Source organism: Camellia sinensis, chromosome 3 (assembly GCF_055761805.1).
Source record: "Camellia sinensis isolate YWXY chromosome 3, ASM5576180v1, whole genome shotgun sequence".
Taxonomy (NCBI): Eukaryota; Viridiplantae; Streptophyta; class Magnoliopsida; order Ericales; family Theaceae; genus Camellia; species Camellia sinensis.
The window spans coordinates 174,478,698-174,622,876 of record NC_138963.1 but is presented as its reverse complement, the minus strand read 5'-3'; the positions used below and the strand labels follow the sequence as shown (position 1 = coordinate 174,622,876).

Below are 144,179 nucleotides of genomic sequence, written 5' to 3'. Positions count from 1 at the left end.
CCCTCATGAGCCAAGGTTGAAAATTTTTGGCTAAGGCATATGCATACACCCCTCTCTATCTCTCTACATCTAAGCTCCAAAGCTCCATTGTTCTTGCACCATTGCACTACACCTCCTATCCTAACACCTCCACCATCACTCTAAGAACCTTGGAGCTGGTTTTCAGAGGTTGAAGGCTTACTATTTTGGTCCAGAAGCTGCTGGCTCTTTTGACTACAAGGGTAACTCTTATTTTCCCCTTTTTTAGCATTGTTTTGCTTCATATCTTAGCTATATTTGCAAGCATATTTGGGCTTTGTCATAAACTGGAAAAAGTCTTATTTTGAGCTCCTCTTGAAGTTTGTTTAAGGTCATTTTTCTGTTAGGGGTCATCTACCCCCTTGCATGCTTGTTTTCATCTTGTTTTGAGCCATGCATTAAGGCCTTTGTATTGTGCTTTGTTTGGCCTTTTAGCCACTGAAATCCAGTGGATTTTCAGTGGCTAGCATGCTGTTTTGAGCATTATTTGTGAGTTTTATGACCTGCATGAACTCTGTCCAGAGTTGTTTTTTCCATGTTAGGTGTCTATCTTGCATGTGTAGAGTAATCCTCTTCATGGCCTTTCAAAGGAGCCTTCATTTGCATGCTTCCTAGTCTCATTTCAGGCCCTTTTCAGTGAGTTTTAGGGCCCTCATAACCTCTATCCAGAGGTGGTTTTGCCATTTTGTATGTCCATTATACATGTGTAGAATAACCCTCTTATTGGCCTTTCAAAGGGACATATCATTCTTGCATGCATTGACTGAGTTTCAGTGGGTTTTTGGTCATATTTTGGCGTGGCATACTTCTATTTTTGGTTGGTTTGGTGACCTCTCATGTGCTTCATATAGTTGTAGTGAAAATCATGGTTCACTAACTTGTTTTGCATGATGTTTTGGCTGTCTTTCCTAGCATATTTGGGTCTTGCCTTGAACTGATTTTGTGCATATTTTGGACTACCTCTGTTTTTGGGTCTCATGGTCGAATGATGTTTGTTTTGCATGCCTGTAGTTCAATATCCATGCTTAACTTTGAGTTTTGAGGTCCATCGCATGCATATACTGAGGTGCTTTCATGTTTTGGGGCCATTGCACATCATATTTCAAAGCTTATATGCATGTCATATTCCCATGATTTCCACTCTTTAAGTGCATTAGAGAGTCGGGCTTGTATGCCTAATTTACCGACCATTGCATGGGCTTCATTTGAATGCATTCCGAGCCATCATTTTAGACCAATTTTCCACTGTCTTGGACCTACTTAGGGTCTGTTTGGGGTTGGTTTTTCCATTTGTGCATTACTTTGTGTACCTCTAGTGTAACGCACTTCACTAGTTTCGGTATTCGGGCCATTTAGCATGCATCGTGTGAAGTGTTTGCATGATTCGGGACCATTGTGTATCATATTTCAGAGCTGGATCATGTGCCATTCTATGCCATATTTCATCATTTGTCATGCTTTGTTAGAGTTGCATGTTGTGCCTTAGGATCGGTCCTTTGCATCCCTGCAGGTTTGCATGTATTTTGGTTGTCTCATTTTCATCATATTGGCCACTGATTTGGGTGTGGCTAAGGTCCACTCATGTTGGTTTAAGTCCATCTTGCATTGTGTATGCCATTTAGTTCACGTTGTTGCATGATTTGATCATTGCATTGTGTATGCCTTGTTCGTTTCGTTGTGTTTGTTAGTCTTCATATGCATTGCGTATGCCATATAGAATCATCTTGCATTGAGTATGCCATTGATTATTTCATAGCATTGTGTATGCTAGTAGCATGTTTGCATGTCATCCCATGCATGTTTGCGTCATTTAGTGGCATTTGCATCTAGGTTGCATGTTAGAGTTGCATTCATACATGTCATGCATATTGCATTGTGTTTGGAGTAGGGTTTAGTCCAAACACGGGAAATGAGGGATGTTTTGTACTCCAAGTAACGAATCGTGCCTCAATTCTCGGTCGCCGACACTCTTGACTATCCATGATAGAGTCGTTGGTTTTAGTTGCATATATGTGCATTCATGTCCCATTGAGTCGTGCAATTCGACTCCTCGGCCATTATGCATCGAGATGCGTGATTGATGGCACGAGGATCGAGGACTACACTCCCTAGAGCTTGTGCAATGATAGGGAGAGTGGTCATGCACACATTTGTTGAAATTACATTGCCTTTTCTCTCTCTTGCCTTTGTTGCAGAAAAACCAGAAACCAGAGGTGGAAACTGGTCGGCCGACCAGATTTTCTGGCAGGCCGACCACCCTCTTTGGTCTCCACCACAAAGGGTGGTCGGCAGGTGGTCTCCCATGCTAATAACTGGTCGGTGGCCTTCCCATGGTGGAGTTTCAGCCTTCTGGAGCTTTGTGCAAGTTTTTGAGATCAATTGCAAACAAGGGTGAGGCGAGGCATCGTGATGGAATTTACCGACGAGGCGGCTCGAGCTTGCATGCATCTTTCATCATTCAGAACAGAGCTAAGGCAGTCCATTTAGCTTGCATGCTAGTTTATTTGCTTTTCTAGTTAATTTGTTGATTAATTAGGGTTTTGTAATATTTAATTAGTTAGAGTAATTAATTATTTATTCGGACTGTATTATTTATTCGGACCCTCCGAGCGAGGGCACAATTATAATAAGTGTGCGTGTGTGTGATGTATGTCTTCCAACCCCACGTCTTTCTCCCTTTTATTTACCAGCTTATGATGGTTAGTTTTAGGGCATGTTTCAATTAGCATCTATATGTTCGCATGTTTGCATTCATTCATCTGTATTGCATGCACCCAGCTCGGCGCATCATGCTAACTGCATTGTATTTCAATTCCAAGTTGAATACATGTATCGATTGTTGCATCTCATATGCCATCTTAGAATAGCCGAGCCTATTGTAGTTGCATTTTTGCATGTGTTGCATTAAGCATTCTTAGCATAGTCAGGATTCATGCATGATTTCTAATTAGCTTCTTTCTTTGGCTCGGAGTACTCGGTAAGTGTTTATGCTTTAGCATCCTTGCATGTGTGTGAGTGACTGCCATGATAGCAGGCTTACCATGAGGCTATGTGCTTATGTGATATAACTGCCTGAATGCCTGTGGGTGAAGGTTGGATTATTTGAATTAGAACAATTCATCGATTGCGAGTTTTAAACCCACTTGTGAGTGGCAAATCACCATGTTTTCTAAGCCCACTTGAGGATGGCAAAATTCGCATTTTAGCCTACTTACGAGTAGTAAACCGCTTTAAAAAACAAACATGAGATGTTTTGTTCCAACTTAGGTGATCCAGTCTATACTTGTATGCTGTGCGCATCACTTAGTAATTCTAGGTTAATAACCAGAATAAGAGCACATGTGTTTTCAAAAACAAGATATCATGGTTAGTAGAGGCCGATCTTTGATCGGGCGAGCGGGAGTGCTCACGAAGTGACCTTCCCCAATCGTACCCAAGTTCCCGAGCCGAGGCAACTTTGGTGATGACGGACACGTGGCCTTAGGCAACGAGTCAGGGTTTCCTAAATTTCCCAAAATAAAACATTTAGGTGGCGACTCTGTATCTGGCAAAGCAGTCCATGTTTGGCGTTTCTTTCTTAAAAATCAGTTTTCAAAAACGATTTGTCGGATTTGGACTCTTTGGTGATTCATCGGTCTTGCATTGCATTCTGCGAGATTAGATACAAGACCGTGACATTGAGTCTGAACTGTAGTGAGCCCAACGAACAAAACAGGATTTCCCTCTCGGGGCGTTCGGGGCGTCTACAGATGGTACCCCATGTAAGCATCCAGGAAGCTCATCATTCCATGCCCTGAAGTGGCTTCCACCAATTGGTCAATCTTGGGTAGTGAAAAACTGTTTTTGGGACAAGCTTTGTTCAGACTGGTGAAGTCCATGTAGACCCTCCACTTCCCATTCTTTTTTTTTACAACAACCATGTTTGATAACCATGTCGGGTAGTTTACCTCTCGTATGGCTCTGGCCTCCAGAAGTTTATCCACTTCCTCTTCTACTGCCTCCACATGCATCAACGTTGGCCTCCTTGCTTGCTGGATGACAGGTTTGGCCGACCTGTCCATATTCAGTCTATGGCAAGTGACCTCGGGGTCAATACCAAGCATCTCGTATGGTGTCCAGGCAAACACCTCAATATTTGCTCTTAAGAGCGCCTCTAACTCCTTTTCCTCCTCCTCGGCCAAGCCTAAGTCAAGAAGGAAGAAACGCTGTTCATCCATTGCTGGACTAAGATTTTCTTCAGAGCTTTCTCACTTTTCTCGGCTAGTTCTTTGTCGACGTCCTCAAGGACCTCCATGTCCTCATCTTCAACCTCTGTTGTTTTTGCTTTTCGTACATTAAAGGTGGATTTCATTGCTGCCATGAAGCAATTCTTTGCCTGCACCTGATCTCCTCTGACCTCCTCTATTCCATGTTCTGTTAGGAATCCCAACAGCTGGTGCAATGTTGAGGGAACAGCTCCCATTGCCTGCAGCCATGCCCTTCCCAATATAGCATTGTAAGGGGAGGGGGTGTCAATTATGGTGAACTCTGTTTTTACCTTCTTGGTGCCAGCCTGCACCTCCAAACTTACTGTTCTCAGGGGCCACGTCGGCGTTCCATTGAACCCAACCATTGGTCTATTGGATTGTTCTAGATCATCTTGGTGAAGGCCAAGCTCCTTGTAACACCTGACATACATGATGTCACAAGAGCTGCCTTGGTCAATTAAGATGCGCTTCACTTGGCACTCTCCAATCTAGAAGGATATCACCAAGGCATCGTTGTGTGGATGTTGTACCATCTCTAGATCGTCTTCAGTAAAGGATACCACTGGTCCCTAACACCTGTCTGCCCTAGGTCTTTTCTGTCGGACCTGGTACACGTGTTGCAAGTGCTTTACCTTCTGAGTCTTCCCACATATTTTATTCTCATTGACCTTCGAGTGAATCACATTGATCACTCGAGGTCCGTCTGCCTGCGGTTGTGGTGCAGGGGGAGGAGGTGTTGCCGGTGCCTGAGGCAGTCTTGCTTGTTTTTCCCTTGTCCTGGCCTCGTCTACTAGGTCCCTTAAATGATCTTGTCTTACCAGGTCTTCCAGATGTGCCTTCAGGGCTCTGCACTCCTGAGTCAGATGCCCAACTTCATTATGGTAAACACAGTGCTTGCCAAGGCTTCTTCCCATAAATTCGCCCGGCACCCTTGCTGGTGCTCTGTAATAGGGCTGATTTCGGATTTTCTCCAAGGCTTTGTAAACTGGAATTCGGAATACGGTTGTGACTGCTTGTGCAGCCCTCAGTCTTGTCTCTTGCTTACTGTATCCGCCATTACCTCGGCCTCGCTTCAGCGAGCCGTTTCTCTTCTCTTGTTAGGACGCCTTTGTCCCGAGCGTGTCCTCCTCGGCCCTGGCATACTTTTCTATCCTGGCCATCAGTTCTTCCATACTTTTTGGTAGTGTCTTTGCCAGTGAATTTTGAAGTAGACAATCATCTTTCAGGCCGTTCTTAAAAGACACGACCGCCACTTCTTGGTTGCATGCTATAGACACCCCATTTTTCACCGTCCTCAAGACTTGGACGTTATCGTTTGAACACTCGATGATTATCCATGCTCGTGTTCGTTTTGAGTTCCTGAAGGTCTCGGCTGCGCGCCTTGCCTTAGAACCCCTCAACTTGTCTGTTTTGTGCTTAGTTGTGGACCAAGAACTTGTGGTTTTGTTTCTAAGGGAAGAGAGTGGCTTGTTGGCCAGCCCTACAACCCATCAGCCAGGCCTCATGCTTATCGGCCATTCCTTCTTTCCATCGGTCATCAGTTGTGGCCGGTCGGCACCTCTGATGGCCGGTCGGCACCTTTATTGGCTGGTCGGCCATACTTTTTGGCCGAGACCTTTTTATTTGCTTTTACAGATAGTTCTTTGCCAGCTGTGACAGTTGGTGAGCATAGAACTCATCCTCCATACACGTGTATGGAGGGATTGAACCAAGCTTCTAGCTTGTTCAACAAGCTTGAGACTTGGATTTCTATAAGAGAGGAGGCCCCTCTCCCTTTCCAAAGGTTCTGAAAAATTGCATTAGAGATATACATATCCCTCTCTCTCTCTCTCTATATATATATATATCTGTATATTGCTTGAAAGTGTGTTTTCTCTTCACTTTTGCACTACAACACCTAGTAGAGCACCATTGCTTGGTTGCTGAGGTACAAGAGGACCTTGTTTGGACTCTCAAAGTTTGTTTCTTTGGCTTAGAAGTTGCTGCTTGGCTGTGGTTCTTCAAGGGTGAGTTGTTACCCCCTTTAAGCTTTGTTTTGCTTAAGTACTTAGCCACCTTTGCATGCTTCTTTTGGCTTAACTTTCAACTGTAAAAAGCTTCATTTTCAAGTGCTTAAAGTGTTTGTTTGAGACCTCTTTGGTGCTGGGGGTGGTCTACCCCCTTTTGTGCCTTACTTGGTCTTCTTTTGAGCCATCTCTTTTAGGCCTTTGGATCACATTTGTTTGGCCTCTTCACCACTGAATTCCAGACGAATTTCAGTGGTGAAAAGGTGGTTTTGAGGCCCCAAATAGGAGGGGGTAGTCCCCCCTCCTCTTGTCTTGTTAGCATGTGTTGTTGGCCTCATACTTGAACATGTTTTTCTACAATCTCTTGACTTGATCTAAGCATGTTTTTGTGACTTTTTTTAACATGTTTTAGCTCTGTTTGTGACTGGCTTGGCCACTCCTTGCATGCTCCTTACACTTGTAGTGTAAACCTTGCTCACTAGCTTTGTATGCTTGCTATTTTAGCCCATAAATCAAACATGCTTTGGCTCTACTCCAGCACATTTTTGGCCATTATTTAACATGCTTTAGCTCTGTTTTGAGCCGGTTTGATCACTCGAGCTTTGCTTTGTATGCATGTAGTGCAATTGTGCTAAATTACCTAACATGTGCTATTGCATTAGCCTTTTATTCTAGCTATTCTTAGCTTATTTCAAGCATGTTTTAGAACTCCATTTGGGCTGTTTTAGGACTGTTTTGGGCTGCCTTAGTCATATGACTCATGTTTTGTATAGCTATAGTGCAAATGCCTTGACTAGTCTTGAGTTTTGAGACCACTAACATGCTATATTTGTGATGTGTGCATGATATGGCATCACTTGGCATGTAATTTCAGAGCATATGTCATTGCCACACTCTCACATTTTCCACTCCTTCAATGTGTTTGAGAGTTGTGTCTTCATGCCTTGTTTGCGAGCCATCAAATGTGCATATTTTCCTTGTGTTATATGCCTTGATCTTAGTATATTTCAGTCACTGTTTTGGCATATTTAACCTCTGTCCGGGGGTTAGGTTGGTCATTTAGGCTTAGTATTGTATGCCTATAGTGCTATGCTCTTGGCTAGTTTCAATGCTTTCAACTCCGAGTATGCCTTGCATGCATCATTTTCGTGTTTTGATGTCATTTAGCATACTATTTTAGTGCTGGAATATATGTCATTGCATCCCATTCTTCATTTGTTATATCACTTTGAAAGAGGTTTTAAGCCCTTTGTTGGTTTGAGCACGAAATCAAGGCATTCATGCCTAATGGTTTTAGCCTTCTCTTAAGGGTTTCTACTAACCAACGGCATGATGCTTCTTTCATGCTCAAGATGCTTGTGGCTTAGTCCGTCTTTTCATTTAAAGGACTTCTCACTTTTGGACTTAACCGGTTAAAGGATTAATTGGTAATCTAAAATGAGTAAACAAAATGAATCAAAGTAAAACATGCCAAGATAACATGTTTGTTTTGCATTGCATGTGTTTGGATCGGAGATTAATCCAAACACAAGAAATGAGAGACGTTTCATACTTGAAATGATGAAACGTGCCTCATTTCTTAGTTGTCGTCCCCCTTGATCGTGCATGATAGGATGGAGGCTCATCGAGTCTATTTGTGCATTCATGCATCGAGATGCGTGATTGGTGGCTTGAGAGTCGAGTACCGCACTCCCTTGAGCTTGAGAAATGATAGGGAGAGTGGTTGTGCACACATACCTTGCAAATACACTGCCATGCCTCTGTTTATGCTCTCTTGCAGCAAAAGGAGAAATTGCAGGAAGCAGTGGCCGACCGGCCATCAAGGCTGCCGATCGGTTATCAAAAGTGGCCGATGACCATTATCTTTGGCCGATGGCCAATCCTCTTGGCCAACCATCTCTCAGCATGTTCTTAAGGTGGATCAAAAGCATCTGGGAAGTTGGCACAATTTTCAGAAGTCCAAAAGAATGCAAACAGAGGCATTAGAGGCACGGTAGTGGATTTCCGAGGGAAACGATCGAGCATGCATGCACTTCTCACCCCGAGGCCATTTTAACTGCTTTGTTTAGATAGTTAATTTGCTGATTCTGTAATTAATTAGTTAATGTATTTATCTAATTTATTTCATCTTTGTAATCTTCTAATTAGCTTAGTAAAGCTAGTTTCAATTTGGTTCGTAATTAATTAGCTTAGCGTAGCTAGTTAGTTGATTTATTCGGACCCTCCGTCGAGAGGGCAAACTTTGTAATAAGTGTGCGTGTGTGTGATGCATGTTTTTCAACCCCATTTCTTTCTCCCTTTTACTTATCAGCTTTCGATGGTTAGTTTTAGGGCATATTTCAATTAGCATCCTTATGCTATGCATGCGTGCATCATTCATCTGTCTTGCATGCACCGGGCTCGGCGCATCATTCAAACTGCATTGTGTTTCAATACACTTTCTTGAATACGTGTTTCAAAGCATGTTATCAAGTGTTGCATTCATATGCCATTCTAGATAGCCGAGCCTACTTAGTTGCATTTTGCATGTGTTGCATTAGGCATTGTTGACATAGCTAGGATCATGCATTGATTACTAACTAGCTTCTGTTTTGGCTCAGAGTACACTGTGAGTGTTTACGCTTTAGCATCCTTGTATGTGTGTAAATGATTGCCATGACAGCATGCTTGCCATGAGGCTATGTGCTTAAGTGATAAACTGCATAAATGCCTGTGGATGAAGGCTTCATCGCTTGAATTGAAACAATTCATCAAAATGTGAGTTTTAAGCCCACTTGAAGTGGCAAATCATCATGTTTTCTAAGCCCACTTGAGGGTGCCAAATCCGCGTCTTAGCCTACTTGCGAGTAGCACCTTCAAACCATTTTCAAACAAACAAACATAAGATGTTCTGTTTCAAGTTGAGTGATTTATTCTATACTTATATGCTGTGTGCATCACATAGTAATTCTAGATTAATAATCGGATAAGAACACATATGTTTTCAAAAATAACATATCATGTTAGTAGAGGCCGATCCTTTGATCGGACGTGTAGGGGTGCTCATTTCAGGAGGCCGATCCTTTGATCGAACTTTGAAAGAGCACCCCTTCAAAAATAACATATCATGTTAGTAGAGGCCGATCCTTTAATAAAAGAACTCTACCTTGAGTGAACTTTGAAAGAGTAGTTTTCAAGTCTTCAATATTTTCTTTCAAAATAATTTGCTCATTTTTTAAAGACTCGTTTTCTTTTTGCAATACAACTAATTTTTTTTCAGAAATTGAAGACTCTTTTTGAGTTAAAATCTCATTTTCCTTTTTCATTTTCATGGCTTCATTTTCTAAAACATTTATCTTGGAAGTCAATGATTCATTTTCTTTTGATAAACTTGAAATTACTTTCTTTTGACAATTATTTTTCAAACTAAGTTTCTTAAATTCTGCATGTAATTCATCAAAAGCTAATTGTAATTCATCAAATGTAAAGGATTCGTCATTTACCTCATTTTCATTTCCAAGTGCCATTAAACATAGGTTAGCAACCTCGTTTTTGCAAACTTCGGTTTATGTGTCGCTTTCATCACTATCTTCTCCCCATGCTGTAATCATAGCTTTCTTTTTGTCCTTCTTGAATTTTTTCTTAAGTTCTGGACATTCTGATTTGTAGTGTCCAGGTTTGTTGCATTCATAGCAGGTTACTTCAGATTTTTTGTGATTTTCTCCTCTTTGAAAATCCCTGTTGTTGAAGTCTTTTCTGAAAAAATTTCGTACACCTTGTTTCTTTCTCACAAACCTTTGGAACTTTCTAGTGATGAATGTCATTTCCTCATCCTTATCTGAATCATCTTCCTTATCCTCTTGATGTTTCGAGGTGGATTTGAAAGCTATTCCTTTCTTCTTGTTGTTGTCCTCCTCTTCCTTTCCTTCTTGCATTATGAGCTCATGAGTTAAGAGAGATCCCATTAACTCATCTAGACTTAGCTTTGATAAATCCTTGGCTTCAGTAATGGCAATGAATTTTGTCTCCCAACTTTTTGGCAATGACCTAAGCACTTTTCTTACAATTTCAGCATTAGTATATATTTTTCCAAGAGAAGTTAAACCATTAATAATATCAGTAAAACGAGTAAACATTTGAGGAATAGTTTCATCAGGCTTCATTTTAAAAAGTTCATAATTATGGACTAGCAAACTGACTCTAGATTCTTTAACTTGTTCGGTTCCCTCATGAGTCACTATAAGCTTGTCCCAAATTTCTTTAGCGGTTTTACATGTGGAAATTCTATTGAACTCGTTGGCATCTAAAGCGCAGTACAACATGTTTGTAGCTTTGACATTAATTTGGGCCATTCTAGTATCTGATTCATCCCACTCATCTTCAGGTTTTGGTACCCTAAGTCCATCTATAGTTTTGGTAGGAATTTTTGGACCATTACAAATAATTTTCCAACATTCATAATCATTAGATTGAATATGTATGGTCATCCTAGTTTTCCAATATCTAAAATTTGTGCCGCTAAATAGAGGTGGCCTATTAGATGCTTGTCCCTCGGGTAAGGAATAACTAGGGGTTGCCATGATCTACTCTAAGACGGTTAAGTCACAAAAACTAGAGTCTAGGCTCTGATACCAATTGTTATCCCAGATAGGCAACCCAAGAGGGGGGTGAGTTGGGTTATTAAAAATTTCACAATATTAAAAATAATACAATATTCAGAATTTTAATAAATAAATAAAAACAGAATAATAATTATCAATATAAAAGTAGAAGAGATAGAGAGAGAAAATCAAACACTGCGATTTATAGTGGTTCGGCACGCCAGGCCTACGTCCACTCCCCAAGGAACCTCCTTGAGAATTTCTTTACTATCAATTGAATAAATACACCACCAAGCTTGTGGATTTGGCACAGGACTTACTCTTATCTATTGAGCCTCACTCAACAATAAATGCCTTACCCTTACAAAATCTCTCACAAAAATAAGGAATAAGAATAAGTGGTAATTGAACCCACTTTTACAATAATTCTCTCACAAAGAGTAGATATGAAAGTGTAAGAACAAAAGCTAGACTTAGATCTGAAAGTGAAAGAGCAGAATACTCAGAATTTTGGAACTCACAGAAATATTTTCTCTTCAAGTTCTTGATAATTTTCTCCACACACAACACTTCTATTTATACACAAAAATATACCCGTTGGACGCTCCTTGCTGACGTCATGGCTTACATAAGCACGCTCCTGACGTCATGGCTTACATAAGCACGCTCCTGATGTCATGGCTTACATAAGCACACTCTTGATGTCATCGCTTACATAAGCACACTCCTTGATTTTGAATAGTCAGCAAAAGATAAAAAATAAGACTGATTTTTTCTTTTTGTTTTTTTTAAACATGGAGCCACCATTTTTGTAGACAATTTAATACAAAGTTCACAACTTTCAAACAAACAAATAATTTTCTCCATCTAGTTTATAATATATATATATATATACATATATATATAACTCCATCTTTTTCTTCTTGTTTGATTATAATATGATATAATCAATGTAATGTAAAAAATTTAATAGCGCACGTGATGTATTCTATTCATATTATATGCAATATATATATAATGTTCTAATCAAATATTTGCATAAAAAAAATCTCTTTAATAATATTTAGATGGATTTGAAAATATATGCCTTCTTTAAAATATTGTATAAGTTGTAGAGATTTTAAACTAAATATATTCTACCACTCCATATTAATTTTGTCAACACAAGACAACCCATCAATATTAAATTTGTCAAAATAATATAATTAATCAAAATTTTTAATCAATTTTAATTTTGTCAAAAAGTGAATAGTGATCACCCTAAATTTTCAAAAAGTGAATAGTAAAGTTTTCAAAAATATTTTTATTTTAATTTTGTCAAAAAGTGAATAGTGATCAACCTAAATTTTCAAAAAGTGAATAGTAAAGTTTTCAAAAATATTTTTATTATAATATTTAACAAATATATATATTTTTAAAAAGATAATATTTTGTGTCAAATAATATGTATATTAAAAAAATCCAACTTGTTACAAATAATATTTTAGACATCATCAAAATTAAATAATATGATTAACATTCGCTAGTAACCTCGACCTAGCCGAGATCACCTCAGCGTCATGACCAGGACACGTGGCACCTCGGCTAGCACTTCGGTGCCACCTTGGCCACGTGTTGTCATTCAAAAAATATGTCCCCATACTTATTTTGTCTTTTTTTTTTTTTTATAAATTTTAACCCAAAAAATAAAAAAAATAACTTTTGCCAAAATATATATATATATATATATATAGAAAACTCACAAAGAATACAATATAGAGAGCCTACAAGATAACCATTATCCAGCAGCTCTCATTGCTTCCATATGCGCAGCTGTTACCATCTTCCTAGGAACCTTAACAATCGAAAAAAAATCAAAACACCTAGACATACTTGTAATATCTTGTATCAAATACATAATATCCCAACTAATTCTAAGAGAACCATTAAGCTGCCTAACTAAATCTTGACAATTGGTTAAGACCGTGAGATATTTAATTCCATTGCGAATATCCCATTTGAAACAAATATAATATTATATACATAGTGAAAAATTATATAGATTCAGGCATATTTTGTGAGTAAATTGATTATACAATGAATCCAATTTAGAAAGTGAATAATCTCCATAGTAATGGAGTAAAACTACTAGAGTTTTATCCACACCAATCACAGCACAAAGATGGAATGGTTGATTTATGGAAAGAGAGAACGTATATTTTTTACGTACACTAATCACAGTACAAAGGTAGAATGATTTATGAGAAGGGAGAACGTATATTTTTTGTTATTATAAATACATAACCCAAATTCTGTTTATATAGGAGAGTTAGAAGACCCATAGGATAAATGTATTATCTCAGATAATGTCTATCACATATCAACAATATCTAATTAATAATTATCATCTAATATATTGACAATTATCTGTATCAAGGTTATCTCATATCTTAAAATATAATCTATTATTTTATGTGGATCTCTCCTAATCGGATCATGCCACCATAGGCAACCCAATTGGGTTCAGTTCTAGACCCGACTCAATTTCCAACATCTCTCACTCGAACATGCGCTAGCATGACACCGCGCCTTTTGTATCTCAATCTACCCAACAAACATAATCATACTTAGCCAATGGACCGTGCGACCGCTGAAGATACCTGCATGTGGGAGCTCTACACTAGAAACTCGTCATGAGCTAGCATAAAGGCATCAACCCAAAGATAGTATCTCATATGCCCTAAATCCATCTAGTTACACCGAGTCAAGCATCTCAGATCCCTCAATGAGCAAGCTTTACTCCTCCAATCATGCTATGTATTCACACCCAATCTGAGTCCCATATAGAGCAATGTGAGTTGTCAACAGTGAATATAGAGCAGAGGTGTAATTCTAGACAATCTTCCTTTCGCCTTCATGTCACTTAGTTCGAAGTTAATTGCTTTCCTAGACATGTTTCTCAAATCTGAATCATACAAGACCACAAGCAACATACCAAAATAACTAAAATTGACTTTTTATTTTATGAAATAGTCTGAAAGTTGTTAAAGGTATAGTATAAATGTCAAAATTTAAAGCATATTTTTGACGTATTTAGACTCACACGGTGAGGAAAATTTGGGATCCTTTCTCTCACCTCACTAATTGGTTACCAAGCACATGTAGTATAAATACATGCTACGGTGGAGTCACTCTTCTAAAGAGTGATGTTATCCTCCAAACACCGTATAGATCTTAGTTCAGTCACTAATTAGCGCACATGTCGCTTTTCAAGTGCCTAACTCGAGTTCTTTATTTTGCCGCTATACAAGCGCTAAAATGACATCTCACATCTGGCCATCATCTATAGGCACATCATGGAAAGTACAAATTTCTATCTATGGTCAGTCAAGTAACATGGCCTCATCTTGGTCAACCCAGGCGACTTTAGCTGTGGATGATCTAAGTTAGAAACAACTCCCACTATGATCTAACATCTACATCTCTCATTTTTGCTCACTCCATCAAATGCCAAAAGCGATTGCTTGTGTGAGTGAGCCAATCTTGCTTTTTGACATCAATCAACAAATCTGTATGTGCTTTCTCACAAGTCATATCCAAACACAAAAAAATGAATAGAACAAGCATAAATAATGATTGCATAAACAATATCCCAAACATTGCAAAGTACATAAGTAATCATCCAAGTCTAAAAAAAAAAAGCACATAAATATCACTACCATCTACGTAAACCGAAAGTCCTAACATGAGTACAATAAGCGTCTCTCGAGATGGGTTTAGTCAATGGATACATAACCATGTGACGAGTAGAAATGTGTTTTAAGACAACTTGCCTCTACACCACTATTTCTTTGATGAAGTTAAACTTTATGTCTATATATTTGGTTCTTCCATGATATTTAGGATCTTTGGGCATAGGCGAGTGAAGCCATGCTATCATAATGAATAATGATGGGGTCTGGGCTTCTGAGACTACTCTCAAATGCTATAAGAACCTTCGTAACCAAATAGCCTCCTACACGGCAGTTGAGCATGCCACAAACTCTATCTCCATGGTAGATAGGGAAATACATTATTGCTTCTTACTGCTCCAAGTAGGCAAAATACCGTCATCCATTCTTACTAAGAAACTAAAAGAAATTGACACAAGTGGGTAAGTAAAGAATACCTAGGGGCATAATGGCTCCACCACCGAGCAGGAAAGCATATCCAGATATGGACTTTCACTCATCTATATCACCGCACCAATCAGCACCACTATAACCAACTAGGTGTAAATTCATACTCTGGTAGCAAAGCATATAATTCATACTCTGGTAGCAAAGCATATAATCTACAGTCCCTTTGAGGTAACTCGATATCCTCTTGACTACATTCCAATGAGCAAGCCTTGGATCAGACTAGAAACGACTTACCAATCCCATTGCATAACATATATTTGGCCAAGTACACATCATAAATTATAACGATTCTAGTTTAAACCCGACCCATTTATTGTTTTTGTATCCGAGAACCCGTGTATTTAACTATTGTTCAGCTCATTTCCATCTCATTGTTTGCTGGGGTTGGCTGTTGGGAGTTTTGGTTGTGTTTGAAACAGGTTGGGAAGTTAGTTTTCCAAAGTGTTGTTGCCCAGAATTTTGCTTGTTCGCTTGAGTGACCATTCCTGTACTTGAGGAGTCTTTTGCAGTCTATAAAACTACTAAGAGTTTGATATCTTCGTTCATGTAGTCTTTCTTGCGCTAAAGCGAACTTTTACAAGTCTGAACTACTGGGAGAGGGTTATTGTGCACTCGAGCAGTGGTTTTGGTCGCTCGAGCGGTGTCTTCTTTTGTGTCTGTCGCTCGAGCGACCATTTCTACGCTCGAGCGGTCTGTGCGTATATCAGTCCGAGAGGCAGTCATTTTCAGGCACTTTTTCATCTCTTTCTCCTAGTTCTACTCTCTCACTCTCACTCACTCTCTCTCTCTCTCTCTAGTTCTTGAACTCTTACACCAAATACTCTAAATCCGTGAGTTTCCTCACCCTAGTCCTTTGGAGAAAAACATTGAGCACATTGAGGACTTCGTTTTAATCGAAGCATATAGTGTTTTCCACACCGTCAAGTTCTACCCATCTTTTCTTCGTGTCTTCTACTTCGAGGTAGGGATTTCTCTGACTCTTTTATATGATTTAGCTTAGTTATTTGCTCTTTAAAAAGGATTAGTTATTTGAAATTTTTTGGTAAAACTTAGGATTTGGTTTGAAATCAAAAGAGGGGTTTTCCAAATTGATTCTTGAAAAGGGTTGTGAAAATATGGTTATGGATTCATTGTGTTAAGATGATGGAAATCTTTTCTTAAAATTGGTTTTGAAAGAAAATGGGATTTTAGCCCTAATTTTGGATATTTGGAATTGTGAAAGGGAAATGGAAAATAATGTTAGATAAAGTGAAATGAGATTAATGGTTATGTTAACAATGATGGTAGAGTTAGATACGTAATATCACTCCCATTGTAATTAATGGAAATATATCTTTTTGTAATGACCCAGAAATTTTTTTTTTTAAAAAAAAATAGACAATGCATAATTTAATTGAGCAACTTTTCGAATTTGACAACTGTGTAAATTCTGTGCGAAAACAATTCGGTTTTGTATTTGTTTAAAATAGTTTCCGATCTCAGAAAATTATAAAATTTTTATATGTTGTTCACATACAAGTCTAGCATGTTGGGTAAAAATTTCAGAATTTATTGATGAGTATTTATTTTATGAAAATTTACGGACTGATCGGTGTTCGGTCTAGTGTATAGCAGAATTTGAAAGTGAGTTTTGGGTGTTTGGATCATGATTTGAGATAAATTAGTTGGGTTTATTTTAATATATAATTGGACCATGTTTGAATTATGGGTGAGACCCATGGTTTAGATTCAATTTAATTTGAATTTGTTTGTGACTCATGTTTAACTGTTTGGTCCTTTTTAATTATATGATTGGTTGTAACCATCTTGGTAGTTGTTATTATTTATTATATAGGATTATAATAAATATTTGATAGTTAATTTTATGGTGTGTACCATATGGTGAAAAATTATATATTTTTATAGTGAATGAAATGGGTATATATTTCATAGTAAGCAAAATATTATATTTTGTGGTGTACAAAAATATTTTATTTTGTGGTGAGAAAAAAAATTATATTATTTTGTAATTTATGTTACAAAATTTTAGAGGTATAATTGTTAGAAATGGTTTAAAATTCTAGGTAAAACCAGAATTTTTTCCTATCTTTGGTCAATTATTTAGGTGGGACCCGTGCGCCAAAATTGGCGGGTCTAAGTAGTAACGCGTTCTATGCCGTGTTGTGATTCACGTGGTATATTTGGTTGCTCAAAACCATTATCGAGTGAATGGAAAATTGAAGCCAAAGTATGCTCCATGGAAATGGAGTTTTGGTGGAAATTCCTTAAAGTTTATGTAAATGGCTTGTCCCACATTGATTTGGTGGGAAGTTTTGAATGGGTTTATATAGCTTGGACTTATAACTTGGGGAGGGCCTCAAGGGGCACCCCAAGTTTGTAGAAATGAGAGGTTATGGGCTAGACCCATTGGATCCAAAAATTACCACACACGCGCGCGCCGCCGTTCGTTTGTCCGGTCGGGCTTGGGTGCGTGGTGTGAGGTTACGTTGGCCTTGTCCGGCCCAATACTAATCTTTTTGGGCCAAAAATATTTGAATTCAATTTATTGTTGATAGAATAAATTATGTCCAAATTTTAATTTTAATTTTTGAATTCAAAATTTTATTTGCACCTCTTTAGAAATTCTTTACAGGTTCGGATCTGTCCAAAACCGAATCTGTTCGGTTCAAATTTAAATCCACCCAAACATATTTGAAATTCAAACAGATTCAATTATCTGTTCAAATTCAAACCCAACAGGTACAGTACCTGTTCAAACAGGTATGTTACCTGTTCAATTCAAAATTAAAGGGTGTCATTACTTCTATAAATAGACCAGCCCTCATTTGATCAGATTCACTCCAATTTTCGTCCATCTTTTGCTACAAATCATCTCTGCATTTTGCTGCATTTATTCCATTATTTTTCTGTGAGAAAGAGTGTATACACTAAGTGTGTTCGTTGAACAAACAAATTGTAGTGTTGCATTTATTTGTTGTTGATCATTTCATCCTGGGAGATAGACGTCCATATTCTAAAAGCACCAAGAAGATGACGAATCTGTTTTAAGGACACAGTGTCAAACACTGAACTTGATCAGATTATTATTCAAAGAAATTAATCAAGTAAGTTGTTTAATTTATTATTCTGTTTTATTTGTTTATTAAATCAGATTTTAATTTTGTTTTTGTAACAAAATAAAATATGTTTTTATTTATTTAATTTTATTTCTAATTTGATTTTTGTAATCAAACATTCTCTCATTTTATATTTTTTTTTATATTCTGTTTGTCGTTTAGTACCCAAACAGAATTAATTAATTTAATTACAGTGAAGATTGTCAAACAATAATAGTTATATATTTTATATTATTTTGTATGATGTTTATTTGCTGAGCTTTCATTGGGAGACAAAACCCACATGGGTTGTTCCCCATGCCTCTCTTCCTTCCTTTATTCTTTTGCTTTTCTTTTTCCTTTTGCCTAAGTAGAGAGTCCAACTCTCTCTCTCTCTCTCTCTCTCTCTCTCTCTCTCTCTCTCTCTCTCTCTCTCTCTCTCTCTCTCTCTTCCTCCATTGTTGACATAAGCTTTAAGCTTAGAGTGTGAGTGTTTAGAGTGAGATTTTGCAAAAGTGTTGTAAATGAAAATTGGAGAACTCGTCGTAATCTTCGCAATGGTGTTCTCGGATTCATGATCGGGCGACGTTTGCATTTTCAGATTTGTTTTTCTTCATATTTGAGGTAGGGACTTTTTTCATATTTTTACATTAAAGTTATGTTAGGGTTATTTTGAGAAAATATATCATTATAAAAGGTATTGCATATAGATATATTTTCAAATTTTTGTTTGGTAATTTTTGGAAGAAAAATTATGTTGAAATGTTAAGAATGTTGGTATTTTTAGATTGATTTTGAAAAAATCATTTTGTGTTGTTAATTTTGTAAAAAGAAATCCGAAAATAGAATTTAATAATTGTATGGATTGTATCTACTTCATCTTATGATTAGGATGATTTATTTGAGAAATATAAAGTTGAATTTTTTTATCTTTGATTTGGAATTTATTTTTGAGAAAAAAAATTAATGTTGAGGAATATAGAGTAAATGTTTAAGTAGGAATTATAGAGTTGTTTTGGGATAAAAAAAACTCTAAAGTGTTATATTCATGATATTTTATAAAATATGATATATTGATGATTAAGTTGTGTTCATTTTTATAAAAATAAAAATATAAAATGTGGACTTTCGAACTCAAAATCTTGAAAATGTTACTATTGAGCATATTTCATAATTTTTGATGTAAATATCATGTTGGTTAAGTAATTTTAGAAAAAAATTGTGAAATTGTTATTGGTAGAGAATTTGGTAAAAAAAAAATATTATCTTTTAAATAGCTTGGCATGAAAAATGGTTAAGTTGAAATATAGTTATGTTTGAGGGATGAGGCATGTGAAGTTAGGTTTGGTATTATTAATTTGAAAATTTTTATATATAATAAACTTACTAATTTGGTGGATTAAATTAGTTTTGGTTAAAAAATTATATCCATTATGGTTAAAAGTGTGTTATTAAGATTATACCATAACTTTTGGTATAGTAGGATGGTAATGGTAATATTTAATTTGTAGGGATTTTCTACACTCTAATATGGTTTTTAGCTTAGTTATTAGTTATTGTGTATAGATGATGAGATTTGGTTGTGGTTTGGACAAATCTAAGATTTGAATGTTATATAGAAAAAAAAGATTTTTGATAAGTATGAGGTAAATGAGTGTGATGCTTGAATATAGGATCATGTTGTACTAAAGTAGTTGTGTTTGGTATTTGGGTTGATATTTGGTAAAAGGGAGATTTTTTCCCTAATTTGATTAAATCATTATTTTGCATAAATAATCGGGATTAACATTGAAAACGTGAAATTGGAAGGTTGTTATATATGGTGATATTGGATATGTATTATCTCACCTTTGGAAGTTTTGAATAAACTATTTATTTTGATATTGAACATCTCTTTAGAAATAATTGCATTGGGCTATTGGTGCAGGATAGCCATGATTGTTGTAGAAATTACATGAGGATTAGGCGATTTAATACTAATCCATAGTTGGTGTCATTGAATATGACCATGTTATAAATACATTGTATATGTATGTTTATTGGGAGGAAAAAGGGAATGTACTGCATATGTGATTATGTTTATAAATACATTGCATATGTATATTTGTTTGGGAGGAGAAAGGGAATGAACTCCATTTAAAGCAAGTTGGCCGGAGTGTCCTGGGTGAAAGACCCGAAATTTTATATATAAATGGGTGCCGATTCCTTCAAACGAAATATCCGTAAAATGGCAAGTTTGAAGTGTTCATGTGAGTTTTGCATAATTGGAAAATCATTGAGTTGTAGTCTCATTTTGATTGTTGAAAGATAATGAATTTAACTTATGAATTGGGTAGCATATATGAACTGAAAATGAATTGGTAGTACTTGTATAGTCTACTTGCAGACACCAGCCTAGGGATTACCTGAGTCGTATTTACCATCTTGAAATTTTATAGAAATTGTTGGATTAATGTGTTTCTAAATTGGCACTGTGCATAAGATTTCAAAAGATGAGAAAAATATTTTGAGCATGACATGGTATATGCATTCATCTCATAAGACCATATAAAATGGATTTGATGAATTATTTAATCATTTTATTCAATTGATAATGAGATAATTGAATGAATTGAAAAGGATGTCCTGTTGCTATTGAAACATGTTTATTTATTTAAGTTGACTTGTTATTGTTAATTAAATAAATTGGATTTAAGAGATTATGTAATAAAATCATACGACTTTGACATGATATGATTTCACGTATATGTAGGAGTATCTTTGTACCCTCATATCTTTTAATGTTTTAATTGAGATTATTCGGTGAGCTTGCTCACCCCCTGCTTGTACATGTGTACAGGGAATGCTTTTCGGATTTGAAGATCAAACAATGGGTTTTACTATTTCATAAGTATAATGTAGTGATGGATTGTATTACTTTATTTGTTGTTTGGCTGAGTGATATTTTTTTAAAGAGTAGTATCCCCTCTTTAATTGTAAGTCTTAGGGCATTTCTTTTATTTGTATGTAAATGTCATTGTTGTATAACGAGAAGGAATATGTATATTTAATTATTCATCATTTCATTTAAGGATGAAATGTTATTTGTAAATGGACTTAATTAATGAATATTGGTAATGTTATCCAAGTGATAAACTACGGAGCGTTACACTTTTGATGAGAATTTATCTAGTGAATAGAAATATCTGTTTTGGGCTATTGGTGGAGGATAGTCTTGATTATGGTAGACATTGCATGAGGATTAGGTTGAATTGAAACTAATTTCTCATCTATTGTGCATTAAGCATCATTACATATTGAACACTTTATATGTATCGATTTTGAGAAAAATCGGTAAATACCTTGGTGAATCTGGTTAAGGAGTGTGGTTGTGGTTGTAGTTATGATGCTAGCCTATGTGTCCTTAGTAAAAGTCCAAAAACCCGCACGGTTAGGTGCTGATCCTTCCAGTTAGTACTGGTAAAATGTCTTTGGTAGTGCTTGTATAGCCTACTGGCAGACACGTACCTAGAGATTCCTAGTGTGTTGTATCCACTGCCCTATTTTCTGTATAAAATGATTATTTTCATGAATTGATATATATATATATATATATATTGGCATTGCATTGTTTTGGGATGGAAAGACGAGAAATGTTTGGAAAATGACATGCATTGTGCATTCACTTTATGATTTTGCTAAGATTCATATATTGTGTTAGAGTATTCCTACTAGGCTTTGTCTCACCCTATGTCGAAAATATAACGATTTCGGTTTTTACTCGACCCTTGGTGTATCTCAGACTCGGGTTTCATGGTTTCATATTGTTGTTTACGTCTTACTTCCCTTGTATTTCCTTAAATTTGGTTAGTGGATTGTTGTGGTTGCATTAGGGACAGGTTGGTTACTTAGTTTCCAAACTTTTATTGCCTAGATTTTTGCTCATCTGCTCGAGTGGCACTTTTTGTGCTCGAGTGGGCTTTGCAAACTCTCAGTACTTTTTGCAGGTCTACAAAACTATTGGGAGAGTGTGTTCTACGCTTGAGTGGTTCTTTCTGCGCTCGAGCGGGCTCAGTTCGAGCGGTCTTTCTTGCGCTCGAGCGTTGGTCTATTGCCTGCAAAATTATTAGGAGTGTTCATTCTGCGTTCAAGCGTCATTTCTTGCGCTGGATCGGAACAACTTATTATGTTTGGCGCTCGAGCGCCACTTCTTGTGCTCAAGCAGACTGTGCGTATATCAGTTCGCAGCAGCCTCCTTCCACTTCACTTTTTCATCTTTTTTCTTCCCTAAACCCTAGATCTAGAGCCTCTCTCTCTCTCTAGAATTTACCTTCTCTCTACATTTTTACCTAGATCCGTTGGGCTCTCTACCCGTGTGCCTTTATTAAAAAGGTAGAGCGTCCCAAGAGCTCTATTTTGGTCCGAACAAGATTTGGTTTTGGCAACTTTGAAGTTCTTCCATTGTTGCATTGGTCTTCTAAGCTTGAGGTAAGGACTTTCTACACTTTCTTATGATTTTTAACTTCGTTATTTGTTGTTGTGTAAATAATGTTGGGATTTGGAGGATTTTAGACAAACCTAGGGTTTTGGTTTAAAATCAAAAGAGAAGTTTTCAAATGAAGGTATTGAAAATGGTTATGGGTATAGAGATAAGGATGTGATGTTAAATTTGTTGATTTTGACACAGGGGTTTGATTTGGAAGAGAATGAAGTTTTGCCCTAAAATGTTTAAAATAATTATTTTATATAAATAATGAAATTCGTATTAAAGATATGAAATTAGATGAATGTTTATATCAATAGTGGAGATGGATGTGTATTATCTCTCACCTATGGAAATTTGGATAATTTATCTGTCTTGTAGATTGTATATTTGTTTAGAAATATCTGTTTTGGACTATCGGGGGAGGATAGCTATGATTGTTGTAGAAATTGCATGAGAATTAGGTGAATTGAAACTAATTTCTTAATTGTTGTCATTGAATATGACCATATTTTAATACATTGTATATGTATGATATTTGGGAGGAGAAAGGGGATGTACTCTATGTTTGGGAGAAGAAATGGATGCCGATTCCCGCGAACGAAATTTCTGCAAAATGGCAAATGGAAGTGTTTGTGTAATGATTGTATTGATTAGAAAACCACTGAGTTGTAGTCTCAGTTGGGATATCTGGATAACAATGGACTTGACTTATGGATTGAGGTGAAATGAATTATCATGAAATGAATTAAGATAAAATAGCTTGAGATATGAAACTTAGCATATTATGATCTTGTAACAATACGAATGATTTTATCATGGGCATTGTATATCTTATTATACTTATTTCTATTAAGATTTATATATTGTGTTAGATTGTTTCTATTGGGTTTTGGCTCACCCTACTTGGGAAAACCATTTTCAGGTGCTGGTGATATGCCTCCACTAAGGACTTAGCTTGGGAGAACCGTGGAGCTGAAAGCTCACTTTTGTTCATTTTGTATTTATCTTTTTGTACAAACCTAGGGCTTTACTTGTATCAAGCTTCTGACTCATTTTTTTTTTAACCAAGCACAGTCTTGGAAAGATGTAAGGCATTAGGGCAAATGAATACTCGTTTAACTTTTTTTCCTTATTACCTCTTGTAACACATGCTGTAGATTCAGGATAAACGATTTATGAATGTATATCGCATGTGTCACCTTTGGTATATCAACTCTGATTAATGAAAGTTTCTTATTTTATTTATATCACTTTGTAATAGTGTTTGGAGTTTGATTATTGTACTTATTTTGGGGGTGTTACAAAAAATAACTTTCAAGTGCTGATGATATGCCTCCGCCAAGGACATAGCTTTGGAGGACTCAAAGCTTAAGGCCTCCCTTTTTGTTTCTTGATGTAAATATTTTTGTTCAAGCATCCGACTTTACTTATATTGAGTCTAAACTCATTTTGTTGTAACCAAGCATCGTCTTGGAAAGTTCTAATCCATTAGGACATTTCTTTATTTGATTTTAGTTTCCTTTATAGTCTTGTATCTATGTCACATGCTATAAATTCATAATCTAGGATTTATGAATATATATTGCATATGTCATCTTTTGTAGTGATCAAAGATAAAATGAAAGAAAGATATGAGATTATTGACCAATTATGTCACTATTATTAGTTGGGTTAATGTTAATTATTTCAAGGCGTTACAATAACATACATCAAGCCTTCTACTATGTTAGCATAGAGCATCTAGGCCATCCTTCTTCTTTCTTTCTTTTTCCCTAGAGTCTTAGATTTCATATTAAGGGTTAGGCTCTCATCTTTAGCTAAATGAGTGTCAACAGGTTTGCAGCTCTACATCCAAAATCGCTCTAAGATATTCTTAATGTAAGTCTCTTCAGACAAACCGAGAAGTCTCTTAGAGTGATCTCTCAAGATCTTAACCTCGAGTACATAGCTAGCTTCACCCAAGTCCTTCATCTCGAAGGTTGAGGACAACCACCCTTTGGTGGCGCCAATCATCTCCTTGTCATTTCCAGCCAATACTATGTCATCAACATATAATGACAAAATCAAAAAACTATCCTTGGATCGTTTGATATACACACAGTGGTCTTCATCAATCATCGTAAACCCATTGGTAATAATTGCTCGATGAAATCTCAGATGCCACCGTTTAGATGATTGCTTTAAACCATAAATAGATCTTTGAAGCATGCAAACTTTGCGCTCCATGCCAGTTGCTATAAAGTCCTCTACATATAAATTTTTTTCATCCAGTTCTCCATTGAGAAATGCAGTTTTAACATCCATCTGATATAGCTCAAGGTCCAACAGAGCTATTATTACCAGATTAAGGCGAATAGAGGCAAACCTTACTACTGGGGAAAAAGTTTCCTTATAGTCTACACCCTCCAATTAGGTGTAACCTTTCGCCACTAGGTGAGCCTTATACTTTTCTATGGAACCATATGTCTTGCGTTTGATCTTAAGAACCCATTTGTTTCCCATGGTCTTACATCTAGATGGCAGATCAACCAAGTCCCAGACATGGTTTTTTCTCATAGACTCCATCTCATCAAGCATCGTAACTTTCCACTCATTACTAATAGGAGATGCTAGAGCCTCTTTTATTGTTTTTGGCTCAGCAATGTCACTTGGAGCAGTCATGAATGCTTATCAACCTCAAAACGACAACGAGAGATGGATCCACGCTCACTTCTATGACGTTGAGGTTCTTGAGAATCCACATCTGCTAGACCTAGTCCATCAATGTCGTTCACACTGTTCCTTGGAGCTTGAAGGATTTCCTCATTCTCAACTAAGGTACTTGGTGCGCCATGTTGTGGTTCCTCCATCTCATAAAGATCTATATATCTACTAACCTCACCTCTCCTAAGAAAATCCCCTGCTAGGAAATCCACATCATGCGACTCAATTTCAGTCATACTTCCGCCCGACTACTCTCCAATAAATACATAGCCCTTAGAATGCTCATAATAGCGAATGAAGATACACTTCTCTAAGGCCTAACTTCCCATACTTACGAGAAGTGTTGTGTATGAAAGCTACTAAACCTCATGGTTGCAAATTGTCCAAATTTGGTTTTTCCCTGATCCATAATTCATAAGAGGTAGAAGGTACTGATTTAGAAGGCACGCAATTAAGGATGTTGGCAGTAGTTAGCAAAGTATCTCCCTAATAAGAAATGGGAAGATTGGCTTGAGCCATCATCAACCTAACCATATCCAACAGTGTTTGGTTCCTTCTCTCCGCTACACTATTTTGTTGCGGAGTGCTAAGAATTGTCAACTGTCTAATTATTCCTTTCTTTTCACAAAGCTTTTTGAATAGCTTAGATAGAAATTTGCGACCTTGGTCTGTCCTTAAAGCCTTAATGCTTTTATTTAATTGATTCTTAACCTTTAAAACATAACATCGAAAGCAATCCAATGCTTCTGACTTATGGGAGATCAAATAGACATAACCAAAACGCATACAATCATCTATAAATGTGAAAAAGTAAGGAGCTCCATGTCTTGCCTTCACATTCATTGGTCCGCATATATCAGAGTGAATTAGCTATAATGGAAAAGATGCCCTTTTAGCTTTTCCAAATGGTTTTCTGGTTGCCTTGCTAGCAAGGCAATGCTCACAAGTGGGTAGATTGACCTTAGCGAGTGGGCCGAAAAGGCCTTCTCTAGCTAACATGATCATTCTGTCTTTCCCAATATGGCCTAATTTAGCATGCCATTTAATAGAATCATTATCAACATCACAATTGGACGTAATATATGAAATAAAGTCATTGGCATTATTCAAACTAGAATTATTAACATCCAGAACTAAAAACCATCTAAAATAAAACCACTACCATAGTAAATTGTACCCAAAAAAATGTTAACTTGTTCATTCTCAAACTGAAAATTAAAACCAAGACTCATCATGCTAATAACTGATAATAAGTTTCGTCAAATCTTCAAAGCAAAGAGTGCGTCATGACTATATATAGTGCGCCCACATCGCATTTCCAGCTTGTAAGTGCTAATCCCAAGCACCTCCATGCTAGATTCATTACCCATATATACTTTTTTGCTACCAGCTAGAACTCGATGATACTCAACGAACCCAACTTTGTCCCTCACAACGTGGTAGATTGCTCTTGAGTCCACAACCCACAAATGAGGAGAGTGAGCAAATAAAACTTGACTAGGAACAACACAGCGAGAAAATAGGTTATGGAGTACCTTCTTCAGCTCAGGGAATCCTGAGCGAATGTCTTTCATTCTTCTAGTTAAAGCATGCCATGTTAACCTTAGTTTTCTTGCTAGCCTTTTGGCCCAAGGTTAACCCCATTTTTCTTTTTGGGAGCACGCTTAGCTCCTCCGTGCCTAGAGCCAAGTGCCCAACCCGAGTTAGACTCAGTAACAAGAGCAATATTGTAGACACCCCATTTTTTACCGCCCTTAAGACTTGGGTGCTTCATATCCGAGCACTCGATGATGAAAGTTACATTATGCAAATCGTTCAGATCTTCAGCAAAACAATTTGGATTCAAGCTCTAATCCCAAACCTTACACTCCATTTTGGCCAAACTATTTTAGATCTTGAAACCCTATTTTCAAAATATTTTTTTAAATATTTCTATAATGTTCCGAGGCTCGCATTTCGATTGAAATATTGCACTTTTTAGTAAAACGAGTAAAGACATAGTGGAAATTAATGGATGGGATGTGAACTCTTTGAAAAATCTTTAAAAACATCTTATTTATAGATTTGGAGTTGAAAGAAATAAGAGGGGATGGAAGAAAACTAGTTTAGGAAAAGGTTGAGCATCAAACCATTAAGAAAGAAATGAACAACCTTCACTAAATTAGGCATATCTATTTGTACACTTATAATTTAGATGTGAGGCCGCCACCATTAGAAATTGTACTTCTAGGGCTTCAGTTTAGACTCAAGAATCACCTAAAACCGAGTCCGGATGAGAAAGATATGCCTATTTGAAGTCAGACTTGAAAGTAGTTTTTTGGACCTGGCCGGGTTTATTTAGATTCAGCCGTGGCATGTTTAGACCCGGCCGGATTTCAATGAAAAATAGTCCATAGTGCCTTTTAGACCCGGCCTTTTATTTTTAGGCCCGGCCGGTTCTCACTAGCGATAAATAGGATAGCTGGCTACAATTCGCCGGCTGTTTGTTTTTTTGAAGATATTTTGACCTATTTGCCTCAAATTCTATAAATACGAGGCCTCACCTCTATTTTGAGGGTTAGAGAATTTTCAAACACCCTAAAAGGCATTTGAGAGCTCCTCCTTCCATTGCAAGGCATCCTTTGCTCTTGTATCACCTTTGAGTTATACTTACACATTAGATACACTATTAGAGCTTGGACTTGGAGCTTTTGTTGAGACTTTGACACCATAATTCAAAGGCTTGAGAGTGCTTTGGGTCAAGTTTAATTTGCAATAATACATCCTCTTTAAAGAGGTATAACTCTTACCATCTCTTTCTTTTGTTTAAACTAATCATTTTCTTCATTTTCTTTGAATTTGTGCATAGAGTTGAAATATGTGATTTAATTCACAAAAGTGGAGGGGTTAGCCACCCTTCCTTAGGCTTGCTTGCCTAGCTTGTTCTCCCCTATTTTCATGCTCTTTTTCTACCCTTTTTGAAGTGTTTTAAGTACTATTTTTTTGGTTTTAGGGGCTATTTAATTCATTTAATTAGTTTATCCTTTGAATATTATATTTGTAGTATTGTAAGTCCTCATGGATTTAGTTGTTTAGGCCTTAGACACCAATCCATTTGAGTTGATAGTCTTGTTTACTTAGTTTTCAAGTAAATAATCTTACTTTTGCAATAATCAACTTCGCATAATCATCTCTGCAACCTCCTTCCTTTCTTTGCTTCTTTTGACTAAGAGTTGTATCTGGCACGAGATTACCGTTCAAAGTATAAGAAAGAGATCCCTCATGTGCTAAATAGTTTAATCTCTTCGGAGATTCATTACTAGGGCATTACATCTCTCTTATATTGAGAATGATCCCTTGTTTGATACTCCTCTTAATTGTCGGTGCATTGTTTTTAAGGGGCTAGTTTTTGTTAAACTTAGACCTTGGAAATCTCAAAGGAAGGTTTCATTATAGCTTGTCATCAAGTTTGGATTTGAGGTCATTATCGCCCTTCTCAAGTTTGACTCCGAGTCCATTATCGCTCGGGAATAGGCTTGATTCCTTCTCTGTCATTTCTCCCGTAGAAAAGGGCTTGAAAAAGCTCATTTCTTGAGTTAAGTCAATGCTTGATACTCTTTATCACTTTTCGGACTTAGTGGACGTAATTATCACTTTTGGACAAAATGGAATAAAAGATGAGAAATGGAGAGGTAATATAAAATTGGCTTCAAAATTGGATTGAAACCGACATAAAGGAAACTAATAAAATTGGTTGGATTCGGTCGAACGTTATACCGAATCCATCACTTTTAGAGTCATCACATACTAATTTGTGATGTTCGATGATTCTCAAGGTGTGTCTACCTCCCTTCTTGACTTAACTTCATCACAGGAAGGAAATGTTGTTTGTCTTTCATTTCTTTCATCAAACTTTTGTCCTATCATGTCCAAAATCATCACGCAATCAACTTGCGACCATTGATGGTTTGGGAACCGAACCCACTCTTCTCTTGAATATCTCTATGATATAGAAGGGCAGAAAGGTCAAACATTGCTTAGAAGCACTCTTTCTGTACTATTTTCATCTCAGTGCACAAAACAGTTTTTCTGTCAAAAATTAGGGCAAGGCCTGATCTGTTTGGGCCCGGTCGTGCTTCATTTAGGCCCAGCCAACCTCCAATGTGTGGTACATAGGGCATTTTTAAGAAGTACAGAGCAGTGGCTGATAGTAAACGCAGGGCAATTTCCCAACAAGGTAGTGTAATGCCCCCAAAAAAATATAAATAATCCAACTCACAAGAGAAATGAATATAAATAAGTTAAGGTATTTTCATTCATCAGAGTTCGTATTATAAAAGATATTACATGCATCAGGCATTCATAAATGTTCATCCTGAATCTATAACATGTAATACTAGTTAATAACAACAAAATAATGTCCTACAGGCTTACATCTTTTCAAGACAGTACTTGGTTACAACAAAAAGAGTCATAAGCTCTGTATATATAAAGCTCTAGGCTTGAATAAACATATAAACACAGAATAACAAAATCGAGCCTCCAGCTCCTAAGTCCTTCTAAGCTACGTCCTTGGAGGAAGCATATCACCGGTACCTGAAAATGATTTCCCAAGTAGGGTGAGCCAAAACCAAGTAGAAACAGTGTAACACAATATATGAGATTTAACTAAAATATAAGTGTCAGATATATTCCACGTTTATGACAGATGCACATTCTTCACATGATCACACGATACCGACATTCACATCTAGATCTATTCTCATTTATTCATTTCAGATTAGTTCATTTCATTTCAACTCATAGACCACATTTATACTTTTCCGAATAACCCAACTGAAACTACAACCCAGTGGTTTTCAATCAACATAACTATCACATAAACACTTCAATCTTGCAATTTTACGAAAATTTCGTCCGCGAGATCGGCACCCATGTATACATAAGATTTCAGGACTTTAACCCTGGATACTCCGGCCAACTTAATTTTCAATGGAATCCATCCCCTATCTCTTCTCAAAACATGGAATACATCCCATTTCTCCTCCCAAAACGTTATACATATACAATGTATTTACAAGTATTGTCATATTCAATGACATTCAATTATACATATTCAATGCCTTAACGTACCGTTATATTCAATGACATAATTAAGTGATTAGTTTCAATTCACCTAATCCTTATGCAATTTCTACAACAATCATAACTATCCTCCACCGATAGTCCAATACAATTATTTCTAAACAGATATACAATCCTTATAACAGATAATTTATCAAATTTCCATAGGTGAGTGATTTAAACAAAACTAACTACACCATTCTTTCATGCATCCTCTCAATTTCACATTTCTCCTTTCAATTCCATTAATTATACAAAATAAATTATTCCAAACATTTTAGGGCAAAACTTTCCACTTTCCAAATATTGACCCAAAGGTCAAAATCATTTATTTTAACATAAAACAACCTCACATCCAAACCCCATGATCAATTATATAACACCACATAGAAACCCCTCTTTCTAAATCATGAACCCAAACCCTAGGTTTTCTCCAAACACCCCAAAGTCTCGTCATATATACATAACAACAAATATCTAGGTTAAAGCTCATACCAAAGTATAGAACATCCCTACCTCAAGTGTAGAAGTCCAAAGGAGAAATGGTGGTACTTCAAAAGTGACGAAATCAAACTCTATTCGGATGAAATGGTAGCTCTTGAGATGCTCCAACTCTTTATCAAAGGGAGTAGGGTAGAGAGACCCTTAGATCCTAGGAGATTTATTGAGAGAAGTCGGTTTTTAGAGAGAGAAAGAGCCGATCTAGGGTTTTTGAGTGAAAAGATACAAAAATTCTATGTAAAAATATGCGAGGCTCGCTCGAGCGAAGGAGTTGTCACTTGAGTGACCAGACACAATAAGTGACCTCGCTCGAGTGCAAGAAGCGTCACTCGAGCGCAGAATACACACTTTCAGAAGTTTTACAAACGCACACCGTCACTTGAGCGCAAAAAGCCTCGCTCGAGCGAAGAACACTACCCTCCCAGAATTTTTGCAGCTCTGCAAAAATGTTGGGGGTTCACAAAGCTCCTAAACCAACTAGCAACCAACCTGTCCCAAACATGCCTAAGACATTCCAATACTCAAATAGGAAAGGAAAAAGAGGGAAAGAGACATAAATAACAATATTAAGCCACGAAATCTGAGTCCAGAATACAATAAAGGTTGGGTCAAAACCGGAATTGCTATAGGCAGACAAAGTAATTTCTGAGGAACATTGTCATTAGAGCATACGCGATCATTGGTTTATTTTTAAATGGATTGTTGTAATATCATTATTGTAATAAATTAGGTAGTTATTCATTCTAATTTGTAATAATTAGAGACATTACCATGACTTGTATCCATTTTTGCATACATTGGGTTTGGTTCATCACTCTAACTTTATTGTTACCATTTCTTACTTACTTGAATACTGCATGCTTTGAGTTGAGCCATGTGTCATGTTAAAAAAACCGAACCTAATAGTTGCATTTTATATGTGTTGCATTAGTCACTTGCATATTAGAGCACATTTTTCTTATTGTTTTATTTCCCTTAGCTTGCCTCGAGTAGTAGGTGAGCAATTTTTTACTTTAGCATATTGCATGTATGTTTGTGTTGCCATATCAAGCATATTTACCATGAGGCTAAGTGCGTATTTGATATACCTGTTTGAATGCAATTTTTTGCTTTAGCATATTGCATGTATGTTTGTGTTACCATATCAAACATATTTACCATGAGGCTAAGTGCGTATTTAATATACATGTTTGAATGCCTATGGATGAAGGCTTTTCACTTAAGTTTGGATGATTTGATTAAATGTAAATATGTGCTTACTTTTTCAAGTAACACATATTCAAAACACTTTTCAAAACAAACATGCGATCAATGCATTCCAAAGTAGGCGGAATAGTCTATACTTGTGTGCTTTACATAGTTAGTTAGCATTAATAAACAGAATACGAGCATATAATGTAAATAAAAATCACATCATGATTAGTAGAGGCCGGTTTTTGATCGGGTGAGTGGGGTGCTCAATTCATGACATTCCCCTCTCATACCTAAGTTCCAGAGCTGAGACACTATGGTGATGACGGACAAGTGGAATTTGGCACGAGTCACGGGTTTTCTAAATTTTTCAAAAATATTTAGGTGGCTACTCTGAAATCTGGCAATGCAATCCATTTTTTTGCATTACTGATTGTAAATCGATTTTTCAAAGATTTACCAGATTTGGACTCTCATTTGTGTTTTTCTATTTCACATTGCACTTGTGAAACTAGATTCAGAACCACGAGAGTCTGAATTGTAGGGCTATCGTATCCGAGGAGATTAAACCCTCTGAGGAACACGAAAAGCAAGCTACAAATGCCATCAGGTTTAGCAGCCTCTAGGCACTCAGCTTCAAGCTCCAAATGATGTGATATGTTTTCAAATGTTTTAACATTATCATTGTGAATCATACGATGCTTCATTTCTTCCCAAGAATGAGGAAGTGAGCGAATCACTGGCTAAACTTGTTGCTCTTGTGTCAAATTATGACCCGCTGCCGCTAGCTAACGTATCATAGTTGGCATCACCTTTAAATGTTGCTTCATTGAATGATGCGCCTCTTTCTAATAGGAATCACACTTCATGGTCAACCCGCACAACTTAGCCAAAGAGATGATGTTGAATTTCTATTTGAGAGCCTCCCACATTTCAAAAGCAGTCAAGGAACCTTCAAACTCTGCTATCAACTCATTATGTATGCTGTTTAACATCGTAAAGCGAGCACATCGATCTTTGTTGTGCCATTTTTGATAGGCCTCAAGATCATGACAATCCTGAGCTGTAGTGCCTTGCTCAGGCTTAGTCATCACTTGCTTAAGAGTCTCTAAGACCTCTTGCTCATTTAGAAGATACCGGATCTTACGGCGCCAAATATCATAGTTATTGGCATCTAGCTTTTCTCCCTTAGTCAAATCAGCTACAATGCCTTTTATTGTCATAGTTAACTATATCCAGAGAAAAAGTGCGCAAGGAAAGTGCAATACAGAATAATTTTGCTGCATAAATTCAAATTAAATTTTAATAAAAAATACACATGTCGCAAAATCGAAAATTCACTAAGCTTATAATCATCTCTTGCGCCTCTAGTGATTTTTATCAAACATTCAATTCAATTTAATGCGCAAAAAAAATGAGTAGGTTTATCAAAAGAATAATCCTCCAATACATATGACATGTAATAAGCATGATTTGAGAAATTCACATATGAGCATACCAATACAATAATACAATCCGAAAAATTATAAACAATATTTTATCATAAATTCTAATTAATATTAACCATGCTTTGGGAATAACAATATGAGTTCTAACGTAAAAAATTAATCATGATGTTCCTAACATTCAGAATATTCTAAACAGCATAAAATAAATTTAAGAATTTTCCTAGAATTTTCTATAATGTTCTGTGATTTTTTTAATAAAATAATACACAGAAAATATAAATAAATATTTCAGAAACTGAAACAGTATAATTCTTATACCAATAAATAGCATATGATTTCAGTATACTTCTGTAAAAAAATTCAAGCCCAGAAAATTAATTATGCATGCACAAAAGCATATGAACGTAAAAAATAACCCAGAAAAATATTTTTTTCCGTTTCATAAAATCTAAATTTAAACATATTGTAAAAAAAATAATTATAAGACTAACCATATGAGCCATGCTGAAAACGAAATTATAATGAATATTTTAAGAGCAATTAACGTAGTTTTTTTAAAATTAAAACAACCAAACAGGGCCAAAAAAAAATAAAAATAAAAAATAATCCCATTCCTGCCACAGTTTAGGCACCGCGTGTATCAGCGCATGCGCTAGCGCTCCTGTCAACACTGATGTCAGTATACGCGTCAGTGCAGCACCTCCTGTTGCGCTGTCAGTTTTTTATATGGGCTTGCCTTCTGTCCAGTCCTTACTCGGATTGGACCGTGTTGTTGGGCCCGTAGAGGCTTATTACGGGTCTCGTTTTGATAATCTGAACCGTTAATGTGTAGAAATTGTCGAGTGTTATAAGGCTGTAAAAAATCACGTTAATCGGATATCGATAGCCATGTGATCAAATCAGTTTTATATATAAAAAAAAAAATAGACGATCAATAAATTAACAGTTGACAAAAATCTAATTTAATCACATAACTACCAATATCCGATTAACGTGATTTTTTACAAGCTTATAGTACTCGACGAATTTTACACATTGAACGGTTCAGATTATCAAAACGGGACCCGCAATGGACCCTCACGAGCCTAACAGCACGGTCCAGTCCGATTAAGGACTGGATAGAAGCCAACGCCTTTTTATATATACCGATTTCACATATTTTTTTCATTAATATCTGATAACCTTGAAATATAAAATTACAAATAATGATTCATCATTTATTAATGTAATTTTACAAATATTATATACATGTGAATATTTATAAACAGTATAAATTTAATTGCGGACAAAATAAAAAATATCAGATAAAATCGTTCAGCAGTATTTTATGCAAACAAAAATAATATACATACATATATTAGCATAAAATATTAATTTCATGGCTACTCAATAACACGAAAACACCTTAACAATGGCTCTGATACCAATAAAGAAAATATAATACTATATACACGGCAGAAAACTATATGCATTCAGGCATATCTTGTGGGTAAACAAATTGCACAATAAATCCAACTTAGAAGATGAATCACATACTCTTGAATAATCTCCACAACAATAGAGTAAAACTACTAGAGTTTTACCCACACCAATCACAGTACAAAGGCGAAATGGTTTATGGGAAGAGAACGTATATTTTTTGTTGTTGTAAATACAGAACTCAAGTTCTGATTATATTGAAGAGTTAGGAGACCCATAGGATATATGTATTATCTCAAATAATGTCTATCCAATATCAACAATATCTAATTCATAATTATCATATAATATATTAACAGTTATTCATATTAAAATTATCTCATATCTTGAAATATAATTTATTATTTTATTTGGATCTCTCCTAATCGGGGCATACCACTATGAGCAATCCAATTAGGTCTGGTTTCTAAACCCAATCCAATTTCCAACACCATTTAACAAGTTCCCAACATGTCTGAGCATCTGTTACAATGGTAGAGGATGCAAGAAAAGAAAACCTTTGCTTGATAACCGCTTGCTCTTGATAATCCATTCCATCCTAAGCTGCTCCTCCTTGAAAATTATGCTTGTTCCATGTTCCATCAATGACAAATCTATCAAAATAAGAATGTAAAGATAGAAGAATGATTAGTAATGATAAAATGGTGCAGTTCAAAGTCAATTCCCTCAGACAAAAGAGAATTAGGCCGCATAAGGAACTGATTATTTAAAAGATTTCCAACCCAATTCATAGATGCAATCATCGTATGTCACGCCCCAAGCTCTGTGATAACGCCACACACTTATTTAAGTGAACATACAAGGCTAAGAGTCCAATCACATAACCCACAATGTAAAATACTCAAGTTAAATCCTTAATTATCATAATGCTAAAATCCAAAAAAATAAATAATTCTTATCATATGAAATTGTCCACCAAGTCCACTAATATAATCCTCTAAAAGAATAATAATCCAAGTACTTTAATCATAGTCCTACTCTCGGCACTCCCACAAGTAAAAACCCCGCGCAGCTCTACTCCTCAGAATCGGAAAACAAATAAAATAAAGGTAAGCTAGACAGCCCAGTAAATAACCAACCATCACTACTAGCTGGATCAAGTATACAAAAAAAAAATAGTCGATAACCAATAAATATATTTTTTGCTACCATTTAATAAATGAACAATTATTTTGTAAGATGGTTTTATAGCTGAAAATAAACAGTGTAGCAAAACATTTTAATTGAAAAGACAATGAGGTAATTCGACGATATTTCGTTGTTCAAAATTGATGGTTCGATATTCAATAGTTCAATGATGCGATTCATAAAACCCAAGTCTTAGTGACTACGGTCACTTAGCCCGTGACAAAACCCAGAACCACACATAGGCTGGTGGTAAAACCCCAAAAGAAACTAGTTTCTGTGCCAATAAATAACTCTTATTGGTTAGGGTCCAAATCATAGTCAGACTTAGGGCTGGGCAACAAACCCACCCGCCCGCACAAACCGCCCGACCTTACCCTACCCGCAGTGCTTTGGGCGGTTTCGATGTAGGTAGGCGGGCGGGTGCGGGTCAAGAAATTGGCAAAAGATCGGGTTCGGGTCGAACCCGACCCGCCCGCAACCCGCATCTTTTTTTTTTTTTTTAAAGAAAAAATAACTAGTTATTATTTTTTTTTTTTGCATTTTGGATGGATGGAGATAACTAGTTAGTATTTTTATTTTTACATTTTGGATGAAAGTAAAATTTATTATATGGGCACTTATATACATTATCATGATCTAATGATATTTAAATTAGTGTTACTGGTTTGACTTTTATTTATATATATATAAAAAAAAATCATTATATTACATTAGTCTAGTAGACACAGTTAAATATGATAGTTTGAATTGTCATTCTATTATCACATTATTGCATATTAAAAACTAAACAGTGAAGATTAATCCACTATTAAAATTAGTGTTACTAGTTTGACTTTTAAGGATTTGTTTTTGCATATTTAAATTAGTGTTACTAGTTTGACTTTTAAGGGTTTATTTTTGCAAGCTAAGGAGGAAGATTAATTACTATCCTCAAGCATGGTTCCATATCATCTTATCTAACATGTGGACTATTTATTATGATCATGAATTGTATATCTTGTAATTTAATTTATAACTCTTCTAAAAAAAAAAAAAAGTGTTTAGAAAGTAACAAAAAATGTCAAATTTGCTTAAGTTAAAAAAAAAAAAAAAAAAAAAAAAACTAAACCGCAAACCGAACTGCACCCGCCCACACAAACCGCAAACCGCATCGCGGGCGGTTGCGGGTCCATTTTTCCCCAACCGCATAAGTGCGGGTCGGGTCGTTTTTTACCCGCACCCGGCCAAAACCGACCCGCGAGCAGCCCTAGTCAGACTAGAGTGATGTTCAAAATTTAAACAATACACAACTTTTAAATAAAATATTCGATATTTTCAAAAAAAACATTTAGTACAATTTTCATAATAGTTCCATAAAATATTCAAATAATTTTCATAATAATATTCGATGCTGTTTTATACTTGACCCATATTTTATTTTAAGAGAACATGAAGGCTATATTTATGATTTTAAACGATTCAATATGAATAAAAATGAACCAACAGTGATAGAGGGTTACTTACATCAAACGCTTAGAAATAATATTCCAACACCAATTCCAAACACCCAGCTCCACCACTTCAATCACACAAACCTAATAAATAAAACCTCAAATAAATTAATATTTTTACATGTTACATACACCCACAAAAGCCCCACCATATTAGATTAACGTATTGCTTTAATATCCAAGTAATCAAACCCTTCAACCCAACTTTATAACCAAACACACCCTTATCCACAACACAAAACTCCACTATTTCTATTACCCACCCAAAGTTACACTTACACATTGCACCCAATTCTCAAAACCTAAGTAGGCACCTATAGATCTTCTAAATCCCCTTAATGCATTGATTGTTTAATTCCTCAACATAAACTTAATAATCAACAGTAAAAGCAGATTTTACCTCAACTAATGGGTGTCCCAAAATCACCCAACATGCTACCTCCAATCTCTATTGCGGCCTCACTTGAACCTCTCTTCTCTCTTTTTTTTTTTCTTTTTTTTTTTTTTTTTACCTTCTCAAGCCCTTGCTGCCTATGGAGCAATTCTCAGTCTCTGTTTTGTTTGTTTCCCAAGACTTAAAGCCACAACAAGTGGCTTATTAAACTAATTTCTCAAAGTTACAAAATTACCCATCTAAGTAATAGAAAATATAATGCCATCTCATAACTAATTCTTTGATATTAATAAATGACTAATAAATTAATTTAATTACTAATCTATCCAATAAAATAATTCTACACACAACATGTGTTTTACATCGTAAGCACTTCACCAGGATCCGAGATGACATGGTCAAAAGTGGCTCGGTTTCGACACATCTGAAGACCCTATAAAAATTTAATTGCCTCAACAATAGCTAAATCATCAAGAGCATGTTTGCACCAACCCATCAACCAGTCCTTAACCGATTGAGATATCCCCCTATCAAAATACCTAATTGAGATCCTCTCCAAACAAATTTAGAAATTGGACACTGAAAACATAGATGTTCCAACGTCTTATCCTGTTGCAAACAGCGTGGACATTCTGTGGACAATTTCACACCTCGACTTCTCAGAATAGTTCTAACAGGTAAAATTTGTTAGTTATCACCCCATGTGAAGGGTGATTCTCCATGTACTGCAAGAATTGGCAAAGCCAACACACATGAGCTGGCCATGTTAGGAAGCCATGTGAAGAAGGAATTGGCACAAGCTGGCCATGTGCTGGCCAGCCCCTCCATCCACCATTCTGAAGTGTATAAATGAAGATGGGTGAGAGGAGAACAGAGAGAGAGAGAGCAGAGCAAGCCACAGAGAGTGAGATATGTGAGGCGGAGAGACCGTCTCCCTCGGTGTGAGCGAGGGAGACGGGTGAGTGGGTGAGTGAGGAGAGTGTGAGCTCCTCCTCTATTGTAATTTTTCTGTAATATCTCCATTGTTATAGTGATAACCGGCTACTCTCCCGTGGACGTAGGCATTGGGCCAAACCACGTTAAATACTGTGTCTCCTTGAGTGTGGGTGTGTTTTTCTGCATGGAATAATTTCTATAAGGCCTTGGGCGGGATCCCAAATCCCAACAAAATTCAATACATCAATTTCCATATGAATAATGTCCACTTAGCTGGCCCTCAAAGCTCCTCCGAACAATTACAATTCATAGCAAAGCTGCTACCCACTATGGAGAAATATCCAGACTTAACAGTGTACTACCCATGTTTGGTAAGTTTCCAAACTACCTTATCACAGCATTCCACTTGGGGAATATGCAAATGTAGAATATGCTCCACTATAGACTATGGAAATAAAAGTTGAACCAAATCCTTTCTCCACTCCTTACTGTCTGAATTAATCAAATGATGCATTTGAAAAGAAGAAAAACACTTACCTACCCCTTGACCCTTAAGGCTATTCCTAACTGTAAGAATCTATTCATCTTCGAAAGGATCAATAATTCGACCATCCCCAACACGCCATACCAAACCTTGGTTAAGCAAATCCTTACACCACAAAATACTCCTCCAACTCCAAGAACACCCAATAGTAGGTGGAGCATCGAAAAATCTAGTTGTTCTACAATACTTGGATAACAACATTCTGCTTAACAACGATGCAGGCTCTGTCAATAGTTTCCATGCCACCTTAGCCAAAAGGGCCTGATTAAACATCCCCGGAGCCTGAAAGCCCAACTTTCCCATGTACTTGAGCAAACATCAACTAAACCAATTTTTCCACTACAGTCCTGTCCCTTCATCGTCTTTCCAAAGAAAACGCACAATCATACTTCACACTTATTTAATAAAATACCCCGAGGCTCTAAACACAGAAAGTAAATACATGGGAATAGAAAGCAAATAGTGTTAGGATCAAAGACACCCAGAGAATTATCTCACACACACAGAGAACACAATATTTACGTGGTTCGTCCCAATGCCTACATCCACGGACAGAAATGAGAATTATCACTAAAATGGAGCAAAAATACAATTACAGAGGAGGAGATGAAACTCACTCAACTCACAGCTCTCACTCTCCAATTTCTGATGATTCAAACCTCTCCTCACTCATCTCAATTTATAACCAAGAGAGGAGGAGTAGGTGAAGTGCTAGCCATAATTGGCCAAGGTAGTGCCACCCTCACTATCTTCCTTTAGTGAGTTGGTGTAGCCCTCCACCACCTTCTTTTACAACATGGTGCTACCTATACTATGTGAATGGTGGGCTCATTACCATGTGGGTAGTGGATGGAGCCAACAATTCTCTCCCTCCATGCCCACATGGACAACTGACTTCTCAGCTTGGACTGCCAAGACACAGCTCCCCCTGATTGGATGCCCTGTACCCCCTGCTCGGGATACCCTTGCATTACCGTGCAACTCCTTGCATGATGAACACGGGAGCAACTAGAAAACTTCAGAGTGTGACACATCAACATCCTCAATTTTCCTTGCTCGGAGCTTATTTCTGAACAACCAGCCTTTGCTTTCTGCACTTTAGAACAACTTCCCAGCGATCTCATACGCCCGTTGTCTGTGCTGCAATCCCTGATGTTCGGTTCAGTCTCACTTGTACGTCCGTACTGATGTTTGACAGTTAGCCCTTCTGCCAAGACAACTTCCATCGGTCTGTACAAGTTATCACTATGCAACTCCGTGCATAGTGCTCGCACCCCCTTATTGGAGTGCATTGCAACGCTCACTTTGCGACTCGAGATTGCATCCCTCCTTTCCATGCATCTTTTGAGAGGTTGCAAAATGTCTCTAACACGGAAGCAAAAGAAACTCTCTTCTTCACTGGCATAGTCTCTACAGACTTGGTTTCTTTGCTCTGAACTTTCTTCAAGATTGGCTTCACTGGCTCAGCTCTGTGCACCTTTGAACTGCCTCCTTGCGTTCCCGTGTACCGTTTTCGCCATTCCTGATGAAAGCCTTGCTCAATCATACGCTTTGGTTGCGTATGTTCTCTCTTTGTACCCTTCGACTGGCATTTGACAACACTCATCTTTGTCAAAACTTCTCCTTCCAGTCTGTACAATTTGTTGCACAATTTGCCTTGCAACAATTCTTTATCACCTCTGTGTACATGAAGAACCTCGCCACTAGATGAGAAACAATTTCCTTTTAGATCTAGCATACTCAGGGAGATTAGATTCCTCCGTACCCCTGGCACATGTCGGACCTCAGATAAAATTACTTTTCTTCCATCCTTAGTAAGGAATCGCACTATCCCTATGCCGACAACTCTGTTCACTGTGTTGTTGGCCATCCGGATAATGCTACCGCTGACTCTTCGGTAAGTGGAGAAAAGCTTCCTATCCGCACATATGTGGAACGTACACCCTGAATCCAAAATCCAGCTGGGTGTTTCCAACTCTGACGAGATTGTAAGCATCACCTCTTCATCGTCAGAGGAATGCACTGCAACTGCTGTAGTTGAGGGACCTCCGTGTCCCTTAGCCTTCTCTTTGGCTTGTCTGTCCGCCTTCTTCTCTGGGCAATCTCTTATTACGTGATCCTCTTGATCACAGTAAAAACACCTTCTCGTATTGTCCTGTCTGGACTGTGAACGCCCTCTGCTTTTACTTCTTCCTCTACCTCTGCCCATTTCTCTATCTCTGCCTCTACTTTCTGTGACAAGGGCATAGGACTGCTCTCCTTCCATCTCTTTCTTCCTTGCCTCCTCGTTGAATAAGGCGTCTGTGACCACCCCCATGGTCAGCTTCCCTTCGGGTGCAGAATTACTGAGAGAAACCACCAACGTCTCCCAGCTGTCTGGTAAGGAACTGAGTAATAATAATGCTTGCATCTCATCCTCCAACTCCATTTTGATTGATGCAAGCTGGTTCACAAGGCTGTGGAATTCACTGGTGTGTTCAGCAACAGACACACCATTCTTCAGCTTCAGGTTTATAAGCCTTCTCATTATCAAGGCTTTGTTCCGTGCGGTCTTAGACTGGTACATGCCCTCCAATTTCATCCATAGGGCATAGGCGTCTGTCTCTTGGGCAACATGGTGGAACACACTGTGGTCAATCCACTGTCTGATTTGACCGACAGTCTTCCGGTTAGTTTTTATCCAGTCCCCATCCTTGTCTCCATCTGGTTTGACCCCCTTTAGCGCTATAGGGTCAAACAAATCTCTACAATACAGGACGTCCTCCATCCGCGGCTTCCATATCGCATAATTAGAAGCGTTCAACCGAATCATCGGCCCTGAAGCTAATGTGGATTCCTCCATCATCCAGAAAGTAATCTCTGTTTGAAAAACAGGCTTTGCTGTGAAGTCCGGACTGCTCAAATTAGCCGGAAAAGCACTTCGGATTGCCAAAATAAAAACTGCAAATTTTTGAAATTTTTTTTTTTTTTTTGCAAAATCTGACCGTACGGATGCGTCCGAAATATTCCAAATAGTTGGAAAGCACTATTGGATCACCCAAATCGGACCTCAAATGGCTTAGATGAAGCCAAAACAATTTAAACGGTTCAGATCGGCAGAATCTGGTGCGCCTGCGAAGCACCAGATTACTCCTTCGGTTCTGCTGACGTCAGGCTGACGTCATCGGCTCAGTCAGCGGCTTGGTCAGCGGCTCCGGCTCGGTCAACGCGGCTCCGGCTCAGGCGGCTTGGTGCGCGCGCGTGTGGCGCGTGTCGCGCATGCAATCACGCGTCGTCTTCCTCTGTCCGCGCGTGTAGCGCGTGGGTGAGACTGGTATCACGCGCCGGGTGCCTGAACGGCGCGTGGAGGCGCGTGTCACGACTGGGATTCACGCGCCAACTTCCAGGGGCGCGTGAGGGTGCGTCCGGCACCGTTGGGTGTCTGCTTTATATTTCTGGACTCCTCTCGTCGAGCCCTTGCTCCTAGTATGCTCAAAAACGGATTTCGAGCAATACGATTTCTGGGCAGTTTCGAACAACACGCTGTTTTTGTTCCGAAACGCCACCAACGAGGCTCTGATACCACTTGTTAGGATCAAAGACACCCAGAGAATTATCTCACACACACAGAGAACACAATATTTACGTGGTTCGGCCCAATGCCTACATCCACGGACAGAAATGAGAATTATCACTAAAATGAAGCAAAAATACAATTACAGAGGAGGAGATGAAACTCACTCAACTCACAGCTCTCACTCTCCAATTTCTGATGATTCAAACCTCTCCTCACTCATCTCAATTTATAACCAAGAGAGGAGGAGTAGGTAAAGTGCTAGCCATAATTGGCCAAGGTAGTGCCACCCTTACTATCTTCCTTTAGTGAGTTGGTGTAGCCCTCCACCACCTTCTTTTACAACATGGTGCTACCTACACTATGTGAATGGTGGGCTCATTACCATGTGGGTAGTGGATGGAGCCAACAAATAGTGTTTAGCCAGCACTCATTGGCCCGCAAAAGAAAGCAAACCCCTTTTCCAACCCTGTAACTTAGTTCCAAATCTATGAAGAATATAATTAAAAATATCAGCCTTCTTTCTTGCAAAATTCAAGGAGGAACCCAAATACATTCCAGGTTTATCCACAATCTTGATGCCCAATCACTTCTTTAAGAAGTCTCGAGCTTTCCACAACATATTAGGACTGACAAATAACTCTGATTTGAAAAAATTAATTTTAAGTCCAAATTGACAGCAAAAAGCCTCTAAAAATCATTTCACCACCCAAATCTGATCCGTTACAAAAGGCATAAAAATTAGATAATCATCAGCAAACTATAAATGTGAGATTAAGGGACAATGACAACCAATCACAATACCTCGACACACCCGATGCTCATCCAAATTCTCAAATCCTATAGAAATCGCTTGCATTCTAAGAAGCATGGACACGGACACGTGACACGACACGGATACGACACGGACACGCCGACACGCTAATTTTCAAAAAATGCAGGACACGACACGCGGGGGACACGCATGAAATATATAATTTTATATATTTATTATATGTTATATATATGAATATATCATTCAGAGATAATAAAAATATTAAATATGACAATAATTCTTATGAATTTATATGATTTTTGTTTTATTATTGTATCTTAAGTTGTTTTGTTCAAACTTATAATTGGTTTCACATGTGTCTAATTGATAGACACGTGTGTTTAAGAGATACACATGTATTCTCCAAGTGTCCAAAGAGTGTCCGGGTCTTTAAAAAATAGGACACGTTTTAAAGAGTGTCGGACACGTGTCGGGAAAGTGTCCAAAGAGTGTCGGTGTCCGACACGGATACGACACGGATACGTTACCTTCTTAGAACTGTCCGTGCTTCTTAGCTTGCATTACTAACAGAAATAAATATGGAGAAAGAGGATCACTATGGTGCAATCCAGAACGCGGTTGGAACCAATCAGATCTCCTGGAATTTAACAACACTAAAAAGGACACAATAGATATACGTTGGGAAATTAATTGAATCCAACGACTACTAAAGCCAATCTCCCCATAATCTGTAATAGAAAATTCCAACTCACTCTATCATAAGCTTTATTCATATCTAGGTTAAACGCAAAATGCGATTTCTTCCCCCCTTTCTTCTTACGAATAAATTCCACCAACTCATGTGCTAGAAGGATATTATCAGAAATTAATCTACCCCCTACAAAGGCATTTTGAAAAGGCGAAATCAAGTGAGGAAGGGCAGTACGTAATCTATTAGCAAGCACCTTGGCAACGAGTTTATATAAAACATTACAGAGACTAATAGGTCTGAAATCATTAATCATTTAGGGAAATTTAGTTTTAGGGATCAAAGCCAAAAAGTATGATTTAACTCTTTATGCATTACTCCTGAATTAAGAACAGAAAGCACCAAACATCAAACTGAGCTACCCACCACATCCCAATGACACTGACAGAACGTAGTTATCATACCATCAGGCCATGGAGCTTTCAAGGCCCCCATAGAAAACAATGCATCATCAATCTCTTTCTCCAAGAAATGAGCATCCAGACATGTTTTTTGCAAAGCACTTAAACGACCACTAAGGCCTCGTTTGGGAACAGGCTAATTTAGTAATTTTTTGGTTATTTGGCTAAAAAGGTAGGTAAAAAAAACATGTATGTTTGGGATGACTTTTTGGCTAATTACGAAAAGATGTGCAAAAAGTAGAGAGAAAATAGAATCTTTGACTTTTTGGTATGGGTTGTTGGCTTTTTGGTTAATTTAGTAACTTTTTGACTAATTAGCTAAAATAGCCTCTTGCCAAACGAGGCCTAATAATATGCAAAAAATTAAAATGTGACGGAAACTCAAAATTAGATTGAGTACCTTGAGACACATATTGGAATAGCTTCCTGAAATGGCTCACAAACACTTACTGAATCTCATTTTGATTAACAATAAAAGACCCATCTTCATTCCTCAAAAAAACCACTCGTTTTTTCCTTGTTCTAAGGCCTCGTTTGGGAACAGGCTAATTTAGTAACTTTTTGGCTATTTGGCTAAAAAGGTAGGTAAAAAAAACTTGTATGTTTGGGATGACTTTTTGACTAATTACGAAAAGATGTGCAAAAAGTAGAGAGAAAAGAGAATCTTTAACTTTTTGGTATGAGTTGTTGGCTTTTTGGCTAATTTAGTAACTTTTTTACTAATTGGCTAAAAAAGTAAGTCCCCAAACAGGGCCTAAGAGACACCATCAAATGAAAGTATCTTGTATTCCGATCTCCCAACTGAAGCTATACTGCTTCGCCTTTTGTGCCCGGTACACCTCTTGCTTGTCCAGCAACATATCCAACTTCTGTAGCAACCGTTGATCCTCGAAACCCTTAGATACCAGATTCGGGGTTGATTGTACGTCGAATAACTTTTGCTTAACTTCCTCAATTTGAGATGCCAAACTACGATTTGGAAGGGAATTCCAATTTTTCAAATGTTTCAATGTTAATCATTGATACTGAATAACTTCTCCAACACAAGACCCTGTTACTAGTTGAGCCCATACCTTTCGGAAAATTTGGGCTGTGGCCTCGTCCATAAGCCTAGCTGCCTGAAAATAAGCATCTCTCCATCTGTGATTCACATAAGGAGTTGTATCAAGAAAAATGGGACCATGATCCGAACGTTGAACAGGAAGAGGTAGTAAGAAAGCATTCCTGAATTGTGTCATCCACTCGATTGACAACACAGCACGGTCCACCTGCTCATAAGATACCTACAATCCCTTTCTATTATTGGTCCAAGTAAAACCAAACCCTGGAGAAGGAACCTCAACCAGCCCCAGCTGGCCCATAAAATCTACCAACCATTGCATTCTCGAAATACTCGACTTCGCCCAACTCTGGCTTTCAAAAGGATGCAAAACCTAATTGAAATCACCCATTATAACAAACGGCCTACGTAAATCAACCACAAACTTGGAAACATTATCCCAAACCTCTTTCCTCAAAGCAACTTTTGGATGCCCATAAAACAACAAATGTACCCAGACCTCCATTGCAGCTTCTTTAATTTCCAATGCTATAAAACGATCACATCGCTTAAGCATGGTAATGTCTTGAGAATCATCCCATGCAGCCCATAGCCCACCACTCTGACCATCACTATCGACTCATGTCCAGTGTTTGAAGCCCAGAGTTAAACCCAGCACTTTTAACTTGTCAGCTTTCATTTTCGTCTCAATAAGAAATATTAAATTAGTCTCTAAGACTAGGTCAATGCTCGAGCTATTCAAATTGTCAAAGGGTGACCCATCCCTCAACAGTTCCAACTTAAAACCTTCATAGCGACCGCAGAGGTTGTTGAGGGGCAACCTCCGTAGAAAACCTATTAAACTCCACACCTGATTCTTCAAGCAAAAAAATCTATCAATCTAGCAGACTCTGATTCCATAAAAAGATTATCAAAAAGTTCATCTGAAACTGGATACCTCCTTGAAAAAATTTCGGGTTCACCATCACATCCATCAAAGCTATCCAAAGACTGAGAGCTAGAGTTCGAAACCAACACCTTCGCTGACTGCACACCCTCTGCATTCACCTCCAATTCACAGAATTTTTGTCTCCAAACTTCCTCTGATTGCTCGGACCATAATCTAAAAGTTCAATCTCCTCTGACCCAAGCACTAGACCATAAAGGGATAACGCAGCCATCGCAGAGCGCAGACGCCGTTTGCAAGCCCGCCTCTTAACTCGTAAGGGAGAGGGAGAATTCTTCCTTTTCGCGATGCGCCGCCGATTCCATTGTCCAGAACGACCAGCTAAAGAGGGAACTCGCCTACTACGAGCTGCAAATGAGAATGAAAACCCAAATATTCGCAAACGACCCCTTCTACGCACACATAAACGCTGACGATCTTCAAACCTTTGACGTCGAGAGATAGATGATGATGACGACACCGAAGAACCCACCACCGGTGGAATCAATGGCAAAGATGACCCTGAGGACTCCAGAGTGGAAAAGATTAAACGCGGCCTAGAAGAACCAGCTCCACTATCAAAAGGCCGACGTCTAGAAAGAGATATTCTAGAAAAATCCTCCTCAAAACGGGTGATTATTCAGAATTTTCAGAGTTTTGTTTAATAAGATTTTGATTGGTAAAGAGACAACGTTAGGAATGAGAGAGTAAGATAGAGCTATTAATTAATAATTAATTTAGAGTAAGGACATGTGGTAATATTCCGGAATTATTGAATAATTTCCCCCGCACAAAACTTGCTTCTTCATCAGAACCCTGATCAGCTCAGCACAAAGCTTTTCCTTTAACCCCATCTTCAATCTGATCTTTATAATAATAAGAAAGCCTGGTGCTACAATTTAGGCCCACTCCAGTGGGCTTACAAATAACAAGGGCATGTTGTGCTCTAGATCTTCTAGCCCGCCTATAATTATGACGATCCAGGCCCACATTACCTCGGTCATAAGTCTTAGCCCTGTGGATCCGAAATTCTCATTTAGAGCCCAACCAAGATAATGGAGAATTAAATAAACCCACTGATTGTTTCAGCCATAAAGACATCCAACGACCCTCTTCAAAGTCAATCTCAGAATTGGTACCCTCCCTCCACTGAGACAAAGACAATTGTAAGTTGGACCCTTGACTACATACACTATCACCATTAACAAGACTACCTACATTGATACCCAAACCAACCAAATTATATTATTTACGCGACTTAATTTCCAAATCACCTACCGTCTAAACATCATCATCACCATCTTGCAAAGTAAGCAATGCATCCGAACCCAAAAACCCCAACACCCGAACCGCATCCATCATCTCATCCACTAGACTCGAAGGTCGTAACGAACCCTCCATCGCCGTCACTACCACCAACAATCCCCGATCCCAACTAGCTTCATATTGCGAAACAAAAGCATCTAGATTCACCAAATTCATCATGGCCACAATTACCTCAGGTTCCGGTAGAGTTTTTTATATTGGCCCATCAGTAGTGGCCACGGTACCAGAAGTAGAAGCCTTCCCCCAACCACCTCGTGTATCAATATTGGAAGTACGCCTCTCAGGATGACAACCAAAAACACGAAGACGCGATGTGCACATCAGCCTAGAAGGATCCGATATTATCGGAACACCTAACTGTTGTCCCATTTCTGCAATAGTTCTAGTAATCTCCTCCCTAGCATCTTCAAAATTGATACAACACTCAGAAAAAATGTGACTTGGTCGAACACAAGTGCGGCAAAACTTATACACTCATTGATACTGACATTCAGTCCACCTTGATTGGCTACCTTGGCATCGCAAGAAAAAGCCACTAATCATCGGCTTGTCAGTGTAAACCCATAGACAAATGTGCAAGAAACAAATATTCCCAAGTGTCACTGAATCAATGTCCACTCCAATAACTTCCCCGATCGCTCGACCCAACCACCAACCTGCCACTTTCGTATAGCATTCTAGTGGAAGACCAACAAGACGAACCCAACAAGCAAACTTAACTATCGATTGATGTTCAGACTATGTTGCCAATGTTCCAAAACCAAAAGCCCACCTTGTGTAGCATAAGGACCTTCTGCCAACACCCTCTCCAAATCTATAGCATTTTGAAAATGGAACACATAAAAATTGCGGTGCCGACCCACCATCAAAGACCTCCTGAGAGTACGCCAGTTTTGGTCAATAAAATGTTGCATAAGGTATGTGACAAACTCTACAAAATATGAGTGTTTTAGAAACTAAATTTTTTGGTCTCTAAAAGTGAAAATTTTGTTGCAAAAGATATTTAGGAACCAATTTCTATCATCGGGTGAATAGTCGCTAAAAGTCAAAAATAAAGCTTTTAGCGACAAAATTTAAAAAATGTCACTAATAAATACACTTTTAGGAACAAAATAATTTGGTCCCAAAATAGTTTATTTTTTGAGACAAAATTTGGTTCTAAAAAGATAAGAATTCATTAGTAATATTTAATTTTCGTTACTAAAAATATAATGACGACACTTTTCGTAACAAAAATATTTAGTTCTTAAAAAATAATTTTGATCTCTAAATTTTTTTTATTTTATTTTATTTTTTTTTTTAGTGAAACAACCCACCAAATATTGCGCATAATCATGATTACCCTTCGTCCATAATTCAGCGGGCATACCTGTAAGTGTTGATTTCTAACCACACAGCTAAACAGGTACTCAGCTGGGGAACACCAGCAGAATAGATTGCACCCGAACAACCTGTCGCAGAAAGATAAAACTTCGGCGGTGGTTCGTCCACCCGGGGGCACTCCGACGATCAAATCAGTACTCGATTATCTCTCAAAGATAGCGAACAGAGCTTAACTCCCTAGCTAGAATACAAAAAGCGTACCTTAGACCACGAGGGCGCCTTACTTTTATAGCCAGCACTGACCTAATCCCTGTAGAAGCCTACCTTCAATGGACTCTGGTTCAATGTTTATCCTGTACTCTCAAATAGATAGAGATAAACTGCCTAAGAGCTTTATCTTTATCCAGACTGAGGTCCTCCTCTACTCTAGGACTCTTGTCCCTTATCTGCTCATCTTGAATTCCGGTATTTCCGCAGATAACCTCAGCCTAGCTAAGATCACATCGGCGCTATGACCAGGACACATGGCACCTCGGCTGGCACTTCGGTTCCACCTTGGCCACGTGTTGTCATTCACAAAAATATGCCCCCACAACTGCCTCCTAGGTTCTATTACCTCGGCATCCTGAGGTGATGGAACCTATATCGTTTGTTCACATAGCATGTCGGCTAAGATTTGCTCTATCATTCATTACCGAAGTCATCACACGTCGGCCTCCATATGACCAAGACTATAGTCTGTTTTATCAATGCCTAAGAACCAAGAACCAAGTTTTTTAAGTTCTTTATCCAAGATCGTCCCCCTAGCTGAGGTTCTTGCTCCATTAAATCAAGAACTCCAAGAGTTTCTACCTACGCATGAGCTGTCACGCATGGTTTCTTAACCGTTTTTGCCACACGTCTTTTCCTTATTGATCCGTACCTGACACGCACCATCAGGTCACGTCGCTTCTGCGTGCGTCACCTGACAGACACGTTGTCTTAGGCACATTCAATGTAACTTGGCCGCATTTTCGTGTTTTAACAAAAACATTTCCCTCTCTCTTCGTCTTTTCACTTCACGTTTTCTGATTTCTCTCAAGCTTTCTATCTCTAAAGTTTCTTGCTTCCAAATCGCCATTGTCTAAGTTCTCAAGCTCTGAAACTTGCATCGTTCATTCTCTCCGGCAAGCATTCACCGCCCTATTTCATTCACTGTCACCATCTGACTCTGACGTACCTCATACCGGCATCATTTTCTTCGGTAAGTCACTGTTTTTCCCCTTTTTCAGTTTTTGATTAAATTGAAATTCTATTGCGTTGTTTGTTGCCATTGCGAACCCGTTCATGTTCTTGAATCTTTGCTTGTGTTTAATCCTTTTCTGGGTATATATATACACATGTTGCTCACACACTTGCTATCTCGCCACTATTCTTGGCTTTGCACATCTGCACACACTTCGTACAATGTTCTTGAATTTCTGTTTCTTTTCTGAGTCTAAATCACACTCTTGTTTCTATTTTCTTGTTGCATTTGCCAGATTCTTGCCTTCAATTCTTGTTTTTGTAGACCTAGGCTTGGGATTTGCTCTAGAACCTTGTTCCTTAGAAAAACTAAACCAAAAACCCCTTAGATTTTTAGAAAATTCACCTCAGTGCTTTCTAGGGTTTAGCCGAGATATTTTGCCACTTTCCAAACCTCTTACTGAAAAACCTAAAATTAGACCCACTTTGGCCAAGATAATGGGTATGTTTAGGTGGAGGGTGGACACCTTGACCAAACTAGAGTACTTTAAGCAGGAGTTCTCTATCCCGGTCGATGTTCAAATCTGGTTGGTCGGAAAGAAGGACTCCATTATGTCCGGGAAGGCTTGTATGCCCTTTCCCGTAGTCTCCATTATAGAAGGAGGAGTCAGATTCCCCCTTAACACCCTTTTCAGGGAGGTCCTTCACTATTACAAACTGAACCCCATGCAATTAGTCGTAAACTCTTTTAGGATCATAAATGGAATCGCCGAATTGGAACGTTGGCAAAATGCTAAGATCTCATTGTCCGATATCCAGTACTGCTACACGATGTGTGGCCTTAAAACCAAAGCTGGCTACACATACTACCTCAAGCTGAGATCCACCCAATACAAGCTGATAGCCGACATTCCAGACTCAAATAAGGGCGTGACTGATGACTACTTGATTCTCTCGGGCAATTGGGAGTTCGCGCTAGATAACGAACTTCATCTCTTCCCATTGCGCCACAAGGTTTTTAGGGATGACAGGGGTAAGGACTTAGTTTCCCTCCCTAGAGTCCCTCATATTTTCTTTAATTTTCCTTTTGTCATCTTGTTTTTAATATATGATCTCTTTTTGCAGCTCTCCCTCAACCGGAAAAGGATTTTCACTGATACTACACGCTGAGCAAGGACTTGGTCCGCCTTCTCGACCTACCCCTCGAGCTTCACAAGGCTCCAATCCCCTTCAACTATATTCCAACATACTAGAGTCCTCTCCCCGACGTCCCTCGGAAGAGTAAATCTCCGCCTTCTGCAACAACTTCCCCTGCCACTTCATCACCAAGGCCTAATCAGGACTCAACCTCTGACCCAACAGAGCAGCCATTGACATCTGCTCCCCAACTAATTCCTCCAACTCAGCGTCAACGCCGACGTCGAACTCCACAGCTTGCCCCCGCAGGCAAAACTCGTAGCCAAAAACACCGAAGTATTGAGGCGTCAGCTTACGATCCAGCCAACCCATCGATTGCACTTCCAGCGATCCACTTCGGCACTAAAGTCACTGTTGCCATCGCCGCCGACACTATGGGGCGCAACAAGGCCGTCATTGAAGACCATCTAGCCGACATCCCCGATGTTGTCACTATCCAATCCTCACAATCGCAATCCCAGCCAAAGGCCAAGCCAAAAAGGTTAAAGAAGGCCAAAGCCAAGGCAACAGTGACTCAGATAGACTCTGAGGACACTTTGTCTATATCCAAGCTGGCTGAGGTTGAGAAAAGCACCTCCACCGCCGAGAAGAGGCCCGCCGAGGCTGACCCCTCTGAAACCACTAAGTCAAAGAAGCCGAGGTCGGACTCTGCAGCCACCTCGGGTTCTCTTAAACCTGATGACCCCTGGGCCCCCTCTATCATGATTGAGAACAAGCCAGTCAGAGCCGGTGATAGCGCTATTGATATTGAAGTCGGCGTTGCCCTCTTCACTGCCTTGCTCCTCCCCAATGACCTCAACCGTACAGCCGAGGTCAGCGAATATGAAAATTTTGCTTTGATGGTGCAGCACTCTTTACTGGTAAATTCCTAACACTTAGTGCTTTGTATTCTTTGTTTTCATACTAAAATAGTTTACTAACTTTGTTCATTCTGTTTTTTCTAGGTGATCCAGCAAGCCCACTCTTTTGCGATGCAGGCTAAGGAGATGAAGAAGGAGTTAGTCCACAAGACCAAGGAAGCTGCTGGCTTGCTCAAATCTCTAAACAACGCCGAGGCCAAGATGAGAGCCCTAATAGATCAGGCCAAGGTAGCTAAAAAAGCCCAAGATCAAGCTGAGGAAAAGGCAGGTGCTGCAGAGGTTGTTGCTGAGGTTCTCGAGGCCGAAATAAAAGAGACTGAAGCAAAAACTACTAAAGCCCAAGCAGAGCTCCGAAGTGCCTTGGCCAGAAAAGATGCCGAAATCAAAGCGGGGGACGAGAAGGCCTATGCCGAGGGGACAGCTGACGTCTGCGAGGAGTACAAGAAACAAGTCAAACAGACATGTAACAAGGGTTATACCCTTGATTGGATGGCTGTTCTGAAGGAGTTGGTTGTCCCCGAAGACTCTCTCCTCAGAGATGAAGGCCGACTTGCTTTGTCATTCCCCCCTACTTCAAGCAATCTAAGGCTAAGACTGAGGGAAAAAAAGGAGAAGAAGAAGACGAAGAGGCCGAAGTGGAAGCTGACATAGAAGGTTCTGTTGTGGCCAAGTCCCCAACTCTGAATGAGCAATCCTGGACTTAACTCAGGATGAGGAGGACGAGGTTGAAAAAACCACTTCTGAAGCCGAGGTCGAGACTGTCAGTAAGAGCCTAGATGACACTCTATGTGAGATTGATGCCGAGGCAGAGGCCGACAAGAGTGCAACCCCACCAGCCGATGAAGTTAATCTAAGCACTTAGAATATTTCGGTTTTTCCTTGTATTCTTTTGCTGAATATTTCAGTTTCATATTTGGCCGATACGCCCCCTTTTGTAACTGTGAACAAGTAATCCTTCTGTAGGCCGATGCGCCTCTTTTTATGTCTGATCAACTTTTTTTTCTAAATGCAAGTCTTTATATTTTCTTTCAAGTGTTTGAATGTATGCCTTTTTTTTTCCTTCTATGTATGTTTACCATTCTATACTTAGAATAATTTTGCATGTCTTCAAAGTATATTTTTATTTGTATAACCTCTTCAAAGTATAACACCTCGGCCATAACTTCATAATGTTTTATCTCGACCTTGGGTTAACACTTGAAAACATCGTAAAAAAAAAATTTTCACAAGTGTTGTTTTTAAACTTGCCATTTTAGTTATCAAGACTTTTGTCTTCCCAAGTTTGGCTGAATGGTTATCTCGGCAAGTCCCAAAATTTTAACTTGTAAATTTTGCTAAAAAATTTCAACAAGTCCAAGGTACTCTGAACTTTATTCATTATTCTCCAGCTCTCTGCCACCTAATGTGAACTTAAGTTTATGTTCACATTTAAGCTTGTGCCTATGACCGTGTTGCCGAAGTTAGATCCAAACAAGGACTAGTTGAGGTTCTCAACCTTGGTTTCTCTCTTAATCTTACTGAAAGGCACTTAGTTCCAATCTGAGTCTGATTTTGCCAACCTGGCAAATCTAGTTTAAGCAATCTTAGTTCAACTACATTATATGCAAGTATAATTCGCACCTCTACCATATAATGAATCTAAGTTATTCGTTATGTTTCAATCAAAAACATCGCCAACTTAGTTCAACTCTATTATATGCAAGTATAATTAGACTCTGCCAGATAATAAGTCTAAGTTATTCGTCATGTTTCAATCAGAAACATCGCCAACTTAGTTCAACTCTATTATATGCAAGTATAATTCGACTCTGCCATATAATAAGTCTAAGTTATTCGTCATGTTTCACTTTAGAAACATCACCAACTTAGTTCAACTCTATTATATGCAAGTGTAATTCAACTCTGCCATATAATAAGTCTAAGTTATTCGTCATGTTTCACTTAGAAACATCGCCAACTTAGTTCAACTCTATTATATGCAAGTATAATTTGACTCTGCCATATAATAAGTCTAAGTTATTCATCATGTTTCACTTAGAAAGATCGCAAAAGGACTGGTCAGTCGTATTACACAAGTTTGAAGTTAAAAATCGAGCTAAAATTTTATTATTACTTTGACTAATAACAAAAAACTTTAAAAAAACAAAAAATCTAATGATAGAAAAACTTCAGGTTGCAAGTATTCCAGGGTTTTGTCAACTCTTTGCCTTCACTGTCTTAAAGCCGATATGCCCATTGTCGGCGACCGAGATGATTCTATAAGGTCCCTCCTAATTTGGGCCAAGCTTGCCGTCTCTGGGATCCTTCTTGTTGCCAACGACCTTTCTCAAAACGAGGTCGCCAACTTGAAACTTTCTTGGGTTGACCTTCTTATTGTAGGCCCTAGCAAGCTGTTGCTGGTATGCCTCCGGCCGAATTGTTGCTCTCTCCTTTCTTTCTTCCAGTAGGTCCAGATCTCAGGCCAAGAATGCCTCGTTAGTCCCATTCTCTACTCCCTGAGTTCTTATCCCAGGGATGCCGACTTCCAGTGGGATTACTACTTCGGTGCCATAAGCCATGACAAATGGAGATTTCCCAGTTGATCTTTTTGGCATAGTCCGATATGCCCAAAGTACATTGGACAACTCATCTACCCACTTTCCCTTGGCTGCTTCCAGCCTTTTCTAGATCCCATCCAAGATAGTTTTGTTAGACACTTCTGTCTGACCATTGCTTTGAGGGAAGTTTGGAGTGGAGTAGTAGTTCTTGATTTTGTACTTGGCACAGAAGCCCTTGATTAGCTCGTTGTCAAATTGTGTGCCATTGTCAGTGACTATTGCCCTTGGGATTCCAAACCTAGTGATGATATTCTTTCATATGAAGTTCTTTACATCAATATCCTGAATTTTTGCAAGGGGTTCAGCTTCTACCCACTTGGTGAAGTAATCTGTTGCTACCAGTAGGAACTTCCTTTGTCCAATCGCTTGAGGCAATTGTCCAACAAGATCCATGCCCCACTAGGCAAATGGCTAAGGGCTGGATACTGGGTTTAAATCTTCTGCTGGTTGATGTATCAAAGGTGCAAACCTCTGACACTTCTCACACTTTTTGACATAAGTTTCAGCATCTTTCTGCGTATAGGACCACCAGTACCCCTGAGTAATGGCCTTATGGGCAAGTGACCTGCCCCCAGCGTGGCTTCCACATACTCCTTCATGTATTTCATACATGAAGCCTTCAACTTGTGAAGGATACACACACCTCAAGAGAGGGCCAGTAAAAGATCTTCTGTAGAGATGTCCTTTTGCTGTTAGACTGAACCTTGTCGACTTCAGTCTGATCTTGTGTGCTTCTTTGTGATCATCTGGCAGTTTCTCATCCCTAAATAATACTACTATCTCATCCATTCAACTTGATCCCATCTCCACACACATTGCTTCATACTATGTGTTCAATGGTTCTACACTTGGGCCTGACAAATAGCTAACCATTATTGTCCTTGCCTCTCCTGATTTTATTTCACTAGCCAGGTTAGCCAAGGCATCAGCATGGTTGTTGTCATCTCGGCTAACTTGCTGTAGTCGGCAATTTTGGAATAAGGCTACCAGTTTGACAACCTCCTTTACATAGGCCATCATTCTTTCATCTTGGGCTGCGTATTCGTCTGTTGCCTAGTTGACGATAAGCTGGGAGTCACAGAAGACGACCACCTCATCAGCTTCCATTGCTACTGCCAACTTCAATCTTGCGATCAGTGCTTCATATTTTGCTTCGTTGTTTGAGGCTTTAAACCCCAAACTAATAGATTGTTCCAGTATCTGCCCATCTGGCGATACTAACACTACTCCTACCCCCCGCTACCTGACAATTTGAACTCCCATCAACAAACAAGCGGAAGGAATCGCTAATGTAAATATCGTAGGGTTTGAGTTTCTCTTCTTTCTTCTGTTCTGCTATTCCCAACTGGGTTTCTTCTTGTTCACCTAGACATCCTAAACCGCGACTCAACGGAGCCTGATGTGGGATGGCTCCTGGTGTGAACTCGGCCATGAAGTTGGCCAAAATCTGGCCTTTGATTGCTGTTTTGGATCTAAATTCCTGGTTGTATTGGCCTAGTATTACTGCCCATCTAGCTATCATGCCTGCCAGATCTCCTTGCTGCAACAGGGACTTCAAAGGATGCTCAGTTAATACCACAATCTTGTGGGCTTGAAAGTAATGATTCAACTTCTTTGAAGCCATTACTAAAGCCAGTGTCAGTTTCTCCAAGGGTAAGTATCTGGTCTCTGCATCTGCTAGGGTTTTACTCACGTAGTATACTGCTCTTTGTTCTTCCTTCTCTTCTCTGATTATTACTGCACTTACTACATGCTCCGAAACTGCCAAGTACAAGAGCAGTTCCTCTCCAGGTACTGGATTTGAGAGAATTGGAGTTGTGGTCAAGTATTTTTTCAAGTCGACCAAGGCGACTTCGCATTCTTCCGTCCACATGAAACCTGTGGCTTTCTTCACTAAACTAAAAAAAAGGTTTGCATATGTCAGAACTTTTGCTTATGAATCTATTCAGGGCTACAGCCCTTCCAGTCAACATCTGCACTTGTTTAGCCAATGTTGGGCTCTTCAGGTCCAGGATGGCCATGATTTGATCTGGGCTTGCCTCAATGCCCCTTCAAGTAACCAAGTATCCCAAGAACTTACCAGACCCAACTCTAAATGCGCATTTCGATGCATTGAGTCAGAGTCGATATGTTCTAAAGATGTCGAAAACTGTCTTTAAGTCGGTCAGATGATCCTCAAGTTCTTTGGTCTTCATGACCATGTCATCAATGTATACCTCCACTGTTTTGCCAATTAGATGTCTGAACATCTTGGTCACCAACCTCTGGTAGGTTGCTCCTGTATTTTTCAACCCGAAGGGCATTACTTTGTAGCAATACAGCCCTTTTGGGGTGATAAAAACAGTCTTCTCTTTATCAGAGGGGTACATTGCAATCTGATTGTACCCTCTGTATGCGTCTAAGAAGCTTATCCTTTCATATCCTGAAGTAGCATCCACCAATTGATCAATTTTAGGGAGCGAAAAACTGTCTTTGGGGCAAGCCTTATTCAAGCTGGTGAAGTCCACGCAGACCCTTCACTTCCCATTCTTCTTCTTCACAACAACTGTGTTTGAAAACCATGTTGGGTAGTTTACCTCTCGAATGGCTCTAGCCTCCAGCAATTTATCCACCTCCTCTTCTACTGCCTCAATATGCATCAAGGTCAGCCTTCTAGCCCGTTGAATGACAGGTTTAACCAACCTGTCTACACTTAGTCTATGGCAAGTGACCTCGGGGTCAATGCCAGGCATCTCATATGGTGTCCAGGCAAATACCTCCATGTTTGCTCGTAAGAACGCCTCTAACTCCTTTTCCTCTTCCTCGGCCAAGCCTGAGCTGAGAATGAAGAAACGCTCTTCGTCTTCTTGCTGGACTAGGATCTTCTTCAGGGCTTCCTCACTCTTCTCAGTTGGTTCTTTGCCGACGTCCTCCAGGACCTCCATGTCTTCGTCCTCCATCTCTACTGTCTCTATTTCTTGTATGTTACAGGCGGGTTTCATTGCTGCCATGGAGCAATTCTTTGCCTGCACCTGATCCCCTCTGACCTCCTCAATTCCATGCTCTGTTGGAAACCGCAACAGCTGGTGTAGTGTTGAGAGAACAGATTGGTATCAGAGCCTAGGGCTCTTGTTTAGATTTAACAATCTTGAGTTTTTGATCCATAGCAACCATGTGTTCTACTTACTCTGTTGTAGGACAAGCTAGCAATAGGCCACCTCTCTTTGATGGTAGTAATTATATTCATTGGAAAGAAAAAATGACTTTGTGTCTTCAAGCTACCAATTATGCTTTGTGGCTCATTATCACTAAAAGTCCTAAAATCCCTACCAAGGTAGTAGACCATATCAATGTGCCTAAACTTGAGGATGAATTTGATGAGCGTGATTATAAACTCCTTCAATCTAATGCTAAAGCCAAGCTTATTCTTATGTGTGGACTAGATGCAAATGAGTGCAATAGAATTTCTGGGTGTATTACTGCTAAAGAGATTTGGGATAAACTTGAAATCACCTATGGAGGAACTAGCCAAATAAAAGAGTCTCGGATTGACATGCTTATTCATGATTATGAACTCTTTACTATGGAATCATTTGAATATATTTCTGAGATGTTTTATAAATTTACCAATATTATTAATGCTCTAAAATCTCTTGGTAAATCTTATACTAATGATGAGCTTGTAAAAAAAATACTTAGGTCATTGCCAAATGAATGGGAAACTAAGGTTACAGCCATCCAAGAAGCAAAAGACTTGACAAAATTAGGCATTAAAGAACTCCTAGGCTCACTCATGGCTCATGAACTTTCAATGATGGATGGCAGCAAAATGGAAGCCATTTGGGAAGAAAATGATGGAGTAGCCAACCTGTGTCTCATGACTCTTGGAAAAGAAGAATCCACTCAAGATGAGGTAATTTCTAATTATGTAGAACTTGAAAGTGCTTTCAATGAATTACATGACATATTTAGAAATGTTTGTGTTGAGAATTCTAAATTAAAGAAATTAGTTACTTCTCTTTCAAATGATGTGGATGTTTTAAAAATAGAAAATGCTACTTTGAAAAATGACTTTACGTCTATTGCCAATGAGAAAAACATTTTGAAAAACAATGTTGAGGATTTAAACAAAACTCTTGAAAATTTTGTAAAATGAAAAGAAAACCTCAACAAGCTTTTTGGAAGTAAAAAATGTGTTTTTGACAAAATAGGCATTGGTTTTGATCCTCCTAAACCTTTTATGAGATTAAATGTTCTTGAAACTAATTCCTATGGACCCAAGAAAGTATGGGTACCAAGAAAGAAATCAAGATATTTTGTAAGTGGAATCTCAAAGAACTCCAAGGACTTCAAGAGGAAATGCACAACAAGAGTGTTCAACCTAAAGAGCAAATCAGCTCCTACAAGAAGAAGAATAATGAAATGAAAATCACCAAGATGAACAATAGAGGTAATGTATGGGTGAAGATTCCAAAGAGGTAAATGAAGGTATAACTTTTAACACACCTTTAAGCTTAAATTTCTATATTCTTTAAGGTGTGATTTGTGTACAATAGGTTATATCTAATCATTGCTTCCATATAACCTAATTGTACTAAGTTTGCTAAGTCATGTTCTGCTAGTTTCTTTCAAACATTCATTGAACTCAAAAATGAGAATTATATTATTTTGATGAATGCCTATTAGAATATGAACGATTCATGTATTCATTAACATTTTATATCATGTCATCCATTGCTATGAAAAAGAGATAAGAAGTGATAAAAAAATTTTGTGAGCATACTTTTCACATCTTATATATGACTTCATAGTAACATATTAATTCCTTTTTGAGTCATATCTTTGTAGAATCAATTTTGATGTCACAGCATGTTTTTGAGATGTATACTATCTATATTTTGAATTGTACATTTATGATCTCAAGAATATGCTCAATATGAAAATTTCATGCTTATATGCTTTACATTGGAATATTTGAATGAGTTATGAAATTCGTTGATTATGGTCCATCAACAATGTCTAAATGAAAAGAAGTATCATACGTTTGTAGAGACATTGCATCTATCCTATTGAATATCTTTTGAATATGGATTATATTGGCATACATCTCATGAAATGCTTTTGATTGATAAATTGTTGAATTAATTGTTTATAGCATTCATGTGTTCCACATTGAGTAAAATGTTTTATCACGCTTGAGTATGTGGATTGAATTGATGAAAATGCCTCTTGATAATGTTATGTGATTAAATGAGATTGTTGCATCATTTTTTAATAAAACAAAGAGCATAACACTATTTTCTTATGCATATTATGTTATGTGCTATAACTTGAAAATTCTGAAAAATAGCATTCCAAACTCTTGTTTGATCATTGAATTATTTTTCACTTTTTGAGTTTGTAATAAGAAATGATTTGTGCTGTATTTTTATTGAGTAATAGTGATTGTTCTATGAATGCTATATTTCACAAATCACATTAGAAAAGAGTAGCACCAACTTAGGGGGAGAAATCATTTTGCTAACATACTTGTTAAACCCTTTTGAGATGAACTCCTAATGAAAGAAAATTGAAGATTGAAAAGCTCCCATCTCTTGAACCTAAGGTATGCCTCATATACTCTCTTAAGATTTTGAGGTAAAAATTCTATCTTATATCTCTTGAGCTAATACTGTTATTACTTTGATATGAAAAAGATTGATTATGCTTCATATGATTTGGAATGTATACTCTTTGATGATGCTCTTACCTATCTCTATACTTAAATGTGTGGTACATATTGAAATTCATGATTTTTCTTGGCATATGGATTACTATACCTTGAACATGCTTCATTTTTTTTGGAATTACATTAGCTCCATGAGATTATATTGAGTTTAACCTATTATGAGCAATATTTGATATTCTACATAATGCTTGAGCTATGATTGTTAAATCTTCTAGATTGCATATTAGTATCCTTGGTAGATTACATGTTGGTATCATTTTGGCATCCTATTTGATATTATTAACGAGAACATTTCAGTTATGAGCTTTCATTTATCATATCTCTTATTGATTTTGCCAAATGAAACAAAGGGAAGAATTTAAACTTGATTATTTTTTAAAATCTCCTCAGTTTCTATTCTATTTTTGATATCAAAGTTATAGGCTTGCACATTCACATGTTACTATTTTTTTTGTCCATTATTGTCAAATGATATAAGCTTCAATTGTATGATCATTATGTGCTATCATTTTTTTGATATCATAGAACTACCTTGATATGGATGATTATTTGTGCTATAATGAGACTTACATTCTTTCATCCTATATGATGTACCGTACTCCCTCCTTGTGCTTGATTTTGTTGAAAATGTCATCGAGAGAGAAAAAGAGACTTGATTGTTTTAGTATCTCTGATTATTTTGGTATCTCTACACTTTTGGTATCTTAATTCTTACAACATGGCCTTTGAGCTGATTAGTTGTTGATAATGTAAGAGGAAGATCATTTTCCTCAACGAAGAGTGACTTGAACTTTAGCTCCATATTTATGCTCTTGCTTGGCAACCTTGTTTGATTTATGCACTGTTATGTCTATTATAGTCTTGAGATTGGTATGCTCTTGCTAAGAAATTGAGAATTAGATCATGCTTAAATGCTTCTCATATACTTATTAACAATTTGGTCTCTCATTATTATTTTTTGCTTGGGCTTAATTTTCTTATTTTTTTCTCTGCTTTTTAATTTCATTTTTCAGTACTTAAACATAAACACGACAACAAATCAAAATACAAATATTTACATAACAAAAAAAAAAAATACCCTTCATTTTTTTTTACAGCCATACACCGATCAAAATAAACATATAAAAAAAAAATCTTCATTTTTTTGTCCGGCTATACGCCGATCTTACTTATTCGCTTCTTCTATCATTTTCTTCTTCTTTTTATCACCTTGGGCGACCCTTGACACCCCTGCCTCCGTGCTTTCGTCGAGAGCGACGACTCTCCGCTGACTATCAAAGGCCAAAAACGACGTTGCTCCAAATCAGGCCATGGAGGTGGTCTTCCGTTTAAGCTCTTTATTTTCGGCCTTCAGTGCGCCTATTTCTGCTCGCGCATCCTTGTACATGCACTGGAGCAGAGAAAGTTGGGCGTTGACCTGATGGAGCTCACTCATCCTGTTCTGCAGACGGTGAGCCAATTTTGTGACTGCAGTCACCGTCTCCATACAAGACGTCAGTGTGAAATGATTGGCTTCTATGTCAGATTGAGCTGCCATGATTTGCTCAATCGACATCATAGGAAGGTTAGGCAGAGGAATGACAGGAAAAGTAGGAATAGAGGCACTCGGTCCAACAGAGCTTATGGGATTGTTCAGGTCCGGAAATAGAGTGATGGGACGGGATGAGGAAGCCATGGTTTAGAGGTGAGAGGTTTCAAATAAATGAGTTACAGAGAAATAGAAGTAAACAAACTAAGATTTGGCCTCCTCCGTTCAATTTCTTTGCCTCTCGATGAGAAAGAAGACACAAAAGAGAATGGTGAAGAAGAGAATGGAAGAGTGTGTGATTAAGAAGAAGGCAAAAGAGAAGCCGACAAGAGGGAGAGAAAGCCGAGGCAGCTGATTGACTGATTGACCCGTCTCGCTTTTGTCGGTCAGCTGACGCAAAAGCAAGGACGCGTGTCCAACGTGATTTTCGACAAAAAAAAAAAACAAAAAAGAGATGCGGGCGAATCATATATATATATATGTATATATCTGTTTTGATTATCTATTTTTTGATGTCATTTATCAATATCATTTTCCTCCTCCTCCTCCGGATTCTGACCCATGATTTTCTTTTGATAATGTCACAGGGGGAAAAATTATATGATGTTATGTATTATGGTATTATTTTTAAACTAATCTAATATTATGTATTTATAGTTTGATATCTTAATCTTATATCATGTTATTGATTAAAGCTTATTTATTACACACTATGTATTTAGAAATGAATTCAGGGAGCATGACTTGAGGGGGAGCCTTTCTTACTCCCAAATCAAATCAAAACATCATTGTGTGCCATCATAAAAAAGGGGGAGATTGTTAGACTTATTTATTTTGATGATTTATTTACTTATGTTTTAATTTATTTGAAAGAGAAAAATAGAATCCAAAATTTATTTTGATGATTTATTTAATTATATTTTAATCAAAATTTATTTTGATGATTTATTTGAAAGAGAAAAATATAATCAAAATTTATTTTGTCCCATTATTTCTCACCTAAACATTTATCCTAAATATTGTTAGAATGTATTTAATATTTGATTAAATCAAGAGTTCAAACAGCCCAAAACAAATGTCCAAACAGCCTCGCACAGCAGCAGGCCAAAAGGTTCAAAATGTTCAAGTGAAAGATATTCAAATTAGTAATGATGGAAGTACAACGGTTATAAACAGCTATAAAAGTTCAAAAGGTTCAAGTGGAAGATATTCAAATTTGTAATAATGGAGTGGAAGATATTCAAATTAGTAATGATAGAGTACAACAGCTATAAACGACTATAAATTCAAATGACTACAACGGTTATAAATTCAAATGACTACAACAGCTATAAACGGCTATAATTTTCATTATATATACCAAAGCCTCTAATGTAAACAAATTACAAAAAACCTGAAAATATTCTTTAATCTATAATCATTCACATCTATTCTCAGAAATTATACACTGAGCCTTATAGCATTAAGTTCTTCTTTCCTGTGTGATATTTACAGAAAAATCAAAGCTTCATTTTATATATCTATCTTTGAGAGATATTTATTATAAGCTTTCTTTGAAAGCAAAAATATCATTTCATGTTGTAAAAGTGTTGTAAACACTGTGTTCTTGAAATCTTGAGAGTGATTGTGAATCACCTAATATTTGCAAGGGTTTGGACTTGTGAAGTCTGTGTAAAATCCGTGTAGGATTGCTCCATTTGTAAAGAGGTTGCTAGCACCCCTGTGAAGTTAGAAGATAGTGGAAAATCTCAAGTGAAGCTTGAGAAGTGGACGTAGGCTTGGTTGAAGTCGAACCACTATAAATCTGTTTGTCTCCTCTTCCCTAATCTCTTTACTTTCCTACTACTGCTATAGCTATCTAATATTCATGTGCTAATCATTTGAATTACTATGTATGTTAGTTATACTTCATTGTTATTTTGCTTGATCATTTACTGTTAAGTTCATCATTGTGCTTGTTAATAATTTGTTGTACTAGTAATTAATTTTATTGGGGTATTATTAATTTTAATTTGTAAAAACCTAATTCACCCCCCTCTTAGGTTGCTTTTTGGGTAACAGCCCCCATTGCATGCAGTCACGGCCTTCCTAAGATAACATTGTAAGGGGATGGAGTGTCAATTTTTGTGAACTCTGTGTTTATCTTCTTGGTGCCAGCCTGCACCTCCAAACTTATTGCTCCCGGAGGCCACGTCGGGGTTCTGTTGAACCCAACCATTGGACTTCTCCAGATCATCTTGGAGAAAGCCAAGTTCCTTGTAACATCTGACATACATGATGTCACAAGAGCTGCCCTGGTCAATTCAAATGCGCCTTACTTGGCACTCTCCAATCTTAAGGGATATTACTAGGGCATCATTGTGTGGATGCTGCACCATCTCTAGGTCGTCTTCAGTAAAGGACATCATTGGTCCCTAACACTCGTCGGCCCTTGGTCTTTTCTGCCGGACCTAATACACATGTTGTAAGTGTTTCACCTTCTGAGTTTCCTCTCGTAACTCGTTCTCATTAACCTTCGAGTGAATCACATTGATCACTCGAGGTCCGCCTGCTTGCGGTTGTGGTGCTGGTGGAGGTGGTGCTACTGGTGCCTAAAGTAGTCTCGCTTGTTCTTTCCTTGTTCCTGCCTCATCTACTAGGTCTCTTAAATGACCTTGTCTTACCAGGTCTTCCAGATATGCCTTTAGGGCTCTACACTCCTGAGTCAGATGCGCATCCTCATTTTGGTAGGAACAGCGCTTCCCCAGACTTCTTCCCATAAATTCGCCAGAAATCTTCTCTGGTGCTCTATAATAGGGCTGATTCTGGATTCTTTCCAGGACTTTGTAAACTGGAATTCGAAATATGGTAGTCACTGCCTGTGCAGCACTTAGTCCTATCTCTTGCATGTTGCATCCAATATTACCTCGGCCTCGCTTCGGCAAGCCGTTTCTCTACTCTTGTTTTGACGCCTTTGTCCCTAGCATGTCTTCCTCAGCTCTCGCATACTTCTCTATCCTGGCCATAAGTTCCTCCATACTTTTTGACAGTGTCTTTGCCAGTGATTTTCGAAGCAGACAGTCATCGTTCATGCACCATCCTACCTCTTGGTTGCACCCTAGTATTCAGTTGAACACCTCATAATACCTTTTGGCAAAGGCCCTAAGGCTTTCATCCTCGCCAATTCTTAGAGCCATCAGGGAGTCCACTCTCAACGGCTGAAGTTTGTTTGTCACAAACCTAGCCATGAACATCTCGGCCAGGCCTTCCCAACTTCTCACAGTTCCTTTTTGCAACTTGTGAAACCAGTCTGATGCGATTTCTCCAAAAGATTAGGGGAACACCTTGCAGAGCAACGGCTCATTCCCAATGTACAGTGCCATTGAGCTCAAGTACAAGCCGATTGCAGACACCCCATTTTTGACTGACCTCAAGACTTAGACGTCATCGTCTGTGCACTCGATGATTGTGCTTATTTGTGCTCGTTTTGAATGCCCAAAGTTCTCGGCGGAACGCCTTGTCTTTGAGCCTCTAAACCCTCTTTGTTTTGTGCTTGTTTTTGGACTAAACCTTGTTGCCTCTTGCCTGGAGGGGGGAAAGGCCTTGTCGGCCACTTTTGACCTATGTCGGCCACTTTTCCCCCTTGTTGGCTACTTGAAGTGGTCAGTCAGCTAGGGGAGGTGACCGACAACCATCTTTCTCCTTTTTCAGATATTTATTTGCCAGTTGTGCCAACTATAGACGTCCCCGAACGCCCCGGGAGGATGAGCCCCGTTCTGTTCGTTTTGGGCTCACTACAGTTCGGACTCTCAAATCGTCACGATTCTAAATCTGAACCAAAGAGTCCAAATCCGGCAAATCGTTTTGGAAAACTAATTTTTGTAAAGAAGTGCCAAACATGGACTGTTTTGCCAGATACAGAGTCGCCACCTAAATATTTTATTTTGGGGGAATTTAGAAAACCTTGACTCGTTTGCCTAAGGCCACGTGTCCGTCATCACCAGAGTTGCCTCCGCTCTGGAACTTAGGTACGATTGGGGAAGGTCAGCTATGAGCACCCCCTCTCGCCCGATCAAAGATCGACCTCTACTAACCATGATATCTTGTTTTGAAAACATTATGCGTTCTTATTCCAATTATTTTAGCTAGAGTTACTATGTGATGCGCGCAACACAAAAGTATAGACTAAATCGTCTAATTTGGAACAAAGCATTGCATATCCGTTTGTTTAGAAAACGTTTGAAATTTGCTACTCGCGAGTAGGCTAAAACACGGATTTCAACGAGTTGTTCCAACTCAAACAATCCAACCTTCACCCACAGGCATTCATGCAGTTAAGTCACGTAAGCATTTAGCCACATGGTAAGCATGCTATCATGGCAACACTCACACGCATGCAAGGATGCTAAAGTACAAAATACTTACAGTGTACTCCAGCCAAAACAAAGAACTCGTTAGCAATCAATGTATGATCCAAGTCCATGTTAAGTGCCTAATGCAACGCATACAGAATGCAATTAGGATAGGTTCGACTAATCCTAGGATGGCATGTGAAATGCAATCATTTGATGCACATATTCAAGTTAGATTTGAAATACTTATGCAGTTAGCATGATGCGCCGAGCTTGGTGCATGCAATACTGATGAATGATGCACGCATGCATAGCATAAGGTATGCTAAATTAAATATGTCCTAATACTAACCATCAAAGCAGGTAAGTAAAAGGGAGAAAGAAGTGGGGACTGGAAAACATGCACACACGCACCCACACTTATTACAAATTCGCCCTCGCTCAGAGGGACCAAAAGAATAATACAATTAATTAACTTACAAGCTAATTAATTATTACAGACAAATTAAACTAGTTAAGCAAATTAACTAATCTAATAAAACAGCAAACAGCCTCGGGAAGAGGGCCCAATGTAATGCATGCTCGGTTCCGTTCGGAAGTCCACTGCCATGCACAAGTTGCCTCTATTTTTACTGTTTGGCACCTCTGAAAATTGCACAAACTCCAAGGTTGCTTCTCTGAGTGTTGTGGAACACCACCGGCCATGGGGAATGGTCATCGACCACCTGTGGAGATATCGACCACAAATTGTTGGTCGGTCAGCACTGTATGTAGCCGACCGACCAAAACTTCCTGCAAAACCTATTTTGACAGCAACAGAGGGCAAAACAAGGCATGGCAATGCATTTCAAGCAAAAGTGTGCACCAACGCATCCCTTATCATGTTTGTGACTTAAAGGGACAAGGTTCTCGATTCTCGGACCACCAATCGCGCATTTCAATGCGTGATGGCCCAAGAAACCAAGTATGCACTTTGATTTCAAATGAGATGCACATCAAACAAACAAGTGAGGCTCAACCTCTATCATACTCAATTCAAGAGGCAAAGTATGCATGCCAATGCAATGCAACCTAGGCATGTTAACTAAGTATGCAACATGGACATGCAATGCACAATGCATACTAGGCATACAACCTATGCAAGCAAGCATGCAAGGCATGAGGCAATGCAAACCAACAAGTGTGCAAGATGCAATGTGGATGTTCAAGCATGCAACAACACATGGAGCAAACATGTTAAACAACCTAAACATGTAACAACACACAAGTATGCAACAACACACAAGGTGAGCATGCAACAACATGCGAATAATGGACTTAAACTAATTTGGACAGCTCTATACTAAGCCCAAAACAATAGCCAATTGCTAAGAGAATGAGGACCAAATAACATGCAAGCATGCATGCACACAAGGACCAACACTTAGGCATTGAAGAGCAACTCTCAAGCACACTTAAGAGGATGAAAAGATGGACAAATGGCATGCATTATAAGCTCTGAAAATCAAGTCATGAAAGGTGCCAAACCAAATGGACAAGACAAACAAGGCATGCAAGCAAAGCCAAAATTCAAGGCAAGCCAAAAGTGTATTGAACTACACTTAGCAAAATCAAACATGGCATGAATTAAGCAACCAAAATCAGAGTTTTAGCATATTAAGACAAAGCCAATAACACATCTAGATGGCATCTAGATGGCTTAAACATGCAAGCATGCACAAGGGCCTAAACAAGGGGCATAAGACAACAACATTTTAACACATTAAAGGGACATCAAATGCAAGCATGCAAGCATGTCATGAGGACTGAAATGACATGTTAAATGGTTCCAAACCACTGGAATAATGCAAGTAATGCATGCTCATGGTTCATACACTTGAGGCTTACAAGCCAAGAATGCAAAGAGGCTAAACAAAGCATGGCAAACATGGCTAAGACAACCTACATCAGACCTTAAGCATGGCAAAACAAGCCTAAAAGTTTCACAAAGCTTGGCCAAAACAAGCAAGCATGGTAATCTACATGCTAAGTACATATTAAGGCAAATGATGGCATTATAAGACATGTATGCTAAACAAGCATGGTGTGCCTAAACCAACATAAAACAGTGCTATAACATGGCAAAATAACACTAAATAGCAGTTAAGATATGGCCAACATGAACCTAAATAAGATGCTCACTCAAGAGGCTAAAATGGCCCTTTTCAAGGACAACAATGAGAGGGGGTGGCCCTCTCCTTCGTAGGACCTCAAGGCACCATCCTCACCACCGAAATCCCTCAAGATTTCAGTGGTGAGGAGGCCCAAACAAAGTGGTCCCGGAGCTCAACCAAAATGGCACAAAATGGGGCCAAACAGGCCCTAAGAGGGGTCAAACAACCCCGAAGCTCAAAACACTCTAAACAACTATTTAGAGCAGGCAAAAACAAGACTTTTATATGTTATATACAAAGTCTAAAAACAGTTGCAAGATAGGTGAAAAAGCTATGCAAAAATGGGAAATAAAGGGTGAAGTTCTTACCCTTGATGACCCTCTTCACAAACAATGTTTCAGTTGGTTCTTCAAGCTTGAATCCACTCAAGAACACCAAGAACAGCTCTCTGGCACCTCAGTAGCCAAGGTAAGGTGTAATGGTGGGTGTTTGTGTGCAATAATAAGACCAAACACACACTTATACACAAAAAAGAGAGAGATATAGAGATGGGGGATGTGCAAACCCTAACCCTAATATCAGAGCCCTCTGGAAAAATGTTGTAACCCTAATGGAGGGAGAAGAGGCTCCCTCTTATAGAGCTCACTCTTGCAAAGCTTCTCAAGTAAGCTAGTCAAGAGGGAGATCCCTCCATACACGTGTATGGAGGGGAGCAAAGTGGGTGCCAGCTATCACAGCTAGCACAAAATATCTGCCAAAAGCAGATGCATAGTGGTCGGCTAGCCAAAAATATAATTTGACCAAAATAGATGGCGGACCGACCATCCAGAGTGCCGACCGACCAAATATTTGGCCGATGGAAACAAAACCCAGCCTCTGGCCTCAAGCCATGGCCAGTGATGTGTGGGAATGGCCAACAAGCCATTCTCTGCCCCTCAAAGGCAAAACACAAGTGTTTGGTGCAGAACCAAACACAAAACAGTCGAGTCGAGAGATCCTGAGGCAGGGCGCGTGGCCGAGACCTCCGCGAACTCAAGACGAACACAAACATGGATGATCACCGAGTGTTCAAACGGTGACGTCCAAGTCTTGAGGACAGTCAAAAATGGGATGTCTACACCAGCTGTTAAGCACTGATGCTCATCTCCATACACGTATATGGAGGGATGAATGCAAGCTTTTGGCTTGCATTTCTATATAATAGGGGGTCTCTCCCCCATTTGAGGGGTTAGAAAATTTTGGATCAAAATTTCTTCCTCTCTCTCTAGAATTCTCTCTTTCTCCTCTTGTTTATGCTTGAAAGTTAGAATTCTCTACATATTTGCATACAACCCGTTAACCAAATTGGACCACCTTGGAGCTAAGGCATCTTGGGACTTATTTTGGGCTGTTGAAGTGTCATTTGAGCCTAGAAAGTGGCTGTTTAAGTGTTGTGCTTCAAAGGTATAAGACTTACCTTTTTTAAGCTTATTTTGTACACTTGTTTTGCCACCTTTGCAAACTGTTTTTGGCCTAGTTTTCAATTACAAAAATCTCTGTTTTTTAGGCTTAAAAATGCGGGTTTGAGGCTATTGTGGAGTTAAGGGTGGTCCACCCTTCTTGTAGCGTGTTTGCTAAGTTGTTGTGCTATCTTTCAAAGCTTTTAAAACAACTCTTTTTTTGGCCTTTTAACAGCTGAATTCCAGGGGAACTTCAGTGGTAAAAACTTGGTTTTGAGGTCCAAAATAGGAGGGGGTGGCCTCCCCTCCTTATGTCTTGTTTGCAAGTGTAGATAGCCTAACATGTGAGCATGTTTTTCTACATTTTTGTGACTTGATCTCAGCATGTTTTAGCTACTGATTTGGCATGATTTAACTGTGTTTTGAGCTTTCTTGGTCATATGAGCCTTGTTTTGCATGGTTATAGTGCAAATGCCTTCACTAGTTTAGTGTTTTAGACCTCTAAACATGTTTTGCTTGAGATGATTGCATGTTGTAATGTCATTTAACATGTAATTTTAGTGTATATAGCTCTGTCACACTCTCACTTATTTCACTCTTTCATTGCTTTTGAGAGTTGTGTCTTGAGCCTTGTTTGCGAGCTAACATACGAACATGTTTTTCTAGTCTTTTGTGCTTCAATCTCAGCATGTTTTAGCCACTGTTTTGGCATGTTTTAGCTCTATTTTGAGCTAGTTTGGTCAGTTGAGCTTGGTATTGTATGCCTTTAGTGTAATGATCTTCACTAGTTTAGTGTTTTTGGTTTTTGAACATGTTGTGCATGAGTTGCTTGCATGTTGTAGTATCATTTTTCATGCCATTTTAGCACTAAAATATCTACTACCACCCTCATTTCTTCACTTTTTCATTTTCTTTGAGGTTGGTTAGCCTTAAGGTTGTGTTTAAGCTTGAGATTGAGACTTGTGCTTAATTCTCTTTTGAGGGTTTTTACTAACCAACGGCATGATCTCTCTCATGTCTTAAATCATCATTTGATTGACCCCTCTCTCATTAGAGGACAATCACCTTGGACTTAACCAATTAAAGAATGATTTGGTAATATAAAATGTGTAAACAAAACAAGACAGGTAAAACTTGAGTAAGTTAAGCATGTTGTGTTGCATTGCATGTGTTTGGATCGGACGTTAATCCAAACACAAGAAATGGGGAACGTTTCATACTCAAAGTGATGAAATGTTCACGTTTCTTGGTCGCCATCACTCTTGATCATGCATGATAGGGTGGTGGTCCTTTGAGTCTTATTTGTGCATTCATTGACTTTGTACAAGCTTGACTCTTTGGCCATCATGCATTGAAAATGCTTGATTGGTGACTTGAGAGCCAAGTGCCATACTCCTTTGAGCCTGAGAAATGATAAGGAGAGTGACAGTACACACATTTCTTGAAAAATGCATTGCTTTGCCTCTGTTGCCCTCTACTGCAGCAAAAACAAAAGTCTAGAAAATGGGGTGGCCGACCGACCACTTGAGGTAGCCGACCGGCCACTTAAACTAGCCGACCGGCCAGTTAAGGTGGCCAATCGGCTACCAGTCAATTTTTGTGCAAAAGTGTTCCTGTGTTGGAGCAGAAGCAGTCTGGAAGTTAGTGCAATGTTCAAAGATCAAATGAGTGCAAACAAAGGCAACTGACGGCAAGGCGATGGATTTTCGGGAGGAAGCTAACCGAACATGCATGTCTATCTCGCCCTTGAGGCCACTTAATTGCTTTAATTAGTTAGCATAGCTAATTATTCAATGATGTTGCATTTAATTAGTTAGTGTAACTAATTCATTAATTGTGGTGTAATAATTAGTTAGCTAGAATAGTTAATTAGTTTCGTTTTGTAATAATTAGCTTAGTTTAGTATAGCTTAACTTATTCATTCGGACCCTCCTTTGCGATGGCACAATGTTGTAATAAGTGCGCGTGCGTGTGTGCATGTCTTCTAACCCCACGTCTTTCTCCCTTTTATTTACCCGCTTTTGATGGTTAGATTAGGGACACATTTTATTTAGCATACCTTATGCTCGCATGTTTGCATCATTCATTTGCCTTGCATGCACCGGGCTCGGCGCATCATTCAAACTGTATTGCAATTTTAATACTCTTATTTGAATACGTGTTTAAAAGCATGTTATCAAATTGTATCAAATTCCATGATTAGGTAGCCGAGCCTATTTAGTCGCATCATTACATGTGTTGCATTAGGCATCTTAACATAGTTAGGAATCATGCATTTTTCTAACTTTGCTTTCTTTCTTGGCTTGGAGTACTCAGTAAGCTTTTACGCTTTAGCATACTTGCATGAGTGTGAGTGTTGCCATGATAGCATGCTTGTCATAAAGCTATTTGCTTAAGTGATTAGCTGCATGAATGCCTGTGAATAAAGGCTTTATTACTTAAATTGGAACAATTCGATAAATGTGAGTTTTAAGCCCACTTTGCGAAGTGGCAAATCATGTTTTAAGCCCACTTGAGGGCGGCAAATCCGCATTTTTTAAGCCCACTTAAGGGTGGCAATTTCAAACCATTTTCGAAAACAAACATGAGTGAAATTCGTTCCAATTCTTACGATGTAGTCTATACTTGCTTGCGCGCGCGTCACATAGTAAAGTTAGTCAATAATCGGAATAAGAACACATGTGTTTATAAAAACAACATATCATGCTTAGTAGAGGCCGATCTTTTGATCGGGCGAGCGGGGGTGCTCATTTCATGACCTTCCCCCCTCGTACCCAAGTTCCCGAGCCGAGGCAACTTTGGTGATGACGGGCACGTGGCCTTTGGCACAAGTCAGGGTTTCTTAAATTTTTCAAAAATAAAATATTTAGGTAGTGACTCTGTAATCTGGAAAAGTAGTCTAGTTTTTGCATTATTTGATTCAAAATCAATTTTCCAAAATGATTTGCTGGATTGGACTCTTTGGTGTCTATCAGTCTCACATTGCGCTAGGGCTGTCAATGGATCGGATTTAACCCGAATCCGACCCGAATCCGATCCGACAATCCGAATCCGTTTACAAAAAATCCGATCCGATAACCCGATAATCCGAATCCGTTTAATCCATTTATTAAATGGATTGAATCTGCAAAAATCCGACCCGACCCGATAACCCGATAATCCGATCCGAGTATTCTCAATTTGAATGAAAAAAAACACAAAATGAAAAAAAAAAATCAAATTATATAAAATTGTAGCTCAATAAATAAATAAATGGATCGGATCGGATTATCGGATCGGATATCCGAAATCATCGGATTCGGATTCGGATATCTATAATCGGATATAGACTAAACGGATTCGGATCGGATTCGGGTTTGACATAATCGGATCGGATTCGGATTTTGACAGATCCGATCCGAATCCGATCCATTTACAGGCCTACATTGCGCTTTGTGAGATTAGATTCAGAACCATGACGGGAGTCCGAACTGTAAGACCAACTCGAGCTCTCCGAAAAGGGGCGCGAAGAAAGTCGAGCTACACCGACGTGAAAGTTAGGGTCAGACTTACCGTCGTATATCTAGAATCTCGGCATGTAGAACCTTTTCGGAGCCTCAAATTTGTCCAATTCTACCGAAAATGGCGTTCTCGGTTTGACCGAGGAGGTTACCTCAGCATCATGTCGCTTCCTCTGGAGGTAGTCCCTCAAATCTTCCTTGGTCCGTCTAGGAGCCCCGCTGTCAATGGATTTTAGCCTCTTTGGTGCGCTACTCCCGATGTCATTATGAGTCCTCTTGGACCTCCCTCCATTAGTCGTGTCGAAACAAAGCTCCTTCCCTTGAACATGCCGATGTTCTTTGGTGCAGGCTTCTTTGGTATGACGTGTCTTCTGAGACTCTTCTTTGATCGACTCTCCCCGCCCGACCTCCCGTGAAGGCCGGTGAGAATGTTACTTTGTCCTGTCACGTTGAGGGACTACAGGAGCTGTTTTCTACCCCCCTTTCTGGGTATCGTTCTTGGCTGCCGGAATTGGCGTGTCTTGTAACGGAAACGGTAGCTACATGACGTTGTTTTGCATCATGAAACTGACAATCGATTGTAGGTCTTCTAATTTGTTCGCCATTCCTTTCTTCTCGTCGTCCCTCCCCAGACATCTTTCTTTCCATACCTGGAGGTCGTTCTCGTTATAATACTCGCCTCAGTCTACCTTCTTTGGCACGTCTCCCTCCTGGCCGATGTCTTTCTCTCCGGGATTCTTATCCCGAGATTCTTTGTTGCAGTTATCCTCCTCTACGTTGGGGTCAATGTGTTTACCACTTCTAGTAGGATGTCGTCCTCAATCTTCTCTTTATGCCCGTCGTTGGCCATCTATTCTCCTTTCTTTCCCATAGACGGCGCCAAATTGTGGGTGTTGATTTCTGACCACACAGCCAAACAGGTGCTCAGCTGGAGAACATTGGCAGAATAGATTGCGCCCAAACAACCTGTCACAGAAAGATAAAACTCCGGCAGTGGTTCGTCCACCCGGGGGCACTCCGATGATCAAATCAATACTCGATTATCTCTCAAAGATAGCAAACAGAACTTAACTCCCTAGCTAGAATACAAAAAGCGTACCTTAGACCCACGATGGCGCTTTACTTTTATAGCCAGCACTAACCTGATCCCTGTAGCAGCCTAGCTTCAATGGACTCTGGTTCAATGTTTATCCTGGACTCTCAAATAGATAGAGATAAACTCCCTAAGAGCTTTATCTTTTTCTAGACTGAGGTCGTCTCCCATTCTAAGACTCTTGTTCCTTATCCGCTCATCTCGGATTCCGGTATCTCCGCAGATAACCTTGGCCTAGCCGAGATCACCTCGGCACCATGACCAAGACACGTGGCACCTCGGTTGGCATTTCGGTTCCACATTAGCCACGTGTTGTCATTCACAAAAATATGCCCCCACAATACCCATATCAAGTCCTTGAAACGTATGAACCTGAGAAGGAGAAGAAAAATGTCCTACAGGAGGAACAACATTAAGCTCTTCCGAATACTCACTACCAGCAGAGTCAGAGTCACTACTATCGGTGCAAACTCTTTCACGTGAAAATTGAGAAGCCATACCCAACACCCAACCAAACAGAAGCGGGACCACACACCACAGTGAATGTATTCCCACCACCGACAGAAAAAGTAGAAAAATAGCTCCCCCAGAATCAACACACTGCCCCGTTTGTTTGGAGAGCTACATGAGGATTGGACTTGGAGGATTGGAATTGGCAATGAGGTGAAACTCATTAATATTGTGTTCATTTTGAGAGATTGGGAGGGGATTGATAGTGAGCTCCGGATTATAAATCCCCTTGGGAGGGGATTCGGATGGACCTCCAAAACTTGATATTAGAAAAATAATCCGTCGGACTAGAAATTTTTATTTTTATTTTTTTATTTTATTTTTTACATGTTGGGTGTTTTTATTTTTATTTTTTTGAACATTAATGTTTAATTTTTTGTTAAGTAAAAATCATTATTTTATTTTTTTTATTTTTTTTTGGAAATTTTTTATTTTTTTATTATTTTTTTAAAATTTTTTACATATTGGGCATTTTTTTTAAAACATTAATGTTTAATGTTTTTATATTTTTTTTATTTGTTCTATTATTTTATATAAAAATAATTTAATAATCCCTACACTATAATTTTATTTAATTCCCTCATTAATAATTTGCTTATTAACAATTTCCTCACTATAAATTCTCTCTATTCTACGTCTGAAAACAAACGGAACTTATCACACCAACTAGCACACCAAAAGCAGAAGAAAGAAATAGAAATAGGTGGCGAACACACACTATCACACCAATCAGCACACCAGAAGCAAAAGAAAGATATAGAAATAGGTGGCAAACGGAAAATGTTATAGATTTAAATTTTTTATCAAATACATAATTATATGACTTACATAGATGTAGGGTTTACACTCATGTGAGACATTTATAGTGTGTTTGGTTAGAGATTTAAAAAGGGATTTGAAAAAAGAAATAAAAAATATACGTGAAATATGAATAAAATATATTTACATTTCATATAATTTCACATATTTTTTTTCTTTTTCTTTTCAAATCTCTCTCTAAATTTTCCAACTAAACACAACGTTAATCATTTATTTAGTAAAAAATTTAATACCACTAACATTACTCGGTGGCAAAAAAAAAAAAAAAAAAAAGACAAGTAAGACAGCACAATAATAGAAACCGGAACAGTAAAAGAAAAGCTCACCTCACCACGCGAGAGCACTGCTCGAGAGAGAATTCACAAGCAAGTTAAATAAGTTGAAATTTATTATCATCTGAAAGGGATGGGAAGGATATTTTTAATTTCTATTTTTTGATGAGTAATTTGTAACTTGTGAAAAAAAAAAAATTACACCAAACATGTTGCCACGTGCCCCTTTGGTATTTTTATGATTAATTTTTTTTGGGGAGTTTATGTTCAAAAATTAGGTAAATTACACCAAACTCTCTTGTCGCTTAGAAAAAAATATATCAAATCTCAAAAGTTTAACATAATTACATTAGATTCTTTAAAAGTGTTAATCTACATAAAACTTGGTCCTCTGTTCTAACATAATTCACTGATCATATAGATGAACAAAATAATGATATCATCTCTTTTATTATTACTTGTCTTGTGTAGATATACTATCTACATTAATTAAGATCATTTTAACTTTATTAAAAGAAACGTCAATATCATTAGGTCAAATTACTTGTGGGCTTAACAAATTTATGAGTTTAAGGTCCGACTTGGCGCATTTGGACATAATTTAGCCAAAATTTGAGTTTTTTTTTTTATTAAATTCAAATTTTATTTTTTTTTAAATTGTAATATAATATTTTAAAATGTTCACAACAATTAGATTTTGATATTTGATAATAAAAAATAAAACAATCGCTACATCTATTAAAAGTCGCCCCGTTGCATCATGCATGGCACTGGCAGCAAGCAACAGTAAGAAATCAAGATTAAAAGCCTCCAACAATCATTTTTTTAAACTAAACAATGATTATTAAAATATAAAATTGCATTAATACATCTATTAGGTCATGTTTGATTCACAAGATTAATAGTGAAGTATTAATAATCCTATTAAATTAGTGTGGTATTCATTATCCAATTGAATTAATATCCATTGGATTAATAATCCCACCCCTACCCTATTACTAATAATCCTACAAATTTGATAGATTAATTATCCATTAGATTAATAATTCTAAACTAAAATGTTAAAACAAACATAGAATAATTGGGCCCACGAATTAATAATCTCAATCCCATGTTCTAATCCACCCAATCAAACATGCCATTAATGTATTAAAATTATAGGCTGAATTTCACTTCACCTCATGTGATTTTGATCATGTGCAGTTTATCTCCTAATGTTTAGAAATGACCACATGATTCTTATATAATTTGTAAGAAATTAACTTTTTCGTTCAAGATAACACATTGTCAAACTCATGCACTTGTAGGGAGAGTACCACTATTTTTAAGACGAAAATGCCCCTGAGATCTTCAAATTTATAAATAATGCCATTCAATTATTTCCCTCTACTCCTTTCATCCCAGCTATTTAGCACCTCCTCTTCTTTCCCCCTTTTTTTTTTCTTGACCTCCTTTCTCTTCTTTTCTTTTTTCTAGCTTCTCCCATGATCAAACCACTCTCATTGCATAATCACTTCACCAACCCACATACACTGCACCCTGTCGAGAAAATGGTAGAATGCCGGAGGGGTCACTCATGAACACAAAAAAAAATTATATGAAATCCACTAAATGCCGGTAGCACCATGGAATCCGAAAAATTTTCTTTCTTCTATTGTGTTTCTATTTTTCTTTTTTTCTAGTTCAAAAAATATTTAATCAATTACAAACTCTTAAAAGGGCTAATGCCCATATTTGATCTTCCACTCGTCCGGCGACACATCAATCTCTCAACCTCTTTTTCTATCTATTTTTCTTTGATTTTAGTTGTCTAAATCTAATACTTCTTTGTTGCCAAACTATATATATTTTTGTATTTAATAGATAAAAAACAATTCTTTCACAACACACAATAGAGATAATTTGTTTAGGTCAGTGAAAGCAGTGTGTTATTATCATTATTAGTGCCAAAGCAACATGAATAAATGAGAATTGGTAAAGAGATTTGCTAGTGTGCAGGTGCTGCTTGGGTGCTTGTTAAAGTTAGGATTGAATTTGCTATAGTTGGCAACAATGGGAGGAAGAATAAAGAATACATATATATATATATAGGTTTCATTCAGAAGAGAGAAAGAAAATGAGGGTTAAAAGGTCAATTTACATGTTCTATTAACAGAAGTTAATATGCGTTTTAATTCACAAACCACATGAGGGTTATATGATTATTTATTTCCAAATGTTAAGGAGGCAAACCACACATGGCCCAAACTATAAGGAGGTAATGTGAGGTTTGCCCAAAATTGTATGCATCCATTAAATTGCGGCTCGCTTCATTTTTTAATTTTATTTTTGTTGTCTTGCTAAAAATGCACACGTACAAAAAAATATATATATATATTACTTTAGTGTGTATGTGGTTAATATGGGCATTTTTCATATGAGTCTATGGGCCGAGTTCTGGGTCGATCTTTGAAAAGTATATTTGCTAGTTCATGGGCCAGTTCGTGGGGCAAGGCCCAGCCCATACATGTTAAGGTCAAGCCAGATCAGCCAATCCTTGGGCCCAATAATATTTCGAATATATCTAGAAATGAGAACATACCCCCAATTTTTTTTTCTCTTAATTGATTCACATTTGTATCACAAGCTTGTAACCATCACATTATGTACTAATTCCCTGGGCAACTAAGATCCTCAGCTCGAACTTGTGTAAACTATCATTTTACTACTTAAAATTGATTGACAATAATGACCAGTCCTCAACCTAGGAACTTCGAAAGAATAAAAAATTAGACCAGGCTGATTATAGTGGCTTCATTGGGAATCTGATCACATGTCACCTGTCCAATAGGTAGGTAGGTAGGTAGGTTGAAACTGAACTTACCGAAGAAGCATCTGTTGGAGCTGAATGACTTGTCGCTGCTGATCTGGAGGCAGTGAACTCAACTGCTCTGGGGTGAGACTCAGCACTTGCTGGAGTAAGGCGGACTCCATCTCAGGAGGAAGCTGCACCTGTAGCAGAGAGGGGAAAAAAACTACTTCAGGTCAAGGGTGAAGAGCCACAACACCATTTGTCCGCCATGAATGTGGTCTACTGTGCTGATAATTAACAAAACAAAAAAATTGTTGGAGTTTCACCATATGGAAAACTCGGTGGTATTTGAGAATGGCAAGTTTTAAATGTCCGGGATCGTATATATGATAGAAGATATACAGATGAGCTCAATATGAACTGAATTCTGCCATTCTGGCAAAATGAAAGAGCACTAGTGTCATTCACATCTGCACTTTTTGGTGATGCATACATAAGCAGTTATGGGGCATAGTTATCGTCGTAAAATAAAACTAAAACTACCAGTTAGCGAAGTTCCTGAAGTTTGGATTGTAAGAGGATCCAAACCCCTAACAACATAATGCAGCAACTCTCAACCAAACACAAACCAGAAAATAATATATTGAAAATAATTCTAGTACATACACAATTTCAACTGCCAAGGAGGCAAAAAATAATATATAGAAAACAATTCTAGTACATAAACAATTTCAACAACCAAGGAGGCAAAGAGCTTGATGAACAAAAGTTGTGTCTAGCCTAAAATAAATATACAGAACTTCTTGAAACAACTTACACACTAATATATACATAATAATTTGAGCCTTAATCAAACCGTATCACTATAGTTGTGACAATGAAAAGTTCCAATCAACATCATTTTCCTAAAATTCCATCGTAGTAGTGTTTACACCAGAAATTCCTACCTCAATGAGTGAAGAGGGGACATAGCACTGTCAAATATGCTGCCAATAAAAATGAGACATGATTTTTAGGCCAATCCAATGGCCGACACTCGGTGAACAATCATGAGCCATATTCTTAGAAAACCTCATACAAAAAGATACCCCCAATCTACATAAACTCGCAAGAAAAAATAACTCTCATACTCTCTTACTACAAGAAACTGAACTACAACAAAATATTCCCAAATCTACATAAACTCGCGACAAAACAGAACTGGCATACTCTCTTTGCTACAAGAAATTGAACTACCCTCATGGATCTAATTCAGTGAAAGAAGCAAAGAGCTTACACACAAACTGTTGAGTTTGAATTTAGGTTCAAGATTTGGGCCAAAAGGCTTGTTTGGACAATGGCAATAAACTATGTAGCATGTTTTTTTGGGATCATTCATATTCAAACAAGTCCCAAAGAATGTCTTCGGTTGCAAATCATGAACCAAATAAACCTGAGATCAAAGCAGTTGGGCCCGATTGAGAGAAAATTTTGTATTTTTTATATTTGCAAACAAATATCATTTATCTTTTATTTTATTAAATTTTCAATTTTCTTCCTAATTTCTTTTGAGTTAGATACCAAGGTTTTCAATGAATGTATAATTTACCTCTTTGACCAATTAGTAAATTTCTTAAGAGAGAATTTTTCATTTCATTGGTTATACAATTCAGTACTTCATTCTTGCATGAAATACTTATTTATATATTATCTGATTTAATGTATCACACGATAAAAAAAATGACACATACCACGATTCAACAACACTGGCCAATTTCTTGAGTTTTCATTCATGAAAAGATTTAGCACTCACCGATCTTCATTCATCACCTTTATTTTTTATTTTCTATTTTTATACTTTATGACACACATCACGATTCAACAACACTGGCCAATTTCTTGGTTTTCATTCATGAAAAGATTTAGCACTCACCGATCTTCATTCATCACCTTTATTTTTTATTTTCTATTTTTATACTTTCACAAGTGTATGTAAAATGTCTGACCACATTAAATCCTTCACAAAAGGATCATTAATTCTAATATACAAACTAGTTATTATAATAGGTGAACAGATAGGTTTTGTCGTAAACTATATGCTTACATGATGTTTGATGAAATGTTCCAGAGTTGTGTGTTGTGATAATTTGATGCATTGAAAGGCACTTTTTTTGTTTTTTGGGTGAATAGAAAATTTGGGTTTTGTTATATAAAATTTATTGTTTGGGTCATACATTTTGGCCATTTAAGTAAAATTTTGGCCTTTCGATATCCCTGAAAAGATTTGCTCTTCACTATCAAATGAAGAAGTTAATACAATGAAAATTCAGTGACTTGCAATGCCCATCACTCTTAGCATTAAGCAATGACAAAGCTTATATTTCAAGAGCACAACCAGCAAATGCATGAACAATGGGTTGATAAACCACAATAAATGGATGTAAACTATTAATGTCACAAATGAGAAACATATTACCGGAGGAGCTTCTTCTGCTTTGGGGGTTTGGTTCCCAAACGAGGCAGCACCTGAAACTTGGGATTGCCCCGACACAGAGGTTGACATATTTACTCCCATTGCCAAGGACATACTCCTTCCATCATCCAATTTTAGCAGCTTTGAAGGGCGTCTCAATGGATCTGAAGTGTCGTGGACCATGTTTGCTTTCTCAGATGATCCTGAAGGCAAGCTTGAATAGGTGTCACCTTTGTGGACCCAAGTTGAAACATTGGTACCCTGTGCTGTTCTATCAGCATCCTTGTTTATCATATCAGGAATGCCCGGTAATATTGAGGTGCCAGGCTGTTAGTAGAAAAGGAAACAAATGCCGAAAATTAACTCTACTTTTGAATTAATAAAAATACTTATGATAGAACCTACAAGCAGGCAAAACAAAAAAACCAAAGCAATTGCTCTGCCCAGTGGCTGGTACATTTTGTTCAATGGCAAACAACAAGGGACTGTCAAACATATTTACTTTTTCAGTCATAGTAAGTGCAATTTTTGTCAGGATTTTAAAGCATTTCAACAATTAAAAAGATATCAAAAAGATAAGTCATGCATTTCAATCTAATTTGAGCCAATCAAATACTGTTAGACATTCTTATTTACCTTAATTTGTTTTTAGTTTTCATTTGCTAATTTCAGGTAAACATCCAAGCTGCCGTTGCAAGACTATTGAATATTCTTCCAGGGATAAAGAAATAAATAAATAAATAAAGAGTTACATCCATACTCTATGCTGTAGCCCACCTAAGAAAAAAGCATGCATTGGACCCAAGACTATTCTTCAAGGAGAATACAGATAATGTTAAATAAAAAAATAACGCCTAATTAGTACACATTAATGTGTGTTTGAGAGGGAAAAGATAGGGTATACACCTAACCTTTGGCATAGTGCACAAAGCGGTTGCTCCGTGACTTGAACCCATACCTCAAGGTTATTAGGCCAAGGTTTTACCATTGAAAGTGTTAAATATATATTTTAAACTATAGGCCATACAGGGATTCCTAGAATCTTTTCCACCAGACATAATGTTTGACTGTCTTTCATTATGGACACTTAATAACATAAATTTGCACCTGAAACTTCTGATCTGATAACAGTGGACGAATCAAAAGGGAAGACAGAAATGTTGTATTTGGAGCGACGAGCTGACCATTATGCCCGAAATTAACAGCTCCAGCCTGTCCTTGGTGCTGTAACGAAGTTGGTTGCATTTGCTGCTTCAAATAAGATGAAGGTGCCACTAGATTTGGTGGTCTAGTAGACACACCCCCCAAAGCCAGTGGGCGTATGGATGGAAGTGTTGAAATTCCAGAGTGGCCTGGCAATATGCCTTGTTCAAACATTTGGTTTCGGACTAGTTGTGGAACCTGAACTCGAGGCTGTGTAGGAAGTTGCAGTACATCAGCATACTGGTTGTGAGCCATAGAATTTGGACGTAGAGAAGACACTTGAGCTTCTTGTACTCTGGCCATCAACCCAAACTGCATTTTGTTCTGTGCAAAAGGGGGTAGGCCAGGAAGAGTTGGAACCGCATCATCTTGTGATAAAGGCTGTGCAAGTGGAACTGAAGTCTGCAGAATATTTGGCATCTGCAACTGCATAGTTTGATGGAAAGTAAATGTCTTTGGGTCAGACATATCCATCACTGGAGAGCAAATAACAACAGTATAACACAAAACTTGAAGTAATTACCATTTGTGGGGTAACCATTCCTAGCATTATCTGTGCCTACATTCAAAGTCAGACACAAACATGTAAGATGATGTAAATGGCAAGGTCGTAACTAAATTTTAATGAAGAAAGAATACAGGCAAAATTAAATACGCTTGAGATATTATGAATCCTATATCTGGGAGAATGAAGAAACATGGAACTTCAAAAGCCAATCAAGCTCAACATATCATGCACAAATTTATCTAGATAATTACCAAGAAAAGCGAACAAATAGACTTCCATTCTTCCAAATGGAATACTGTAATGACTAAACCACAAATGCACAACAATTTGGAGCGAGAGAGAGAGAGAGAGAGAGAGAGAGAGAGTAGTGTTTACCTAATTTGGTACCTACGCATAAGATAAGAATTTGTGCAGTTAAAAGAATTAAAATTCTGAATAACTACTGCCTTATAGGATAGGAAAATCTTGTTCTAAGTTGGGTTACAGAAGGCTGGGTAGGGGGCACTAGTTCTGCTCAGTATGGCTTCACCAAGATTGGAGCTGCAGCAGGAGGCTATAAAGTAGAAAGGTTGGATAAGCATTTTTTAAAATAGAGAAGCAAAATATGAACCAATCATGAACGTTTTTGTCCCATGTGCCTAATTTTGCAGAAACACAACAGAGCATTTGAACTTTTGTGATCAGTCAATTGTTTAGTCCAGCTATAATGTGGTGGATGGTTATGTAGTTTGTTTTCTGTATATGAAATTGGATGGAAAACATCAATGCAAATATGTCAACTTGAAGTGGTTAGCCTTTATTATGAGAGCACATACACCATGGACATCCATAAAAAATGGAATAAGATGACGCTGGAGAGAGGAGAGAGTGCTTCTTCATGTTTATCTTTTCCTGACTTCATTCACCTTTTTCACACTTATCTTCTTGATCTATTTGGCATTTTTTACTTGTGCCAACTAAATGCATAAAGGCACAAGCATTAGGTTTCTACAGAAATGAAATTGGATGCATTAACCCATACAGGACCAATGTTTTCCCCACCCTCATCAAGCAGCAGTTTCAGTCCAATAGGCTCCATTTTGTAGCACAAATTTACTTTACATTTTAATGAAATATACTCTGAGGAAGATCCAGTCATCACATACAAGGATGATGTGGATAAGGAAATTGTATGAGTGGATGACTAATAAGGCTCGTTTGTCAGGTGGAAGGTTCAATGCTAAGATCTCCACATATTCCCCCCATGTTTCTGAACAAGAGTTTAAGTGTAAAATGTTTAGAACAAATCCTGTAGTAGACAACCATCTCATTAGCACACATATGATGTATGTACAAAAACACAAGCATAAAATACAGAAATAATGCCCTAATCCAGAGAATAAATGGCTAGCAAGAATCATGAGATGTCTTTTTAAATTTAAAGAACCATAAAAGGGCAGATAACAACCTGGAAAAGAGCTTTTGGAAACTGTGGGCTTGAAAGCAATAGCTGACGAGCATGTTCCTTGTTTTGTGTGGCCATTACCTGTCACCAGTACTGAGAATAAAACTATATACCATACATTTGAAGTTATTCATAAAGGCCAGCTGAACTTTAGTTAAATGCTTACCTTCAGCTCAGACATAACCTCATTTAGCTGGTTCCTTGACATTTTGGCCAGATGAAGAGTTAAAGGATCACTATATATTGTCAGCTGACCTTGCAAACCATTTTGATTCAACTCCCTACTAGCCTGAGCACCTCCAAGCAATCCTGCCATGAGGGATGCAGCAGCCATAGCTACTTGGAGACCAATAGGCTGGTAGAAACCAGAATTCCCAACAATCGCTGGACCACCAAATTGCTTTGGAGGGTCTGTTTTACATCCACGGGTTAAGGAAAACAATTCCAGGTTATATTAATGCAAAAGCGAAACTAAATGTTGCCAACATTGGGGGGAAGAAAGGAAACTAACCAACATTTGCAACCATCCCAGGTCCACCACGACCCTGCACAAAATGCAATCATTCCTATGTCAAACTCACAAAAGAATATAACATTTGACACCTCCTATTACTCAATAGCCTAAAGACAAAACATTCATAAGATGATTCTTCATCAAGCAAATGAATTTTCGAAAAAATCGTGGCAATTGAAGATTCATCACAATCCCAAGGCATTGGCTTGGTGGTCAGTCACTTGGCCCTTGGTGCCTCATGAAGCATTAGGTTTAAGGTTCGACTCCCATTGAGTGCTATCAATCCCTTTGGGGCCATGGCCGCAAGCACAGCCAAAGATTTTCCCAACTCGTGGGGGGGCCGCTTTGCAAGGGCCTCTGGATTAGTCGAGGTTTATCCGGCTACCCAATTATCAAAAAAAATATTTGAAGATTCATCACACTCTTAGGGAAGGGAATTGAATTGGCTAATTACCAAGAAAATAAAGTATATGGAGCCCCTGAAGGATTCGCTGTTCTAGAAAGCCCCTGCATCCCTCTTCAACAAGTAGATGTGGTATGCAAGTACTTAGTGTTGTTTCTATTCTCCTCCAGTTCTAAGAAAATGGTGAACTAATTTATTTTATCTTGAACTAATGGCAAAAGATCAGCAACCATATTTTTTCTTTTAATAAATAACACCATCAACATATATCTGTGTGCGCACTTATATAAACACACTGATGCTTAGGCCTAGGGGTGCAACTTGGGCGGGCTCAACCCGAGCAACCCGAGCCTAGCCCGATTTTTTTTAGGGCTTGGACAAAATATTTTCAAATTTGGTACGGGCTTGGGCAAAAATTCAGAAGCCCGAATTAAATTTGGGCGGGCTTGGGTAAAGACGTCAAACAACCCGAGCAACCTGAAGTCCGAATTATATATATAGATATATAAAAATATTAAATATACATATAAATTATTAGTAATTACATGATATTAAAGTAATTTATATTATTAAATCATATTAAATATATATTATATATACAAATAACATAAAATCTTACTTTTTTTTCTTTTTATTTTCACTCATAAATTGTAAAGACTACTATAGTGGCATCTCTTTTACATTATATAAATTATTTGTTTTGATGGTATTAATGATTCTCTGTTAAAAAAAAAAAAATTGTAAATAGAGTCAAATTTTAATAATTTAATAATGTAGCTGCACAAAAAAAAAAAAAAAAAAATTGAAATTGAAATTCATTTACAATTTAGGCAACTCGGGCAATTCGGGTTTAACTCGGGTCGGGCTTAGGCAGATAACCTCAGGTTGCAATTCGGGCTTGGGCAGGTCTCAGCACAACTTGGGCTGAGTTTGGACAACTTCCCAACCTGACCGAACCCGCCCGAGTTGCACCCCTACTTAGGCCACACTTCATGTTACCCAAAAAGGTAGACAAACTTCTTTATTCTTGGGAGGAGCATGTGTGGGGAGGAGGAGAAGAAGAAAGGCTTGGGAGTTGGTTCCGCTGGCTCTTATGTGGATAGTTTGGGGCAAAAGAAATAGAGAGACTTCTAATGGCAAAGAAGAATCAATTTTGCAGTTAAAGAGTAAATTACTTTCCTTTTTGTACAATTGGTTTTCGAGTACAGTCAGTCTGTCCTTAAACCAATTTTTTCGATTTTGTACAGGTCTTTGAATAGATATTTTTTAGAATAGTTGTCATAGTTGGTCTAGTTCCTTTTGTATGCAGGTTGCACCCCCTTGGTGCCTCTTTTAATATAATTTATTATCAAAAAATAAGATATTATGAATGCCTTAGACCCACTAAGCAATATAAGAAACAAACATCGACTTACTTCCAACCTATAAAAAACAAAAGCTAAGTTTTCATGTACAGAAAACAAAATCATAATATTCAGGCAGGGAGTCAAGTGTGTGCATGCAGAATCCAAAAGCACCATTGTCAGACATCCAATTGACAGCAATATTAGCTTCTCTTACGCTGTGACAAAGACCTAGTGACCAACTTCTACATGTGTTGTAAATATGTAGGCAGTGAGAGCCTTTACACTGGGGTTTCAACAATTGAAGCATTGAGCAACATCCTAAACCCCTGCCACCACAAATTAATCGGTGGAAACATTCACATATCAATTTCATGTCATTTTGGACCAGCTAACTAAAATGCAGATCCGTCTAACGCAAGATGATGTCAATCTAAACAATGATAAAACGAAATAAATAACTCATTACCCATCTGAGAGGGTGATTTATGCTCCGGTGTTGGGCCGAGGTATAGACCGAACAAGTTGAGGGCCCAGCATAGCATTGGGCCGAGATGATCGACTGTTCACTCGGAAATGGGCTACCAGAAGTTGGGCCGGGCAGAGTTTGGTATGTGTGTTGCCCCGGACCGTGCAGAAGCTGCTCGACCAGGAAGTGACCGGTCAGGCTAGGATGCTCGGTCCGAGGATTGTCGAGACCAGACAGACCGAGAGGCCGGCGCTCGGAAAGGCGCGGTCAGCCGAGGTAGTTGATTGACCGGCGAGAAGGCCGACCAAAGGAGGAGCCCGGGCTAAGCTCTGCCGAGATGCCGCCTAGCCCGGTCCTTCATTCGGTTATCCGGTTAGGCGCTTAAGGTATGAAGCATGGTATGACCGAGGTAGGGCAGCTCGGCTGCCGAGCTCCAGCTATGCTGACAGGCAGTTGAGAGCAGGTGATGAACGGCATGGTTTATGCTGACAGATGGGATAGCAGAGCCACGTGTCAGGAGATGACAGGGAGTGGATATGGGGCTCAGAAGGTATATAAGCATGTCTGCGCCCCCCATACGCGACAGACGAACACATCTGTAAGGATTTCTTACACTCAAACACTCTCTCCCTTCTCTCTATCCATCCTAAGGTGTGTGCTAACTTGACCGTCGGAGGGTTTTTCCGGCCACACACCGCCGGGTAGCTCACCATTATTTGCTCGTAGGTGATCGGACATCGACGGAGCTCGGAAGAAAGGAATACGGGCTTGCCGGAATATTTGCTCCCCGTACAATTGGCGCCGTCTGTGGGAAGCTTGACAGACAAAACCTTGTCTTCCAGGTTCATCTGATCGCCGTCCATGGCGAACAACGACGAGTTTCCGTTGTCCGCCATCGACGGAGCCACCCCGGAGTATACCCGAAGGAGAGAGGGACCTCCTACTGTCCACCCAATGGCTGACTTGGGGACGCCCACTGGAGGGCAGTCAGGAGACGCGCGGGATAAGCGCGGAAGGAGTCATGGGCATTCACGGAGTCCAGACGGTCACCGGCGGAGAGACTCACACGCCAGGCGACTGGAAAGCAAGTTAAGGGACCAAGACGCTGTCATCAGGCGGATGGCAGCGGAGATGGAGGATCTTAAACGGCATGTCAAAGGGAAAGGTGTAGTTGGAGTGGGTGACCACAGTGAGCGCACCCTATCCCGCCGTTCAGGCGGACAGAGCCAACGACATACTCAGTCCATATCTATCACCAGAAGTTACCAGGTTGGTGATTCCGACGTGCGTGCAGAAAAGTCCAGCGCGCAAGACAGCACCTACAAACCCTCACGTCCGGCGACGACGTCGAGGTATTCTTATTCAGCTCAGTCGGAGGACTTACGGGCAGTATTAAGGGAGCGGGCTCGCCGGCGCGAAGCTCAGAGAATACCAGCTTTCCAGCGGCTCTCCTATGGGGTTCATGCCAGCGAGGAGGTCGGAATGCCTCCACTCCGCCAAACAGTGCCAGCATTTGAAGATACAGACCTGGCCAGGCTGAGTGCCACCCCTTTTTCCCTGGAAATAGAAACAACGCCGCTTCCGGCAGGCTTCCACCAGCCTAAGTTCACGCTCTACGACGGCAAAACCGATCCTTACATGCATGTGAGCCACTTCCGTCAGGTCATGGCCGGACATAGGCGGAATGACGGACTTATGTGCCTAATCTTCCCGTCCAGTTTAGGTGAGCTGGGCTTAAAGTGGTTTGAGAGGTTGCCGGAAGGGAGCATACAACGGTGGCATCAGTTGGCCGAAGCGTTTGTTACGCGCTTCAAAACCAACACAAAAACACCAAAGGAAGTTGATCACTTGCTGAGTGTCAAGATGGAACCGTGCGACACACTGAAGGCATACAATTCAAGGTATTGGGAGACCTTCAACGAGATCCTGGATTGCCCGGTCAACCTTGCCATCACGCAATATAAGCGAGGTCTCCCGGTCGGACATAGACTGCGGAACTCGCTTACCATGCACCAACCGACCTCCATGGGCCAGCTCATGCAGCGCATCAATGAGCACATCCGAGTGGAGGATGATGCGTCAGCTTCCACCGTGAAGGCCACTCCGGTCGGAACAGACAAGAAGACAGCAGGCAAAGTGCACGCAGTTGGGCAAGAGTCCAGCCGCTCAAATGACCGGGCAGAGGAATCAGACCGAGGTTCAAATCGTAAAAACCGGGGTAGAGGACGTCGGAATGACCGGGATGACTACCCCCGTGACGACGTTGAGGACGCAAACAGGAGAATGAAGGCAAGGACCGGCATAACCACGGTCTTCAAGATTCCAATCTATCGCATACTTAGCGAAATCCGAGACGAGGAGTATGTCCGGTTTCCTGCTAAGTTGGGCGATGGACAAAAGGGGTACAATCCGCGGTATCGTTGTACGTTTCACCGAGAGAGGGGCCACCGGACTGAGGATTGTTTGCCTCTGCGACAACACTTGGAAGAACTGGTTGCGGCCGGGCATCTGGACCTTTACATTGATGGCGGAGTGAAACCGAATCAGGCTCCGGTCGATCCCAGGGGACAGGGCGACCGAGATGCACCACCTCAGGGAGTAATTAATGTCATCCACGGAATCGTGGAACCGGAGCGTGTTTGCGAACTCCGGGGCATGATTAAGAAGGCAGAGCATATGAGGGAGGTTTTGTCAGTACAGCCTGCCATCAAAAGGGGGAAGACAGAGGAGAAAGACGTGATCAGTTTCACCTCAAGGGATTTAGAGCGTATCCAGACGCCGCACAACGATGCTCTTGTCGTAACACTACGCGTCAAAGAATTTGATGTTAGACGAATCTTGATCGATCAGGGAAGCTCGGTCGAGATCATGTATTATGATGCGTTCAAACAGCTCAAACTTCGTGAGACAGACTTGGCACCGGCCACTTCGCCACTGGTTGGATTTAACTCGCAGCCGGAGTGGCCATTGGGAAAGATTATCCTGCCGGTCAAAGCGGGATCCGTGGTCAAGCAAGTGGAGTTTTGGGTGCTACAAGTGCCTTCCACATACAACCTTATCCTTGGAAGAGGATGGCTTCACGCCATGCAAGCCGTAGCATCGACCTACCACCAGGTGATGAGATTCCCCTCGGCTATGGGGGCAATCGAGGAGATTTGGGGTGATCAGGTCATGTCCAAGCAGTGCTTCGTGGCGGTCAACGGGAGCCGGGCTGCCAAAGGATTCGTTCAAATGATCGAGGGACCGGAGGACCAGAGTGTCTTGGATGATGTTGGCACCAAAGCAGAAGACAAGGCAGTTGAAGAATTGGTTGAGGTGCGGATTGATGCCGAGCAGCCGGACAGATTCTTCTTGCTCGGTTCAAGTCTCTCGGCCATGGAGAGAACCGAGATGATTGAGTTTTTGATGGCGAATATCGAAGTCTTTGCATGGTCGCCCTACGACATGCCCGGCCTTGACCCAAGTTTTATCTGCCATCACCTCAATGTCTTCCCTGGCGCCAAGCCAGTCATCCAGCGAGCAAGGAGGTCGGCGCTGCATCACGCCGAGGTAGTGGCAGAGGAGGTAAAAAACTTGCTTGAAGCTCGAGCAATACGGGAAGTGCACTACCCTCGGTGGATTTCCAACACGGTAGTGGTGCCTAAGAAGAATGGAAAGTGGCGAGTTTGTGTCGACTACAAGACAGTCAACTGAGCTTGTCCAAAAGACAGCTTCCCTTTGCCGCGCATTGACCAGCTAGTGGATTTGACGGCTGGACACAGTCGGCTCAGTTTCTTGGATGCGTACCGCGGCTACCACCAGATTGCCATGCATGGGCCTGACCAAGAGATCACCTCTTTCACGACTCCAAGGGGACTCTTCTGCTATCGAGTTATGCCCTTTGGTTTGAAAAACGCCGGGGCAACTTTTCAGAGGATGGTGACCAAAATGTTTGCTCCTTTGCTCGGTCGGACAATGGAGGCTTACATCGACGATATGGTGGTAAAGAGCCGACATGAGGCAAGCCATTTGTCCGACTTAACTGAGATGTTCACCATTCTGAAGAAATACAAGCTGCGCTTGAACGCCTCGAAGTGTGCCTTTGGTGTGGGATCCGGGAAATTTTTGGGATTCTTAGTCACGAACCGAGGCATCGAAGCAGACCCTACTCAGATTAGAGCCGTGCAAGAGTTGAAGCAGCCTAGCTCGGCTAAGGACGTGCAGCATCTGGCCGAGATGGCCGCCGCGCTTAATCGATTTATAAGCCGGTCATCAGATCGCTGCCGCCCTTTCTTTCAAGCATTGAAGTCAAAGTTCTCATGGGATGACGAGTGTGACCGAGCTCTGGCCGAGCTCAAAGATTATTTGTCTTCTCCGCCGCTGTTGGTTACACCAGAGCCCGGTGAGGAACTCTACCTTTACCTTGCCGTCTCCCAGCACGCAGTAAGTGCGGTGTTAGTCCGGGCTGAAGGAATCAAGCACCTCCCAATTTTTTACGTAAGTAAGACCTTGCTGCCGGCTAAGACGAGGTACTTGCCGCTGGAAAAGCTTGCGTTGGCACTGATGATGGCTTCGAAGAAGTTGGCACATTATTTTCACGCCCATACCATCGTCGTACTGACCGAGTTCCCCCTCAAGGCCTTGTTTGAGCGCGCAGACTTTTCAGGCCGAATTTTAAAATGGGCGGTCGAGTTGGGACAGTTCGATGTGAAGTTCCAGCCACGCACCGCGATCAAAGCCCAAACCTTGGCCGATTTTGTTGCCGAGTTCTCACCTGGCACTCATCCGGTATGCCCGGTCGACATTGCCGAGGCAGATGATGAGACGCAGACAATGCCAACCGAGGCACAACCAGCTGCCGACGGTCGCGCCGCGGAGTTAGCGCGCACCATTGCCGTTCCCTCAGTTTGCACGGTAATACCTCCCGGTGCTGCGATGACAGAGTTGTGTATCACCAACCCATCCACTCTGTCCGGTACCGCATCATCAAGGGGGGAAGGAATGGTTCCTCACCGTTCAGAACTTGGTGATTCGCCTACGGACTTGGGCATTCTGAACCAACTTGCTGAGTCCGGTGCCGAATCCTCAAGGGGGGAAGGAATGGTTCCACACAGCTCAGAACTTGATGATTCGCCTACGGACTTGGGCATTCTGAACCAACTTGCTGAGTCCGGTGCCGAATCCTCAAGGGGGGAAGGAATGGTTCCAGGCAGCTCAGAACCTGCGGCCGGCTTCACACCGCAACCTGGTGTTTCGCCTACGGACTTGGGCATTACGGACCAACTTGCTGAGTCCGGTGTCGAATCACCAAGGGGCACTGACTTTGAACCGGTCAACACCAAACTTGACACCGCACAGCCGAGCAGTTGTGATCCCATTGCCCTTCGCAACTCTCAGGACCCATCTGACTGCTGGAAGCTTTTCGTGGGGGACATGTGGAAGCTTTTTGTTGATGGAGCGTCCAACCGTCATGGTGCCGGCCTTGGTATCGTTCTTATATCCCCGGACGGCCTAACCATTGAGCATTCTATCACACTCGGCTTCCCGGCGTCTAACAACGAGGCTGAGTACGAGGCGCTTCTTGCTGGGCTCAAGAGCGCAATCCAAATGAAGGCTGCCGAGCTTCTGGTATATAGTGATTCCCAGCTTGTGGTTAACCAAGTTTCAGGGATTTATGAAGCAAAGGACGACAGAATGGCGAAGTACCAAGCTCTGGTCAGGGACCATATCAAGCAGTTTGAGGCAATCAGAGTCCAGCAGATTGGTCGGGAAGAAAACAGCCGGGCTGATGAACTCGCCGGCCTCGCTTCCATGATAGATAGCACATCTCCAAACCCCCTGTTGATTGACTTTCTTCCGCGGCCAAGCATTGAAAACGCCGGGCAGACGGATGTACTCTGCGCCGAGCTAGGTCCTTCATGGATGGACCCCTTGATCTCGTTCCTCCGAGACCGGACTCTTCCAGCGGACAAGAAAGAAGCACACAAAATCCGGGTGAAGTCAGAGCGGTTTTGGCTCTCTCCATCAGGCGCGTTGTATAAGAAGTCCTTCACCGGTCCGTATCTCAAGTGCGTGCACCCGAACAGTGTGGAGGCCTTCTTGTCCGAAATTCATGAAGGCATTTGTGGCAGCCACATCGGGGGCAGGTCCTTGGCCTACCGAGCTATTTCGCAGGGGTACTGGTGGCCGTGCATGCAGGCCGACGCACAAAAATATGTCCGCAGGTGCGAGAAATGCCAGAAATTCGCCCATCAGATCCATCAGCCTGCCAGGGAACTTCTTCCCCTCACCAGTCCTTGGCCTTTCGCCATGTGGGGGCTAGATATAGTGGGACCATTGCCAACAGCACCGGGCAACCGGAAATTCTTCATCGCGGCCACAGATTACTTCACAAAGTGGGTTGAAGCTGAGCCCTTGGCAACCATCAAAGAGAAAGACGTGAAGCGATTTGTCTGGCAGAACGTTGTCACACGGTTTGGTGTCCCCAAGATTTTGATCTCTGACAACGGCACCCAGTTTGACGGTCGCCTATTCAGAGAATTTTGTGAAGATCTGAAGATAGAATTCTACAACTCCACCCCGGCCTACCCGCAGTCCAATGGTCAAGCCGAAGCATCAAACAAGACTATACTGGATGGGTTGAAGAAACGGCTGGAAAAGGCCAAGGGAAAGTGGGCTGAGGAATTGCCCAGTGTACTTTGGGCATACCGAACAACCCCGCGACGTTCAACCGGGGAAACTCCATTTGCTTTGGCTTACGGCATGGAGGCGGTCATACCCTTGGAAGTTGAAATGCCCACCCTCAGAACCGAGAGTTTTGAGCCCGAGCTAAATGCCGAGGCTATTGCCTTGGAGCTGGACTTAGCGGAAGAACGCCGGGAGAAAGCCCTCATCCATGTGGCCGCCTACCAACAAGAGCTCTCCAAGAAGTATAACAGGACAGTGCACCCCAGACCGTTCAAAGTTGGGGATTGGGTTTTGAGGAAGATTATGGGCAACACCCTGGTGCCAGGAGAAGGCAAACTAGGGGCAAATTGGGAAGGACCCTACAAGATCACTGGTCTGGCCGGCAAGGGGGCTTACCATTTGGAGGATCTAGAGGGAAGAGCTATACCCCGGCCATGGAATGCAGCCAACTTGAAATTGTATTATTTTTAAGCTTTACTTTCCTCTTTTTGTAAGGAAATTTTTTGGCTTGCAAAGCAGAATGTAATTCTTTTTGTCAAAATTATAGAAGTAATTTTGCTTTAGCACATGGATTCTTGTTTTAATGTTTAGAACCGAGATGGTGTACTCCGGTTGGAAGAGTTGGTGTTTTGTCCAACTTAGGATTCCCAACCGAGATGGTGTACTCCGGTTGGAAGAGTTGGTGTTTTGTCCAACTTAGGATTCCCAACCGAGATGGTGTACTCCGGCTGGAAGAGTTGGTGTTTTGTCCAACTTAGGATTCCCAACCGAGATGGTGTACTCCGGTTGGAAGAGTTGGTGTTTTGTCCAACTTAGGATTCCCAACCGAGATGGTGTACTCCGGTTGGAAGAGTTGGTGTTCTGTCCAACTTTGGCTTCCCAACCGAGATGGTGTACTCCGGTTGGAAGAGTTGGTGTCTTGTCCAACTTTGGCTTCCCAACCGAGATGATGTACTCCGGTTGGAAGTGTTGGTTTGTTCAACTTAGTTACAGCCGAAGTGGCTATTTCGGTTCATGAATTTGTCTCGTTCTGCTAAAGTACTTAGACCGTGTTATGTATTCCGGTTCGATGAGTTATACCGAGATGTTTTGCTGAAGACAGAATTGATTACAACCGTGTGTACACTTGGCGAAAATTTAAAATTTTTCATTGATAAAGAAATTCATTACAAGAGGTGGGGACAGAGCCCGGTTACATCAAAAGTATTGAAAGCAAAAATGCAAAGAAAAGAAAACTAAACCAGGGGGGATAGATTGGTGAATTCATCCTCGGCAGTCTCAAGGTTGGTGGTTGGGCTCGCTTCTTGGGCACCGGGCTCAACTTGACCGGGCTGCACTTCCACTACGGCGTCTTCAGCCTCCGAATCTGTCTCATCACTTCCTTCTTCAAGCCCCTCCTCGGCCTCCGCTTGAAGCGCACTGAATACATCATTTGCATATGGCACGAGGTAGACCGGTAGTGAAGCTTTGGGAGGATTGGCAAAAACGTCGGTGTCGGAGCCCTGGCCGAGCTGTTCGCAAGCGGATTTCCAGCCAGCCTTGAAGTATATGTCTTGTGTTGCAAAGACTTGCTTCTTGTAATTCATCTCGGCCTCGTTAAAACCCGCGTTGTTGGCAGCCCGGCAAGCCTTCTTCTTTGCCTTCTTCAAAGTGTCCACCTCGGCCTGGAGCTCGTTTTGTTTTTTCTCGGCTGCATTCAGTTGACCGAGCAGCCTGTTATTGTCATGGTTGGCCATCTCGAGAGAAGCTTTAGCCCGGCCGAGCTCGGCTTGAAGGTTTTCAACATGGCTGGCAGTGTCGTTGGCTTTCTACCTAAGCCGGTGGATGCGCTCCAAGACCAAATGTTGTTTCTGAATGGCCTGCACAAAGAAGCAAAGTACATCAGAAACGGGACCGAGCAAGAAGGACCGAGCAAACACTTGTGAAATGTTAAAAAGAACGCCGACTTACCCTGGCCATGGACTTCACGGAAGATTTTACCAGCCGGGTGTCAGGGACGTGATCACTGCCTACCACGTCGCCCGGTAGGAGAAATGCTTTGGAGAGATCGAAGGCAAGCAAATGTTCTTTATCTGCCTTGATCGAAGCAGTCGCCGGGATGTCCTGTCCCCGGTGCTTCAGCTGAGGACGCCAAGCGGGCACGGGAGCAGGAGTTTCAGCAGGATGTTCGGTTGTCAGCTCGGTGACGAGCTCGGCAGAGGGATCTGCCCTAGGTCTTTTTCCAGCCCGGCGCGCTTCTCTGGCAGATTGCACGGCAGCTGGAGCTGGAGATGCAAGGGCTACGACGGCTGCACTCGATTGACCGGCAGCCGGGGAACGGGTGGTGACGCTCGGTATCTCGGCTGAGGTCGCAGTTAGAAGGTTTTTGATCCGAGATCTTTTGGCCATTTCTTGCTCGTCGGTTAACCGGATTAATGGGACGTCTGGTAGGGTTGGATCTGGAGGTGGCGAAGGAGCTCTGAGGAAGTCAGTTACTCTACTCCGGCGCGGAGCAGAATATCTGTAAGTCGGTGTGTAGCCGAGCAATTCGTTGCAGTCTCGGTGACGGTACCTAAGCACGGCCCGAATTGCCTCGACGTTGGGGAATTGGTAGTTGGCTTGCAAGGCTTGGATAGCTGCAAAAGAAACAGGGAAACCGGTTAGTAAAACTAAAGAATAAAGTTAACCGAGCAAGTTTGAGTGGCTTACATGAAGAACCGAAGTCCTTGTTTATGAACCAGCCCGGCACCTCGGCTGTTTCGTAGTTGCCGGACACCCAGAAAAAATCATCATCGTGCATATCTTTGTCCGGGGTGCCGGTAATGATTTTTTCCTTGCCCGGTCTTATTTTCAAGTAGTAAGCTAGGCCGTCGCCGGTGTGGCCCATTGTGTATTGCCTCAATATCTCGGCTAGGCCTAAGTTGGTGCCCAGCCGTTGATTCAATTCGTGAACGCCGTTGATTATTCTGTAAGTGTTGGTGGACACCTGTGTGGGTGCCAGCCCGGTGCGGCGGAGGAACTCGGTTATAAGAGGGTTGAGCGGGAAACGAAGACCCCCTTCAACGATGGATAGCACGGTGAAGGGGCACTCCTCCCTACCCCAAGGTGTGGTCTCCTCTTCTGCGAGCTGCAGGTGGACATCGGCCGGGACGCCGTAGTCCTCCCTAAATGTAACCAGCGCAGCCGGAGTATCCACTAGGAAGCGGAACTTCCCCATTTTTGGCCGGCTTAGTGTATCCCGGCTGAGGGGTTTGGCTCTGGGTATTGGATGTTGCCCGGTCCTGAGAGCCTCAGGAATGACGGTGGTCCCCTTGGACTCTGCAGGAAAAGGATGGCAAGTGTTAGCGCGGTCGCGCGAAGGTGCTGGATTTAGCTCGGCCATCAAGTGTGCCAAACCACCTCGGTTGTCTACTCTATCTAAGGAGCCCGGTCGCCCAAGCGGACCAGATGTTAGCCCGGTTAACGGCCGAGTCCTTCTGTTATCTCGGTTTTCGCCTTGGTTGAAACAAACATGTTGTTTGCCCGGTTTGTTTGGTTTTTTGGATCAAAAGAAGGCCCAGAGCCCGGTTCACCCCAGTTCTTCAGTGTTCTTCAGGCAGACGAAGAACACCAAGAACAGTGGAAGGTTTGATGCGGATTTTACGACCTATGCCCTAATAGCTATGTTTTTGTACCCTAATGTGCGTAAAATGAAAGAAAATAGCAACTAGGGGGATCGAAAATCTTACCTTTGGAGGTTGGGGGCAGTTCTTCCAAGAGTGAGAAATGGCAGTCGAGATCGAGTAGAAGGCTTGAGCTCTGGATCGTCAGGAAGTATAAGGGCAGTAGGAAGAAACGGCTTGAGGAGGGGGTTGTATTTGTAAGGTTGAAAGGCCGCCCAAATTCAAATTCTGGCAAAAACGGCGGGTTGGCTGCCCGATGACCAATGGCAGACCGCCACGTGTCCCCATTTATGGCTTTGGCAGGACTGAAGCGACGGGTTGAAAAGACGAAGAGCCAACCGAGCTACTTTCAACGGGAATAGGTCAGCCGAGGAATATAACCGGTCAAATCTGCGGACAATTACGTCAACTAGCTCGGTCGAGGCTTGGCGTCTTGACGACCGGAGAAACGTTATCTCGGACGAGGTGAATAATCCCAGTCACGCTTCCGCGGACGGAATTAAGGGGCAATTGAGAGGGTGATTTATGCTCCAGTGTTGGGCCGAGGTATAGACCGAACAAGTTGAGGGCCCAGCATAGCATTGGGCCGAGATGATCGACTGTTCACTCGGAAATGGGCTACCAGAAGTTGGGCCGGGCAGAGTTTGGTATGTGTGTTGCCCCGGACCGTGCAGAAGCTGCTCGACCAGGAAGTGACCGGTCAGGCTAGGATGCTCGGTCCGAGGATTGTCGAGACCAGACAGACCGAGAGGCCGGCGCTCGGAAAGGCGCGGTCAGCCGAGGTAGTTGATTGACCGGCGAGAAGGCCGACCAAAGGAGGAGCCCGGGCTAAGCTCTGCCGAGATGCCGCCTAGCCCGGTCCTTCATTCGGTTATCCGGTTAGGCGCTTAAGGTATGAAGCATGGTATGACCGAGGTAGGGCAGCTCGGCTGCCGAGCTCCAGCTATGCTGACAGGCAGTTGAGAGCAGGTGATGAACGGCATGGTTTATGCTGACAGATGGGATAGCAGAGCCACGTGTCAGGAGATGACAGGGAGTGGATATGGGGCTCAGAAGGTATATAAGCATGTCTGCGCCCCCCATACGCGACAGACGAACACATCTGTAAGGATTTCTTACACTCAAACACTCTCTCCCTTCTCTCTATCCATCCTAAGGTGTGTGCTAACTTGACCGTCGGAGGGTTTTTCCGGCCACACACCGCCGGGTAGCTCACCATTATTTGCTCGTAGGTGATCGGACATCGACGGAGCTCGGAAGAAAGGAATACGGGCTTGCCGGAATATTTGCTCCCCGTACACCATCCATGTCAGAGCATTCAGACAGGAGATTGACATATGGAACAATGACTCGTGTACCTTAGCATTTCAAACTCATAAAGTAGAAAGTCATTCAATGCAAATGAAGTAAACAGGTCCCTATACCATGCTTCCAAGATTATGATGACAATGGTAATAATGATAAAAGAAATGTTTTGTTTTGCAAGAAATCTGAATATCTACCTGTTCTCGATTTTTGTCAGCATTTTTATCGTTTTCAGCAAAATCAACTCGTAATTGCCGGCCATTGATGTCATACCCTTGGAGATTACGGCGAGCACTTAAAGCTGTCTCTTCATCCTTATATTCACAGAATCCATAACCTTTTGGTTTCCCAGTTTCTCTATCAATAACTAATCTGAATGAGACAAAAAGGAATCAAATAAACATGCAAATCGCTGTCGTTTAAAGAAAAAGAGAAATTAAAGATACAAAATAATTTACTAAGGGGCGTGACATATCCCTTCAACACAAAACAAAGAGACCTTCAACATTTATCTCTAGAAATCTTGTTAAAAAGAACAGGCATTTGCCACTTTCATAAGATAGAAGGAAAATAAGTTGCTTGTCTAAAGAGTGTTGGGTTGAACAAAACAGATGGGTTAGTCCATGAAACTACCCTCTTACCCAACTCAAATCCACCTTGCATCCTTTTATGGGAAGCACTTGATTAAGTTTCATTACACTCATATGCATCAATTAGACAGTGGTAGTCTCCAGTACCAATCAGAGGTATGTGTGCCGCGTCATCAAGGCAGTTCCGTCTTAGGCGCTTACTTCACTCAATATCAACTCAGGTCCCTTTTCTAGAGTCATAAGACTCAAACAAATACAGCAAAAGGTCTTCTTTGACCAATCCTATTATCGTCTACTAAGACTCGGCACAGTAGCCCTGTTTTGATAGAAGGAATGGAGCAGTCCCCATCTCAGAGTACCACTTAAAGCTTTCCAAAATATTAAGGTGCTCATTGGCAAGTTGCCAACTTGTTATCCCAAAGAGGGGGTAGGAGCTTCCAGTTGAGACCAGGGTCAGATAACTCCCATTGGAGTTAACATATTATGGCTTGACAAAACAAGAATGTCTACCTATGGAGGCAATATTATCACCCATCTTGCAGATAAGCATAACCATGTGATTGATTATCTGGAAAAAATAACAAATAAACAAACAAACACTTACCCTGCCTGGTGCATTCTGTACATACAAAAAATAACACATGGTCATTAATGCAGGTGCCAAATTCCAAAGATTAGCCTCGTCCAAACTTTATCCTGAGATATCTATTTTCCACAATGCTGCCTGAAGGCTCCAGTTAATGTAGTAGCCCCGTATTTGGAATTTCTATTTTGCACAACACTTCAGTTTTTTGGCTAGTAAACTTTTGCATGAATACTACAACAACAGAACCCTTCCACCCTCCCCAAAAGCCAGTGCCATTGTACCTCAGCCTCTATGACTCTATCCCCAACCCCTTACAAATGGAAAATCAGCCTTACTCCATTTCCGAGTTGACACAACTATAGGTACTCATCAGCAAATGACAGCAGCAAAATAACTTCAGTATTCATGCCAGTAACATTCAAAGAAACATCAGTCGATAACATTAATTGCTCAACTTTGTCATACTACCTGTGTGGGTGATTTTCCGACCACACTGCCCGCTTAGTAACCAGCTGGAGAGCACTGGCAGAATAGATGGCACCTGACTGACTTGTAACAGAAATATAAGAATCCCGCGGGGGTTTCGACCACCCGGGGGCACTCCGACGATCAAGTCAGTATATCTCTCAAAGATAAATCAAATACTAAACTCACAAGCTTGAGTATCAAAGCATACCTTAGACCCATGGGGGTGCCTCTTTTTTATAGCCAATCCAATCCTAGTCCCAATAGAAGCCTGGCCCTAATGGACTTAGGATTACTGCTAATCTGGAACTCCCAGTGGATTTAGGATAAACTCTCTAAGAGTCTTATCTTTACCCAAACTGAAGTCTTCTCCCAATCTAGGACTCTTGTCCTTATCCAAGTTGAGTTCCCTCTTCATTCTAGGACTCTTGCCCCTTATCCGCTTATCTCGGATTCCGATATCTTCGGAGGAAACCTCGGCCTAGCCGAGATAACCTCGGCACAACGACCAAGACACGTGGCACCTCGGCTGACACGTCGGCGTCACCTTGCCATGTGTTGGTACTCAGAAAATATATCCCCACAACTGCCCCCTAGGTTCTATTACCTCGGCATTCTGAGGTGATGGAACCTACACTGTTCGTTCATCTATGCCCCTCTGTCCGAGATCAAACTTGCCGACCTCAAAGTTCCCTGGACTTTGCTGTCCACTTCTGTCAAGTATCAAGATTTATGCCTTCCAAGCTGCTTGAAATTGCACCTCCTAGCCGAGGTTCTGGTTCCATTAATTCGTAAACTCCAAGAGCTTTGCAACTGTTCCACTCGCACTCTCTGGTGAGTTCCCGATTTCCAGTCATCTATTTGACTCCGGCGATTTTCATATCAACGTTCATATCACTTTGTAGGTTCATAAACTCTTTACTTGCTATTAAGCTCAATCTTTCATAACTCTTCTGAATCTGTTTATTCGCCATCTGTGGCTTTCTGTTCTCGTCTGTCTTCAAGTTTTTGATTTCTTATTGCTAAAATGTCTGGAACTTGTTCTTGTCATATCCGCTTTCTGTTGCTAGCATCATGTCTGGGTCATTACTTTCTTGTTCTTCACATACTTACTTAGTGCCTGTGCACTTGGCGTTATTCTTGAACTTTGTCTCTCATTCCGGCTTCCCTCTTTCTGGTAAGCCACTGTTCCTCCTGGTTTTATTTCTTGTTGCTTTCCAAGAAGCTCTGCTTCATTGTTTAATCACCATTGCTTGTTTTACCCGTTATTTCTAAACCTTCTTCTTGAATACACACTGTTCACATATCTGTTGATTTCTACCACTGTTCTTGGCTTGACACACTTGTGCAATCTTTTTTTTTTTGGTCTTGATTTCTTGATAGCCTCATCACCATTCTTGATTATGAATTACATTCTTGTTTCTGTTTTCTGTGTCTTTTTCCAGATTCTTGCTTTCAATTTTTGCCTTCAAACTCCGAGGTGCCAATCGCTAAGAAGAGCTTTGATCAAACTCTTCAGGTGGTTGATGCTGAGCTCGTGGCTGAGAAGGCTGGTGAGAAGTTCTTTCCAACTGTCTTCTGGGGGTGAGACACAACCTACCGCTGATGCCGAGTAGTTTTACTTCCTTCTTGAAATTGATGCCGAGGTAATGACAGAGAAGCTCCTCCAACTGACTGCCGAGGCTGAGCCATTGTCGTCCGTTGAAGCAGATTAGTCCGACGTTCTTGCTTTCAGTCCCTAGTTCTTTAAGGTCTTTATTTTTGTACTTGCCAACCTTCTCAGCTCTTAACAAGCTAGTTGGTCATCTCGGTTGATCATATCTCGGAAAACGTCTTTCAGTGTTATCTCGGCTATACCAAACTTGTAAATTGCTACAAATTTCAACAAGTGGTAGACTTCATAATCTTCGGTTAACTCATCTTGTAATTTGCTCAAAAAAGTTCAACAAGTGTTAACATTCCTTGCTCCTTAATTATCATTCCTTCCCCCCTACACCTTCTCCCTGCCCCCTAATGTGAACGCAAGTTGTACTTAGGATCACATTAGGGAAGTGGGCCTCGTGCTGTAGACCTGATGTGTTCTTCTTTCGCCGATGTATTACAACTTCTGGTATTTAATTCACCCCCTTTAGACCCTCTTTCTCTTTGGCCTTTGCAAATTATAATCGCTGTCTCTTGAAGCATTTATTCCTTTCACAATTCCGGTCACCACTTTTGGCGTGCACTTAGTGGTTCTAATCAAAACGTCGTTTGACTCTGGCAAATCTTTTGCCGACATTTAACTTTGTGCACTCTTGTCCCTTAAACATCATTTCGGTTTAACTTCGGTTAAGTATCATCTCAGTTTAACTTCAGTTAAACATCACCTCAGTTTAACTTCGGTTAAACATCATCTCGGCTTATCTTCGGTTAAGCATCATCTCAGTTTTTGAAGTTTTTCCTTTTTTTTGTCGCTTGTACTCTTGTACCTTTTTGTTTTTTAGATAATGTAAGCTCTGCATATGGCCGATGTGCCTCCTTGTTCTTCAATGTCTAATTCAACTTTCCTTCTCTGAATGAAGCGCTCTTCATCGCCCTCCCGGACAAGGATTTTCTTCAGTGTCTCTTCACTCTTTTTGACTGGCTCCTTGCCGACATCATCTAGGACCTCCATGTCCTCGTCTTCAATCTCTGCCTTCCCTGGTTCCCGAATGTTGCAGGTAGTTTTCATTGCTGCCATGGAGCAATTCTTCGCCTGCAGTTGATCCCCTCTGACTCTTTCAATCCCATGTTCTGTGGAGAACCGCAATAGTTGATGCAACGTTGAGGGAACTGCCCCCATTGCATGCAACCATCGCCTTCCCAAGATGATGTTATAAGGTGAAGGTGTGTCAATCACGACGAATTCTGTTTTGATCTTCTTCTAACTGCTCTTGCAAGATTCTATACTTAGAATATTGTGCATGCCTTTCATACTTTGCCTCATTTGTGCAATCTTCTCGGGGTTACATACCTCGGGTATAATAGCTACAAAACTTTTACTTCGGCAATATACTGACCTGCAAACTTTTCATAAATTCTAACAAGTGTGAAACATATACTACTCAATGTTAACTTTGCAAACTTTTTCTCAAGTTTCAACAAGTGTTTAAACGGTGATCTCGGTCTAGCCTACTTGTAAATTGCTACAAATTTCAACAAGGATTAACATAACAAGTGTTAAACAATAATCTATTTGTAAATTGCTACGAATTTCAACAAGTGTTTAAACAATATACTTAGCTTTTACCTCAGCCTGTAAATTGCTGCAAATTTCAACAGATGATCACATGTCGGCTTAACATTATCTTGTAAATTGCTACAAATTTCAACAAGTGTTAAGCATCTTCTCTGGTTTAACCAACCTGTAGATTGCTACAAGTGTGCAGACTATAACCTCGGCTTCACTTCGACTTGTAAATTGCTACAAATTTCAACAAGTGAAGAGAAACAGTAATCTCGGCTTAACTCCAACTTGTAAATTGCTACAAATTTCAACAAGTGAAGATAAGGAATCAGCTTAACTCCAACTTGTAAATTGCTACAAATTTCAACAAGTGAAGATAAGGAATCAGCTTAATTCCAACTTGTAAATTGCTACAAATTTCAACAAGTGAATTAAGGAATCAGCTTGACTCCAACTTGTAAATTGCTACAAATTTCAACAAGTGAAGACAAGGAATCAGCTTGACTCCAACTTGTAAATTGCTACAAATTTCAACAAGTGGAGACAAGGAATCAGCTTGACTCCAACTTGTAAATTGCTACAAATTTCAACAAGTGGAGACAAGGAATCATCTCGGCTTAATTTCAATTAAGCATCATCTCGGCTTAACTTCGGTTAAGCATCGTCTCGGCTTAACTTCGGTTAAGCATTATCTCGGTTTAACTTCGGTTAAACATCATCTTCGGCTTAACTTCGGTTAAGCATTATCTCGGCTTAACTTCAGTTAAGTATCATATCGGCTTAACTTCGGCTAAGCATCATATTGGTTTAACCAACTTGTAAATTGCTACAAATTTCAACAAGTGGTAACCGCATTCTTCTTCTCTTTGCCCCCAATGTGAACTTAAAATCCACTTGGGTTCTCATCATGTAGCTTCGACCTTATCGCCGAGGTTGAATTCAATCCGAGGTTGTCGGCCTTGGTTTCTCTATTGATCTTACTTGGCTCCAACCTGAGTTTGATTTTCGGCCTCGCATCGGCGAGCCGTTTCTCTTTTCTTGTTCCGATGCCTTTGTTCCTGGCATGTCTTCCTCGGCCCTAGCATACTTCTCAATTCTGGCCAACTTTAGTCTGATCTTGTGTGTTTCCTTTTTATCTTCTGGGATTTGAGATCTGCTCATTGTGCTCTTCTCTTCTCGGACTCAGGTCCTGAGATCTTATCTTCTGGAATCTTGGATCTACTCACTCAGGTTGAGCTCTTCTTTTCTCGGACCTACTAATCTAGGCCGAGATCATGTCTTCTGGGATCTGGGATCCGGGATTTGCTCACTCAGGTTGAGCTCTTCTATACTTGAATGTTATCTTCTTGGGAGCGCTCATGCCCCCTGTCTTTGCATCCCTTCTAGAAGGGTCTTCGTTCCTCCGCAGGTATCTATCCTTTCATACCTGGAGGTCGTCTTCGTTGCTTCGATCTGTTGTCTTTGGTGCGTCACCTTCCTGGCCGGCTTCTTTCACTCCGTGACTCTGGTCATGAGTATCTGTGTTGCTATTGTCCCCTTCAACGTCGAGATCAATAGGTCTTCCACTCCCAGCAGGAGCGTAGTCTCTAATCTAGTCATTCTGTTCGTCATTGGCCATCTATTCTTCTTTCTTTCCCACAGACGGCGCCAAATTGTGTGGGTGATTTTCCGACCACACTGCCCGCTTAGTAACCAGCTGGAGAGCACTGGCAGAATAGATGGCACCTGACTGACTTGTAACAGAAATATAAGAATCCCGCGGGGGTTTCGACCACCCGGGGGCACTCCGACGATCAAGTCAGTATATCTCTCAAAGATAAATCAAATACTAAACTCACAAGCTTGAGTATCAAAGCATACCTTAGACCCATGGGGGTGCCTCTTTTTTATAGCCAATCCAATCCTAGTCCCAATAGAAGCCTGGCCCTAATGGACTTAGGATTACTGCTAATCTGGAACTCCCAGTGGATTTAGGATAAACTCTCTAAGAGTCTTATCTTTACCCAAACTGAAGTCTTCTCCCAATCTAGGACTCTTGTCCTTATCCAAGTTGAGTTCCCTCTTCATTCTAGGACTCTTGCCCCTTATCCGCTTATCTCGGATTCCGATATCTTCGGAGGAAACCTCGGCCTAGCCGAGATAACCTCGGCACAACGACCAAGACACGTGGCACCTCGGCTGACACGTCGGCGTCACCTTGCCATGTGTTGGTACTCAGAAAATATATCCCCACAACTGCCCCCTAGGTTCTATTACCTCGGCATTCTGAGGTGATGGAACCTACACTGTTCGTTCATCTATGCCCCTCTGTCCGAGATCAAACTTGCCGACCTCAAAGTTCCCTGGACTTTGCTGTCCACTTCTGTCAAGTATCAAGATTTATGCCTTCCAAGCTGCTTGAAATTGCACCTCCTAGCCGAGGTTCTGGTTCCATTAATTCGTAAACTCCAAGAGCTTTGCAACTGTTCCACTCCAAATTGTGTGGGTGATTTTCCGACCACACTGCCCGCTTAGTAACCAGCTGGAGAGCACTGGCAGAATAGATGGCACCTGACTGACTTGTAACAGAAATATAAGAATCCCGCGGGGGTTTCGACCACCCGGGGGCACTCCGACGATCAAGTCAGTATATCTCTCAAAGATAAATCAAATACTAAACTCACAAGCTTGAGTATCAAAGCATACCTTAGACCCATGGGGGTGCCTCTTTTTTATAGCCAATCCAATCCTAGTCCCAATAGAAGCCTGGCCCTAATGGACTTAGGATTACTGCTAATCTGGAACTCCCAGTGGATTTAGGATAAACTCTCTAAGAGTCTTATCTTTACCCAAACTGAAGTCTTCTCCCAATCTAGGACTCTTGTCCTTATCCAAGTTGAGTTCCCTCTTCATTCTAGGACTCTTGCCCCTTATCCGCTTATCTCGGATTCCGATATCTTCGGAGGAAACCTCGGCCTAGCCGAGATAACCTCGGCACAACGACCAAGACACGTGGCACCTCGGCTGACACGTCGGCGTCACCTTGCCATGTGTTGGTACTCAGAAAATATATCCCCACACTACCCTCGTAGTTTCCAAAAGCCAACCATCAGCATCCTTGTTTGAACCGAAAGATGTATATAGCAAAATAACTCGAATTTGCTTCATTAACTAACAACTAAGATGCAATCCTAAATTAAATGGCACCATACTAAATATGCCGATACTGAAAGAAACCACACCTTTGTTTTGAACAGAACAAATTCTAGGGTTTTCAATAATAGTTTTTTTCTTTTCACAAAAAGCTTACCTGAAGGACACAACAGGCCCAACCTCCTCGCAGATTTGTATAAGCTGTTCTTCAGAGGCGTCATAGGGTATATTACCAACTGCCACGACATTGAACCAAACAAACATCAGGAAATTTGAAAATATGAATCCTCTAATAAGTTAGGGTTAAAAGGATGATGCATTTTCTTTCGTTTTCTTCTGCGATTTCTCAATAACCAAACGGAGCTTAATTAATTGGTTATCTCTATCTATGAAAGAAACAGAATTAGAGAGAGAAGGAGAAAAAGAGAGTTAGGAACCAAAAACGCAGCGATGCTGAGAATTGGCCATTAATTGTATCAGGAGAAGGTAAAGAAGCTGAGGCTGGGCTTCATCTTCTTCCTCCTCTGCATCCTTCTTCTTCTTCTTCTTCTTCTTCTTCTTCACTTGCTATTCTCTATATATCTATCTATGTTGCTCATCAAACTACGGTGTTTCACAAATTGTTAGCACTATAATTCACGCCTTCTATGGATGATTTCCCTTCTGGAAAACTGTTTCCCGAGGATTTCATTTCCCCAAGTAATTAAAAAAGGAGAAATCATATTTCAGTGGAAAAATAAATAAATTTTCGTTATGGTGTGATTTTACTATTTGCATTGTGTAAATATATTTGTGCTTGGTGTGTCAAAATTATAGTGTAAATTTTTTCTGTTATTTCATGTATTTGTAATTTTTCAATTTTTTTAGAAATTTGAGTTTTTTATATTTTTTATTTTTAATATTTTTTTTAAAATATAAAAATGCAATATATTTTTGTAATGTTTTATATTTACAACAATGATTCATCCCACTAAAAATATCACCACTAATAGCACTAATGCATTAAAAAAATAAAAAAAATTACAACTCCAAGACCAAAATATCACATCATTCATGGCGGGACCCACTGCCACCTAATTACTGGGAGCACTAATTAGTGCTCCCAAGTATTTTTCTTATATTTAATAATTTTTTAAAGACTTTTATATAAATTTTTTATTTTTTAAATATATATTAAAATTAAGTGGATCTAAAAAAAATAAAAACTAATTAAAATATTTATAAAAATCATTAAAAATGTAAAAATAGGAATTGAAAATTTTAAAAATTATTTTTAAAAACTCAAAACCAAACCAGCGTGGTTTTTTTTTTTGGGGGGTGGTTTAAATCACACTCCTTTCCCATAACTTTGAAGAAAATACATAAATTTTATAATTTTAAAATAATTATGTTAAATTTTTTTAATTCACATAACACTTAATTATATTTTCATCATAATCTATTGTTATGTTGTTAGAAAATTTTTATATTTATATATATATATATATATATATGAGGGATTTAAACATAAGTCTTAATTTTTTAAGTTGTACTCCATTAAGTTTTAATTAAGATTTTTCAAACCTTCAAGTCCTATTAAATTTTTAATAGTCAAGATTGTCCTTCAAATAACGATTGTTGATCATTTATGATTATCTATAAAGAAACATGATAATTTGACATTTATTTTGATTTTTAAAACTTTAAAATATCAACTTTCAAATTAAAAAAACTTTTAAAAATTACGTTCAAAAAAAATTTGTTTTTTTTTTGAAAAAATTGAAAAAACTGAATTATTTTTTGTGCAAACTAAAAATTTTGTATCTATAATTAATGTGCAAAATTGAAAAAATAAAAAATATATTAAAAAAATTATAATGTTCTCAGTTTTAAAACTGAAAAAAATTGATAATGTTCTCGATTTTATTGAATAGTTGAATCAAACTAATAAGTATATAGGCAAAAACGTTTAATCTCATGCTTTGTTTTTTTTCTTTCAGTTAGTAAAATAATTATCTGAAACATTACTATGCAAAATTGATAATGTTCTTAGTTTTGAAAATTGAGAAAAACTAATAACATTCTCAGTTTTATTAAATAAAACTTATTGGTTAAAAAAATCTTAGATAAGACCTGAGTTGCTATACATTTGTAAATAAGACTTTTAAATAATTAACTCTATATATATTTATATTGCTTATCTTTCTGTTTCCAAAATATTAATTTTGGTCCTTTTAATATTATTAAAATTAAAATCAATATAATTATATTAAAATAACGGGACTTATTATATTTTTTTTTTCCAAACTTGAGCAGAGAGGTGAGTATAATCTATTTATTTATTTATTTTACGCTCTAAAATGAAAACTTGTCAAATTGAGTAGTAGTAGTGTACACGACCTGGATTCAATTAAATTAATTGAGTTTTATTTCTACTTTTAGTTCTCAAAATATATGGTTTTTGTTATTTTGGTATATAATATTTAAAATATGTCAATTTAATCAGTAATATATAAAAATTATTTTAATTTAGTTCTCCAACCTAATTCTGTCAATCGACACTGTTAAAATCAAGAGCAACTTTTTTAAAAAATAGTTCTAAAAATATGTGATATGTCCTTAATTTTTATATATAAAATCCGAAATTGACACAATTTAAATATTAATTATTAAAATGACATGGATTGCATATTTTATAGGGAAAATTAGTCTAGGGTCCCTCTTCCACTTTTCGTAATGAAAGAGGTCCACAAAATTATTTTTTGATATCTAAGGTCCTTAAACATATCCCCTCTTTGTCTCTCCTTCCGTACCCAATCATTTATAGCAATTTTCTTTGCAGCAGAAATGGCAAACCGACGGTGCTGGGTTATACTCTGATGTTGTCGGCTTTTTGTGCCGGTGGTAGCGCTTGTTTGTGGGTTTGCATCGGTGGTCATGGTGTGTGGGGAAGAAAGATGCAGCATGTTGGTTTCGGCGTGCAGATCCTGCAGATGAGTTGATTTTTTTGACTTGTCTGCTGGATATTCTCCTCTGTGATGCTAGTACTGGTGTTGGGTATTTTCCGGCGAATAAGAAAACAAATTCAGCAAAACAAAAGCACTAAGTTTGGCAAATTTGATTTTCTAGGTAAACAAACAGAGTGGAGTGGAGTTGATAAATGTATATATATATATATATGATACATACATATATATATATACAATGTCAGCACATATATATATCCAGTGTTGAATATAACATCTTCAGGTTCAAAATTTCTCTAAGTGTTGAATATAATGTCTTTTGATTTTCTGGGTTTAGTAGAATTGCAGCTGCTTCTGGAAAAGCAATATTTGGACCCCTACTTGAAGAATATTGGAAAAAGAAGCTTGAGGAAGAGGCAGCAGTAGAGGAAGGCTTAAAGTGACCCAGAGAAATTCTTCATTCATTTTCTCTGGAAAAAATTTCTATCCAGAGAAATTCTGGAGCAGAGAAATTTGAATTTTCTTTGGGTTCAACCCAAAGAAATTCATTTGGCAAGAGGTTATTTTAGCCAATTAGCCAAAAAGTTACTAAATTAGCCAAAAAGTCAACAACCCATACCAAAAAGTCAAAGATTATCTTTTCTCTCTACTTTTTGCACATCTTTTCATAATTAGCCAAAAAGTCATCCCAAACATACAAGTTTTTTTTACCTACCTTTTTAGCTAAATAGCCAAAAAGTTACTAAATTAGTCTGTTCCCAAACGAGGCCTAAGTTTAAAGAAAATCTATCACAAACTCATAGAAGAACTATTAATTTGTTTGTGTAGGAAATTGTGATTGAATCAGTAGCAGCAGAACCAATGACAAATTGATCAAATCAGAGTTTTATAGTTCCAGAGAAATTCTAGACTAGAAAATTTTAAATTTTCTCTGGGTTGAACCCAGAGAAATTCTTTGGAAGTCCAGAATTTCTTTGCTTCCAACTGATGATGGGCAAGATTTTGAGAAGACATCCCTTTTTCAAAAGCTTGAAGCCCGATTAAAGGAGATGACATTGGAATATTGGTAAGCTTCCATTCGCAAGGTTTTAAGCCTTATCCCAGTGAAAATTATGGAAAGTGAATTTAGATTATTTAATTCCATGAAAGGTCAAACAGAGATGTTTCTGTTCAAACTTCAAATTGAACAGTCATTTCATGACATTAAGACAAATGTAGGTGAGTTGCTTGCTGGCTGGGTTAGTTTCTAATGGCTAGATAATATCATAGGCATTTCAATGATTCTTGTTTTTATCAACAACGATAAATTCAACTGATTTATATTTATATTTTATCAACATTAGAGTACCGAGTAATATTGTGGTAAAACTTTAATCATCATTCATCACTTTATATTATTCAAAGTATCAAAACTCTATGATTTTGAAAATAAGTATGGAGTTTTGAGTTGGACTGGTTTCATTGTGATGTATTTCTGATTGTTGATACTCTTAGTTCTTCTCTGTCCTAGGTATGAGTTTTGTTTTTAGCTCCAGATATCAAGTCAACTCTTATGTTGATTGTTCTCATACTCATCCTGGTGATTATGTGCATGTCACCTCCAAGGCAACGAGCTGTGTTCGTATACCGTTGCTGTTGAGAGATTTATCTCTGCAACTCATGTTTTTCATTTTCTCTTTCTTTAGTTTCTAGAACTGCACACCTCATTTTGGCTAGAATGAGAGGTAAATTTTAGACAGAATTGAATTTCTCTGAATTGAAATTTCTCTGGTTTGGATCAGAGAATTTCTATGGATTAAATTTTCTCTGGATCGAATTTTCTCTGGATCGAATTTTCTCTGGGACTGAAATTTCTCTAGATTAATGTTGAGGGACCTTAGATATCATGAAAATAGTTAATGTCCTTTATACTATAAAATCATAATATCAGGGACCTTAAAAAAAATACCCCTATTTTATATTAAAATTGTAATTTTTTATGTAATTTTCCACATTCGTCTTTCATGTGGTCTACCGATGGAACTAGGTTGTATAAATTCAAATTTTGATAGAATTGCGCTAAAATTTGTTAGTCCAAATTAAATTCGAACAGGACTTGAGCAAGTATTTTCACAATTTGAGGAACCCGAACTTTATTGCTACTATATGTAAATATGCAATAAATATGAAATAATAAAAATTATAAATTTTTTTATTATCATTTGGATTAAATCATATTGCTTATATTTTATTGTTTGTTGTACATAAACTAACGTGTTTGTATCTTTTGAAGAGAAAAAAAAAAAATCAAAAGGTGAAATACATTTGCTTTAGGACAACCTAAAATAAGTTTTTTATATTTAAATTTGAACAACCCAAAAATCTAAATTCTTTAAATTAAACTAGGGCCAAGGCTTGGCAAAAAGTTCAGGCAAAATTTGAGTTTAGGCCTTGAGCAAATTTCTCAAGTTAAAAGTCAGAAAAACCATCAATATCCACCTGAACCCGAGTTACTATGGCCATCCCAGCAAAATATATCACCAAAAGTATTTTTTAACATTAAAGAATATGAGTTTAAGAACACAACATAAAAAAAATAATAAATAATTGGTACTGAACGTTATTAAAATACTTTATCAATTAGGCTCCCTTTGTTTCGAAATAAAAAATTTTATACAAAAAAATATTTTTCTTATAAATTAATTTGACACAAAAAAAAATGTTTTTATTTTGTTTTTCAGGTTGACACTTGAAATAAAAACATTTTATTACCTAAAAGGGAAATTTTGATTCAATAAAAGTGTTAATTATGACTTTTTAATGAGTTACGATACTTATTTGAAAAATTAAACACATCAAAAAAATAGTGAGTGAGAGTAACTTTTGTAAAAATTAACTTGCGAAATTTTTAAAGATAACTTATTTTTTGAAAAATGATACAAAAATAAAAATATTTTTACTTACTCTTTATTCAACAAAAAAATAAATAAAATATTTTTAATAAAAATATTTTATATCAAAACAAACCAACCATAGTATTTCACCAATTTTGGTTAACGAGATTCTCGAGAGATATGGTCATGTTTGGTGTAACTAATAAAACAGCTTATAGATTATAGATTATGACTTTAATCAGAAGTTGTTAATCTGTTTGGTATAGCTGTTGGATTATAGATTTAAGTTGCTAAATAGTGTTTGTTAAATAAGTTGTGAAGTAACTTTTTCAATTAATTTTTATTTTTTATTATTCACTATTTGTTTATATTGCTCATAAATAATAATAATAATACTAATATTTTATAGTTCATTTGTGTCTTTTTCTATTTTTAAAAAAATAAAAAATAAAAAAAATTAAGAGTATAATCGTGAATTAACATGTTCACAACAGAAGCTGATAATCAGAAGCAAGGGGTGAGCAGCTTTTCAGAATCAACTTTTTTAACTTAAAATAAGTTGTTAGAATCAGAAATTACTTAATAAGTTTAACCAAACAGTCCACAAGGGGTGAGCAGTTTCTTAGAATCAACTTTTTTGACTTAAAATAAGTTGTTAGAATTATTTGAAATAAGTTTAACTAAACAATCCAAAATTCCCTCCCCCCACAAAAAAAATAACAAGATTACAGTCGGATAGGTCTAGTGCAATCCAACATATCATAAGCTATAATGATTGATAATCGGCTTTCAATATTATCATATTAATTTTAGGTTTAACTTTTATACAGTATTTGGCTAAGAGATTTGAAAAGGGATTGAAAAATAAAAGAAAAATTATATATAAAATTAGATAAAATATAAATATATTTTATTTACATTTCACCTTTCTTTTCGCTTTCTTTTTCAAAATCTCTTACCAAATCTTCCAAACAAACAGTGCTAATTTAAGGGCTAGATCCACACACACAAATAATAATACTAATAATTATAATAAATTTAGAACAAATTACACTGGTGGTTCTATACTTTGTCAATTTAGTTCTTATAATATGAATTAACTCAATTGTGATTAAAAAAATATTTTATTTAAATTTGGTGTAATTAATTACAATTGTTAGTATTATTTTATTTTAAAAAATGTGTATATAAACAACATAGGTCATACGTTTATGAACAAAACTATAAATTTTATCAATTTAGTGAGTTACCCTTAACAAATTGAGTGATCTTTTTTTGTAAAAAAAACTCTAATAACATTGTTGATTGGACCAAATTAACTTGAAATTCAAAATTAAGAGTGAAAATTGAATTAATTAAAATTGTAGAGATCAAAATAATACTAAGAACAAAATGTAAGAACTATTGATATAATTTTTTTCTTAAATTTAATGACAATAGCATTATAACACCTTGAGCATAAACGTAGTGTCCCGGACACAAATCACACTAGCACTAAATAACATGTATCAAAAACCATATTACTGAGAGCCAAATGAAAATTTCACCAATAATTTTCATTGAATTTATTACAAACATTTGAAATTATAAAATTTCACAAGTAATACTCCTTCATTGCCTTTTTTCCCGGGAAAAGGTTTCGGGATTTACTGGTTGACAAAGACTTCTTCATGATGTCTTCTATAATAATATTTTTTGCGAGTCTCAGACCAACTGCACAGCAATGCTCACTAAAGTAGTCTTTGTGGGGTTGCCTCCTCTTCTCCTTGCTAGAGTTTTGAATTTTTGGCATCTTTCAAAGCAAACCTAATGATATATATGCACAAGTTAATAGGAAAAATCATAAGATAGTATGAAAATAGGTGCAACTAAATTTTGTTTTTGGTACAAATATTTTATTTTATTTTTTACTTGGTGAGAATGAAATTTGTGGTGGATGATATTGATTATATTATTAAAAACAAATTGTCAGTAAAACACCAAATCATACAAAACATTACCATTGCTACAAAGAATGGAAAAAGAAAAAATCCATAAGAACATTCACAACATTTGAACATATTAGAGAATTCAAATTGTATCCTTTCTTCTATCAATAAAAAAGAGTTTATCCTTCGGAACCCCCAAGGGAGTACTCTAGTTGGTCAGTGGGTGCATTCCACATGCCCAGCTTTTTCTTCTTCTTTTTTTTGGATAACCGAGTATCCGAGTCAGCACCCTCTCGAAGTAACGCACCTCGACTAATCTTGGAGCCCTGAGCCAATCGACCAGACAAAGACACAGTGACCCGCCAGTAACTAGCTGAGGGTGAGATTCGAACCTGAAACTTTGAGAGGAGCATACTCTTAGGTCCCTAGTCCCTTACCCTCGACTAACTAGGCTACCCTGGCAGGTTTCCACATGCCCAGCTTAGTTTTGATTCTGGTTGATTTTTCTTATTTGTTCGCATCATACAATTAGAAAATATCACTTAATTTTCAAATTTACTCTTGAGTGGATCCAAAGAAAAAAAAAAGGAAAACTGTTGTCAAACACAGAACTTACCAGGCCCCCTATATTGACAAAGTAAGAAAAAATTATCGTCAAACACAGACCTTGCAAGGCCCCCTGTATTGACATAAACTAGAAGTGAACCAGATGTGTTTCCTAACCTCATGCCTTTTGAAATTTCAATAAAATTACCCATTGACTTGTAATAAATTGTCCATTCTCTATTAAATCGTTATTTTTCCTATTTTAAAATTTTGTTTTCTAATCCTCCCCTCATGGAAGGATAAAATTATCAAATTTGTAATAAGTTCAAAAAAATTATTCATTTTTTAATAAAAAAATGCATGCTTTAAATAATAAACAATTATTTGAAGTTTTGTTAAACAATGTCTACAGAACACATGTTAACAAAATATTAAAAAAATAAAAAATTACAATAATAATCTATGTACTTTGGTTCTTGTGTTATTTTGATCCCTATAATTTTAATTAACACAATTTTGATCCTGAATTTATAATTTTATCTTAATTTAGTCTAATTGATAATAACTTTTAATATTTTTTATGAAAAATATGTATATATGTGACATGTGTCATATTCTTAAAGGAAAAATTATAAATTTACTTAACTCAATGAGTTCAACTCAATCAATTCAACGATCATTTTTTGTAAAAAAAACACTAACAATATTATCAATTAGATCAAATTGACATAAAATATAAAATCAACAGTCAAAATTAAATTAATTAAAAGTGTAGAGAGTAAAATTACACAATAAACAAAATATAAGTACTACCAGCATAATTTTTTCTTAAAAATATATAATTTACTTAGGGGTAATATTATTTATCGCAAGAACATAATTAGGGCATTATTACAGTTCTTCACTTCTGTCACTCCACTTTGGAAGTGTTGTGTTATTAAAAAGCGTTTTGAGGCCCATCCTAGGCACTACTCCCAATATCTGAATTATTCAATTCGTTGAATTATGTATGTAAATTATTTACCAAAAAAATAAATTAATTTGATAATTATAATAACAAATTTTCATAATATTTGTCTCAAAAAATAGACAATAATGATATTTTAAAAAATATATCATCAATTTTTTAAAAACAAATTTAACAAAATCATAAATTATGATTATTAAATCAATCTACACACAAATAAGCGAACAAAATAACATGCTCAAATCATTAAAATGAAGTAGATGGTGAGCCCTTGCCTTACAACGCTTAACAGCCCCTCAAATCCACTTTGTGAAGAACATCCTTTTTTCGGGTGTAATTAATATGTAATATTATGCTGAAAATAAATTATTAATTAAAAAATATATACAAGTCTTCTTTTTAGAGCTAATAATATATAAAAAATATAATTAATTTTAAACTAAAATAGCAATGCCGTTATTAATGAATAATGTTTTAGAGCACTAAATTGGGAGCTCTAGAGCATCACTAATGATGTGGCACAGTGGCCCCCACCAAAGTGATGTGATGTTTTGGCTTGAGTTTTTTTTTTTTTTTTTTTTTAAGCTCATTAGAGCTATTAGTGGTCCAAAAATTAGTGGGATGAATCACCACTCCGTTATTAATACGGTACATAACTAATGAGTGATGATAAAGAGCACTAGAGTTGAAACTCTAATGCTAACTCTAATGATGTGGCAATCTATAAAAGATAAATAAATAAATAAATAAACAAAATGCAACATCACAAGTCAAAATATCGAATCATAAAGTGAAACCCACCTCTAGAGCTCCTCTTCTAGAGCTCCTCATTTAGAAGTCTCAAAAATAATTGCATAACTAATATAAGAAAACCCAAATAAGTGGAACGCAGTAACGTTTTGAAAAGTTGTTTAAAAGATAAATTTTTTTTTTTGACTATTTTATATTTTTGTGAATAAAAAACATAAAAAATGATGTGAGTTAAAAACCTAGCTGGCCAAAAGACTGCACAGGAAATAATACCATATACAAGTGAGAAATTCAAATTACTGACAACTTCAGAGTTGTAAAGATTCTATTTGGTTGAATTTTTAATTTTTTTTAAACTAAAAATTATCTTATTAACAAAAAAAAAAAAAAAAAAAAAAAAAAACACATAAATGAATAGATCTCATAGGCATTTATTGATGTGAATAGAGATGGCAATTTAAATCCGATCCAACGGAAACCTGACTTCCCGACCTCGAATTGAGCAATTTTTTTTCCAAAAATACTCCCAATAAGTCGGGAATGGTATTCAAAAATAAATTCCTGATGATATTCGGACTGGGGATGAGGATACATTTTCCAATCCCGAACCTGGCCCGCCCCGTTTAGCCCCCAATCCTATTTATATATATATATGTGTGTGTGTGTGTGTTGTACGTTTAGGGTATGGTTAACATACAACACAAATAGAACATATGGCCTCTCTCTCTCTCTCTCTCTCACACACACATGACCGCCGCTCCTTCCTCACCGCCGCTCTCCCTCACCGCCGATTTTCAAAGGATCCTCTCTCTCTCTCTCTCTCTCTCTCTCTCCCTCCTTACCAATTTGGTCAGCAGCGATTCGTCCTTTCTTTTTCACTGGCGTCATTTCTCCCTCACGACATCACAACGGCAGCTCTCTCTCTCTCACTAGCGATGGCTCCTCCTCTCCCGCTCACGATATCTCTTTGTCTCTCACGGTATCTCCTCTCTAGTTACTCTCTCTGTCTCTCTCTTTGTTTTTTGGTTTGTTCTTCAGATCTGGAAAATGATGAAGATAAAAATGTTGATGAAGATCTATTGTTGATGAAAATGATTATGTTTTTGATTTGTTAGATCTGTTAGAGCTCAGATGTTGTTTGATTTGATAGATGTTTTTTGAGCTCAGATTAGTTGAAAATGTTGTTGTTGTTATTGTTGATGATGTTTCTAAAATTGGTTTTTTTTTTTTTTTTTGGCCGGGGAATTTTCGAGGTCGGGGAAACCCGATCCCCGTTGGGGGCGGGAACGGGGGTGGTGATAGATTCCCCGTCGAGGATGGGGGCCGGGGACGAAAAAATTTTCACCATCAGAGACGGGGAGTGTAATCCCCGACCCCGCCCCGTTGTCATTCTTAGATGTGAATCCTTATTCATGTGTTCAAGAATGAGAAAATAAAATATCAAATAAGATTTTGTATAACATGGCTCACATAAGAGCAACTCCAACAGTGGCGCTGTTTGGGAAGCACAAAATAAGGCTATTATAGCCTATTTTGACAAATTAACCTAAAAGCAACACTGTTGCAACCCTTTTCAAAAAAAAAAAAAAAAATTCTGCACAGCCGGCAGTGTAGGCTGTGCCTACACTGTCAGCTACAACCCTTGTCCCATCAATAAATAAATTACCATTTTACCCCTTGATATCAATTTAAAAAAATATATTTTTAGGAATAAATTTGTCATTTTAAATTTAAACATCATTTCTACACACTTTTCAATACAATAACTCAACTAAAAAATCATCTCATCTCCCAAACACAAAAATTAAAATAGCCACTAAAATAACCAAATAACCAACTAAAATAGCCACTTTTCAAACGAGGCCAGTATTGGAACTGCCATTACTATAATATAGCAGGTGTGGAAATTTTGCAAACTCTAACGAGCTGCTATTGATGCTACTAGAATAACAACAGCTATCTCTTGTACTAAATTTGACACAAACTTCATCTATGACTAGAGAACATTTTGCAAACCTATCAATCGCTCAAATTGCCATCCCATCAGTAGACTAGTTGATGTTAATCCTATGTTGGTTAAGCTAAAAATAACAATTTCACCGTTAAAACAACAATTATGCTTTTGAACTATTCATTACTAAATTATAATTTTAACTATTGATTTTTTTTTGCTGTTGAAGTTGCTCTTTCAAAATTTATGTAACTTCAAAAAAAAAAAAAAAAAAGTTACTTGCAGTAATCAAAAACTTGCATTACAATTCTTTTCAAATCTCTACGTGCCTAGAAAAGTAATTAAAGCACGCCTACTATATATTTATGGGGGAATTATATGTGAAAAAAATTTACACACAAATATAAAAGGGTGCAAGCATCACAACACCACTTTCACCCTACATATCTTTGTAATCTTTTATTTTATTTTATTTTATTATTTTTATTTATTATTTTTTTTTGTCTACCCACTGCGGTTAAATTTCTCCTATATTTATACCACATTTTATTTGGGAAAAATTACAAATATCAAAAATAATTAAAAATGAGGTGCAACTTTTTTTGTGTGAAGAAACCAGATCGAATTGTACAAACCCCAAATTGTCTAATACACATTCTATTTACGCTATTTACACTGTGTTGTGTTTGGTTGAGAGATTTAGAAAAAAATTAGAAAAAAGTATGTAAAATTAAATAAAATATAAATATATTTTATCCATATTTCACCTACATTTTCTATTTCCCTTTCCAAATCCCTCCTCAAATCCCTCAATCAAACACAACATTAGGAAAAATTACAAATACCAAAAATAATTACAAATGGGGTGCAAACTTTTTTTGTGTGAAGAAACTACATCAAATTGTCCAAACCCAAATTGTCTAACACAATCCAATCAAAACAGTACGAGTGCAGCAAAAATATTCACAAGAAACAGCCAGGCAGACGGCTTCACCATTTAAGCCATCCGAGTGCACCCAAAATGCTTCTGTTGCTATGCCCAAAAGCCGTGTGGGGATGACAACAACTACAACTAACCTAAAGATGACCCCAAGGAAAAAGTGAATAGACTTCCAACACACAAAATTCCCTGTGATAAAAACAAAAGACGCACACCCACATGCCTACACAATTATCGGTGACGCTACATGCATCAATTAATGTACTAACTAATGTACCAACTAATTATTATTAATCTCACATATTATACAAATTACAAATACCCAAAACCTCTAAAATTATGCCATATCATGTGTTATCATCTGTTAGTATACTAATTAATACATTAACTAATACATATAGCATTATTCTTCTTAATAATCACTAGATTGTAAGGTTATATACCTTCAATAATTGATATTAATTTTGCATTGAGTTTTCTTTTGATTCCAGTGAAGTACTGGAAACAAAACAGCAAAAATTCCAACTTCCCATGTACACACAAATTCATTAACACAAATTCATTAAGATATGTGTCTACCCAATACTCCCACAGATGTTCCTGTCCACACCCACAAGATAGCACACAAAACTCCAATAACAGCAAAAATGTAATATCGACTGTTATACCAACTACTGCTGGACCTTCTCAGTGTTGCAGTGGGGTTACCTGAGGCCAAACTTGTGTCTCCAGCATTTACTTTTACTTTGCCACCAATCCTACCGAAGCTAGACATTCGTTCAAAAGCCCTATTCACCAGGGCAGTATTCTCTGAAGCTGATGCAGGAGTGGCTGGTATAGACTCCACGTAGGCCCATAAAGAAGCTAACCACGTGCTTCCACCTTCATCCTCTTTGACAATTTGATTTTGGTTTTGATTTTGATTTACTCCAGCGGGAAAATTTGCAGAACTAACATCATACATTACACCTAAAATGACCAGAAACTGCCAACATTAGCAACAGCGCAGACCACACTATATGTTAGCGAAAGAGCTCTTGAAGCTGGCTCAAACTCCCCCTTTTCCAATGGGGCACAAGAGTTCTTGCCATGTAGATGATGACATGGTCTAGCAAAACCATCCATCTGATCAAGAGCTCTGAGAGGTTAGCCAACATAGAAAGCATATTTGTAAAAATGAAAGATGTAGAAGTAAATCACAGCCAAGCTGGTAGCCAAGTACATGTGTAGTCGATGACATTTTCAGTAATCTGTATACCTGAGGTAGGTGGAGGAATGGCCTCCTGATTGGATTCTGTTGGACTAACAATATTGTGATTCCACATCTGATTGCTGATCTGACTTGCATCATTGGGATCGTGTTGCAGCTGAAAATCCAACTGGTTAGCCATGTCAAGATTGTTACAAAATAAATGTGAATTCGGGTGCATCATTTCTGTCCCAAGGTTGTTTAAGTACAAGTGTGAAGCTGGGTTCACTCCTTCATTCTCGAGGTTGTTCAAACATGGATTCGAAACTGGGTGTACCATCTCATTCCCCATATTGTCGAAATACGAATGAGAAACTGGTCCCAGATTCATAGGACACGCGTCCCGAATAAACATGACTGCATCCTGGTACAAATCCAGCTCACACAACCCATCAAGCTCGTCAAACTGCACGGCAACAGGTTGAATTGTAGGTTCTGGCCCAGTGAGATCATCCATTTCAAGAAAATCATCCTGGAAATCCTCCTCAGTGTCATGCGGTTCATGTCTATGAATGTTTGGAGCAGATGTAACCTCAGATGTCTCGTGAAGTAGCAAGTGCGAGGTGGCCGTCTGAGTCAGGTCAAAGCCAGGCTGCACATCATTTTTCTCCCCGCATGTGTGGAGTGACATGCTCCTTTCATTCAAATTGGCTTCCCCAAAGGATTGATTCACCAAGGTACTTTGGGTTTCTTCCTCACCAAAAACTTCTTGCAGTACATAACCACAAAATGCAGCAAGAGGTTGGCCAGGCAGAGGCTCATCTGCAATTCGGTTCATGAACTCATCAAGGTCATTAGGTGGGAGCTGCACTTGACCATTAGTTGCGGTGTTGTCAACAGAAGCAAGGTCATTAACCTGCTTAAAAGAATTTTCCTGCTGCACCACAGAATTCTCCTGGTCAGCATGGCCATTAACATCTATGTCATCATCTTCAGCCCAGTCTTCTTCTCTAAAAGGAGCCCCATATTGCTCACCGTTTTTAGGACCAGGTCCACTCTTTTTGTAGACCTTGTAGAGAGCATAATAATCCCGTGCAGATTGGCATCTCTTGAGCTCCTCCTCATCCAGAGTATACTCATGCATCACCCAATCCGTGCGTACACCACTAGGTGCACGGCCTTTGTAGAAAACCAGAGTTTTCTTCAGCCCAACTACACGAGAATTACATGTTATATTGCGGTCTTTCCCCGTTGCTTTCCAATACCCATGCCTGGTTGCCCTATTTGACCTTGCTCCATTTGGATACTTCCTGTCTCTGGGGCTAAAGAAGTACCACTGTCTGTCCCCAGTTTTCAATTTTGATATCCCTGTAAACAAAAAAAAAATTTAGTTAATCAATTGCCCAGATCATTAACGCAAAGTCAATAAATTGAAAGCAACAAAATAACGAGCTACTAAAACTTTAAACCCAATTTTATAAACTCTCATACAAGTACAATATAGAATGTGACTCAAAAAAACATCAAGATAAACAAACCATTGCCAGTTTATTCTGTACAAATCATTGAATCTCTAGACTTCCACACCAACAACCATACACCCAATGTTTCAATCAGCCAGATTAATTAGCTAAACAATAATTCAATTTCCAAAGAATCAGCATCAGTGTATAGGAAGACAAATAGGGCAGGCATCAAATCATCAGATCCAAATAAAGCACATCACATAGCAAGATAGTTTGCAAATTCATTATGTAATTCTTTTCCCTTCAATAATTCCCCCTGCATAGAACAACAGGCTGATAATTCTTCAGCACATGACACAATAAGCCACAGAAAAATGTAAAGTGGAACCAAATCAAGATTCAACAATACTAAACAACCAAACAAGAACAAATCAAGCGAACCAACCAACTGAACCCAAAAAATCAAGATTTCAACAATACTAAACAACCAAACAGGAACTAATCAACCAAACCAACCGAACCCAAATCAAGAATTCAACAATACTAAACAATCAAACAAGAACTAATGAAGCAAACACTGAACCCAAAATCAAGAATTCAACAATACTAAACAACCAAACAAGAACTAATCAACAAACCAACCAAACCCAAATCAAGAATTCAACAATACTTAAACAACCAAACAAGAACTAATCAACAAAACCAACCAACCGAACAAAACTATGGATTAAACCCAACCAAGTAAACAATATATCAAACCAAATGCAAATCAAATACCTAAATAAGACAGATCATACCAATACCAACCAAACAAAACGTTGACTTACTCCAAACGCTGAAACTCAATCAATGAACATAGCATATAACCAATAACCCTATTAATAGCAAACCCAAATGAAGAATCAATCAACTAAAACAGAAAAAGCATGCCAACAGATCAGATACATGAATAAATCGAGTAGGAAGAAATCAATATTGCAAATGAATATAGATCCATACCAGGTAACTCTTCTGGGTCCCACTTGTAGACATCGGTCTCGCCGATGATGTCGAGTTTGAGCCTTTTCCGACAGATCTTCCTCTTCAGATAGTAAAGCACGAGCTCCTCGTCCATCGGGTGGAATCGAAACCCCGGAGGCCAATTCTGTGAGTCTCCGAAACACGAAGAATCGTTTGAAACCTTCATTGCTCTTGAGAATTAAGAATCAAGATCGAATCGAGAGATTGATATCGGAGAGTTGAATTGAGAGAGAAGGGCGAGAATCGACGGAGTGATTTCTCACCCTATCGAAAAACCCTAGATCGATAGTTGAGAGAGGGAGGCGCGATAGAGAATAGAGAGTAGAGAGAGAGATGGGGGGTGGACTCGGGGGAAGTGGTGTGGTCAAATAAGGCAATTAAGGAGAGAGGTGGGCGAGGCGATTGGTCCGGACGCGAAGCTTCCTGGAATTTGGGTTTAATTTTTAGGGGAAGCAAAATGTGCCACAGCAAATAGTGGTTTTTTATTAGTTAGTCAATGGAAGTTTCCACAATTATTTTTTTGTTTGTGTTTGTAGAGGAATTTTTGATATAAAAAGTATGAAAATTTGTTTAATTTATCTTTTTTTAGAAATAATTTTGAAAATTTGTTTTAAAGAGAGTTTTAAAAAAAGTTATTGATTTTATGTGTATGAGAGAGAGTGAGTGATTTTGGAAAGTAGATAACCAAACAAAATTTTGAGATTTTTTTTGAAAAAATTTGTTTGATTTGATTACTCTTGAAAATTTATTTGTAGAGAATTTTTTTCAAAATTTTTTTTGAGAAACAAATCAAACAAGGCCTTTGGCTGGTTATGTTTTTGAAACGTAATTTTAAATTTTGATTTGTTTGTTGTGTTTAGTTAAAATTTTTAAAAATTGATTTTATATCTACTTTTAAAAATATATTTATTCAGTTATTTTTTTGGATGTCCTTTGGACATCCGGTCAGTTGATCGGAATTTTTTTTTTTTTTTACACCTGTTACTTTTAGATTTTAAATAAAAAATATTTTTAGAATTTTTTTAAATATTTTTATGAGTTTTAAATAGAATTTTGGATTATATGTTTGGTTCTGAATTGTAAATTTTTGAATTAAATATCATATGTCACATTAAAAATTTCAAATTCAATTCAAAACTCATAACCAAACAAATTTTTCATACTCAAACCATAATTTCAAAACTCACAAACTTAAAATATAACTCTATTCTCAAATCATAATTCTAAAATTCTACCTGTGCGGGGAGCAAATATTCAGGCAAGCCCGCACTCCTTTCTTCCAAGCTCCGTTTCTGTCCGATCACCTGCGTGCACAACAGCAGTGAGCTACCCGGCAGTGTGTGGCCGGAAAACCCCTCCGACGATCAAGTCAGACACACACAGAGGGATAGAGATAGAGAAAGAGGACTGGGTTGAGTGTAAGTATTTTTTTTACCAAAAATGTTTTGTCCCCCAGCATGGGGGGCACAAACTTACTTATATACCTTCTGTGCCTCAAATCTACTCCCAGTGATCTCTCGACACGTGGTTCTGCTATCCCATCTGTCAACACAAATCTTGTTGAACATCACCTAACCCGACTGCCAGCCCACTCTACTGGGAGCTCGGCAGCCGGGCTGAATCTTCTCGGCTGTCGACTGCCATGCTGTGTTCCGTGCCCAATTACTCCAAGAACTAAGATCCTTTCCAGCCATGCTCGGCAGCATTCCGGCGGAGCCAACCTTCAGACTGGTCGTACCGGTCAACCAAAGGCCATCCAGCCGGGTTTCTGGCACAAGCTTCTCGACCGGGCTAACGGTGCGCGCCATCGACCGAGCAACGCAAGTTGCACGGTTATCGCCTGCGCAGATCCAAGTGGCTCGATCCATCTCTGAGCAGCCCTAACTCCGGGCAAATCCAAAATTATCGCGGCCCAACGCACCATTGGGCCTCCAATTTGCTCGGCCTCTAACTCGGCCCATAACCGGCTCATAATTCTCTCTCTCAATTGCCCCTTAATTCCGTCCGCACAAACGTGACCGGGATTACCAAATCTGACCGGGATAACATTTCCTCGGTCCTCGGTTTGCAATACGATGATCGGGCTACTTGACATGTCTGTTTTCAAAACTTGCCCGGTCGATGCCTCGATTCACCATCCTGTCTCTTCAGTACTGACGCCGCCGTCAATAGGGATGCGTGTCGTGGGTTGATTGGCCTCGAGCAGCCAAACATCACGTCCGTTCAGATTCAAATTTTTGGCGGTCTTATTCATCTCTATAAACATATTGAACCTTCTTTCATTTCAACCTTACTGACTCTCTCTCCTCCTTGTCGATCCAGAGCCTCTGCCTACGCTTGCTTGCCATTGCTGAGTTCGTCTTCAAAGAAGAAGAAGACTTTGCCCTCTCCTGGTAAGCTCTCCGAACCCTTGTTATTACTGTTTTTGTTTCATATTTTTCTTCTTTATAGCACCAAATCCGTAGGTTTAGGGCCTCCACCACCCAAAACCTTCAATGCCCCTTAGTTTCCTCACTGTTCTTCAATTTCCCTGATGAACAATGAAGATCTGGTGCGGACCGGGCTCCAGATCTTCATTCGATCCAAAAAATACTCAGACTGTGCAAATCATTAGTTTGTCCCAACCTCAGGAGAAACCGGGGTAGCAAAAAGGACTTGGCCACACGACCGGGCTAATCTCTGGTTCACTCGGGCGACTGAGCTCCTTGACTAACATTTACGACCGAGGTGGTTTGGCACAATCCACGACCGAGCTCAACTCTAGCTCATTTTGCGCGACCGCGCTCCCACTTACAATTACCCTCCGTTTTCCTGCAGAGTCCAAGGGGACCAAAGACCAATCCTGAGGCTCTCAAGGACCGAGCAGCCATTAATCCCCAGCCTGTGCCAAACCACCTCAGCCGAGCTAGATTAGTCAGTCAAACATGGGGAAATTCCGCTTCCTTGTGGGCACACCTGCTGCTTTGGCTGCCTTCAGGGAAGAATACGGTATCCCGACAGACGTCCACATAGAGCTCGCCGAGATAGAAACAACCCTTTGGGGCAGGCTTGACCAATGCCCCTTCACCGTGCTGTCAGTAATTGAAGGAGGCCTCCGCTTCCCGGTCAACCCTCTGATGACTGAATTCCTGCGCCGCACCGGGCTAGCACCCACCCAGGTTTCGACCAACACCTACCGAATAATCAATGGCGTGCACGAGCTAAACAACCGGCTAGGAACAAACTTAGGTTTAGCCGATATACTACGACAATACACCCTTGGGCACACCGGCGACGGCCTGGCCTATTATTTAAAAATAAGACCGGGCAAAGAGAAGATAGTAACTGGCACCCCGGACAAGGACTTACATGATGACGACTTCTTCTGGGTGTCTGGCAACTATGAAACAGCCGACGTACCGGGCTGGTTCATCAGCAAGAACTTTGGTTCCACATGTAAGCCGCGCCAATTTGCTCGGTTAAGTCCCTATCTTCAACATTCTGTACTTAATATTTTTCCTGTTTCTTTTGCATCAATTCAAGCCTTACAATCCAACTACCAATATCCCAACGTTGAAGCCATCCGAACCGTGCTCCGTTACAGCTACTGGGATTGTAACGAGTTGCTCGGCTACACTCCAACCTACAGATACTCAGCTCCACGCCGGAGCAAAGTTACAGACTTTCTCTGTGCTCCAATACCTCCTCCGGACCCAATTCTACCGGACGTGCCACTAATCCGGCTGACCGAAGAACAAGAGATGGCAAAACGCAGCCGCATCAAGAACCTCCTAACAGCCACCTCAGCCAAGATACCGAGCATCACCACACACTCTCAAGTTGCCGGATAATCCAGCGGCCCCGTGGTCGCCTTGGCATCTCCAGGTGCTGGACAACCCAGACAAGAAGCTCGCCGAGCTGGCAAAAGGCCTCGCGCAGACCCATCCGCCGAGCTGGTTGCCGAGCTAACCACCGAGCAACCCACCGTCACTGTCGACCCGACACCACCGTGGCGACCGCAGTTGAAGTACCGGGGAAAGGACATACCGGCTACCGCTTCCATCAAGGGCGACAAAGAGCACCTGCTCGCCTTTGACCTTTCCAAAGCCCTTCTCCTACCAAGCGACGTGGTCGGCAGCGACCACATTCCTAACACCCGGTTGGTGAAATCTTCTGTTAAGTCCATAGCCAGGGTAAGTCTCAATCTTTCACTAAAATTTTTACCAAGTGTTTGCACGGTTTCTTCTCTGATCAGACTTTCTTCTTGCAGGCCATCCAGAAGCAACACTTGGTCATGGAGCGAATCCATTGACTGCGACAGAAGGCGAATGACACTGCCGGCCAAGTCTAGAGTCTACAGACCGAGCTCGACCGAGCAAAGTCCTCACTTCAAATTGCCAATGCTGACAACAACAAGTTGCTCAGCCAGATTGAGGAGGCCGAGAAGAAGAGAGATGAGCTCCAGGCTGAGCTGGACGCACTCAGGGCGTCAAGGGAAAAGGAGTGCAAAAATGCCAACAACGCCGGCTTCAAGGAAGCCGAGGACAGCTACAAGAAGCAGGTCTTCGCAACTCAAGACATTTATTTCAAAGCGGGCTGGAAGTCAGTTTGCGAACATCTCGGTCAAGGTCCTGACACCAATGTGTTCGCCGCTCCCTCGGCTGCCTTCCTACCGGTCTACCTCGTGCCCTATGCCAACGACGTCTTCAGCGCGTTGCAAGCTGAGGCTGAGGAAGAGCTTGCCAAAGAAACCGAGGTCAATGCCGAGGAGGGCAGCGGCCAGGAGCAGCCCGGAGAAACTGAGACTGGTGTCCAAGAGCGAACAACGGTCGACCTGGAAGCAGCTGATGACGAATTCTCCACTCTTTCCCCTCTTGTGTAGTTTTCTTTCATTTTTTGCTTTGCACATGTAACCGGGCTCTCTGCCCCTCCTTTTGTACTTTTCTATTTAATTAATGAAAAAGATCTAGTTTTACCAAGTGTTTACACGGTCCTAGAGCTGAGTAACTTCAACCGGACAGAATATGTTGGCAAGACAGATTTCATTAATTAACTCATATAACCGGAATAAATCATCTCGGTAGTACATCCAAAATCGAGCAAAACTTCAAGTCTTTCAACCGGAGTGAACATCCCGGTTGAGAATACCTAAGTTGAACAAAACATCAACTTTTCAACCGGACTAATCATCTCGGTTGAGAGTACCTAAGTTTGAACAAAACATCAACTTTGCAATCGGACTAATCATCTTGGTTGAGAGTATCTAAGTTGAACAAAACATCAACTTTGCAATCCGGACTAATCATCTTGGTTGAGAGTACCTAAGTTGAACAAAACATCAACTCCTTCAACCGGAGTAAGCATCTCGGTTGAGAATACCTAAGTTGAACAAAACATCAACTCCTTCAACCGGAGTAAGCATCTTGGTTGAGAATACCTAAGTTGAACAAAACATCAACTTTTCAACCGGACTAATCGTCTCGGTTGAGAGTACCTAAGTTGAACAAAACATCAACTATTTCAACTGGAGTAAGCATCTCGGTTGAGAATACCTAAGTTGAACAAAACATCAACTTTGCAACCGGACTAATCATCTCGGTTGAGAGTATCTAAGTTGAACAAAACATCAACTCCTTCAACTGGAGTAAGCATCTCGGTCGAGAATACGCAAAACTCAAAGCAACAAAAAATGCCAAGGCAAAGATGAGTCACTTCTATATATTGACAAAAATGAATATTACATGAAGTGTAAGGCAAAAAATTTCTTTGCACAAAAAAGAGGGCAAAAGCTAGAAATAATACAACTTGAGGTTGGCTGCATTCCATGGCCGAGGTATTCCTCTACCATCCAGGTCTTCCAAGTGATATGCCCCATTGCCCGCCAAACCGGTTATCTTGTAGGGTCCTTCCCAATTTGCCCCTAGTTTACCTTCGCTTGGCACCAAGGTATTGCCCATGACCTTCCGCAAGACCCAATCACCCACTTTGAACGGTCTAGGGTGCACAGATTTGTTGTATTTCCTTGAAAGCTCTAGTTGGTATGCGGCCACATGGATAAGAGCCTTTTCCCGGCGTTCTTCCACTAGGTCCAATTCCAAGGCCATGGCATCAGCGTTCAGCTCGGGCTCAAAACTTTCACTTCTGAGGGTGGGCATACCAACTTCCAAAGGGATGACCGCCTCCATGCCATATGCCAGAGCAAAAGGAGTTTCCCCGGTAGATCGCCGCGGGGTTGTTCGGTATGCCCAAAGGACACTAGGGAGTTCCTCAGCCCACTTTCCTTTGGCTTTCTCAAGCCTCTTCTTCAGTCCATCAAGAATGGTCTTGTTCGAAGCCTCGGCTTGACCGTTGGACTACGGGTAAGCCGGAGTAGAGTTGTAGAATTCGATCTTCAAATCTTCACAAAACCCTCTGAATAAGCAACCGTCGAACTGGGTGCCGTTATTAGAGATCAGAATTTTGAGGATGCCAAACCGCGTGACCACGTTCTGCTAGACAAACTGTTTCACGTCTTTCTCCTTGATTGTTGCCAAAGGCTCCGCTTCAACCCATTTGGTGAAGTAGTCTGTGGCCGCGATGAAGAACTTCCGGTTGCCTGGTGCTGTTGGGAGCGGCCCCACTATATCTAGCCCCCACATAGCAAAGAGCCAAGGGCTAGTGAGGGGAAGAAGTTCCTTGGCCGGCTGATGGATCAGGTGGGCAAATTTCTAGCATTTCTCACACTTGCGAACATATTTCTGGGCGTCGACTTACATGCACGGCCACCAGTAGCCTTGCGAAATAGCTCGGTAGGCCAAGGACCTGCCCCCTATGTGACTGCCACAGATGCCTTCGTGTATCTCGCAAAGGAAGGTTTCCACGCTACTAGGGTGCACACACTTCAGGTAGGGGCCAGTGAAAGACTTCTTGTATAAAGTGCCTGATGGAGAGAGCTAAAATCGCTCAGACTTCACTCGCACTTTATGCGCTTCCCTCTTGTCGGCTGGAAGGGTCCGTTCTCTGAGAAAGAGGATTATGGGGTCCATCCAAGAAGGACCTAGCTCGGCACAGAGTACTTCTGTCTGCGCGGCTTCCTCAATGTTGGGCCTCGAAAGGAATTCAATCAGAAGAGGGTTGGGAGATGTGCTGTCGACCATAGAAGCAAGGCCGACCAACTCATCTGCTCGCCCGTTGTCTTCTCGGCCAATCTGTTGGACCCTGATCGCCTGAAATCGCTTGATGAGGTCTCTGACCAGAGCTTGGTACTTTATCATTCTGTCATCCTTTGCCTCGTAAACCCCAGAAACTTGGTTAACCACAAGCTGGGAGTCACTGTAAACCATTAGTTCGGATGCTTGCATCTGAAGCGCGCTCTTGAGACCGGCCAATAGCGCCTCGTACTCGGCCTCATTGTTGGATGCTGGGAAGCCAAGGGTGATAGAATGTTCAATAGTCAGTCTGTCTGGTGAAATCAGGACTATACCCAGCCCGGCACCGTGACGGTTCGAGACTCCATCAACAAAAAGTTTCCACATTTCGCCGACAAAGAGCTTCCAACACTCTGAGGGGTCCTGAGAAGCTTGAAGGTTGAGGGGATCACGGTTGCTCGACTGTTCGTCTTCCGGTCCCGGGCTGAGCGATTCCACTTCAGCCTCCCTTGGTGATTCGGCGTCGGACTCAGCAAGTTGATCCACAATGCTTAAGTCCGTAGGCGAATCGCCAGGTTGCGATATTATGCCGGCCGCAGGCTCTGGGTTGAGCGGTTCCATTTCATCCCTCCGTGGTGATATGGTGTCGGACAAAGCGGGTTGGGTAGTGACAGCCAACTCCGCCATCGCATCACCGGGTTGTAGTACCGTATTAACTGAAGGGGCTTCGGCGGGGCGCGCAAGCTCCGCGTCGCCAATGCCGCCAAGCTGTGGTATTTAGGTCGAGCTCGCATTCATTTTGTCACCTGCCACGGCAATATCGACCGGGCATGCCGGATGAGTTCCAGGTGAGAATTCAGCAACGAAATCGGCCAGAGTTTGGGCCTTTATGGCTGTGCGCGGTTGAAACTTCACATCAAACTGTCCCAATTCGACCGCCCACTTAAGAATCTGACCGGAGAAGTCTGCCCGTTCGAACAAAGCTTTGAGAGGGAACTCGGTCAAGACGATGATGATATGGGTATGGAAATAGTGTGCCAACTTCCTTGAAGCCATCATCAATGCCAACGCAAGTTTTTCCAACGGCAAGTACCTCGACTCTGCTGGTAGCAAGGTTTTGCTGACATAGAAGATGGGTAGATGTTTGATTCCTTCTGACCAGACAAGCACTGCACTGACTGCATGCTGCGATACGGCCGAATAAAGGTAAAGTTCTTCTCCGGGTTTCGGTGTGACTAACAACGGCGCGGAAGACAAATACTCCTTGAGCTCGGCCAAAGCCCGGTCACACTCTTCATTCCATGAGAACTTGGATTTCAAGGCTTGAAAAAAGGGCGGCAGCGATCTGATAACCGGCTTATAAATTGGTTAAGCGCGGCGGCCATTCCGGCCAGATGCTGCACATCTTTGGCTGAGCTAGGCTGTTTTAGCTCTTGCACAGCTCGAATTTGTGTAGGGTCTGCTTCGATACCTCGGTTTGTGACTAGGAAACCCAAAAAATTTTCGGATCCCACGCCGAAGGCACATTTAGACGCATTCAGGCGTAGCTTGTGCTTTTTGAGAATGGCGAACATTTCGGCTAAATCGGACAAATGGTCTGCTTGATGCCGGCTCTTAACCACCATATCGTCAATATAAGTCTCCATTGTCCGGCCCAGCAAAGGAGCGAACATCTTGGTCACCATCCTTTGAAAAGTTGCCCCGGCGTTCTTCAAACCAAAAGGCATGACTCGGTAGCAGAATAGTCCCCTTGGTGTAGTAAACGAGGTGGTCTCTCGGTCGAGCCCATGCATGGCAATCTGATGGTAGCCACGGTAGGCGTCTAAGAAACTGAGCATGTTATGTCCAGCCGTTAAGTCCACAAGTTGGTCTATTCTAGGCAGAGGGAAGCTATCTTTCGGACAAGCTCGGTTGACGGTCTTGTAGTCAACGCAAACTCGCCACTTCCCATTCTTCTTGGGCACCACGACCGTGTTGGAAATCCACCGAGGGTAGTGCACTTCTTGAATTGCTCGCGCCTCAAGCAAGTTCTTCACTTCCTCCGCAACTATCTCGGCGTGATGCAGCGCCGATCTCCTTGTGCGCTGAATGACCGGCTTTGCTCCGGGGATGACATTGAGATGGTGGCATATAAAACTTGGATCGAGACCGGGCATGTCGTAAGGTGACCATGCGAAGACTTCGATATTGGCCATCAAAAATTCAACCATGTCGGTCCTTTCTTGGGCTGTAAGGCTTAAGCCGAGCAAGAAGAACTTGTCCGGATGCTCTGTATTGATACGCACTTCCACCAATTCCTCGACAGCTTTGTCCTCGGCCTTGGTGCCCACATCGTCAAGGACTCCTCGGTCTTCCGGTCCCTCAATCATTTGAACGAAGCCTTTGGCAGCTTGGCTCCCGTTGACCTCCATGAAGCATTGCTTCGACATGACTTGATCGCCCCAGATCTTCTCGATTGCCCCCATAACCGAGGGGAATCTCATCAACTGGTGATAGGTCAACGCTACGGCTTGCATAGCGTGAAGCCATCCCCTTCCAAGGATCAAATTATAAGTGGATGGCACTTGCAACACCCAGAACTCCACTTGTTTGACAACGGATCCCGCTTTGACCAGCAGGATAATCTTTTCCAAAGGCCACTCCGGTTGTGAGTTAAAACCAACCAGTGGCGAAGTTGCCAGGGCCAAATCTGTATCCCGAAGCTTAAGCTGTTTGAAAGCGTCGTAGTACATGATCTCGACCGAGCTTCCCTGATCGATTAAGATCCGTTTGACATCGAATTTTTGACGCGGAGTGTTACCACAAGGGCGTCTGAATGCGCTCTAGGTCTCTTGAGGAGAAACTGATCACGTCTTTTTCTTCGGTCTTTCCCATTTTGATTGCAGGCTGAACTGACAAAACTTCCCTCATGTGTTCTGCCTTTTTGATTGTTCCTCGGAGTTCGCATACATGCGCCGGTTCCACTATGCCGTGAATGACATTGATAACCCCTTGGGGTGGCGCATCTCGGTCATCCGGTCCCCGCGGATCAACCGGAGCTTGATTGGCCTTCACGCCGCCATCAATGTAAAGGTCCAAGTATCCGGCTGCGACAAGCTCTTCCAAGTGTTATCTCAAAGGTAAACAGTCCTCTGTCCGATGGCCTCGCTCCTGGTGAAACGTGCAATGGTACCGCGGATTGAAGCCCTTCTGTCCGTCGTCTAACTTAGCAGGAAGCCGGACATACTCCTCGTCGCGGATTTCACTAAGTATGCGATAGATTGGAATCTTAAAGACCGTGGTGATGCCTGCCCTTGCTTTCAACCTTCTGTTAGCATCGGCTACGTCATCCCGGGGGTAGTCATCCCAATCATTCCGACGTCCCCTACTGCGGTTTTTGCGATTAGTGCCACGGTCCGATTCCTCAGCGCGGTCGCTGGATCGGCCGGACCCCTGCCCGATCGCGTGCACTTTGCCAGCTGACCGCTTGTCTGTTGCTACCGGAGTTGCCTTCACGGTAGATGCTGACGCATCATCCTCCACTCGGATGTGCTCATTGATGCGCTGCATTAGCTGGCCCATGGATGTCGGCTGGTGCATGGTAAGCGAATCCCGCAGTCTATGTTCGACCGGGAGACCTCGCTTGTATTGTGTAATTGCAAGGTTGGTTGGGCAATCCAAAATCTCGTTGAAGGTCTCCCAATATCTGGAGTCGTATGCCTTCAATGTGTCACTCGGTTCCATCTTGACACTCAGGAGGTGATCAACTTCCTTTGGTGTGTTTTGGTGTTGGTTTTGAAGCGCGTCACAAAGGCTTCGGCCAACTGCTGCCACCTTTCAATGCTCCCCTCCGGCAGCCTCTCGAACCATTTCAAACCCAGCTTGTCCAAACTTGACGGGAAGATCAAGCACATAAGAGCGTCATTCCGCCTATGTCCGGCCATGACCTGTCGGAAATGACTTACATGCATATACGGGTCAATTTTTCCGTCATAGAGCGTGAACTTTGGCTGGTGGAAGCCCGCCGGAAGCAGTGCAGTCTCAATATCCATGAAAAATGGAGTGGCACTCAGCCTTGCCAAGTCTGTATCTACAAGGAGAGGTACAGCTGGGCGGGGTAGAGGCATTCCGACCTCCTCGCTGGCGTGAACCCCATAGGATAGCCGCTGGAACGCCGGCACCCTTTGAGCCTCCCGCCGGCGAGCCCGTTCCTTCAAAACTGCCCACAAATCCTCTGAATAAGCAGAATAAGAATACCTCGACGTCGTCGCCGGACGTGAGGGTCGGTAGGTACTATCTTGGACGCTAGATTTCTCTTCGTGCACGTCGGAATCTCCAACCTTGTAACTTCTGGTGATTGAGATGGACGGTGTACGTCGCTGGCTCTGACTGCTTGAACGGCGGGGTTGGGTGCGCTCACTGTGGTCTCCCTCTCCAGCTACACCTTTTCCTTTGACATGCCGCTTCAGCTTCTCCATTTCCACCGCCATTCGCCGGATGACGGCGTCCTGGTCCCTTAACTTGTGTTCCAGACGTCTGGCATGTGATTCTCTCCACCGCTGATGACCGTCTGGACTCCGTGAATGACCATAACTTCTTTCGCGCTTATCCCGTGCACCTCTTGAATGTCCTCCTGGAGAAATCTCCAGGTCCGCCATCGGAGGAATGATGGTAGGATGTCCTTCTCTCCGTCTGCCCGACTCTGGGGTAACTCCATCGACGGCAGACAGCGGAATCTCCTCGATGTTCGCCATGGGTGGCGATTAGATGAGCCTGGATGACAAGGTTTTGTCTGTCGACTTCCTATAGACGGCGTCAATTGTGCGGGGAGCAAATATTCAGGCAAGCCCGCACTCCTTTCTTCCAAGCTCCGTTTCTGTCCGATCACCTGCGTGCACAACAACAGTGAACTACCCGGCGGTGTGTGGCCGGAAAACCCCTCCGACGATCAAGTCAGACACACACAGAGGGATAGAGATAGAGAGAGAGGACTGAGTTGAGTGTAAGTATTTTTTTTACCAAAAATGTTTTGTCCCCCAGCATGGGGGGCACAGACTTGCTTATATACATTCTGTGCCCCAAATCTACTCCCAGTGATCTCTCGACACGTGGTTCTGCTATCCCATCTGTCAGCACAAATCTTGCTAAACATCACCTAACCCGACTGCCAGCCCACTCTACTGGGAGCTCGGCAGCCGGGCCGAATCTTCTCGGCTGTTGACGGCCATGCTGTGTTCCGTGCCCAATTACTCCAAGAATTGAGATCCTTTCCAGCCATGCTCGGCAGCATTCCGGCGGAGCCGACCTTCAGACTGGTTGTACTGGTCAACCAAAGGCCATCCAGCCGGGTTTCTGGCACAAGTTTCCCGACCGGGCTAACGGTGCGCGCCATCGACCGAGCAACGCAAGTTGCGCGATTATCGCCTGTGCAGATCCAAGTGGCTTGGTCCATCTCTGAGCAGCCCCAACTCTGGGCAAATCCAAAATTATCGCGGCCCAACGCACCATTGGGCCTCCAATTTGCTCGGCCTCTAACTCGGCCCATAACCGGCTCATAATTCTCCCTCTCACTACCAAACACTATCTAGCATATCATCATGCTATTCATGGGATAAAATAATAAATTATTTAATAAAAATATAATAATTATATTTTATTTTTTATATTATTTAAAATAAAAGTTAAATGAAAGTTAATCAATTGAGATTTTCTTAATTGTTTAAAATTAAGAAAATTTAAAAAATTAGTATGAGATATTGATCATAAGGATTTTCACTAAAAATCTCATTTTGCTTATATAAACGGGAGTATAAGATTCACTTTATGTAAGTGAAACTATTCACTTTTTCCTTCTTTTCTCGATGTATGATTATAAAATAAAAGTTAAATGAAAACTAACCAATGGAGATTTTCTTAATTGTTTAAAAGTTAACAATTGTTTGGGCGGGAAGTTTATTTCGAATCAAGCAACCTTAGCCGCTTGATCTTTAATTAGGTCAATCTTTAATTTATTTCGAATCAAACAAATTTAACAAATATATTTTGATAAAACTGCTAAAATTGTAATTAAACCAGCGAATCAGTTAAACCGAAAACGGTTCACCCTATCGGCTAGGTCAAAGGACCAGCCAACTTATACAAAAATTAATTAATTAAAACTTTTAAATTTTATTTTAATTTTAAAATTTAAACTATCTTGAATTAAAACATATACAACACTACAATATTAAATGGAAGTATAAGGTTTATATAGCAAAGCAATTCATTTTTTTCCTCATTTTCTTGATGTGGGATTGTAAAATAAAAATTAACAGTTGTTTTGACGGGAAGTTCATTTCTAATTAACCAATCTCAGTCGTTTAATTTTTAATAAGGTCAATATTAGTTTATTTCAAATCAAACAAATCTAAACAACATCTTTTGATAAAACAACTAAAACCGTGGTTAAACCAGCGAATTAGTCAAACCGAAAATGCCTAATCGGCTAAGTCCAAAACCAACCAATTTACAACAAAGTTAATTAATTAAAACTTTTAAATTTTATTTTAAAATTTAAACCATCTTGAATTGAAACATGCATAATACTATAATATTAAATGAGAGTATAAGATTTACTTTATATAAGTGAAACAACTGACTTTTTGTTTCCTTTCTTAATGTGGGATTGTAATTATTTTCAAGTTAAATATTATGAAAGTTTTAAAATCTCATACAAAATTATTTTTAAAATCAAAACTTCTATGTAAGATTGTACAATAAAAGTTAAATGAAAACTAATCAATGAAGATTTTCTTAATTGTTTAAAATTAAAAAAACAAAAATAAAAATTGGTATCAATTATAGAACTTCTTATTAAAAATCTTCTTTTGCTTATATAAATGGGAGTATAAAATTCACTTTATATAAATGAAACAATTCACTTTTTCTTTCTTTTCTTAATATGAGATTGTAAAATAAAAGTTAAATGAGTATATATAGATTAGATTGTAGATTGAAACTGTATTTACAAAAACATCTTCATATTGCACATTCACATAGCACATGTGCTATGCTAGGAGTATTGTACATGTATTCTTAAACACAAAAAAAAAAAAAAAAAAAAAAATTGTATTGATCATAGGGTTTCTCACTAAAAATTTTCTTTTGCTTATATAAATAGGAACATAAGATTCACTTTATATAAGTGAAATAATTCACTTTTTCTTTATTTTTTCGATATAGGATTGTAAAATAAAAGTTAAATGGAAGCTACCCAATGGGAATTTTCTTAATTGTTTAAAATTAAGAAATTTCAATAATTTATATAAATTGGAATATAAGGTTCACTTTATATAAATGAAGCAATTCATTTTTTTCCTCTTTTTTTTCCCCTCGATTTAGGATTGTAAAATAAAAAATAAATGGAAACTAGCCAATAGAAATTTCTTAATTATTTAAAATTAAAAAAATTCAATAATTTTATAATGCGGGTTTGGACCTTCTAAAAGGCTTCTCCCTTAAAATTCTTTTTATAAGATTCATTTTATATAAGTGAAACAACTCATTTTTTTGTTCTTTTTCCAATGTGGGATTGTAACACTTTATATAAGTGAAAAACTCACCTTTTTTTTTTTTTTTTTCTTCTCGATAAGAGATTGTAATTATTTTAACAGCAATGATAGAGACCACTAATTTTGGAGCTCTAAAAAGACAACTAATGACATGTCATTCAATAAAAAAAGAAAAAAAATAAAACATCAAGGCCAAAATATCAAATCATTCATGGTGGGGCCTACTGCCACATCATTAGTGGTAGCACTAATTAGTGCTCCCACTCATTTTCCTTATTTTAAAGTTAAATATCACAAGATTTTTAAAATCTCATACAAAATTATTTTTAAAATCAAAATTATGTGGGATTGTAAAATAAAAGTTAAATGGAAGCTAGCCAACATGAATTTTCTTAACTATTTAAAATTAAGAAAATTGAAAAAATAAGTACGAGATATTAATCATAGGGTTTTTTACTAAAAATCTATTTTTGCTTATATAAATCAGAGCATAAGATTCACTTCATGTAAGTGAAACAATTCACTTTTTCTTTCTTTTTTTGATGTGGAATTATAAAATAAAAGGTAAATGAAAGCCAATCAACGGGAATTAGAGAATCATAGTTTAAGTTCGTGAATTTATCGTACTCAATCATTTTGTAAACTCATATGCATATTTAAAAAAAAAAATCAAATTCATTCTAAAGTCATGTTCATGTGATTTCAATGTATTTATTTTTAATAAAAATATATGATCTATTTATCAAATTATATATATTATTTAAAAAATAAATATAATAAAATTATGTGATTATAAATGATAGTCTCGCTCAAGTAAATCAAACTTTAATTTGTTCATAATATTGCTAATAAAAACTGAAAATAAATCAAAGTCAATCAACTGACCTATTCTCCTCTCTAACATGTGCCTTGTTACATTGTCATCAATGTAGTCATAATTGTGGAATTAACTTGCATCAATGCATTTGGAGCAAAATATTGTTTTAAAAATATAATTAAATGTAGTCATGCAAGCAAGATGGACCCAACTGAGAGAGATGGGTGACGGCCTTCAAATTTTGAAATCCTTTTATTATAATAATAATAACATTAATTATTAAAAAAAGCCTTTAAATTATATGAGTTGGCCTCTTATTAAAGAGGCATATTTTCACCGTACAATTTGGTGAATCATTAACCTAAACTATGATAAAAGCTTTCAACCTAAACTATCTCAACCTAAACAATTCACTTTATTCCAACCTAAACAATTCACTTTTTTCTTTCTTTTTTTTATGTGGGATTTTTAAATAAAAGTTAACCAATGGAGATATTCTTAATTGTTTAAAATTAAGAAAAAAAAAATAGTATGAGATATTGAAACTCTCACAAGGCTTCTCACTAAATGGGATGGAAGTATAAGATTCTCTTTATACGAGTAAAATAATTCATTTTTTTCTTCTTTTCCCGATGTGGAATTATCAAATAAAAGTAATTATTTAAAATTAAGAAAATCAAGAAAATTAAAATGAGGGTTTGGAGCTCATAGAAAGCTTCTCACTAAAAAGTCCATTTTCCGCGTATATATATATATATATACTAGTGGTAACCCGTACTATGCACGGTATGTAAAAAATTGATAATATATTTTTATACAAAACAATATAAATAGTTAAATTTTTATATGCAAATTATGAACACAAATAAGATTTAAATTTACAGTTTAAGTCCCACAAACTTATCACAATTTATTTATTATTTTTTAATTTGTCACAAATTTAATCATATAATTTTCAACCGCCCTTGCTAGAATTGCAAATTTAGGTGAACTCAACCCAAACAAATTGAGTCGAGCTTAAAATTTTGTAAAAATTGAACAATGTGGTGTTTTGAAAAGTTAGTAAAAAAATGATTTTTTAGCTTTTTTAGTCTATTTTGTCTTTTTGTGAGTAAAAAATGTGAGTGGTGATGTAACCCAAAATGGTAAAGAGATAAAAACTAGCTTCTTTTTTTTCCTTCACAAAACATCCCAATATAGTTTTTAATTAAGTGAGGACCTATGCAAAAATTAAAAAATTCAAATTAAATTTGAGTGAACTTGGGTAGAAACACCAAATAACCTGAAAAACCAAAACAAAATTATATATATAATATAAAAATTATTTGCTCATTTATTTTTTAAATAATAAATAAAATTAATTAAAAATTTAATATTAATGAACAAAAGAAAAAGTAATATATTTAAGATTTCCAATAGAATTTTTTTAAAAATATTAAAAAAATAAACCTTTTAAAAATGGATCATCGAATAAAGGGTTGTTTGGGAAGTGTCATATTAGCTCGTTTTTTTATCTTTTTATCTTTTTGGGGTCACATCATATTTCTACTTTTCTATACATTTTTTCATAAAAAGTAAAAAAGTATATTTAATTATCTTTTTTAGGTTACATCACATCTTTACTTTTTTGTAAATATTTTTGTAAAAAATAAAAAAAAGTATATTAAACTATATTTTTTAGGTCATATCACATTTTTACTTTTTTTGTATATATTTTCGTAAAAAGTAAAAAAATATAATTAATTATATTTTTTAAGTTACATCACATCTTTACTTTTCTGTACATATTTTTGTAAAAATAAAAAAAAAAGTATACATATTTAGCACTTTCCAAACTACCACTAAAAAAATTTACTTTTTATAATGGCATAAATAATTTAAATATGATTTTTTATAAATTATTTTTAATTTAAAAATTACAATAAAATATTAAATAGAATAAAAGCAAATTTCTTACAAAAAAAAAGTGTTTGGATAAAAAAAAGTAAAAAGAAAATTTAATATGGTATTTTCATTTAATCTAAAAATAATTTTAGATGAATAATAAATTATCACTTATAACCCTCTTTTTTTTAAATAAAAAAATTTTAACGAACTATCACTTTTAATAACAAAAAAAATTAACGTTGCTTTCTAATTTATTTTAGAAAAAGTTTTGAGCCAAATATATTTTTATTCTTTATTTTAATTTCTTTAATTAACAATTGAGATTTAAAAAAAAAATCTAACACAATTCACCATATTTGGTAAGTACTAAAAAAGTTATGGTTTGTTCTTTTGTCAAAAAAAATTATATTAAAAAATATTATTGTTCAACTCCTTATAGTTTAAAAATATATAATTTTTTTTATAAAATTTAAAACAAAAAAAGAAAAAACAATTTAATAGCGATTAATAATTTGAACACATGTATATTATGAAACATGTGAATATTGATCTCATTTAATTGTAGCAATATAATTTGAAAAAAAAAATTAAATTTGAAATTTTATTTTATAATTTAATAAAGGAAGCAAAATTTAAGGAAAATTCAATTATAGCAACATAATTTATGTAAGAATCCAAATTTGAAATTTTATTTTAGGATAAATTACAAATACACCCCTTGAGGTTTGCTTAAAGTACAAATTGCCCCCTATGGTTTGAAAAATTACAACACCCCTTTGTTAAAAAATTTTATTTAACAAAATTAACCAAAAATATAAAATTCATAATTGCTCTCTTATGCAATAATAAAAATTACCTACATTGTTAATTGAAATATATTTATAACATCATTAAAAGCTGTTAATTGATTTGATGATTTATTAATAAAAGGAACGATTTGTAATGAAATTAGAAATCTCAGGGGGTGGAATGTAATTTTCAGAACTACAGGGGCGATTTATATTTTAATCAAACTTCAAGGGTGTGTTTGTAATTTACTCTTTATTTTAAGAATATAAAATTAATTTATAGACCAATTATATTGTAATACGTATTAACAACGAATTAAACAAAATAGAAAAAATCAGAAAAAAGAATTACAACTTTTAACCTGAATGAAATGACAATATTTTGCAATTATAATAGTATATATATAGATAAATCACAGAATAGATCATTATTTAAAACTTATATATTATGGGACAAATCATTATAATTTTAAATTTAAATTAATGGAATGCTTTCCATATTTAATACTCTCAAATTTGAATTTTGAAATGGATTAGTATACTTTCTATTTTTTATTTTTTATATATATAAATGATATACTTTATATTTGAAAATCATAAATTTAGAGATATAAAATATATATATATATATATATATTTATTTTTTTTGCTTGAATGACAACTATAGAGAATTTTTTTAATTATTTAAAATCAAAAAATTAAAAATTTTAGTTTGGGATATTGGAGCTCCCACATGACTTGTGGTTATAAATCCTGTTTACTTATATAATAGATAGATAGATAGATAGATTTAATAAAAATTTATATTTGTTTCAGATATTTTCTTAATATACAATTTTTTTTTTAAAAGATTTTTTATAAAAATAATTTAACAATCCCATCACTAACCATAGTATATGAGAGAAGTTGGAAATGGTGTAGCAATAGGTATGAGAGAAGTCAAAAAGACTTGTGAGTTGGAAGAAGTCAATAAATACAAAGTTTGTTTTTTAAATAAAAAAATTAGAAAATTAAGATTGGGATATTGGAGCTCTTACCAGGTTTGTGGGTTAGAAACTCCCTTTTTCCTTATATAATATACTAGCCTATCACCAGTGCTATGCACGAGATAATTATAGATATTTATATTTGTTTTAATATATAAATTATGTTTTTTAAGATTTTTTATAAAAATAATTTAACAATCTTATCACTAATCATAGTGTACAAGAGAAATTAAAAAGGCTCATGCAATAACTATGCACGGGCTGTATCTATAATTATTTGTATGAGAGGATTTTAAATGCTAATCAGGGATTTTGACCAAATCAATAAATGCAGGCATGTGGATTGAAAAAAGTTAATAAATGCTGATTAGAGGATTTTGACAAAATCAATAAATGCTGAGATTTTTTTTTTAAATCAAAAATTTAGAAAATTAGGATTGAGAGATTGGAGCTCCCACAAGGCTTGGGATTTAGAAACCCCCTTTTCCTAATATATTTACAATTATTTATATATGTGAATTGCGATTTTTAAATATATATATTTTTTTAAATGTCTTCTTTTTTTTTGTTTTTTATATTATATTAAAGTTTAATATTTTGATAATAATCATATATGTTGGACTTTTCAAGGAATTAAATGTCTTCTTTTTTTATTATATTATATTAAAGTTTAATATTTTGATAATAATCATATGTGTTGGATTTTTTAAGAAATTTTTTTTATGCTTGTTCTTAATGCATTAAAGCGTTATTATGAGGATAATAATCATATGTGTTGAGACTTTTTAAGGAATTCATATATATTGAATTTCAAAGAATTTTTTTTATACTTGTTCTTAATGCATTAAAGTGTTATTATGAGGGTAAGACTTGGGGATTAGGAGAAATTAATAAATGCTAAGATTTTTTTTTTTAAATAAAAAAATTAAGAAATTTAGATTGGGA

General features: G+C 38.9%; 3 protein-coding genes and 2 long non-coding RNA genes across 11 annotated transcripts; 1 reads left to right on the top strand and 4 right to left on the bottom strand.

The window, feature by feature from the left end:
- Positions 1-18,525: 18,525 nt before the first annotated feature.
- LOC145821197 (uncharacterized) lies at positions 18,526-24,060 on the top strand. The gene is made up of 3 exons (XR_014363228.1): positions 18,526-18,730; positions 20,946-22,573; positions 23,494-24,060. It is a non-coding gene; the product is annotated as an uncharacterized LOC145821197 (long non-coding RNA).
- Positions 24,061-29,545: 5,485 nt separating this feature from the next.
- On the bottom strand, positions 29,546-108,363 carry LOC114289817 (cleavage stimulating factor 64). 6 transcript variants are annotated; one of them, XR_014364782.1, is made up of 13 exons: positions 107,984-108,363; positions 107,704-107,782; positions 99,766-99,940; positions 85,739-85,772; positions 85,394-85,638; positions 85,231-85,308; positions 83,799-83,834; positions 83,180-83,701; positions 82,076-82,399; positions 79,693-79,820; positions 76,884-76,953; positions 35,494-35,589; positions 29,546-29,849 (listed from the first exon to the last, which is right to left on the bottom strand). XR_014364782.1 is itself a non-coding variant. In XM_082921482.1 (12 exons), exons 1-11 carry the CDS (start codon positions 108,012-108,014, stop codon positions 35,535-35,537), a joined length of 1,707 nt encoding a protein of 568 aa, XP_082777608.1. In that variant the 5' UTR covers positions 108,015-108,363; the 3' UTR covers positions 29,546-29,849; positions 35,494-35,534. The 6 variants fall into 6 exon arrangements, 4 of the variants coding, with proteins under 4 accessions (XP_082777608.1, XP_028089430.2, XP_082777610.1 ...); XM_082921482.1 differs by lacking the exon at positions 76,884-76,953; XR_014364781.1 differs by lacking the exon at positions 29,546-29,849 and having other exon boundaries at positions 35,230-35,589.
- On the bottom strand, positions 44,860-46,312 carry LOC145822921 (uncharacterized). Its single transcript, XR_014364783.1, has 2 exons — positions 45,311-46,312; positions 44,860-45,078 (listed from the first exon to the last, which is right to left on the bottom strand). It is a non-coding gene; the product is annotated as an uncharacterized LOC145822921 (long non-coding RNA).
- On the bottom strand, positions 96,292-97,283 carry LOC145822920 (uncharacterized). The gene is made up of 2 exons (XM_082921485.1): positions 96,573-97,283; positions 96,292-96,481 (listed from the first exon to the last, which is right to left on the bottom strand). The coding sequence occupies exons 1-2, from the start codon at positions 97,008-97,010 to the stop codon at positions 96,431-96,433; spliced, it is 489 nt and encodes a 162-aa protein (XP_082777611.1). The 5' UTR covers positions 97,011-97,283; the 3' UTR covers positions 96,292-96,430.
- Positions 108,364-120,873: 12,510 nt separating the features above from the next.
- LOC114289816 (NAC domain-containing protein 17) lies at positions 120,874-124,575 on the bottom strand. Of its 2 annotated transcripts, none has more exons than XM_028233628.2 (3): positions 124,101-124,575; positions 121,705-123,003; positions 120,874-121,571 (listed from the first exon to the last, which is right to left on the bottom strand). In XM_028233628.2, the coding sequence occupies exons 1-3, from the start codon at positions 124,285-124,287 to the stop codon at positions 121,555-121,557; spliced, it is 1,503 nt and encodes a 500-aa protein (XP_028089429.2). In that variant the 5' UTR covers positions 124,288-124,575; the 3' UTR covers positions 120,874-121,554. The 2 variants fall into 2 exon arrangements, with proteins under 2 accessions (XP_028089429.2, XP_028089428.2); XM_028233627.2 differs by having other exon boundaries at positions 120,874-121,415.
- Between the last annotated feature and the right edge of the window lie 19,604 nt (positions 124,576-144,179).

Excerpts from the sequence above, each read along its gene's own strand:
- LOC145822920 (XM_082921485.1), bottom strand. The coding sequence starts at position 97,010 with ATGGCCAAAAGATCTCGGATCAAAAACCTTCTAACTGCGACCTCAGCC. Across the intron at positions 96,482-96,572 it reads CCGTGAAGTCCATGGCCAGG|GCCATTCAGAAACAACATTT; the intron begins GTAAGTCGGCGT and ends TTCTTTGTGCAG.
- LOC114289816 (XM_028233627.2), bottom strand. The coding sequence starts at position 124,287 with ATGAAGGTTTCAAACGATTCTTCGTGTTTCGGAGACTCACAGAATTGG. Across the intron at positions 123,004-124,100 it reads GGACCCAGAAGAGTTACCTG|GGATATCAAAATTGAAAACT; the intron begins GTATGGATCTAT and ends TTTTGTTTACAG. Across the intron at positions 121,416-121,704 it reads CATTCCTCCACCTACCTCAG|GTGTAATGTATGATGTTAGT; the intron begins GTATACAGATTA and ends TGGTCATTTTAG.
- LOC114289817 (XM_082921482.1), bottom strand. The coding sequence starts at position 108,014 with ATGGCCAATTCTCAGCATCGCTGCGTTTTTG. Across the intron at positions 99,941-107,703 it reads GGGCCTGTTGTGTCCTTCAG|ATTAGTTATTGATAGAGAAA; the intron begins GTAAGCTTTTTG and ends TGTCTCATTCAG. Across the intron at positions 85,773-99,765 it reads CTGACAAAAATCGAGAACAG|GGTCGTGGTGGACCTGGGAT; the intron begins GTAGATATTCAG and ends CATTTTGTGCAG.